The sequence below is a fragment of the Danaus plexippus genome, chromosome Z (genome assembly GCF_018135715.1).
Source record: "Danaus plexippus chromosome Z, MEX_DaPlex, whole genome shotgun sequence".
Classification (NCBI taxonomy): Eukaryota; Metazoa; Arthropoda; class Insecta; order Lepidoptera; family Nymphalidae; genus Danaus; species Danaus plexippus.
This window is the reverse complement of record NC_083559.1, coordinates 8547639-8663979: the sequence shown is the minus strand read 5'-3', so window position 1 is coordinate 8663979 and position 116341 is coordinate 8547639. Positions and strand designations below refer to the sequence as shown.

The following is a 116341-nucleotide window of genomic DNA, read 5'->3' as shown; positions in this document are numbered from 1 at the left end:
CAATATAAAATTTAAAAGCTCTGTATTAAAGTGGTTATGGTACCATATATTTTATAATAATATACTAAACTGTCAAATTTATAAAAAATTTACAAAAAAAAAATATATTTTTTATGCATATGTATATATAATTAACTTTTTAAGCTTTGCGAGAATTACTCAAAATGTTATAAGTTTTTTCATTATCTAGTTATGTTCATAGCGGACTTTCTAAAAATCTTCCCTCGGGAGCCGTGATAATAAACGATGAAAGAAATGATGACGATAGACCCATGGAAGCATGAACCCTTGCGGGGTAGCGCGCGACGTTGCCGCTCCGCTCCCGCCGCTGCCTCGAGCCGGCGGCAAGTCGCGGCATACCGCGTACCACCTTCCTCCGAGCACCGCGCGCCTCCGAGGCTCGAGCCGCGACAAACTTATAAACTCACTTTCCGACGGCGGAAACCAGTCTCCTCTCGGAAAAAACTACCTATTACGACACGAGATTCACTTCCAGTCTCTTCATGACCTCCGACGAGTCTGAATAACTTTTAAGTGACTTGCATAGAAACTTTAAATAAGTTTTTGGACGTGCTGCGGTCATGGTTGAACAAAGTTCTCAATAAACCGGTAAGTAAAACAGACGTTACTGGAAAACAATGTTTGAATGATTACACGTTTGGGATATCTGTGATCGGTATGTTTGTTGACTTTTACTGGGCTGTGGTCGCATTACATTCCGTCGGCTACAACAAAGCCTATCAAATCAACAAAGGCTCAGTTTATAAATGTTTAATTTCAAGGAACTTGATCATTGTTGATAATAAGTTATTGTCTGATTATCGCGAAAGGTCGGGTTTCGAGGGATTATAAGACGAATAATAAATGATCGTTTAAGAGTTTTTTTTTGCGTATATAAGAAAAAATAATATTTCATTAAATTCAGATTCCAAATAAAAACTGAGCTTTCTTCTTGCAACAAAGTTGATGGATAAGTGATGACTAAGCAATGACTAGGTTCTTGGAGTGTAACTTAGTTTAACAAACATTGAGTAAGTGCAAGATATTACTAACAGATATGTTCTGATTTTATCATGCAATTGTTGTTTACTCATTAATTGTGGTTTGATCCTTAATAAGCTTTATTACACGGCTAATGGAAGTCAGTGAGATTATGTAAGCTTTTGTATTATCGAATTATTATATGTATGCTAACCATGGAATAGAAACTTAATAAAAAAGCTCGTAACTACATGTGAATTCCAGCTCTGAGCTTTCAATTTTATGTTAAAACAAAGTATGACGAAATAGGTCATATTTCTGAAAGTCTTTACGAGAGTTTTATTGCAATAAATAATTGAAATCAAAATTGGCATTCTTTTAAAATACCTCTTTTTCTTAGAATAGGAAAAAGATACACAATTGAATGTATAATTAAGTAGTCAAATTATTATCTATATTAATTCAATTAAATAGAAAGTAATGAATAATAAAACACATATTTAAAACAGAATTTTAATAAGGTTAAGCAAAATAATAATCATAATATGTGATTTTAATCTGAAAACTACCTTTAAAAACATACATACGCTAACTTTGTAGAATCATTACTGTAATTGTAACATAAATAACTAGATTGAGGTTGCAAGGTAATATAAACACAAGACATCTAATTTATAATAATATACGTTTTAGTATAGTAAAATGTATATTAACTAAATTATGAAAATTAAACCTCCAAAGAACAAATAATTTGTCTCCAATATTACCTTTGGCGTGTCACAAATTCAGTTTGTTGCTTTTCAAGTTCGTAATAAAGTTTGAAGAAGCTCTATATTTGTCTGGAAAATTGATTGAGGATGGGTAATGACGCGAATTGGGAGAACTTGGTTTCAAGTTACGTAAAAGCCCACTTATCTATAACCTAATAATGTTGTACATGTTTATTTATATTTACCCAGTTCTGGGAGTAATCGCTGTAAAAAAATAAAAATTGTAGGTTAAATTGTAAATATTTTTCTGCTATTACAAGAACTGTTTGTCTTTCTTTTTAATTAATACTCTTATGAGTTGAATAGTTAGTTAAACAATAATTTTAATATGGACAATATACAAAGCATGACAAATAGATAAATAAATAAAGAAAATGAAGAAATACCGTAAAAATTTTTTTTTCTTAAATCGTACAATTTTTTTTACATTTGAGTCAGTGGAGTTTATTGTACAGATTTAATAAAAATATCTTATATATCTAGTGTATAAATATATTACACTAGTTGTCGATTAAACATCCCAGTAATATGTATTAACTAGTCTGATGAAAGCTTATACAACACAAACAACGAGAAGTTAGGCTAAGCCATCTTAACAAGTTGTTCTAACAACAATTTAGTAACCTATTTAATGTTAAGTTAAATATACTAATATAGTAAAGGTAATATTGCATACTGAATGCATGAAATTTTTCTCAATTATGATTTGTCGAATGTCAAAAAAGCTATATGTATTTTTTTAAGTAGCGTAACATAACCTAATTGTAGTGTGATATTTAATATGAAAAAAATGACCATTAAGAAAGTTGAATAATAAATTAACAAATAAGAAAAATGTGAATAATAAGGAAATTTATATGTTATCCCAATAATACTTTTATTTGACGGTAAAAGTGTTATTTTAATGCATGAATAACAAGAAAGTTGCAATGTGTATAGTTGGATGGTTGGTTGTTGGATTCTTTTGTTAGACAAAATTTTAAATATGACTAACTGATATCGGATGAATTCACCGTTTGTATGCGATACGGAAATGAGCAGCTAATCTACATAATTTGTGATTCAAGTCAGGTTTTAAGGAATGATTTTATCGAGAGGTTCAAGCTATGGCTAGGGCACGATGGCGACATTGAATTAATAATGTAGATACGATCAGCCTTTGTTCGCGTCATTTAACAGAAAATAATAACCTTGAACCCTATTTTTATATCTAATTTATTTATACATATTTATTACCCCATGATATTTATTCCACATTAGTATTATTTTAAAGAATTCATTTCATCCCTAATGTTTTTATAATAAAATAGGCTAACCATCAATATTATTTAATTAAATTTGATATTTTTACTCCATCAACGATCGGTTTCATAAGACTGAGATTTGTTTTACAAGCATTGTAATTGAAATGACAGCTTAAGAGCTTTTACGTTTCAAAATAAAAATTGGAAGTTAATGGAAATTATTTTGATATTTTTGATAAGATGACAAAAACTTGGATATTTTTTAATACAATGCTTCCTTGTGCGTAATTTGAAAACGGTTTTTAAGTTGGAACAATAAGTATAACTCTCATAAGATTTGAGGAGAGGAAGATTCTCTGGCTGGTTCAACTTCCCCCCAGTTCAAAGCAGATTTTGTGGAGGTGTTATTAGTAGAAATAGATTGACTAAATTAGTTGTTCGTAAGTCTTTTAGCAGTCAAAGAGCTTTGGTGGAGATGTCACGAGGATCCCTTTGTCTCAAAGAGTGACAGAATTTGCACAGTTAGTGATCACTGAGTTGCATGTTCAGTAATCAATTTTGAGAAACAAAATTTTGACAATTTGTTGCGTTTACAATAACATAGTGTAGGCTATGAGTAACAAGCAGCTAATGCCACGTGCAAGATTAAATATTAGGTCTTACACGTGTTTCCATTAATCAAAAACCTTGTTACCTGGAATTGGTATTATCCTGGTAATTGTTGTCAGGTGTGCATTATAGCTTTAATAAAGCGTAATATCTCTATTATGTTCTAGTTCCTATGTAAAAGGCGCTTACAAATGATATTGTTATCTGCAGCTGGGTAAAAATCATAATATTACTGCAATGAAATGTAACTTATTAAACATTTTTTCTATGTTAATACTTATAAAATATACATATGCAGGTACATTTGCAGGTTCAAAATTTACATTTTATACGGCCATTTCTTTTTAAACCAACAGCTTTCCATAGCTTTATTCGCGTACTTTGATATTATAGAGCTGAATCAAAGAAGATAAATATATTAACATGATATTTACAATATGTAACTAAACGTTTTCATATAAAATTATTACAGTTTTACCATGAAAAAAGTAATGATAACGCATCTTTGTACATATCTTAAAAAAATATCATTACCTAACATCAAGTATATTATTTTTTTTATTTGTACATTTCATTTTAATTATTTTACTGTGACATTTTTTATTTGTAATTTAATTACAGACGTCTTGTTATAGTGAATGAAATGTAAGTTTCCTTGACTTGGATAGCGCCATTGGAATTAAAAGACTTTCTGTCATCCTTTGTCAAACTTGACTTATATCTATATTGTGTCCTCCTGTCACTTTCGCATTTCAAATTTTCTTATTTATTAAGAGATTATTTCAAAAGAGACTTATTCAAAGTAATTATATTATTAATAACCGTTTACATATTAGTAAATTAAAAATCATGATAATATACTGTACTTTGATGTTAAGAGGAGACAGGATGACAATTTCAAGACTTGTTGATTTTATTAAATATATATCTTTACTAATACTCACAAATAACAAGAATTAATTAAAAACATAATCGGGTACATGTATCCTAATATTTAATCTTCATAGATTATTCTGAGAGCAAATAGCTTAAGCTTCTTTCACTTTTATCAATAAAACAGTTTCTTGTAGGGATTTAAATTGTGCTATAATCCCAGGGGTTGTAGTTTCATCATGAATAATAATAAAAGTGCAATTAATCTACTAAATAAATCTACTATTTTATATTTATTATTTCATAAAATGATAATGACACAGCAAAGTCAGTATAGTAATTCATAATTGAAAATTATATTCCCGTGACCTTGTTTGCTTTTCAGCCCTATGAGGATACTGGAGTTTTTTATGGCTTTCAATTTATATATATATGCTAAAAGTTTAATATTGATACATCCTATTGTGTTGACGTTGCAGTCAGAATATTTAGCTCGCAATTTTTTTTTAATAATTTTTATTTGAAAGCTTGTTGAAGTCAAAGGAAATAAAATGTCTTCTTGTTTTTTTTTTTTTGGAAGCCGACTCATACCAAGTTGCCTTCCGGAAGATCTGCAGTCGTACTTTAGCTAAACTCAATTATTTATTTAAAATCGGAGGATGTTTGTATGCTGTAATAATATCAACTTTGTTTAAAATATTTCAAATAACAAACTTCCTCTTTTTCTCTTGTAAAGTTTTAATATTAAATAGAGTATCCAATTTTTTTTTTCCATGAAAAACAATTTTTTCAAGGAAAGAGATATATATATTTTTTAAATTAGTTTTGTTTGACTTCTTATGCCTTTGTGAACAAAAGCTTGTGCAGAAATGATTCTATATCTAACTTCTAACGTTTGCAGATTAAAATATTAACTTGAAAGCTCTGTTTAATAATTGCTGGGAGGTAACCTTATTACGAATGTATCTACATATAAGTATGTTTATTAAGTCCTCCAAAGGATATTGGCCTCGAAATTGGAATTTCTTAGATTTTTTCATGCGTACTGTCATTGTTTTCATTTCAAAACACTTCATCTTCTAATTTTAGACGGGTCATTAAAATTTTATGAAAGAAGAAGGTGATAAAACTCTAATAATAATTTTGTGCTGCCTATTTATTTTAGCGTCTGCTATTTAGATTAAGCTTATCTTATTTTGTACTCTATGGGTCAGATGAAGGTGGCTGGCTGCTAGGATTAAAAAATCTGAGCAAATAGGTTTTATAATAATATTATAAAATTTAGATTAAGATATTTTTAGTCCATTAGTAGAATGGTATAATTTTGATATTGCGGAAATATGCGAAGATTCATAAGCTTGTCAAACAAAATTCATTGCAAGCATATTTCACTTCCAGTGGCTCGCTAACTGCATTTAATGACCTAGACATTAACTTTTACCTAAAGAACTATTTTAATGCTCTCTTTGCCGACTTTCGATTCTTTAAACGCTGTTTGTAAATGACTGGATTTTATTATTACTAATTAACGAAAATTCTGGCATACTACACTATTCACTCACAACACGGATCGTTATAATAATTGAATCATGCATTCACGTATATAATATTTGATCGTACTTTAGAACACATTTAAATTAAAAATCTTATAACATCAAAATTATAATTAATTAATACGGAGTAAGTTGAATCAAATATAAATTACATCTAGGGTGCAGTGCGACAGATGCTCGCTGATATCCGATTCTATTTACTTTTATCTTTGATCTTTATTCAGTTAGCTTGCTTAAAATATAAAATATACTCTTATTTTTAAAGTAAGGGAAAGGTAACCGTCTATTAAGCATTAGATGTTATTTTTATACATTTATATTAAAGGTCAAAGATCATACACAGTAAAATAACAGAAAATTCTATTAAAGGATGTATATAAGAAATTTACGGTTTTAATTTTTTTACTTGTGCTAAATGATATTAGGAGGTCAGTGAAAAGTCTTCTCAAGTTTTGATTGGATTGTGAGAGGCAAAATATTGGGTATAAACGGAGCAAACCGTTTTATCTTTTGATTACTTTAATTTAAGTTTGATGTTATCTTTACTCCAAGGGATATCAGTATTTGATTCTAGCATAACAGCAGCTTCACATGTCTGAGCGTGTTTGAGGTTTCAATAGAGGGCAAGATAAATAAGAGAACAGATTGATAAAAAACAAAATGATTAGGATAATGATATAACAATTTCATCTTTTCCAATTTAAGTGCGGAACCTAAAAAATAATTTAGCGATCAAGTCGCGAATTAATGTAATCCAAACAGTTATTTAGTTGAGAAAAGCAATTTAATGTAGTCATGGCGTTATCTCTGAATCTTGGTATATTGCAAGTGCTTGTTTTATTAATTATGGTATCCTATTGTTTTTACGATTTATTTACTTCGGATGAATAAAATAGAACTCAAAACACTGTCATTCAATTTTTATGAATTATTATTACGATGATAATTTTGAATTGGAAAAACAATCATCAATAGATATTTTTTTACATAATAGTCTGATAAAAAGATTGTAAAAAATTATTTCTAGATGACATAAATACTTTTGGAAAAGGTTGCAATCGGTGTCTCTATTACATCGTAACTTGGTTGTAAATAACTCTTAATAAGTTGAAAAATAATCTCGAATTGGACCAGCAACATTTTAATACTATTCAAGTTTTTTATAATCATTAAAATATATAAATTTACCTTTATAATATAAGGATTTATTGTTCAAATGCTTGCGACACTATACAGCTTTGATTCATGTACCTATATGTACCTATATGTTGCACACAAAAAAGTATTATGTAGATTTAGTTTAGCAATATATATATAAAATGTCATTACTATAATTTTAGTCAGATTGCCTTTGCTTTGTATTTAAATCTTTACCTCTTTCGTATTTATGAACGGACAGTTAAAATATATCTGCAATAAAATTTGTTAAGGAATGCGTGCAGAAACGGTACTATATCTAAATTTTATATTCTTTAATAAACCTTTTATCTTATGATTGCTAATGGTATTGTAATGAATCATTAATCACAAATACAAATCTGACATTTCAAAGATTTAAGAATTTGCTATAGATATACATATTTGAGATCGATAATAACTATAAGAGTTAAATTGCACTCCGCGGCAATTGATGCTTAATAATTTCAAGATGTGTTTATGTATAAAAAATAATAATTAAAATCTATAGACAAATATCTAGATCTGCATTAGAATTCCCCTGAATATCAGATTTTAAAGAATAAAAACAAATATAATTATAAACATAAATATAACAGCTAAGTGATCAAATTCTATGTTAACATTCAGTGTCTATTAGTTTATTAGAATGTATTGTTTTTTATACTACTTGTTCATAATTTTGTTATTGTATCAATATCATTAAATATTGAAAATAAAATAGAAATAAACCAGAATTTTATTCTTCTTGGCAACTTAAGTAATAAGTGTTTGAGGTAAATTAACCTAGTATCGTTTTTAAAGTTCAATGACCATCATGTTTCTGGCGGTATTTGATAGCAACCTGTAAGTATCGGCTAAAGTGGCCAAATCAAAGACGCTGCATTCGAAATCCAAGGGAATATAGTCTTTGCAACATTCACAATACGTGAATATTAAAAATATTTCAATTTCAATGTGCGTTTTTTTTTTTGGTGTGCAAATTAAATTCATTTTAAGTTTATAAATGATACACTGAATAAAATTTAACAAAAAATTCGAAAAACTGACTGAAGTTTTTAATATGTGGAGAATGGTATGAAGTGGATAATTTATAAAAAATCATAATAAATTGTTATAGGTAAATACCTCTTATTTTTTTTTTTGTTTTCTTTACCATTAGTTATGTATTTGAAGTTATAATTGAATTAGGTAATGCACAAAAAAATATTGTCTCAGTCTGAATAACAGAACTAAAATCGTTACAAGGATTTTAGAAGTAAACATATAATATTTTAATTAACAGTTGACATAAAATTTATAGAATTAATGATTAAAAAACAATATATTATAATTACTAAACTGATGTATCAAAAAGTACGTCCAAGGATTTAAAAAAAATGGAAAGGAATTTTTGTATAAAATCCTAACCGTTGTTAAATAAGGGAACCTCGCTTAGTCATCAGAAGCTGAGCGGCCAGATAGCTCCCTGGACCGGTTTAGATTGCGTGCTTCAGAGGTAACTCATAAGCAATTCCACAGATTAAAATTGTAATACACACACAACTCGATTAAGAAAAATACATTATAAAATATATGTACGTACGTATGTATATATTATGGTATTTTTGACATAAATAATTTTAGAACCAATAACTAAACTAAATATGTATTCAATTATTTTAATTCTACGTTTGACAATTAATACAGCAACTATATCAGCTTTTTAAATTGTATTTTATTATATATTTTTTTTAATCACGCTATCTTAAAGAAGTATAAGTTTTCTAAGAAGCAATTAAATAAACTTCATCTTCACAAAAGATTATGAAAAACAAATTACATCTCTACAAAGGCTTTCAAATCCTTTCAAACTGACTTAATGTTTGTTGTTGTGTTTCAGAAAGAAAAGTATTTGACTAAATAAAAGAGAACTTTTTCAAAACCTGGAAGTAATTTTTAAGGAGTTTTAAGCCAGTGAAGACTTTAAAATAGTGTAATATATATATAGAATATTATTTTATCTAACTAATTAAATAAGACACAATAAAAAGGTTGTCGTTCAAAATCAGTAAGGATGTTACAAACCTGATTGTACTTTTTTTTATACTGATTAAATTTTCAACCCTCCTCAAGTTGTATAAATTTAAAAAATAATAATAAAAATGACTAAAATTTCTTTCACCATTATTTATTATATTAGTCTTATCTTGTAATTTACCTTGTCTACTATAACGAATTCGTGTTTTAACTTGGAAAATATTATGTTAAATTAAATAATGCTGCTTGTAGTGTCCGATCATTTAAGTAACTAGACAATAGCGAATGTTTCACACCAAGAATACCTATTGAATTGTTCTAACATAAAAAATATCCGCACTAAATATATAGCTGCTAATTATTGTTACAAGTATACATATGTGCGATATAATGTAATGGAATATAAATCAAAAACATTTTTAATTACTGTACCACAGCTTATATTACTTATTACAAAAGCATCAGTTAATCTATTCCAAATTGGATTATACAATATTGTGGTGCTTCAGTTATCGGAGTTCACTATAATATCGATAAAAGCAATATGAAGCTTAACTTGAAAAGCAATATATAAAACTAAGGTTGTTTTAATTTTCGATATGAATTTCCGTAATGGTTTACAAACTTTGAATATTTTGAATAATTACTACACGAGAAAATATACTCTTTGATAAAACTTTTGTTAGAAACTAAATGCAATAATTGGTTTCAGTAGACACGTGCACTTACAACTGGCCTTACTGTATGTGCGTTAGGTAATGTTCATATATGTATGAAATGAACATTTGCAAGAGACCATTCAATTCAAATACACAACATTCCAATTTACGTGAGAGTATTTATATTTAATTTAAAAAAAATTAAAGTTAATTTTACTACATTTAATAAATTTTCTAATTATCGGGTGACTTATAAATAACTGTAGTTAGTACATAGACTAGAACCCATCGGACGTTTAGTTTTGCAATAATTGTTTTCCCAATTTTTTGAAAAAAAATTCAGTTGAAATTTATTATTTATAAGTGATTTTATATATTAATAATATATAGTATTTATTTACCTGTATGCGAAATAGTATTTATTTACCTGTATGCGAAACAGTTTTGAATTCATCCAACCTCACGTATGTACATATTTTGCTTCATGTTTCACACTTTGTGTTAATGAAATTCAGCCAATCGTCTGTTTTGTAATCGGGTCATTGAATACATTTGTGTTATTACCTTCATATTTAAATATAAAGTTTTTGCTAGGAATATGAAGCTCCGTCACATTTAAACAAAATCTTCACCCTTAACTGGTTACAAAATCTTGTGAATGAAGCTACCACTTCGGCAAAATTGGATGCATTTTTATTTAAGTCCATTAACTAGATCTCAATTTTAAATAAGGGAGGGACATCGTCACAGTACTAAGTATGTTTTTGTTTTTCGTTTATAAGTTCATTTTCTTGTATTCTGAATAGGTACTTTATTTTCAAATGTGTCCCTAATAATGTCCTAATATCAGAAGAAAAAATTATACACGAAGACATAAGATCTTGATAATACTATCATTTAACGACATTATATATCACATGCGTTTTGTCTGTATGTATAATTTTTGAGTATACTTAGATATAAAATAGACAAAGTTAAAAAAATGGAGTCTACAAAACGATAAAAATTTAAAATCGTACTAGAGTTTCTGGTAAAAAAAAATAACATCTTGACCGTACTTCATAGTCAGACCGGTTATTCAAGGCGTCTAGCTGACTTTAGCCATTGAATGGCAACCTCGATACGTTTTTTGAATGAACTCCATTGACTGTTACATCGTTTATTAAATTGTCCTTGTGTTCATTTAATTAAAGGGTTGTAAATGATTACGCTCAGTAGGTTCACAAATTATTGGAAAAGAAGGATTCTTGTATTTCTTTTGTTTGGCTACAACAAGTTAATAAATAATTTAATGTTCATCTCCGTTATATATATCGGATATGCTTTTAAGTATTTAATATACCCTATATTACTAATATAGAGGAAAGTTTTGGAGGCGGAATATATAGGTAAAACAAGAAAATTTACCGTTGTAAAAAACCATGAAATCGTATAGCCCAAATGTGACAAAAAATTTTCATTTACAATAGGTAACTGTGTTAGTATGGGAAAATGTCCTTGAGACATAAGTTTTTTCCGTTAACGATAAGTTCTGCTATGGTTGCTCAGAATTTGCGTTTCTAACAGGGCGTAATCGAATAGACGATGTAACTTTTTACTGACGTCCAATTTACGACAAAATTTAAAATACCTTTTATTAACGTTATTACCCTGTATTAACATTAAACAATTACGCCAACCTGCAATAAACGAGCAAAAACTTATATACAATTATATAATTGTTTTATAAATCAATTTACGTCAACGTTAATAATATAATTTATAAGTATGTGACAAATAAAAAGACTGGTAATTTAATAATTTTGAATTTTAATACAGATAGTATTAAATTAAGATTTTATATTAATAAAACGTTAGAACTTAAAATATTATAAAATGTACTCAATGTTTAAAAAAACGAATTGACAGATGTCAGAAATCAAAACTGTTTTCGACTGGAATATTAGTTATGGAGGCGTAACGGAACTTTATTTTTTTTATTCTAATTATTTTTTGCAGAAATTTGTTATTATAATTATTACAAAATTAATTATTAAAACATATTGCTAGTTTGTTCGAAACGAAAATTATATTTACAGTCATTATTACAAACACCATTTGTGGGCAGCTTACAAAACCAATGTCAACAACCTCTACACCAGTAACTAATGTCAAAGCCATGAACTACAGAGGAAACGTAAAATAGGGATAAAGTAAATTAAGCGGTGCGTTTAAATTTTATATTAAACTGTGAGTCATTATTTATTCTATTGTAAGGCACAACGTGCCTTATCGGTCGTTGCATAACAATAAACAAGTTAAGGTCATAGGCCTCATTGCGTAAGGGACTAGTTCAAACATATGTTATGTGCGTTATTGTTTACTTCTTAGAAGCCTCATCTAGTATCTGGTTATTAAAGTTCTACTTTTGTATTAGTATATAATAATAAAGAGTATTATTTATTTAATAAAGTTTTTATTTTTGGTTTTAAATATTATTCAGAAAGTATTTTATTGGTTATATTATTTAACTAGCAAAAACGAAAAGCTAGTTGTATATTTTTTGAAATTTAAAAATTACCATTTTTAAAGCTTCACTCTCACCTTGGATGCATTTCTTTTCTTTTTATAAGAAACGTGCTTCCTGCCAGTGACCTCAGAAGGTTTTCGACCTTAAAGCACCTGCTTGTATGCACAATTCCGATTCTAGTTTATTCATAATTGCTTCTGTATAATTTTCAGTTACGTGTAATTACTACAATATCCGTGTCTGTAAAAAAATGCATTTTCATATTAACTTCTTTTTTTAATAATAAAAATAGAATATATTATTTCGTTAATTTCAAGATTTCTGTTCTTAATATAAATTTTAAGCAGATTTTTATAGTATAATGTCGCCGTTTAGTTAATATGCTTACAATTCAGTAGTAAATTGAGAAAGCTTTGTAATAAAATGTTTTATATTACCTTGATGGAACCTAACCATTTGTGTTGTTTACGGAACACCAGTAGTCTTTTTTTAAACTGACACCTATTTTCTTTTTAGAGTTTTAAATATAGATTCCTATGATTTAAAAAATAATAATATGTTTCTTGTCAAAAATATTAGATTAATTGTTGTTTTTTATTATAATCTATTGTTTCACTAAAGTGCTTACTGAAGGTAAGTTGAATTTAGTAAAAGATACATTCTGGTAAAATCCTCTTTGCTGTATTATAATTCTTAATATGTGTTCCTCTGTGATGGAAGAAATATTCAATGGCATTAGGGACATTTATAAGAAATAAAAAAAAATTTAAACGGAATTCTTTATTATTCAAAGTAACGACTTTTGAATTGCCATATTTGAACGGCCGATATGTGTGGTGAATACCCAAGGGCGGAAATAGTTTCGTATTATTAAATCACTATTAAATAATTCCTATCATTTTTCAGGACAATATATTGATGTTAACTATGACTAGAATATAAAGATGTATTCTTAACAATACATCTGGTCCTATCCTTTTAAAATATATTATTAGTTCTATTTTGAAATAAATAACAGAAATAACCACCTTCAAATTATTTACTCTGGCTCGTGTAGAATAATATGCCAAATGGAAAACACTTTCGTATGTACATTACTTTAATATGCCTTTTCAGTTCCTAACGTAAAAATTTTTTACGGGTCATGGTCACAGAAATATGTAATTATGTGGAATCCAAAACCAAAGTTTTAAACTTAAATAATTACGTATGTACGTAATGAGATCTAAGACTTTCATGAGTATTCATTTAAATGAAGCTAATATTCTTCGGATTACTACGCGTATTTTATTATTTGAAAAACTACACACTTAAGACGTTGCGAACTTTCAGTTCAAACGAGATCTCACTTAAAAATTTTGAGGTTAACCACAGGATCCTTTTTTGACTGTCTTGTTCTTTGTGATAAGACTAAGGAATGTTTCTTTTTCATTTAGGTAGCTGCAATTTGCTGTAAACGGTAATACAGCTAAGTCACTGTAAGAAAGATGCAGAAATCACCAATTTCGTACGGTCGAAATTCTATGATATTGTATAGACTGCAGCTAAATGATAAGATAGTTACAAAAGAGCAATTTGGAGTGAAACTAAACGTCTGTTTTTGTGTGACTAAAGTAATATTTTTCCATACCTATATTAAAAATTACCAAACACTTTATGTTGTTTTGGTTAGCAACTAAAATGAGATGTGACATGTGTATGCCCAGCACGGACCGCCTAAACAACCTTAGAAATGGCAAGAAGTTTGGGTCAGGCCATCAAAAGGTCGTAAATTCGTTATTATTAAACCGGCCGTCTGCGATTTTGCTGACTTTACTACTAATAATGATTTGTGCGTATCTATTTGGCAAGATCCTTGTTTTGGTAGATAGTTTTTAAATTAGTCTGATTTAAAAGTTACTTTAAGAGGTATGTGAGGTTATATTTTAGTAAATTATAAGTTATAATCCCTATCTATGTTAAAATACAATAAAATCCCATTGTTTTAAGTTCTATATTTTACATTATTCATTAATTATTAAAAATAATACATGATCAGTAAATTAATCGATGTGTTAAAAACTTCATCTGTGATATTAAGTAGCAAGTTGATTGCGTAATTAAAAACCATTTGTCACCAGCGGGTTGAGTTTGACAACGTAAATTACGTGTTTTTATTAACTGCAATTTTGGTGTCCGATGCGTATGTTAATCTTAAATTTATTAGCTGCGTCTCTTACTTGAAATTGGAGTTTTGGATATAATTCCTTATGATACACCTCATATTATATTTTACTACTAGGTACGACTTTTATAGTAAAGACTTTAAAAGACAACCAAATTACTTAAATATTTTTATATTCATATCCCCAGTATGAAAAAACTGATTTTAAAAAATTAAACAAAAGCTTTGAAAGAATATTTTATTTAAAGCATAGTGGCACACGTAGACGCTTAAGAAGAGCTTCAACTAATTCACAAATTTCATTTAATATGCTACAAACAACACGTTTTCTATGGCTTACACTTAGTTTGTAGCTCGTGAAAGTAGAAGAGATTAAGGTATTTGATTTTTCACATAAAAATGTAAGTGTTATACATCTTTCGGATTATTCGCTGTAAAAGCATGGATACACAAAATAAAGTAAAAAATATTATGTATTATCAAATGAGCATTGTCATTTTCAACAATATAAATGTGTATACTTCAAATTTTATGTTTTATGTTCTTATAATTCATATAGTTATATACCAAAGCTTTCTGTTCCATGTATATTAAAAAGTGTTTCTATGAATCTCATTAAAACGTTGACCAACTCTCAAAGCAATTATAAGTTTTGTGGAAACTATGTAGCAAAGAGCATGTATCTTTTTACAAAACAGAGAAGCAAAATAAAAGTGGACTGTTTAATAATTTTTTTTTTTAAAGAACCTGTTTCATTTTTTTGATATTTATATTAAAACATACATATAATTTTACATAAGAAATAATAATTTATTGGGTTTAGACAAGAATGAAAGATATGCAATATTTTTTGATAAAAGTCTAATTATTTATCATATAAATTTCCTATGTGACTTAACATGAAACTAGAAAAATATTATGTTTAATTTGTACACGGAAAAACGAAATAATGTTTGTTTAAATCTCCTTTTTATTAATAAGTGTAGTTTTGTTCATATAATATAGAAAAATAATTAATAATTCGATAATCCTCTTCGCATCTTAATAAAATGTTCCTGAAGTTTTCCAAGTTTACTATTTTGTTCTCAAGATCAAGTAATAAACTTAAGACAAGATCCCACAGACGAATGTATATGACGAGCTTCAAGTATACTGAAAAGTTATACCTATTGAATATTTATTAAAACTTCCCCAATTACAAATAATTATTGCTCTTGTAATCGTTGGAAATCATATATATTTTTTAACTTATATGTATTTGAAACAGCTTAGCTGGTTATTCATTATTTAAGCTGTAAGAATATGTTGATATACTGAATGCATGTTCATGGAAACATTGAGTAGTAAAGAAATAAACAAATAGTTTTTAGAAAGTCTTGTTACATAAGCTTGAATTATTTTATATTTACCGGTAGTTTTGGATTTATATCAATATATTAAAGGTCTTATTGAATATGACCCCTCTTAGAAAAGCTATTACGGGTTAAAGGACTATAGTGTTATGTATTTTAAGGAACCCTACTAAATATTTAACGGTGGACTTACGTTAATGCGTGTAAACTTTTCTAGCCTTTTTTACCTTTAGTTCTAGTCTTTGTTAATAATATTCTGAATACATTGTTTTACAATGCAATGTATATAAATTTATTTTCGGTTCATTTGTTAATACTGTTGAGAGTTCTACGATTGCATCTCGTATTGTATAAAATTGTAATAAAATAACTACGAATTTATCATTGTCTGGTTTATGTGAATGAAAATGATCAATAGCAACTCACTTATTAATGTCATCATTATTTCAATACACAATTGTTGGATCATATAATAACTTTGTTGTTGATCGTATAACAATTTAAAGATCGTGCATGAGAAGGAATTAATTAGTTGTCGTCATTAATTTGGCGAATTTGTTAAGAAAGTTTATAGTTTAGTCTTTTTGCGTTTTTAGGAATAGGGTGTGTTTTTATTCTGACTTTTGAATTTATTAAAATATCTACTAACATTAGCGTCATATTGTTTAGTTTTCTGAATTGAATAATAGGTCTTTGTTTCTTTTTTGTCGAAACAGACAACAAAATAAAACAATAAATTCACATCAATAAGCAATGGAATATTTATTTAGGTGCCATTCTAATTTAGGATGACATTCTCGTATTTTTGGGACACCCGTGGATGCAAGGAATTCTAATATATTTTTAAATGAACCTAAAAGCCCCAAGTAGTCATACAATTAAGTATAAAAATACAATTAAAACTTGTATTTTGGCCAAGTTTTACGCATTCCCGCACTTATGTATGAATACATATTGAACATATATATAATTGATCAAAAAAATAATATAATAATTATTCAATAAGTTTCTCTTAGCTTATACATATTGTGTAACAGTATCAAAAGTATTATTAGATGCAGAAGAGATGATGAATACATATTTGTTTCTTGTAGGTGTATGAGCATAAATTGAACCAAGTAACTGATTTATTAGTAAATATTTGAAATCTGGCAGGTTTCAGTCCGTATAAATTTATAAAATGTTTTTATATTTTTGAGACTTATTTACCTTGCATTTAGTTTAAATACGACGTAAGTGAATTTTGTTCTCATCGGGTATTCCTTATGTAACCTATTGACATTAGCTTTAATCTAACTACGGAATACATCCTATTTGCTCAACTCCCACTCATCTATTCCTTTTAATAACCCTTCCAAACGGAAGGATTCAAACGAATATTACTCTTTATTATATTTGAGCTTTAGGTGATTGAAATATTATACCTTGTAATTGAATTATACAGATTTTTTTAGAATAAAAACTAAAGGAAATGATGGATAAAATTTAATAACGCCTATTTGATATCTCGAAAAAAAAAAGTAATAAAAAGCGGGTACATCCATTTTATATAATAATTATATGTAAAATGTTATGAACAGCTTAAGTCCTATTAGGAAAATGGTATTTCTATAGACACTAAAACACCTTTCGTATAAAAACCATAAAAGTCCCATTAGATATGTTAAGTTTATAATTATACAAACATCCCTTCGGTATATTCTCCTATAATCATAGGTTGCAGATTAAACACGCACTGCATTACTTTATATGGATGGAACATTTTTATCGTTTTAAGTTAAATTAAAAAACAATATAATTTTTCCGTGTATATATTCTGCTCCATAAAATACCCAATAATGAAAAAGAATTCATTCTATCAGAGTCAAAAATATATTGAAAATCGGGTCCAACAAACGATTTCAAGGATAGAGGTCCTAGCCACTTTGCCAATTAAGATATCATACCCTTACTCGAGTAGGGAAATTTTAGTATTCTATAGTATATGTAACGAAAACCCTAAAGTGGATTGGAGTGGATTGCATTATTAATATTTTTTATATTTATTTTTAGAAATTTCTTTGTTTTTCATTGATAGGAGGTATAGATTTAATTTATACAAAAGAAGGATTGTTATACGAAAAAAAATCTTATGTTGCAACTTACAAAGATAGCGTTATTTTTTTTTTTGTTTGAATTTGATAAAAGTATTTTAAATTAAATTTGATGACGTTCATGAAAACCGAAAATTGTATTTGCACAATCTATTAGATGTTCTTAGAAAAAAAATTATAATGATATGCTCATTACTTGATAAATTGTTTAAGTAGTTACATCATGAAGTATCATTGTTATAACTTGTTTCTTGATTTGAAATGGAAGCTGTGTGCTTTTATAATGATACAGAATCAGATAATCATATTTGACCGACATTTGATTCAGTATTTTTTTTCTTAAAGGCAGTTAGTATTACACTATATGAACATATGTTTTACCTACAGGTCTTTGCAAAGGCCGGCCTACAACAAGTTGCTGTAGGTGTTGTAAGCAATGTTTAGAAGAGGACACAGAGCTCGCTACATCCGGGTGATCCTGAAGGGGTCGTGGAAAAGAGTTCCTATGAAACTGTTTAAGTGGGGAAGAAAGATGCCCTCAAAGAAGGAGTACGATCTGGTGCCTGAGGATGAGTACGATACGAGAATCCCGCTTCACCCTGAGGAGGCATTCCAATATGGAATTTCGTTCCGAGCTAAGGTATGTAATAAATTTAATAACAATTATAAATTGAATTTTATATCGTAGAATAGCTCTAAAAATAGTTTTTTCTTACTTCTTCAGCGCTAGTGTCACTGTCATATTTAGATTTTTAAAGATACAGACATTTACTATAAAAAAATATTCTGTATAAGGACGATGTTATGGATAGACGAGTTTCTTCCATTCTCATTTAAAGTCAAGGCCAACTACTTATTACGTCTGGATTTTTTTAAGATAACTTTGTGAACATATTATAATTTTCTACTTAAATGATTTAAACTTGGAGCTTTTTACTCGATATTCACAATATTACAAATATATATATATGTTAATGACAGAAGTAGTTGCACTTTTGTTACGGGTGCGAAACACTTTTAAAAAATATAATATAATAATTTAATAAAATTTTTCTAATTTATTGAAATCACCGAAAGACGATGTCAAAAACTTAACTCATTTTATGTATTTTGAAACTTCAATTCTCCTAGCAATTTTAAAATATGTACATGTGTTTCTTTTGGGTTAAATCTTGCAACTCGTTTTTAATTTCAAAGGATTGAACTGAAATTTTGTTTACGAATTCAGTTTGTATGTCACGTGTCCTGTATGTAGGTCATGAGTAGGTATTGGTATTTACTTACTTTGAAAAATTTTATATTTAAAATTAATCACATCGAGTTATGAAATTGACTTATTTTCCTACACAAATGAATGTCTTGTGAATGCTTTCATATCATACAATTTATGTAATGATTTTATATTTTATGGTAAAAAAATGTTTCATTTTATTGCATTCCTATAAATGTTTGTTTTTTAGAAAGATTGTTTTTACATTTTTTTGTTATTTTATATCTTTTTAAAGTTATGTTTTAAATAATTATGTGTGTGAAGTAAAATGTATTACATAAAAACGAAAGTAAAAATTAATATGATTTAATTAGAGCACTTTAGGTAAAAAATATTAAAAGTTAAAAGTATTAAAAAAACAAAATTGCATTTGTGTGTGCCAGATGTAATATAATAAGTATGTTGTAAATAAGTTAAATTATTTTTATTGTATTATTTTTCTGTAGCCTATTTGCTTATTGTTAGATACTATGGTATCACGAGTAATTTTGAGGTTATCTAAATATTCATAACTCCGCTGCTGTATATGCTGTTATCTAATATGGCATCGATTTATTTTGTGACATTATATTGAAACTGAACAAAATATTAATGTCCGCGATATCTTTAATGGTTCATTTACATTTATGATCAAATGTATAATACAGTTTGTAAGACATTACTCTTCTCGTATATTAATTAAAATTATAAAGAAACGGTTTCATACACAGCCCCTTTAAATCGGATAAGGTTTTTATTTGAAATATAATATATTTTTCCTTTTTATATTTGATCAGTTTCGTGACCTTTTATGAATAAATGTCTCCTAATATACAAATGTAACAAATGATTTGTGAATATTTAATATTTTTAAAAGAAAAAACATTATAATAAAAACATATTTATACAATATTTGTAACATTTGTGGTTTTAGTTTTATATGTGATAAGTAACATTTTTATAATATTCGAAAATTTAGCATCCTTTTTTATAATTGAAACAACTTACATTTTTTCGTCTGTAAAAACGTTTGGGGTATTAATTTTTAATACATTTTTATAAATGTACATAAACGTAATAATTAAAATATCTTTTTCACGTTTCTGTTTCATAAAGCTCAATTCATGTGTGTGGATCGCCGGAAGGCGTGTATGTTGAGTACACATAATATAAAATTCAGCTCGTTTAGAATTTAGAAAAGATTTTATTACGACGCCGAATAAGCTTTGTATGAACAGAGCATTTTGTAATTTTAGTTGTACGAAATCGTGAATGAAAACATATGTTGATATTAATATTATAATTTCAAATATAATATTTCAATGAATTTCTATTAATATATGTACGCTCTATTCAACTTTAGAAATAAAAACTTTCAGTATAAAAAAAAATTAGAATTACTTTATTACTAAATATTAAATTAGTCTTTTTAGGATAACATATAAAAAAACAAAATATTAATTGTGAAAAAAAAAAATGATAATTTATAGATATATAACAGAAAGGAAGAGATATTACTCTTATTGAGTTCTATATTAAAAAAACTTATTTAACTTCAATAATGCCTTGCTTGGTTTGATAGAAAAATATTACGTAAAATTGGTTTGAATGTTGAAATCATTATAAATGAAATATGAAAGGTCCCTCTTAACAAGGAATTGTTATTGTATTTCTATGATATAGCTATTGAAATAAGGATGCGGTTGAAGAATGAACTATTTTTAAATTTCTTGCGAGGTCTATCTCCGAAATGGATTCTGTATTTATTTATTATTTTTATTTTACAAAATATATTTGAGGTTCTGTTTATACAGTTTGAAGATAAGAAAGACAATTAAATTAGAATATTAGTTCATATCATTACACCATAATTCAAATATCTTAAGGAATTTGAAATGTAAAGTCGTATTATTTGGATTTAATAAAAAACTCATAACGACAGTTTGAACTTCAATATACAAACATATACATAGACAAAAAACAAATGGATTTTAGTAAACTAATTAATGTCAATTAATCACATTTTAGTCGCTTTTATCTCTATGTAATATGTTTATTTGAAGTGTCATATATAAAACATTTCATTTTAAGTTGCTTTTACTGTATTTTCAAACCGTGATGTTACGAATTTATTGTTTTTAAATATTTTGAAAAAGGTTTTATATTTTTTTAAACAAATACTTCTGTGCTATTTTAATATTTGAACGACGAAACCCTCTATATAATATATAATTTATGAGGATTCGAATTAACCTACGGCTTAGAAAAATTATTTGTCCTACATTAAAAGTCCTATATAATCATTTCGAAGCTTATCCTATTTAAGGAAACCACAGGTTAGACATTTTTTATAAACAGTTCATTTTCTATTTCAAATAACATTTCAGTTAACCAATTTTTCACATATAAAACATATATCTATGCTATTGATACTACAGCATTAATTATTTACCGAAGTTTTGTTCATACTTACGGGCCTTGTTATCTTTGACCAATAGAAGTGATTTATTTTTCGGGTGGTCGCTACGTCATGAAATGCCAAATAAGCGCTCCTGATTACTAATACTCTTATAACTTTAAATTTATTCTTATAACTTGTAATTTAAAATGGACAATACATAATTATACGAAGAAGGAACCTTCAATATATATATATTTTTTTGTATTTGATGGTAATTGACTTGATTACTTCTGTGAGTGTCAGAACAAACTATTCAAGTTATTATAAAACAAAATATTCATTAATGTAATGAATAATCCCTAAGCAATGTTAGTGAGGTATTAAACAATTTTTGTATGGAATCCTTAGTATTTTTTTTTACTATTACCTAAATTTGAAACATGACTCTTTTATCTATATTATAAACTCTAAGAATAATGATATGAAAATTTTTAAAACTGTTTAAAATACATATTAATTTGATGCTCTCATATATTTTATGTCCCATTAATATTAACGACATTTTAGGAATTTATTGTGTTATTCTGAAGTAGGGTGCTTCTCTAATATGAAAATTTATTTAGAGACGCAGTACTAAACTGAAATTTAAATCACATTAATGAATATGTTATATGCTTTATATATATATATATATATATATATATTTCTTTACCTTTACTTTGATTATTTATGTTTTAATTATTCATATAAAAGTTTTTTATTTTAAACAATTGATGAACTTTTAAAATATATATTTATTTTTAAGTGTAATAATTTATGTACAATATTAAAATTTTAAAATGTAAAATTTCGATTTTTATATTATAGTAAAATATAAAAATTATATAAATTGCACGGGTTACATACCAACATACATATAATTTAAGGGTATATATAAATTGATTATTTTTATACATTGAGATTTAAAACGTAATAATTGACGGTGAATCAAATACAGTGTAACTCTCAACTTACTGAAGAAGTACTGTTGATCGGTTCTTATTTATCTTCAAGATATTTTTTTTTTAATATCAAACTTTTTTATTAAAATTCAAGTTATCTTATAATTAAAATTTTTCCTAGGAAGATATTTCAATATGCAAATATTAGCAATATTTATCTGTAATCATCAATTTCTTATACTACTAGCTAATAAAATTGATTAAACACAAAATATGACTCTGTTAGTATATATTCATGGCCATGTCTCTTATTTTAAAATGAAAGGAAGAAACCCACGGATCTAACGGATTATTTCGGTTGAATGAACACTAAGTTTTGCCTCTACTGCAAGAAAATCAATTATATTGATCATTTAAATCCGAGGAGCGTAGAAATGAGGAGAATAGCAAGTCTTGCCACAGTGAACTCTCTTTATTAGTTGAAGCTTCGGCTTACTGTATTATACATATATACAAAATGAAATAAGATTCGTAATTATATGCTATTTAGTTACTTTTAGTCGCGAAATTTGAAAAGAAACGACTTAACATTATGAAATTTTATTCATTATATTAAATAACGAATATATTGTTGAGTTAATATGAAACAGATATTTTTTTAAGGTCATCTAATTTTGAGTCCCCTAACCTGATGTTTGTTTTTCTAATTCAGTATTTTCGAATTCATTATTACCAGATTTAATTAATTTCAAATATATCAAAAATGCCTAAACGCGATAAATAAGTTCCTGTGAAAAATAATAACGTGGGCACTTTCAAAGCATAGCTTTATCACCCCATATCGTTGAAGTGTAATAAACAAGAATGCTCTGTAAGCTATATATTCTATCATCTGACGGTTATTGCACGTTAACCGTGTAACGGTGTTAATACCAATTTAATGTAGTTCATAGTTACATTTTAACATTCAGTAACAATCAGGATTCACGAATTTTAATAATTGTGCTGGAATATCAATATCTTTATAATAAATTACATATCAATCGCTTTTGTTAGTGCATAATGATCTAAGGGTTCAATACACATAATACTCATGATGTAATAAACGAAGAGATTATCGACTGCATGGAACGCGATCACTCCGTAAATTGCTGTAAGTGCTTGCTAAAAGCTATGCTGCATTTCATGAAATGTTATTACCCTTCATAATGCAAGTTTCATCTAAATTTATTTGTGTCCAAAATAATTATGTCATCATTTGACATTCAACATTTTAGTTATTATAAAAAATACAGATATTAATTTAATCCTTCATGGCTTTCATAAAATAAGTTATATTGGACCATTTCTAGGTTCAAGCTTTCACTAAAGAATTATATTATCAAATAATGAATGTCGGATATAACTTAGGTAATTAATTTAATTGTAAACTGTTATTATGGCCAAATATTTTAATGTCGACTTTCAATTCAAAGAGATTGTTAACAATCGTTAAAATTTACAGAATGCATAAAACTTAACTTATTGTAAATGTACTTACTAAAGCAAGTTTTAGTAAATTTATAAAAAATATCCATTACGATTAATCAAAATACGAAAAAAAGCAACGTGCTTTCCTTTGATAGTTATACGAGGGAGGAAAAATGTTAAAATAAATTGGAACACAGAAAACCAGTACTAAGGAACTTCGCTTTTTGTCTAATATAAAAAGTTTACGAGAAAAAGCTTAGAGAAAAATAACATTTGATGATTTTCTTTGGTCAATAAGTGATTTCAGACTCGCTCCGGTAATATATTGTAATTTGCTTGTTGATATAACAAAAGAAACAGGAATTGATAGAGATTGGATATCGACTTTTTATTCTTCATAGCTACTGTTTGGTTACACATTTTATATAGTTTATTCTAAAGCAAATTTATAGAAGTCTTGAGAAAGTGTGTCAATATTTACGTATTTTAAAAGCTTAATCTAGGTTAATGAGTGTCTTTTCTAAGTTTGAAAAACCGAATGGACGATAAGCTTTTAGGTTATTAAAATATGGTATCTTTTCTATGGTCCTGAAACCATAGGCTGTAAAAGTACTCGTTTGCCACCACTTCCCATTCCGTCCATCAATTTTTCTATCACAATATCACTACCCAGAATAGTAAGATGGTTGAATTTTCATACATGTTCGTAGATTACAAATTTACGTGCAGACCTATGGGGAAAGTTTTATATTTAAAAACTGAAAAATCAGACATCCTAAATATTAAAAAAGACAGATTATCCTAAATATTGTAAAAGACAGACAGAGACAGAAGACAGAAAAGTACAGATAAAATTTTTTGCTGTTTCTATAAATAACGGCAAGAAATCTTCGTGCGCGAGTCTAACTTGCATTTAGCCAGGTTTTTAAAACACTTTGACTTAATTTGTGTCAAAGACTTTTGGTATTATAACAAAAACATTTTGTTGCTCATCCCCTCACATTTTTTAATGTCTTACAATAAAATACAAATAACACTTCTATAACATTGTTTTAGTAGTATTCTTCTTAATAAAAAAAAATATAAAAATGCTTAAGCTGTGGATATTGATTTTTCAATTAAGCAAAAATAATTATATAAATTATAATTATAATTGTCATAACAATAATTAATATTGCTTTAGAAACAGTTCACAAAGTACTAGTATTTTTTTACAAATATCTGTGTGTATTTAAAAAATACGAATATATGTACACAATAAATACGATGAAATATGTTAAGTCTAGATCTCGAGGGATATATAAAGCTTTGTGAGCATCTGTTCATCGTAAACGCAAAGGTAAAATAGAGTTATTCTAACGTTTCATGTAAAGTAAAATGTATGAAGCATTCACTTCGTTTTCAGTTTGTACGTGAATAGATATTGCATAGATATTACAATCGAATGTCGCTATTTGTCTGTAAAACCTCAGGATATCAATCCACGTCTAGAACGGGTGCCGAGAGTCGTAATGTGACTGCAATTTTGTACATTGACCCATACCGGACAAATAAATTATCATTAACTTTGTTGTTTATAGAAAACAAAGTGAAAAAATTACGATTTAATGACAAAATTATAAATAATGAGTTATATAGGGTACGTTTTACGGCCAGCAGAGGTTTCTGGAGAGCTACTACTTTGTTTAGACATATATTAAAATAAAACTAGGGATAAATTAAACTTATAACCTATACATGAGGGACTATGAACCGCTATTTGTGCATAGCGATGCCTTCACATATCGAGTGTGGCATGAGTAATCTTCTCGTCCACATGCCAGGTGTTCGTTTCGCGGAGTCAGCAAGGCCACCCGTTATATGATATTTTATTTATACATCAGTATTGCCCCTACAATGTTTGTTAAATTTTCAGTATATATTTCTCATACCTAACAATTTGAGGTAAAGAATTTGTAATATATTCACAATGAATGGTTGGAAATGGCAATTTAAAGTATGTTTTAAAATTCTTAATATCCGCTTATTTGTTCTATAGTTCTTTATGATGTATATTTTAAACTTTTGTGGATGGTTTCGTTGACTTTCCGACATATTCAATATTACTTCAATTTCAATGATTTTAGATAATAATGCTTTTATTAAGAACAGATTAGAAGATTAATGTTAAATTGTTAATTTAATCTTTTGCTATTTATTAGGTATAATGCTAGTCCAACTTTTTACTTTTTATTTTATATTGAATTCTTACAGATTTTATTTGATAGATTTGATTTTGTAAATTCGTTTGTGATATAATTGTTGTTGCATAGTTGTTTTATATATAAACCCCGCTAGTTTCGACAATATGGTAATGTTACTTTGCTTCGAATTAGGCAAATCCGAAGTAATACTTTATCATATATACAGAATAAATAATGAATGAGTCATGCATAAATGGCCCTACCTAATGATGGAAACAAAATTCACATTTATTCCAAAAAAATATACATTTTACACTTATTGATAACTAACTATAATTAATATGTACTGCAAAAGAAAGTGGCAGTAAATTGAGATAGAGGCTAAAATAATTAAAATTATCTGAATAGAATTCACTCTGGCTTCACCGCTCTTATATAAGCACTTTATTAAACATGTACTTTTGTTAAACATGTCATATTCCAAAAGTCAGATACCTACCGATTTCACAAGTAAAACGTCTTTATAGTCCTCTTTACATTATAATGGTCCAACACTTCCAAAGACACTTGTATAATGTGGATCTTGATTTATTTATAAGTTGTTTCAACCAGGTCACCAACTTATATAGTGTTTTAAACATATTGGACTGTTCTGAGAAAATGAGTGTCGGACAGCGGAATCCTAGTGAATATATTTTGGCGACATATGAAAGTCAAAAGAAAGAAAACAGGGCGAGTTTTTTTTTTACATCAGTAACATTACATGCATTGACAGATAAAAAACAATTTTTTATTAATTAATTTCATAATATTTTATAAATAAATTCATATAGTCTGTAATAAAAAAAATTGAAACCAGTACAAACGTTTGTGTTAGTAAACTATGTTACTGTGAACATAAGTATTAACTTATAAATATGATTTATTCAACCGTATATTTCATTTTTATAGATGATATTATACCTAAATTCAGAATTTGTATTTGGGGACTGTAAAAGGGTCAAATAAAGGCTTAAAGCGACGTTACCGTTTAACAAAAGTATTTTTACGCTAGAAATATACAATTATTTTGAATGTGAGGTTTGCAAGAATCTTACTTATAGGAGTTTCAATAAAGAACTTTTATATTTTTGCCGATATATATGAGATATAATTTGATTGAAAAAAAAAGAAATAAGAAAAAATAATTCTCAGATTTAGCAATTTGTTTTAAAGAATAACAAATTGGTCGTTTATACATTATTTTAAGCTAGTATTCCCTCTTGAAAAAGAATTCTTTTGATAAGGGTCAGTTTGACTGAATCCTCCTTCGGGATTCTTGTTATAATAAACAATTTACTTCAGACAAGGCTTTTCAATATTGAGAAAAGGATAAATATTTTCTAAATGCAAATACGATCTGACAGATTATATAGTTCCAAATGGAAATTATGTGACTATTAAATGAATATTAAAGTTCTAAGTATTTTGTATTTAATATTATTAATTATAACGTAAATACTTAATAGAGCTTTTAAGTTAAAATTAAAAAATATATATCTGCATTTCCTTAAGAGCTTCTTATTAAAATTTGTGTGGTACTGCTTCACTTAAATGACTTATTAAGGATGGGAGCCAATAAACTCTGACAAATGCCATATGTTTTTAATGTATTTAATTTTAAGTTTATTTTCAAGAACACGTCAATTATAGTATCCAATGCATATTTGACAGTTGCTTTAAAAAAAACTATTACATGTCAAAAATGTTGAGGTGTTATTGAATTTATTCAACTTAGCTATCATAAGACTTCTTCGTATTATACAGTATCTAAAACGCCATTAAACTTAAAAACTCGTCATTTATTTTTTCGTTTGTAATTTTAAACAAGTTCTAAAGAAATGTAATGATATTATTGACATATTATTAATCCCCTAAAATATCCCTCCCTCCCTTAGTTGCAAGTCCCAAAGAATAAAAAAGTTGAGTCGGTACATGAATGCATTTGGTATGTCTTACGGTAGATACAGAAAATCAATCGATAGAAAACGGCCTTGGGAACAGATTATCTGAAAACGAATAGGAACATCTTATGCTTTCCTTCATGTTACAACTATCACATAGAAGCTTTTGAAATGTATTGACCATAAAGATATCGTATAGGATATTAACTTTAATGTTTCTGTATACTTATGTATATATAGTAACATAACAAAATTAAGCCGCTTTCAGTAAACTTTACTTTGATTTAACGCAACATCGTTTCAAGAAATTAATTATTCATCTATTCGCCTAGAAGCAATTGTACAAGATTCACTTCCTACGTGCATACAAACTTAAGCTAGTTCAGACCAAATTTCAATCAAACGTATAGTTGTGGTCAACCATTTATATCAGACAACCTATTGTGTATATGAACCAGTACGTCTTACAAGTAAGATAAGGTGAAGTCGCATTCACAGGTATTAAATTTGTTTTTAGCTTCTGAATAAGTAAGTTTTATTTTAATGAAACTTTGTAACATATATATTATGATATTTTAAATCATAGTGATTACAGAACTTAAACTTTTCATTAATTTCCAACATTTTTTAGGGTGTTTTAACAAATATAACCATAATAGCCCCGAATTTAATTCTGTAGTTAGCAAGTTGTCTAACAGTTTAATCACGTCTCAAGGCTTGTAACTCCAAATTTAGACACAAACAAGCATTGTTTACTAAGACAAGGTTTACTTTCGTATTAATCCTTTGAGGGTGTGAAACAAAGTTAGGCTAGGTGCCTAAGTTTATACAAGTTGAGGACATGAATAATAAAGCTATCTCTAAACACACATTTTGATGTGGTATTCATGTTATGTAACCATTTTGACTTGAAATAACGATTTAAAAAAGGTTAGTTTAAAAATATATAAGTAAGTATTTTTTGTTTCCTACATAAGGTAATAAAATGCCGTCATGAGACAAACTTACTTGATTTTATTATATTAAACGAAAGTCACTAAAAATATAAGGATCACAAGAATATTTAAAATAATTTTCGTAGCATTTAAAATAAGAAGGTTGGTAAATTTTAAAATAAGAAAAAGCAAGTGATTATTTTTAGAACGTCTAAACACGATTTATTTTTCAGGGAAAACGTTAATGGCTTTGTAGTCAGCACATATGCATATGTTGTGAAAGCATGGATTTATAGCCAAATAGTCAATCATGTCTGAAACTAACACAAATATTTGAGAACTTATCTTATTTCCTCAACTTAAACCGTTGGACAAAGTTACTAAATAGGAAAAACATAACCAAAGAAATAAATAAAATAGGTTAATATATCTTACTCAGGGGAAAAAAAAATTTTAAAAAATCGTTGAATGGTACTGTTTGAAGACCTGAGTTGTTCTACTTTTACTCCAATCAAAATATCGTTCGTAAAAAAAAACACAAAATATTGTTAGTATTTTCATCGTTGTTTTCCTTTCCAGGAAGCAAACAAACAAAGAAAACGAAAATACATAAAGATTGCTACAAATACAAATTAATAAACCTTAACGTAGTAACATTTTTGTCCAACAACATAAGTGACAGTTAGTTTACCTACGTATAATAAGAGTATGCTTCTACAATGCAATAATATCAAGGAGTGAAATCTTCACGTCTATTGATTTTTTTTTTATCTTGTGGTTCATAGTACTGCTTATTGTCAATTTTCATGAAACTATATCCCGTTTCATTCCCTAGAGTCTGTCAAGTTATGCGTTTAGATCTTGTTATCCTAGAAGTTCAATGTTTCCTTTGTTCAAAGAGGTATCAGATTTATTTGATATTGATTGAAGTGCAGAAATATATATTGTTATAATACTTTATATGAGTCACTTATTTATTAAATGAGTCATTCATATTATTAACACCATGATAACACATAAATAATATGCATCATTGAAATACCTAAGTCTTATACGGGGTATGATTCAAAGGTCAAATTATCCAGTATGAGAAATACCATTGTTTATTTTAAATACTTTTATAATGTGATAAATATTTCATACCGAGATGCAGGTGTTTTTATTGTGATAGGTTACGCTTTTACAGTTACATATATAGGTAAATTTAATAAATCAGTCATTTTAATGAATTATAAATAGATAAAAACCAAAAACAGTGATTAAAATTTCTGAGCGCATTATTGCATAGCTCGAGTTCGAGCGAGGATGTTGGAATGTGCGCGGTTGAAGTATTGAAATACCTAATGCCTTGCAATTGAAACTAGTGATGAATGCTGCCGATTCCGGTATTATAAATATGAGACTGGGTATCCGAAGTTTATAAACACATTTTATTACTGCTATTAAAATAATTTAAGAGAACATATGAGTTTCTAAAATGTACTTTTCTCTAATTACTTGTGAAATAAAGTTAGTAAGAAATATAATGTTGTAAAGAAATGAGAATTTATTTTCGTTTCAACAAAAAACTAATTTAAGATTATATGTAATTTTCCGTAATGGGTACATGGAGAAATTGATTCTCCCAGTGATTGATGATGTTCGACTTGTAAGAAAAATTTAAGTATTAGATTGTTATGTGACTTAAACGAACAAGATAGTGTTTGAGTTATAAATTTTCTAACCATATAATATTGTTCCGATTTGTATTTAAATAACTTAACGGTCGAAAACAGGAATTTTTAATTTCAGGGAAGGTACTTAGATGAGATATTTAATTATTTCCAATGGGGAAATTGAATAAAGAACTAAAGTCATAAATGTTACTTTTAACAAAGTATCGTCATATTCTCCTTTGAACATAATATAAAAAGACATAGTTTTGACATTCATAGATTCTGTGAGATCAAGTTTACTTTTTTTATTGTCTTTGTTTTGAAAGTAATAAAGTAGAAAACTTTGTCGTTTTATTATTTTTATATTGTCTTTTCACTGATCCTCACTTATCATTGTTATGGTGTTTGTTACTGTGAATTACAATCATAATTTTTTTACAAGTCAATCATTATGTTTTTTAATAATAGATGAAAATCCTTAAAGGTGTTTATAAAACCAAATAACTGCAAAAAGAAGTATAAGAAAAATTTTATGATTTTGGAGTTGAATAAGTTAGCAGTCGTTACTTTTGACAGAAATTAATATTAAATTTTAAGATCACACTGAAATACTTTACGTTGAATTAATTTAATTCAATTTATATATTTTTTAGCTGATTCTCTTTGATAATCAATTTCATTAAATTGTATAATTCACTTAAAAACTTGGAACTTATCTATATAAGGGTTAAAGTCATTTCAAAACTCCGTCGTTCTTTATCTTACAGATATTGAATTTTAGTAGTTATTGTGCGGATTCTATATTATTAATAAACGGAAACTTTTCTTTTGTAAGTTTAAGACTTGGATATGAAAACAACCAGTTTTATTTAGAAATACGATTTACAAACAAACACAACATTATAGCTCAATACGAACAAAAATATTCGTAACAAGATCCAAGACGGTCTAGTTGGATATTTAATTTGTTTTTATTGAAATCATATTGGTATTATTTTAATTTCTGATGTTATAAGCCATTTAGAGGTACTTATTTTTTGTATAAAAAAATATATTTTCGTATTAATCCTAAGAGAAATATCCTAGATATTGTGAGCAAGCAAAATATCAATCAATTATAAGTAATAAATCTTAACCTCAAATCATCTTAGAACAACGATACAAAAATATTTTGTATAATGAAAATAATTTTAATATAACACATATTTTTATAGGAATGAAATCCAATTACTGTTCATAATCTTTTTATTATTTTGGTAAAAATTTAATTAATTCAATATCAATATTTATAAAGTACAGCTAGTTCTATTACATAAGAGAGTTTCAAGGATAAACAATATTTATATTTCCAATGGAAAACTTTGTCAGAACTACTACTACATTTACATTTCACGTAGCATGAAATGCTACATGAAATGTAAATTTTTCTTAAAAATACTTCGTCTTCAAGTAATTTATTAAATCAGAAGTATATTTATTTCATTACAATTAGCAAATTAATACCTATAATTCTATGTTCATGTTCGTCGAATAGTCTTTTTTTATTGGGAAATTATGTCATTCTATCTCCGGCTAAAAGTTAAAAACTTTTACACATGAGCACTAAGATCTCAAGAAGAAAAACAAAAGAAAAGCAAAGTAAAGGAAAAGTTTGTAAGAAAGCCTTTATCTGTCTTATTCATGTCATATTACATCAATGAAAGACATGGCGTTCTTTTATAGACATTTCCTAGGATCTAGATCAAGCCATATATTTTTTATCGGTTTGTGTTGAAGTCTAAAGGCAGTTGCGGCAACCATTTATAAAAAATTGTTTATGATAATTTTTCCACACTTTATTTGATAACAAACCCATAACAGCTTTTAGTCAACTGATACTTTATAATTTGTTTTACAGGCTCCGTTGGCTCTGTCCTGTAACACTTCAGTGGTGACAGAGACTGAATTAATGTTTTAGAAACTTCAACGACCTACAGAACTTTTTTAAAGCCTAATTTAGGTAATTCTAAAATGACAGCCATTCAGTCAGCAGTCAACAGTCTTTAACAAGAACCCTCAGTAATACGTTTATGTTAAAAGGTCTTGGGGTCCGACGTTTTGCCAAATATTATCCCTCTTGACCTCTTTCAAATGCTTTGTTTTATAGCGAGTGACGTTTTATGACGTTTTATGTTATATGTTTATAATATACTGTTTTGTTTTTTCAATGCTAAAATAAAACATCAAAATCACGTTTGCCATATTATGTGGATGTAGCTAACTTGACAGAAATATTAAATGCCGTTAGGAGCTATACCATCTAACCAAGCTAGAAAATTAAAAAAACACATATTAAAACTATAATACAATTTTATATATACATATTTTTTTATAAAATTTAGGTTTTTTTTTGGAAAATGAAAATTATGAATATCCTGAGCTGGTCACGATAAATGAAAATATTTTTTTGTTCACATACACACAATAATAGCGGTATATATTAAGCAATGATTCTATGTGAAAAAAAACATATATTTACTATCAAGCAAAATTATACCTTCACTTCAATTTGTTTTATACACAAAACTCCTACTGTTACATTATTTATCCCTAGAAATTATATTTAAACGTAAAAGTACCTCTTAAATTTTGGTGTTGTTATTAAATTATACCATTTATAGAAGCGGCATTGTTAGTTCATTCAGTGACACTTGCGCATTAAGACAAATATAATTATTTAATATCGATCAAAATTTATTACGTTTTTTAAGGTTTAAAAGGTCTCACTTATCTCAGGTCGATTATCAAAATCTGTTTAAAACCTACATTCAAGTTAAATCGCTTATACAAAATATGAAACATTTCAGTCGTAAAATGAATTCCATTTTCTTTTCAGGTAAATGACCACTAATCGAGGGTCCAGACATAAGACCGTATTGGACTTTTGATCATAGTTTACTTTTTGAAAGCTATTTATATATAGTATTCAAATATATTTATCTATAATGTATAATAAACTCTTCATGCACATTTTTTTGTTACTTGCGCATTGCGCTTTATATGGCGAATATTTGTTTATTATTTTTAAAAGTTGAGCTTTGCTTAATGCGAAATAAAAATACTGCTATGCTATTCTCAAATAAATTTTACATTGTTTGCATAACTTTGCGAATGAAATTTTTGAATGATGATGTTATTTCATTGGAATATATAAAATTTTTCTTTTAATTAATGGAAAATAACTAAACATATTAATGTTCATTCAAATAATATTTTTTTCTTTATAAATTATGTTTTTGGATATCTGAATTTACCATCAATACTTTAATGTACCAGTATTTTTTAATATATTTAATCCACATTAAATAGCTGGTACCTACCCAACTCGTCACACAAATAATGTCCGAAAAATAAAACTAACATATGTATTTCAAATACGAATCACCGAAAACTATGATATTTATTATTCAATAGTATTCCTTGTGTTCACTGCCACTTTAATTGCATTGCGAAAACGTTTGTGGTTGTAAATAAGATTAATCACTTTAACATTTGTTCTAATAAAACAGGAATACATGTGTATTAATATATGTTTATTAAAATATTTTTTGAAATTAAAGTAGGAAAAGAGGTATATTTTGTTCAAAAATATATATTCGTATTATTTCATAATAAAAATACCTTGCACAGATTTACTCCGACAACGAGATTAACTCCGCTGATATGGTTTTAAAATTTTACTATGTTAAAGGTACCTCTATCTATCCGCATATAATTTCTACGTTAAAATTAAGCTTTCCATTAATATTTTTTATATTTTGTTCGTAATGTCAATTTAAACAACCAATATCCTTAGGTAAGCCGAGGTTTTATTTATCGGGTCATTAATATTCCAATAGCGGCTTTTAGGCGTTCGGATATAAGCGGTGTAGATCTACGGTTCATCTTACTGAATGAAAAAAAACATTCATTTGATTAGTTGTATCGGGTCTCAATAACGGTCAGTAAAATTCAATAAAATCTATATATATTAATTGATATTAATTCTTTTATAGAAACACAAAAATGGAATGAATTTTTTGATGGTTTCCATTAACGTGAAGCATATTTGTCTGAAAAGGATTAAACAAATGTCATATTTTATTGTATAAACGCCGTAGTTGTTAAAAATAATATGGAGTCCTTTTTCTTCTTAGAATTTGAATAACTCTATATTTGAATCGGAAACATGTATGGTTTGAAACTTTCTTACATAATTGAGCCCGAGGGACCACGGAAGCTGCTGACTGTGACTTATAACCATGACCTAACTCCAAGAATAAAATTTATATTTAATTTATTCTTCATCAATAAATAAATTTTAAAATTAGCAAGCCTGTGTTAAAAACACTTTAGTGTATAAATTTATAGAGTATTTGAAACGAAACTAAGGACGCTTAAATATTTTCTAGTGACTGTGTAAAGATAAATTTGCCTTAATATGAAGTTTTTGGTAGAAATAACAATAACAAAAATAAAATAAAGGCAAAGAATGTACAAAAGTTTATATTAACACAAATAGCTGTTATATAAGAATAATTAATTTTCATATTTTAAGAAAAAAGACTTGTAAGTAGTCGAATTCGGTGTAAAAGGAGCTAAATTTAAATCCATTACATCTAAAACAAGTTCGACGATGTGGAAGATATTTTATTGATCTCAATATAATTTCATTTCATAAAATTTTGCATTTTGGTTGCGGAAGTACCAAACCACAACAGAGAATGGGTAGGAAGCTATGATTGATTACAGCTGCGTTTCTGCCAGTATAAGTGGCGGCAGAATCCCTTTGTCACCGTTCACGACCATATTTTGCTTCCACCGATAAGCGACACCGCATATTTGTCTCGTGACGAGAATTGTATAGTATCTATCAGATGAGTCATCTGATCATTAGGCTCACCAGTACCTGGATAGAAAAAGTTTGCATTTTAAATGAGCATGACATTTTTATGACGAATAACTAAATATTTTGAGTAATCACATGACGCACACACAGTTAGAGATTTACATACTATTTCAAACGTTAGTCAAAGCTAAGCGGTAATGCATTTTTAATCCTTTGCTCGCTGTCAGTGGGTAATAATGATAGATCCTTTTAATCTTACACACTGTTATGCATCCTCATAAATTTTGTGACAAATGATGTCGGAATTTAATGTACACACTCCACTTTGCTTCAGAAACTATTCTATTTATTTTTGATATATTCATACTAAGCAAATTTTTTAGGCATTTATATCATAATAGCTTCACGTTTTTTGTGTAATGTATCTATTGTATGTTCCTGTATTCTTTTCAATTTTATTTTAATGCAATGTAAAAACTAAACGAATATATAGTGAACCACTCATATCGAAGAAATAGTTCAATAAATAAACGTTTAAAAATAAATATTTTTTATTCGAATAGAAATTTTGTAACAGAAAAGGAATTTAAAGTTTGCAAACACAATGTACAATATCAAAGATCTATAGACGAATCCATTATTCGGTTAATTCATTCAATTCGCTCTTATAGCATTACTAAAAAAATTGCATTATCATTTAAAACATGACAGAAATTTTAACACTGTTATTTTGCAATAGCACTGTAGTTTAATTTATAAACCAAACTTAATTCGCGACTTACTTTGGTAATTACATATTTAATTAAAATTATGTTGATTTAGTTACATTTTCTTCATCAATATTCTAAGGCATTTTCCCAAACAAATTTGGCCGTAAAAATTTACAAAACAATAATTATTAATTTTTATGTTTCTTATCCACTACGCACTTTTATAAGTCAAAGTAAGCCTATCGGTGGCAGAAATAACTATGACTTTTCTTATTACCAGTAGAATTGCTCTAAATTCAAACATATATTGTTTGTATGTTTTTTTGAACATAAAGTAAATCTTGAGAAATTAAAATGGTATTTCTGATTACTGCCGGGGAACAAAAACAATCTATAACTCTAGTACTTTTAAGTATTTAAACGAATAAATATTTGGGCAACATATTATGTACTTTTAAACACTTCTTGAAATGATTTTTTTTAACGGGACGTAGTCAAATTAATTATTTATGTTTTTTTTTTGATAATTTTATCTTTTATGTTGCACATTATTTGTGTTATGTAAGATTCTTTTAAAAATAAACATATTTTAAAAGCCTTTGAATAAGGAATTGATTCTTATGCAAAGGCTCAAAACCAGGAAAAATCGTTTTATGATATTACTTATGTAAATTGCTTTTAGCACAGTTCTTAGCTTGGACGTAAAACTATTAAAAGCTTAATAAATACATTACGCTATGGACGTTTAAGTGATACCATCTTGAGACCCAAATTCAAATTCACTGTTGATGGACAGAATGATTATTTATAATTTACAGGCAGATCTATATGAATTATTTATAAGACGTTGTTGAATAATAACAATAATTATAATATCACACCCGAAAATCGTTTCGTGTAGTCGTCGAAGGTGAATTGAAGTGTCAACATTAATTGAGTGTGATTCTAGTTAGAGAAATGTTTACCATTTACTTTTCTATATGGCTAGCTTTGATAAGAGACACCTTCAAAAAACCTGCATATTTCGGAATAACTTAAGTTAAGTAACCATTTTATATTTTAATATTGATGTGATTTGAGTTCTGAAAGGTGTGTATAAAAAGATGGTCGCTTTATTACCTACGTTCTCTTGCACCGAAATTATTAGTAACAAAAATTTTAAGGAATTTTTATTTATTATCAGTAACATGTAACATAAATATTAAATATTGCATTAAAGGGTACTAAATAGAATCATAATAATATTTTGCTTCGGCGAATTCGTGAAGAAGCTGCCTTGTCAATAAAATATTTGCTATTTCAATATGAAAGCTGGATTTTATCCATGAGATTACTTTTATCAAATTTCCTTACATGCCAGATTTTTGACAGTATTGTCGAAAATAATCTGAAATATGTTACGGGGGACATATTCATTCGGCGCTCAAATTATTTTTTGAAATTATCGTGGTTTAGAAGAATGTTATAAAGAAGTTCATTAGTTAAGTTTTTGATATGAAAAAATTAATAATTTTGAGCTATCAAATTTATGTGTTCGTTGTGATCTTTCTGTTTTGACGGCTCAATGGCGTCCTTGAAACTGTTACTAACTAACCAACCGACCGGTTTGCGGAATAATGTTGTCGTGACATGTTTCTTGTGACGGCCGTTACCAATAACAATTTTAAAGTTAACATAAAACAATTTTTTTCAGACTTTGAAATGTTTAACCTTCAATATCTTAAAAGATTTTAAATATTTTTAATAATGCTTGTTGATTTATCAACTTTTGCTGATATCTTCTTTATATTCTATACTCAGATATAATCTTTAATATATGTATGTAGGTACATTACTAAAAACACTGTGGGTGGCCTCCATTTACTAAAACTAATCTCCTTCAACATCCGCTGTTGTTTCTTATTTTGAAGAAATCGACTGTAATTGACCACATTGACAAGAGAAAGTAACGTTTAAATTATTTTTATGTGACATGTTCTTCAAGAACCAAAGAGAAGAATGTACTTCCGCCACCTCTATTAATAAATAGCTAGAATTTAAAAAAAGTATCCAGGTACTTAAAATAAATAAAAAAGTATTGTGAGTTTTCAAAATTTATTGAATATATACAACGAAATTTTTCACCTACTTCTACGTTTTGGACTATTTCATGCGGATAACATTTCTCCGCCAAATTATGTATTCCGAATGGTTATACTGAAAAAATAAATGAGTGGTACGTCTAACAAAATGAAGTCTAAAACTATGATAATGTCTCAAACGATATGAAGATAGACAGACAGTACCACCGTGTGGTATACATTTTAACAATTACTCGGATTTGAATTTTACTAGCTATACTCTTTAATTTATATTCTGGGTATTTTCAATATTTCGCATCATATCTTGTTAATAGAATTCTTGCATAGTAGAAATATTTGGAGAAATAAACAGTAGGATTTATTTATATCGTTAATATTATCGAAAACTTATATTTCATTATAATGTTGTAATGGAATACAAAAGAAACTAAAACCTAATGTAAAATTGATTGCCAACATTTTTTGCACATATTTTCTTTCGGTCAGAAATAAAATTGCAGAATTTATGGGTCATTCATAAATAATATTTTTCTAGAAGTCTCGGGTACACTATCGATTTGTGCTTTATTTAAGACTTGAGAGACAATATTATTTAAATAGACTTTGCTAATTAATATCTCGGCAACTTTAACCTTTGAATGAGTCGGTCTATTTATGTTATGAAAATCATATTTGTGTACAGTAAATTACAAGAAAATATGGAAAGCCTAATTCGATCAAGCTCCTCCAAATTGAAGACACGTGTTCTGACGCCAATGCCGTTACAAACCAACAGACGATCAAGTTACTGCAATTGATTTTACTTCCAATTTCCGACGATGGGATGCATCAAACTTTATTAATGTCGATTTCTCTATAACAACTTCAACGCCAGTGTTGCAGGACGAAGGCCGTTTGAGAAAAATTATATATTATATTTTGTTTTATTTTTTTTTAATCTTATCACATGATATTTTTTATATTTTTTTTTATTCATATCTCACTGTGATAAGATTTTTGTAGTCCAAATAATAGGATTTTGCATCTACAAGTGGATATAAATTAAATAAAAGTAACACAATGAAATACGAATCTGTTATCTCCAAATATTTGAACTCGGTGCACTTTTCATTTTAGATTTTATTTGCTGAAGGTCATGGACGTTGACTAACTATAGAAATGAAAATAAAATGGTAGCTTCAATATTGTTTTTTCATATATAATTATAACAATAAATCGGACCTCATTTTGAAATTTTTTAAAAATATTGAGTTACGTTAATGAGCTGACGTTTTAATAAATTACAATTATTACAAATCAAATATAGCGGAACAGTAATGTTTTAGTTTTTAGTCAGGTTTTTATATAATATTAATATTTGTTAGATCATTGAATTAATAGCTTTATTTTCTATATTTTAAAGAATGTAATATACCCGAGGATAATTTGTAATTTAAGCACAGCTCACTAAAGAAAATAAGAATAATTTAGGAAATCGTTCTTTTAATTTCAACTTCACAAGCTATAAATATTTCGTATGATAGTAGAAAGAATTAAAATTGATAAATGTAGCTACTTTGGGACAAGCGACTGCTTTTAGCATAATAAATAACTTTAATTTTATATATACCTAATATACCTATGATATGACGGTAACTAGATCCAATCATTGATAAAATTCATTTGAAATTTCTTTGTTGGACGTAAGAATATGAAGATAAGAAGAAGTAAGAATATGAGATTTTCATACTAGTTACTCTTACCTCGTGGGCTTGGCAGCTATAACTATTAGTAGGTTAGGATGTGATATTTCATTTTCGTATAATAATCTGGTTAAGATCGACTTGATGAACAGGTCTATCCTAAGAAGTTCGAGCCCCTGCGCAAATCGCAGTTTCCGACTTACCAGTCATATTATTTTTAGGAGACATTTTACTTTTCCTGGAGATTAAGAGAAAAAAATCTTTCTAGGAAGCAGGCAGCTCTGTTCGTAACGACTTTTATATCCTGGCAAAAAACGAAGGAACTATTCAAGGCGATAAGTAGATATTTCAATCTATTTGGCTACGGAATGGGACGTTTAGTAAGTTTAATTTGATTCTGTGGAGTATTAAAACGGCTTTTACTAGTGGAAATGATTACGATGGTTTTTTTAAGGATTTAGCTGAATCCTCCGTCTATGAAACCAATTGCCTAAGATAATCACTGCTTTTTAAAGCGAGTTATGATAAAATCCGGAGATGCACAGACATATATACTGCGGCACTGTCCGCCAAAAGGATGGCTATTTTAGGTATCGAGGTAACGCTCGTGCGACCTTTATAGTGCGGAAAGATGACAGAGTACTCCTAATTTGAAAGCAGAAAAAATGATTCGACTAGTAAATTCTTAAGATGTGATATAGCCTGTGTGACATCTTAAGTTTAAACAGCTCATAAATCAAGTCGTGCCATTCTTTGTCGCACGCTTTCGGGACATCGTAGTAGGTTGCCTTTGTCATATTAGGGTGTATTCTTCATAGACCCATGACAATATGCGCCATTAAGTGATGCACTGAAGGGTTTAGCTCTTAAGCTGAACTACGCTTTGAGATTTTGTTTGTATTTCCGATTCCAGTTTTAGGCTTTTGACCGGTTTATGAATGAAAATTACGAACTTCTTTATCAATTGGTTGACAGAAGCGAGCTGAAAAAGAGAACCAATAGGTAGATAATTTGCGTAAAAAAAAGCTCCCGGGCCTTTTCTTGACGCGAACAGAGTCCAGTTTGGCATTCCATTCGTGGACTACATCTGTCATTTCCGACAGTCACGTCTATTTAATCGCAGCGACTTTGGTGCAAGGTGCAATTTTTTTTGAGATTCGTACCCGTATAAATAAGAGACCAAGTCACAAGTTTCTTGGCTTGGAATGTACTGGATTATTCATTTGAGCGCTAGGCTTTCGGCTGTTTCGCGGTCATCGAAGGCGGGCGGCCGATTCAGCTACGATTTAAGATAAATTCTCAACTTTTTTTATATTTTATACTACTATTAAAATTATATCTTGATAACCGAGAAAAATTTTAAAATATGAGAACTGCAAACTTTAACCTAAATATATACAAGGTACAAAATATTCAGTTGTAGCTTATTAGAATGAATCAAACAATTTTGACAGTTTCTGTAACACCACATAAATGTATTGCAGAGATTTTTTTATAGGTTTGAGCTAAAGATTTACGATCTCTGTTGTCATTTCATGTAATGTTATCTTGATTGGATCTTAATTGAACGAAGAGTAGAGTTATTGTTAAATACACAATAAACTAAATTAGAAACCAAATCTTGGATATTGCCAATAATTACATAACTAACTAAATAACTGTACATGAACAGTTACAAAAAATATCAAATAAATGCATAGGATATTATTATATTCCCAATGTAATGACAACTTTATTAAACATAACAACATTACAACTAATACCAACAGTGTATATTTGGTTGTGATATAGAAAAAAACCATTTTTGAAATAATATATACCTAAAATATGCGAGATAAAGAGCTGACACGTAGTGTAAGGCATAAATACGACATTAAAGTAGTTACCGAGGGGCAGCTAAGACACTTGGCTATATAAAAGTAACAGGCGCCTAAACTGCCACAATAAGATTACTGTCACAATAAAATTTAACAAATGATTATTTGTATAAAAAAGCTTTTTTATACTCTGAGTGAATTATGTAATTGTGTTCCCTTTCCGTAACAGTAGCTCTAGTAAATTGCTCTAAAGTATTCATTAAATAGAGGTACGATTAGTGATTAGTAATTCGCACTGAATTTTAAACATTCGTGAAGATTCCTAATTGGATACGTGTCAGAACATTTAAACTAAATACTACATGTTTTGACTAATTTGCACTATGTGTAACTTGAAATAGTTTTCGTTTCGGATTAATTTTCAGTGGCTAAATAAGATGCAAATCATCAAATATAACTCTGATTTAAATACAATGATAATTTAAAAAAATCATGACAAGTATATGACCTTAATTTTAGATACGGTAATTTTACAGTACAGTTTGTATAGAAAATGACATTTACAGCGTGCATACAGATGATTTTAAATATTACGTATTATAAAGCATACTAACAAGTTTTTCCTGTAAAAAGTAAACAAGAACAAAAATTATATGGATGTATCAAAAGCGTAAAAAACATATAAGGGGATGCATATTTCTGTCCCTTACATCAAAAATGGAATGCAGTCTCGTTTCCTCATGGCTGCACACTAGAGAACTCAGAAAATGTAATAAAATCCAATTTCTGCAATGCCAGAACATCAAAAACTTTAATGTCGCCTCTATTAATAACTTTTTAAATTATGTCATTTCGAATTTCTCCTTCTACATAACATTTTATAAGCTGCATTCGAATTAGATACAATAGTTAGTTTTCCATTGAATTCTTAAAATATTAATTGGATGTGACTAAATGAATATTGGAGTGTTATATTTATCTTGTGATTTTTCTATTACACTGTTTGCATATTTTATATTGTAGTTTAAATATTCAATCTATAGTAAGTCAAACAAAATTAAATCCCATATTTTTCTGTCTGATTGTTCAAATTCAGGAATCAGAAGTGGTTATAATGATGGAAAAATGTGACTATTATTCCATAGACACTAATGCCAATATTTAAACTCTGTACTTTGATATGTAATTTTTTTTAATTATTTGTTGCAGTACATTGGAACTATGGATGTGCCGCGGCCGACGAGCCGAGTTGAAATAGTTGCTGCTATGCGTCGCGTTCGCGTAAGTTGAGTTTATTTAGATAGTTTGGAAAGTTTTTACATTCTCATAAGTGTAATATTTGTTTTGTAGAAGCTTTCAAAACTTGTTGATCATGAAACCTTTTTAATTTTCTATATATTTGATACTTTTTTTAAATTTGGCGTATGGAAAATAAAGCATAACATATTAACGTCTGAAATTATAAGAAATATAAGAGATTGAAAATATATAATTGAGGCATTTTTTTTATATTTTCTGTTGTCTGTGCTTTGACGGTTCATACATTATTTATTTACTCCGTCTTTACAATTCTCTTAATTATAAGATCTGAAGACGTTTTCGCAAGTTGTTAGAATTCCAGAATTTCTCTATTCCAATAAAGGACTCACCGGGATTGTATTTAATTCAATTGTTATCGCTCAAACGAGCTCTGAGATAGGAAGAGGGAACGATAGAGTGAAATGGAGTGTCTCTCGACTGCACCAGCCTCGCTCTAGGTATTCCTTAAATTGTCGTACCGCAGGAAACGCATCTCATAAAAGACCACTTACGCTAATTTCCCGTGAAAGCCTGTCTATTCCAATGTAGGAAAGCTATTTGAAATTTACCTTGAAATTCGAACAAGCTTTGATGTAAATGTGGTTTAATTAAGTCTATAATATACAATTTCGACTATTTATAAGGACTAAATAAGAAAAGTATCTACTTCTCTAGTTGTTGGTTGATCTATAGCTTGACAAATATTAATTTTACAATGATCAACATGTTCTTGAAAAAAATATTTATCATGATTTTAAATGTCGTAATATACATATTCATTGTACAATTTATATGTACTATACAGTATTTATTGTAAATCTACATCAAAGTAGCACTTCGATTTCTTTACAAATTTTCTGTAACGTCAACTGTGGCCTTCCAGACTATAACCCGATCAGAATTATAGGTATCAAATTATATACGATATTCCCTGTGAAATCTGTCGGTTATTACGTGTCTGCGATGAGTCGATGTTGTTATGAAGTTTATAAGTGAGAAGCTCTCGGTAACTCCAGTAAGAAGAGACCTCTAGACTTCAGTATGAACTCAAATGGATTTTCTCGTTATAAAGTTTCTCCAGTATGATATTTCTAGTATACATATTATGAGTGATATCATATATTTGCATTTATCTAAATATTCAACATCAATGGAATATTTATGTTTTCACTTTCACATTCACTTTCTTCCTTCAAAATTTTATAAAATTGTATATATAAAACAAATTAGTTTTCAAATGCTTGACATTTATCTGGCAAATAATATATCTACGTTGATTTAATTTCCCTTAGACCTTTCACAAAAAATTACAATCTCATTTTCATTAATTAAAGAGAAGTATACGTAGTGTCTCTACAAAAGATGAAACAAATATTTGCTGTGCCATCAAGGAATTATATTTTCAAAGAATATTTATACCTTTGACGGAGCATCATACTTGCAAATCTATTTCACTTTAATAAGTTTCATACAACTTATGTTATGAATCATATATACGATGATCCAATATTTTATTTGCTTATATGAAAGATATTTCCTAGAAATAAATAAAATAAATATTATAATTGTTAATGATCTACCTAACAGAAACTTATTGTAACTCAAGTAACCTTTTGAATATTACAAATATAATAAGAAGAGATCTTATGTGTTTGAGATTCATGTTATAATTAATTAATAATATGATGTGTTCTAAACATTTTTCGGAATTTTCAATCAATATCATCGTGCTTTTAAATCCTAGATGCCAAGTTGTGCTAACGATTTTTATAAATTATACATAGGTTCTTGTTACTTCAACAATATATTTTCATAAAGTTCATAATCCTTGTATATTATCCATATAGTGTTTAAACACTTCTAAAAGATGGATAAGAACAAACTTAAAGATTTACAAATACGTCATTACTTATATATTGCCTTAACAATTCTAATACCTACTCAATCTTGTATGATTTAACAGTTTTCAGAATATTAATTATTTATTATATTTCAGTACGAGTTCAAGGCGCGGGGTGTGAAGAAACGTAAAGTTACTGTTGACGTGTCAATAGATGGCGTCCGCATCACCACGACCAACGTTAAGCCTAAGGTACATAATATTAAATAACAACAGTTATACACAGAAGTAAATGAAACCTTCCTTGTATAGCTATGTCTTCCTTGTAAAGCTATAGCTATATATCTATATCAGGTATACATGTGTCATAAAGTGTGTACCCGTGTAAGACTCTTAGAATTGAATGGTATCTTGGTGATATCTGCCTCTGAAGGGTTTCTTTATTGAGAGCACATCGTTTCAAAGAGTGTCAGAGCAAATTCTTACAATTTCTCAGACAAGTAAAATGTACACGATAAATTTCAACTCCTAAGAATATTTTATAAAACAGAAATATATTTTGTGATACAAATTTACGAAGATTAAAATTTTGTTTTCCAAATAGGACATTAGTAATTATAGTGAATATGTAAATACTAGAATAAAAAAAACAGAATACAAGTGACTTCATTTTGTTACTTTCCCAGAAAATGTCAGGTCAAACATTTAAATGGCACAAAATAACTTTATTCATAAACGTCTAGTTTTATTTTATGCTAAGCAAAGGACTTAAACGTAATGTGAAATTAAATGTTAAAAAAACACATAAATATAAAAACATCTATGGAAAGGAATTTTAAATTGATATCTAAAGGATTCATAGCATATTGGAATCAAAAATTCAGTTAGAGTTTCTTATTAGACACGAATATAAAAAAGTGACTTAACATTTTATAGAGAGAGAGAGAGTGTCTCTTAGAAACAAGAAATTATCCATTTAAATGAAACTAATATATTTCGGATATACTACGCGGATTTTATTATTTTAAAAACTACATAATCCCGACGTTTCCCACGTGATCACCGTGATCACGGTTGCCGAAAAATAACCGAAAAAAATCCGAAAAAATCCGCGTAGTATATCCGAAATATACTAGTTTCATTTAAATGAATAAAACTCGCGAAAATCTTAGATCTCATTAAGAAATTATCCTTTAAATTTTAAAGTTCGTGATGGTATGTAGTTCTTTTGAAATTGCATGTTATTAACGAAGCTTTAATGTTGATTATATTAATGCAGTCAATCTGTACGTAAAAGTTAAAGTGTTATTAAAAAGTCAACCACACAGGAAAGGGATGGCTTTAAAAAATAACAATTTTTAAAGGTTTGATATAACCAGAAGAAAAGTGAATAAATCATTAACTATTTTCAAACAAAGCGAAAGCTACTATATTATTAAATTCTCAAGAATATTTTTTACAATGAAAGAGGGCACTCCTTGCCCTTTGAGTAATATAGACAATAATTTTGCTTACATCCTTTGAGACTGCCTGTGCGGCCATATTATTACAGTACTTTCCTTGTTATCGAGTAGAGAGATAATAGAAAGAAGTTATTCTGATATAATTTGGAAACGATATTATTGTTTTGAAATACATAATAAACTGTTCAGAGACTAAATTTAACTAATTTTATAAACAGATAATGGTTCAGTAACTTTTCCGCTCTTTATTTGTTATTTATTTTGTAAATAATTGAAAGTTAATATTTATAATTTTTTTACATACTGTGTTACCCCAAAAAGAATTTATACATATATTCTTAGATTGCTACGCGTAGACTGTGTTTATATTAAAGATGCGCTTCTTTCTTTTTCTAAAACAGATGTTTTTCACACAAAAATTAAGGATAAGGGTTTTTTTGTCGGTTTTTTTTTTACATCATTCATGCTGATATATGTTTCTTATAATAACAACAAAAAAAAAAATAATTAAAAAATTTGTACACTGAGCTAGAATATTTATTTACCTAGCTTAATAAAAATATATTTTGGAGTGAATTATTATTGAAAGTTAACATTGTCCGTAGATATTCAAACACAAAAGACTATGTAATTTTTTTCATACCATTCAGGTGGTATTTAAAAAAAAATTGAAAACCAAAATTTTAAACTGTATTTAATGTTTTTCATAAATTTTTTAAGTAATAATTATAAAACAAACAGGTAGTATCGTAACTATTGGAAAAAGAGATTCTTCATTGTTCTAATATTTTGTTTGTGATATTTCCGTTATGTTCACTGGCTATACAAACAAGTCTTAGCTTAACTTGTATAAAAGTTATTCTAGAAGATCTTGTTTAGAAACGAAGCACGTTTTTACCATTATTTGACGCCCCTGAAAGAACAGAAAACCAGATAATACCCGAGACAATGCTACATACTTGCACATACACATTTGATTGGAAATAGTATGTAATCTTAAAATTTGTTTGTAGTAAAATAACTTTTCACACGGTTTACATACTTAATTTAAGAGTCATTACGAATTTTTTAAATGAACTACCGCACTAAACAAATAAAAATCATAGCTTGACAGAAAATACGAAACGAATGATATAAGATATTGTAGCCAGATAAGTAACTAAACCAGAATTTTTAAAATGAATATGTCATTCTTAGTTTTATTTCTTTTCACTTATTTTCGTGTATTTTTGGGTTGCAAAGACATTTTTTTCCCGAAAACTGTGTTATAATTAACCATACAACATAAAAAAAATAGTGGCTAGCAATGCAAATGAGAAGATACGTAGAAGAACGAGAGTCACCGACATAGCTGAACGGATTAACTCTATGAAGTGGCAGTGGCCAGACCATATAGCCCGAAAAACAGATGTCCGTTAGGGCCGGAAAGTGCTCGAACGGAGATCACGAATCGGAAATCGTAGCATCGAACATCCACCAACGAGATGGACGAAACGACTTAGTCAAGGCCATGGGTTCACGGTGGATGCAGGCCGCTTCCGACCGAACCGCTTGGAATTCGATGAGGGAGGCCTATGTCCAGCAGTGGATGTATGGCTGAAATAGTAGTAGTAGTAAAGATGAAGATTTTTATTTACATAAAATTGTAATATTTAAAAACTTATTTAACTGATAGGGATACCTTAACTTGTAGTTGTTTTATACTAAGTAATTATTAATACTATTAGTATCCTACCTCAGTAAAAAAAAAGGTGATTTCCTTTTTTGTTTACTTATAATCGAGTAATATTTGCAAACAAAACAAAATATATATATTTATTTTTTTATCTAAACACTGATAAGAACAATTGTTTCAGAGGCCGCGATTCTTTTCTCGCAAGAAGAAGAAGGCTCCGGAACGCATAGAGATTATGCATCACCCGATCTACCGTATCTTCTACGTTTCGCACGATAGCTCTGATCTTAAGATATTTTCGTACATCGCACGAGATGGCGCCACTAACGTATTTAAGTGCAACGTCTTCAAGAGCAGCAAAAAGGTGAGGTTTTAAAATCTGTATTGCAAATTGTTAAAGTATGAAATGTTAAAAGATTTATTCATGATTAATTCATATACAAAAACCTATTGTTTTACGAGAAGATTTTGTAAAGTTCGTTAGAATTAATGTTAAAGAAAGTTAGTCAGGACGCTTAAAGTGACTTTTAAAATATGATTTTAACCAAAAATAGGTTTCAAACGTTTCCTTCTACTTTTTTCGTTATGGATTTCATTAATAATTCAATTTAATTACGTTTACAATTCTATCAAAACACTCGATTAAAAAATTATAAATATAAAGTTTCGATTCAATAACATTTCCTAGACAGAATTAAGATATTAATATTAAAAAACTTAACATTTTGACAAATATGCAAAATCTCACTTTTAACATTTATAAATTAATTAAAAATCAAAGGAAAATTCTTTTGTACCACAAAAATCGTTTGACTGAATATATTACAGGAATGCTTGCAATTTAAATTCATCTAATATTTCACAATCAAAACATAAATATATGCATAATTTCACAACTGTAATCGATGCTATAATTATATAAATAATATTATACCGCGAATGTGTGCAATCGTATCCAGGTGATCACACGACACAAGTCATAATTCATAGACAAAAATAAACTGGTTTAAAATAGATGACTGAAATCGCGGTAAAAAGCGCAAACGTACGTTGACGCGAGCATACGCTAGGAGGAGATAATAAACTCGGATCAAAGCGTTGATGCTTGATATAAATTGGTCATTCTAAATACCAACTACGACTCCGATATGATTCGTTTTATTGATCGTAAATTACTAACTTTCAGAATACGGTTAATGTGATCGTAATAAGTATTGTTTTGGTTACTATGGCTTTAATATGAGGTATCTTGAAATAGCAACAATGGTAGCTAAATTTAGATTCTTTATATAGTTTCTAAGAGCAGGTAACAAAGTTTTGAATGTCCTAGTTGTTTCTATTGTATCGAGAAGGTCAAGATCTGTTCCATATTGAAAAGTATTGGTTTCGATAATATCATTAGCTAGTTTTATGTTTGTGTTGTTTGACACTAAAACTTTATATTTTCAGGGGGGATATGTAAACGGAAGAAACTATAAAGTTGGTTTCTGCATTAAGCGCAAACATTTTAACAATAGTTATGTCAAATTCTGAATCACTGTAAATAATGCAATATCTAATAGCATCTGGCGGCGTTTGTTTATAGTTTTGTTCTAAATCTGTCAGCTTGTAATCGCTGGGTGCTGTCAAATCGGTCTTTTGGACTGTATGGTTGAACATCGGATGGTTATAGTATTGTTTGGTTGCTAACTACTAAGTTTTAATACAGTATAAATCTTCTATTTTGTTAGCAACTCGACTTTTATAATCAATTAGGATTACGATCACCCGTAACTAAAAGACATAAATATATAATAACAACTCTGTCTGTATCGATTACTTAGAGGATGTACCTTAATTGATTGAATTTGTAGTTGATATATATTGAAATGTACGAGAACATGTTTGTATATGGCCCAATTCTTACTTCATTTCTGATTGTTATTCCTATAGATTGGATATATAAAACTAATAGACGATATCAAAGATATGAAAAATTTGTCACTTAAACTTTATTCACATCAGTTTGACCGCATAATACGAAGTCGCTATAGTTTGTAGTTAGACAGTTGGATGAACAAGTCTGTCAGAAGGAACAAACGAGTTTAATATTTTGATTAAATTCTCAAGTTCTATACTGCAAAGCTGTTTGAAATACTAAGAATTGATAATGTTTATTCCATTGTGTTAGAGATATTTTATTTCAAAGTAATTTTTCCTACAGTTAAAAATGTAACATAATTTTTCATATTAAACTAACAAGATATTTCATATTCCGCTTTACAATGTCAATCATTTGTACGGTTTGGTTCCAAATGCATTAGGATAAAATTATGAATATAAAGGGTTGGTTATACAAATATTATCACTGACAGCTAAAACTGATCATTGCTTAATTTGATACCACCGAATAGATTCTTGAACACTATTTGAACTTTTAGCAGTTAACAATATGTTTTTTAATTTATTTAAGATAGTAATTGCACACGAAATCATTTAATACGAATGCTAATTTCGTAATCGCGGCAGAAATTTAGTTAGACTTTCATTTGTTACTAAGTACGTTCTGGAAGATTCATTAGATCATAAAAATCCCTCCTTGACGGTCAGTCTTGATGCACTTGACTCCTTTTTTCTCTCACATCGTAAAGGTTTACGATTCATTTAAAAAGGCATACGTGTTGAACAATTTGTTTCATATAATAAACACATTCGTGAATTATGCAGTCACTAATTGATAATAGGATTATTCCCGTATTCAATGTACGCTCTGAATACTGGTGAGTTGGTGGGAATACGAGGTTGTGTTTATTTGCGGTAGTTGTAGCGACGCGCGACGCACGCGCTGACCATGCCGTGGCCATTTCAGTTGATCCGTGGATTGTTCGCGCGGAAGAGCGAGTTACACATATACAGACTTGGGTGACGTACGTTTTTTAAATGATAAATTAATCAAATGCGATTAAGATGTCAAATAAGGACCGCGATAAACATAGGCGGCATGATATCAAGAGTCTACCGACAGAAGTTTTGCTAAAAGCTCGAAGCACGCTGGTATCTCTTGGAGGTGCTTTAAAATCTAAACACAACTCACCGCATTCGAAACAGAAGCAAGTTGCTAAAGAGAAGTTAAATCGTGAAAGATTAAAGAGCTGCAGATCTGAACCGGAGTTTAGCGAAATGCGTAAACCTAAACACAGAAGCCGGATTGATGAACCACCACGCGACTATGATAGCAGAGTTGGCCTAAGATCTAGGCCAGTATCTATGGGTGCTATGAAACGCTATGAAAATGATTTAGACTTTCACAGTGGAAATTTCCCAAAAGATTTCACACAATTTGAATCTATTGACGATATATCTCGACTTATGATTCCTAATATGGAAAGGATCAACCAAGAGATTAATATGCAAGAAATGTCTGAACGGCCCCGAAAAAAATTATCCTTTCGTGAACCTGAAATAGTTGGTAGCGCTACCTTAGGGCGTTCTAGTAAACTTATGGCTGTGAATAACCTCTCTAAAAGACCTAATAGATTATCATTGCGAACTGATGCGCATTCAAGTTTAGATGGATTGGACTTCGATTTAGAGGTACGAGTACTTAAATTTATCATTCAATTGAAATATTTTAACTAAATGGCAAAGAAATAAAAAAAATAGGATCAGTTCTATTTTAACATGATGATTGAAGATCAACGAAATAATTTATGAATAAATTTTTCATATTTTTGCCTTGTTACCTGTCAGGCTGTCTGTCATGAGATGATTTCTTTTAGAAGCAAACTGAAATTTATATGATATATTTAAAAAAGTTGAATATTTTTACCATGGATTTTATTGTTAGAACTATAGTCTTTTTAAAAATATAAGGTCATTTAGGCCTTTAAAAGAAACTAGCAATATAAAATTTAAGATTAGAAATATTTTACAAATTTTTGGCTATAAATTTAGCCGTTTTTTTAATTGTTTATTTTCAAAATGAAAAAGGTAAAGTATTGTCTGAATCTACTAAATAATGACTCCATCAGATTCTGTTATATTCTTTACCTAAAACAACATATCTTAAAAGTATAAATATACTAATAATTTTAAAACTATATTCCTTTGTTTCTAACAATTAAATGACGGTTAAAATCACTAAAATTCAAATTTTATTGAATGTTTAAAGGAACTTTGTGATAAATAAATATGTGAGTATATTACTTCATTTAGATATATATATATATATATATATATATATATATATATATATATATATATATATATATATATATATATATATATATATATATATATATATATATATATATATATATATATATATTAGTAAATACTTTATATATGAATAATTAAGCCGTCTGATGAAATTTTATTTAAAAGAATGTGTTGCATTGATACATATAAGTAAATTATGATGTGAATATCGGTTACATATTTTATGTAACTGAAAGCTTATTAGTGATAGGATACCTTTTCAAGAAAGGAGAAGAGTATTTTGCTATAATTTACTTATCATTTATGAATACTTGAATACTAGACAACTTTATACATAATTTTATTAATTTAGATACAATGGTATTGATTATTGAATGCGTTCATTCATCAGGAAACTTGATTCCACTCCTGAAATAGTTTAGAATGTTCTAGATCTGATCTTTCAATGATGGTAAGTTTTAAATGCTTCGATATTAATAAAATGATAATAAATGACAGACATATCTATAAAATCACTAAAACTCGACAGCAACAGGTTATCATTTAATATATATTTTTTTTTATTATATACCTTAGTTTAATTTAAACAAAGGATGTCAGTACTTTACGTGGAATCTATAAACATATATTTTTTATAAAATAGTCCAATTGAGACAGAGGACTTAGCCGCACCAAAACAATCAATTATTATTTATATGATTTTCTTATTAACAAAGAATTCATAAAGTAATTTCAAACGTAAAAAAAACATTTTAACAAATCTATTTACAAAATAATTTTTGAACACCACGCTTTGTACTAATAGGAAGCCTATTTATTTCATGTGGCTACCGGCGCCTGTAAAATCATAAGATACTAACTTAACATGTTTTCATATTAGAGTCTCAGAATTTAGGAGAGGAATGGAAATAGTAGCGCTTATATCATAATATGCACAATGAATTCCTTCACGTCAATCTTATATGGAGCTATGCCGGTTAAACTAGCTCGATATGAGGTGGTCCTCTTTACTCGATCTAGATTCTTCACCTCGAATGTCCTGATTTGTCAAAAAAACGTTTATCCTAAATTAAGTAGCCAGGAATTGTAACATTTACTTTTAATAATGTTTTACATTATTTACATAATTGAAAATAATTTCTTACTCTCGGTTTTATAAATTGGACCTAGTTCTGATATCGTAAAAAAGTTTTAGAGCTATTTGTAGAATATCAATCCGCAAGTTAATGATTAAAGTCCAAATGTTTTTTGTTTACATTCACTCCGTTCTATACAATCACTTCTAGAAAAGTCGTTGATGTGGAATAATTACATCAACAATTTTACCTTGATAGGTTTCAATGGAACTATAACTGATATCCCATTTAACGGAACATAATTATTATTTAATGGCTTTTGAAATTTCTCAAATAGTTTATCCTTTAATGAAGAAGGAAGAAAAAAATAATTAATATTATAATACAAGACATATATAAAGATAGTATGGTTAAGTATGCGTTTTTTATTGTTTTGTATAAATGTGACACTTACTTGTCGTCGGCCCGAGATAACGGTTCCTGTAAATTATATAGTTGTAATCTAATAAAAAAACGCATAGTATCTGAAAAACTTAGTCTTTAAGACAATATTTACATGCACGAAAAAAAATTGTACATGCGAAAATATTACATGTCTTTATGATATGGTTAATTCTACGTTCTATTTTAATATTGTGTATTTAAATTAAATGTGAATATTTCTAAGTATTAAATATTTTATAAAGCAGGATTATACTTGAAACTAAAATAGATTGTATAATCCTATTTCATCCTTTATAAACTACTACTCCATTTTCCGTTTTTTAATTGGTGCAGTATATAATTTACAACTTAAGCGGCTTATATTTATTAAAGTATACTTAATCGTTATTGACGCAAAATTATGTTACGATTCAATACATAAAAATCTATAATTCTTTCATCTATTTAAATCTACGGAAGCATTTTATAAATTACAGCGACATTTTATATAATTCGGGTCTCAGTCAAGGACGATACGTCCGTCGTCAAAACCATTTGTTATTTAGAATTTACTCTGCTTGTTTTCACGGGTATTTCGGTGCCAATGTGTGAATTACGTCTTGAGATTTGCTATCATTAATTCGTAGTATTTACGCTTTCAGTTTGTATAAGTGGTAACATAATGGTACAATGTTTGAATGTTGCATGATTTAATTCAAAAAGAAACCATTTCAGTACTTTTCATTTACTTTGTAATGTTGTTGTTGTACATAAACCGTTCGTATGGATTGAAGGTCAGCACTCATTGAGAAACACTTTTTTGTAAAAGAAATGCTGCTGAGGGCTGAGTAAATTTAATATGTTATAACTATCATCTCCCAGCTGAGAATATTATTGTAGCAAAATAATTGGAAACGTGAGATAGTATTCATTTACATGTTAAGCAGGTAATCAAAATTCTTTATGAGAGAAGTTTTTTTAATAAGAATGATAAAAATTCTGAAGATCTTAATCAATATCTTATGAATTTATAATGAGAAGTTTCATCTAAAACTTAATAAAATGAAATGAATAAGAAAAGTTTCAATACACCATTTCTTTATACCTAAACAAAGAATAACACGTGTCTTTAATAGACCTTACTGTGAAAGACAAAAAAGTATCTTAATTTCTTTTTTTTATGTTAATTCAAGAGCAGGAATTTTTTATTAGTTTTTGTTTTTTCTTATGTCCCTTTAATGTGAAATCGTAATATGTTTTTCCCGAAATATATTCACCCAATTCCACATTATTGGCGATAACATTGTTAATTACAAAATATACATCTTTAGTGCGAATATTCGTTAATACCTCTTTTATTACTTTAATATTAATTGATTTGCTAAATATATTTAAAGGAAACTTGACTAATATTAAAGAATACTGAGTTCAATAAACAAAACCAATATGGCTAACTTTTCTCATTATACGTGTGAACTTTATTTTGTTTACGTTTTTACTTTCGTTTCCGTCTGTGTATAAATTTTACTCCTCCCCTTTGTTATATAATAGCTGCATGAGACCAAGTCGTCCCGAGCTTAATTCTTCTATCTATTTAATACAATAATGTCAAATGAATGTAGTTGGAAATATGAAGCAATCATGATTTGATAATATTTGTTGAGAAACCGTTGTTGTATCGTAGAATAATATCATAAGTATAATTTTATATCTCCGGTCAATGCCTTCACCATTTACAGTTCACAGCATACCAGGTATGATATATAGTGCTTACCAAAATATCTATTCCAAACAATAACAAATAAAATGAGGTGAAATTTAATATATTCTGGACTACAATATTCTCTAATGCTTTGTAAAGACATAATCCAGAGTGCACGGCTCGTTAAAACGTGCGTTTTATCTGATCCTTTACGTACAAATGCTTTTAAGCTGCTTGTAACCCCAAACACGGATATTTCGCTGTGACCCTTCAATATATTTTCAAAGTATGATGTACCATACATACCAGTCTATGTGATAATTTGCTATAAATATGCCTTTGGTTTCATTGCTTTCATTTTCTTGTTCGTAAAAGTAATTAAAGAAATGATTTAAGAAAACATTCATTTGTAATGTATTTGATCAAATATTCTTAACATCTATTTCACACCTTCATTATTTCAGTTTGGTAGCAAAAAACACTGTTTGTAAAATTAAATATAATTGCAACATAAAATCCGCTCCAACCAAATTAATGAATGAAATGAGATTGCGAATAATTAAACTGCATGCAGTAATCTGATTGAAACACGTGCAGCGCTGTGTTGATGAATACGCGATTTGATATTGATATTATTGCTAACGGAGCTTAAAGATATTATGTAGCAAAATCATTTTAGAAGATTTGCATTTAATCGCCGTAACGTTAATAGCACTGAAACACAAATTTAGACATGTATAAACAAACTAGACATTTCACTAAGGCAACCCTGCAGTATTTAAACTATACATTTTTAATTAAATAATGTTTGAGTAAAATATTTGTAAACGGGAAACTAAATAAAAAAAATCATTCACAACGAAGTAGTAGGTATTTTGATTTCCTAAACCAGAAATTTAAACAAACATGTTATTATTCTAATTTATGTATATATGTGTTTATGTACGTATATGTACACAAAACTCCCATAATTAAATTTACTCTACAAAATCGCATGCCTGTGAATAGGTGCTAGTAAAATATTTATATAGATGTATATATGCTATATATACTTTTGTAAAACATTATTATATAACAAATCCGTTGCTTTATAAAACTTAAACTTTAATGTTTTAGCCAATATAGCTTTTAAGATTTTTTAACTCCGTTGATCTCTTTGGTGTGACGTCATAAGACCCAATATATCATAAGTTTTCTTTGTAATACAACTTGTCCAAATAAAACGCTGTGTGTCAAGTTTTCGAACAAGTTTATGTAATATTATACTTTTTAAGAATCGTGCTCTAGTATATTTGCTTGTGACATTTTTTATTTTATATAAATAAAAACATAAATTGATGAACTGCTTCTGAGGAATATTTTTTTATAAAGTTATATAAGCTGTGAGAATTAAATGAACTGAAAAAATTCCGATTAATAAAAAGCTTATTTATCCAACTGCTCTGTGATCAATCAATCGTCAATATCTCTGATCAACGTGATTCCTCTTACATGCATCGTCAACTCAGCCTGCATAGCAGTTCATTGAATTGAACTTGAGTTTACACTTATTACCTTGATAAAATGTCAAGTTATCAATATTGATTTCATAGTAACTGATTTTTGAAGCGTGGAATATTGAATTCGATTGAGTTAAAAGAAATAGTTATACAAAATTATAATGTCATATATTTTTTATGAGACTAACTGGAGAATAAACTATCTACATTTTCAATAGAAAAGAACGACACAAACTATATCAGGAAAATAGAAATGCGAAAAAAAAATTAACTTAAAAGATCTCTCCATTAAAAAAAAAATAGTTAACATACGGTACAACGAATATATATGTAAAATAATAAGTCCTTGGTGCAACTTTACAATAATGGGCCTGGAAATTGATATAAATAAAATGATGTTATGGCTTCTGAGAGAAGAAATATTATAAGCAGTCATTGTTACTCAAGACAACATCAAATTTCATTTTTAACTATCCTAGGAATTGGAGATATTTAAATTAAAGAAACATAATTAACTTCAAATAGTACTTCAGTAAATCGAAAAAGAAAAACAATCCCATGGTGAAAATTAAATCTTTTATAATTTCTTCCCCAAAAATCACATTAAACTAAACTTATTTCAGTCTTAGATATAAACCTTAATTATTATTTTTTTTGTAATTTCGGGGGATCAGTAACAACCTTTCTTTTGTTTATCGTGAAAGAAAAGCAACTAACTTTTGAGATACGTAGGATTCTTTATATCTCTTCGGTCACCTGTAAATGTGTAGTATTCATCATCCTGGCTGTTTTGTTATATTTCTTGATCTATTTTTTATTTTTAAAAAAGTTTCTATTTTTAACAAAGAACAGCGTACATAAGCTTGAATTATAAATATAAACGTGGCTTTAAAGTTGACTTTAAAAATAAATGCTAAAAATATTTCTGAATGGGATCAAAGGTCAAGTAGCTTATTTGCATCAACTGATGTAATTTTTTTTATATTGGTGTTTATTCAATAGAGACTCTTGCGATACTTAACTTTGGTCGTACCTTCTCATAGTTGATGTTTCTTGAAATCTTCTTTAGGGATTCATAAAAATTATATTTAATAAAGGACAGTAGAATAATCTTTAACTTAATTTTAACTAAGTATTTTGTGATATTTAGATTATTTAGTTTTTTTGCTTTACTTTATACGATACTATTCTGTGAGTGAATGTTAGGAATAATGAGTTCTTTATTCTTGTCGTGCCATTTGTTTATTAACATTTTCGAACTGGTAATATAATTATTACAAATGTAACGAGTCTAACAAGTTTATATTTTATGGAATATTCCTAACTACATAGAAGCATTTAAATTCATATTTGTAGTTATTAAGCGCTTAAATTTCTCCAGTTGAAACTAAACGGACGTTTTCAGATTGAGTATTATTATTTACGTTACGCAAATATATTGTCATATCTGAACTGTTCAATATTCTCTATAACAATAGTAAATATGTTGAAACAATATGACAGAATAATAGCTTTTGTTACAGTATTATTTCATCTATAACAAGAAAATATTTTCTACACGGTAAAATAAATTAATATTTCATTTTAATTTATCACCCTTACGTGTGAGTGGAAAATTTAAATGATAATAATATATTAAATATAGTCTCATACACATTGAAAAAATTAAAAAAGACAGGATGCCGATTAGCGACACTCATTCTAAAAAATATAATCTGTATTGATACTTATTTTGCAGGTCAGAGAGTTAAGTTTGTTATCCCTAGTAACCTTAATGATAATTGGCTATTGTATGAATATTTTGTTTTATGTTTTTAAAAGACAATTTCCTTTTCAGAATCAGGCTATGAAGATTGTCCGCACTGTAGGCCAGGCCTTTGAAGTCTGTCACAAGATGCAGACAAATGCACCGGACAACCCTGTGCCATCAACATCTGCATCTGACGTTGTCAATGAACCGGCTCCCAAAGGTCTGTTATAGCGGTTTGGTAGTGAATTGTTGATTGTTTTTTCTAGTGTTTTTCGATCAGAGCGAACTACCTGAATAGCTTTGGATAATTGAATTCATATCAGTTTACATTACACTTCATGTCTGAAGTGACTGACCGTTAATTTATTTATTCAATTGACATTGACATGCGATTTATATGTTTTTGCGACTTGCGACTATATTTATGTTTTGCCATTATTTATAATTATTTTTGCATGCCTGCGAATTGTTAACGTAATAGAGATGGATTACGCTCGACTTACGTTGACGTAAGCTTGTAAGAGTGCTGACATAAAATGAAGCTATAATTTTCGGATTTCCCATTTTCACACACCGACAGGTCATCGAGCGTACCATCATAAAGCAGAAACTGATTTGTGCCAAGTATTTGAATATAATTATGAGAAAACAGACAAGACATCCTCATGTGCGTTACATTATATAGTTAAATATAGTGGATTTATTGCTTTGGACATGTATTTTGATTTTGTGAAATCTGTCTGATGCCGTGATCGGAGTGTCTACTGTGCCAAGTAATAAATTAAATTATACACTGAGCCGTTCTTTTAAATGTTTCTTGCAAAATATTACAGTACTATGGTTATTATTATACTCTCAGAATGGATTTCCGAGAAAATCACGTGATTTAATAATTTGGCACTGTCTATAGAAAAAAAAATCAGTTAATTCACTACAACCCACATAACATAAAATAGATTTATGAAATTCGATTGATAGGAATCAGTTTTTTCTGTTTCGTAAAATGAGTATGCCATTACTTTGGAGCTGGTGATAAAGTTTTGTGATGAACGATCATATCCGTGCTATGAATACGTATGTTACAATGTTGTATCTATGTTTAGTTGCATACATATATACATTCATCTAATGAAACAAAATAAACTTTTATTTACTTTACATTTGCCAGATAAAGAATACTTAAATGATTTATGTTTATGATGCAAGCATTTTCAGTTCTAGATATAAATGAAATTGGATGAAAATGTAATTCATATTGATGTTATTAACAAGATTTGATGTTTTCTAATCAATTTTAATTTATTTTTTTGAAAGAAATCAAATGTTTTTAATAAATATCCAATGAGCGGTGTTGTCTTCATCTATTTATGTATTTTTAGATAAAATTGTTTATATTGTACACTCTTAGGTATTCGTAGTCAACACGGGCCACTCGACAACAAAGACCAAAAAAGCTTTTGTAAAAAAGCACATAGATTAAATTTTTAATCAAGGAAAAAGCTTATATTTTTAAATTACAAATACCTACGCAATTTTTTCGAAAAGTTGAGGGAAAAACTTAGAAAATTATTTTTAAACTCCCAATAAGTTTTGTATTGTAAAAAAACATGTGGAATGTATACTAATTTACTTCTTTGAATTGAAAATTAGTTACATTTTTGAAGAAAAGAAATAGACAAAACTAATTATAAATTTGTTTTATATTTTTTGTATAAAATTACTTTTCTCAGATTAGTTACTCTATGGTAAAAGTTATTTGGAAACAAAATGTGACGGCAATTCATTTATCATTCTGGAGTGGAACTTGGCTCTATAACAATTTTTTCAAAACGAATTATAATTAATTCTTAGAGTTTTTTCATTGACGTTCCTATGGTCACTTTTACATTTCATTACAATCCAATTGTGATATAAATATAAAAAAATAATTAAAATTTTAAGGGATAGTCCCTTCGCTTGATTGTTTGTAAGCTGTCTTGTAGAAGGCATTGTTTTGCTATTTATTAAAATGTGTTTATATAGATTTCAAATTACCTTTGAGCAATTACTATACTGACATAACAACATACAGTTTTTAAGTTTATAACTTCCGGAGATATGTAATTTTTATGTAAGTACCTAGCCTCTATTTCCATCTGTATCGATACAAAGTTTATACACGTATTATTACAAATTCACACATGTTTCATTCTAAATTCTTATATAAAATTAGTCAAGGAAATTTAAAAACATATTAATAATTCTAACTTCTCTTTTATTTTCTACCTGTTGACGCTTATTTCAAACAATAAACCCAAGATACCTCACCAATTAGAAAAGATACTTCGCTTTAGTTTCTAATTGCAGAAGAATGTATGAAATTTAATAAGTGCAACTAATTTAATATGTTTTCAAAGTTATAATTTTTTAAGTCTGCCGCATCTTTAACATGAAAAAATGTAAGAACATTCCGTTTCATACATATCATCTATCTAATTTGTGCCATTTATTGACCAGAATTTGTAATAAACCTATGTGTTTTAACATATTGATTTGATTTACTCTACAAAATTGTAACAAATAAGCGGGAAACAGTTTGTTTAGTATTGCTAAGAATTTATTGCTAAGAATATATTTTTTTAAATTAACATTATTTTTTACGAATTTAAATCTTGATAAACATCATATTTATTAAATCTTTATTAAATTATAATTATAGATATCGTTTATAAGGTTGGATTACAAGCTTTCTTTGTCTATAACATTTTTCATCAAAGATTGTTTTAAATTTATTACAGTAACCCAAATTGAATAGATTCCAAACGGACATTTTATTGAGGTACGAAAGCAATTCTACTTTTTTTTGTTTGAAAATCGAACTACTGAACCAATTCGTATTCAAAATTGAATTTCCGTAATTTATGATATATTCCGGAAATAGTTCAAGGTGTGCTATTATACAAGCTGTATTTTGATTGAGAACAAAAAACCATTTTGACAGTATTTTTAAGAAAAAATTATATATGGAACACTGATTCCACCAAAATGTTATAAAAAAATATTGACAGGTTTTCGCCTATATTTAGTTTATTTGGATTGTGCAAATGTTGAATACAATTGTATGGGCTATGCACGAAACAAAGTCCAGTCCAAAGGATTTGATTTACATCAGTCGGATCTATCTCTATAACCAGTTTGAAATAGTTTCAATATGTTGTAATTTTCAAATACTTATAATGATGTGGAAGCTACTTCAAATTTTACGATTTAGAATTTTCTAACAACCTCATTCTGGATGAATGATTTAAAATTTTGTCCTGTATGTTAAAATCATTATAAGGGTTATAATTAATAAATTTAAATTACGGAGAAAAACACTTTATCTTCTAATTTAATTATTAGTCCATAATTCTAGATAGTAGAACTTCTAGAAAACTAATAATTAATATATATAAATATATATTCTTTTTTACCATGAAGACTCGTAACGTTTATAAACTCTATAAACAAACATAATATACATTTTAGATTTTCATGGTACATTTAGAAAGCTATGCTACACAATTTTAATGCAAACAAATATCGTATATCGAAACTCTAACCGTATAAAACTACAACATACTTTATTTTCTTGAATGTAGCACTAAAAATTCTCTTTTTCAAAATTCTTTTCAATACTTTAACTTGTCAAGCGAGCGAGTTGTCACAGCGATTTAAATGAATGTCTAGGCTCTTCCTGTTAGAAATTATTCTCTTTCAGATCTCAGAGATCCGTATTCAGACAACTGGCTAAGTAGAAAGAGCAGTATTGAAAATATAACGTGTCAGAACATATGCACTTCTATAACATGGCTCTTGAATTTTTATGCTGATAATTTTACGGCACACCTTTTCTTATGTAAACAATTTTAAAAATAATATATTATTCTTTTATAAATTATGTGACTGTATTATCAGAACCTGCCTCGGAGTGTGGCGCTTCAGAATCTGTTGCATCTACATCGAAGGCTGCTGATGACCCGAAGGCTAAGCTCACGAGACCCAAGCATCTCGATTTGTTGCCACCAGCGCCAAAGAAAGATGGGAAACGAGTAAACCAGGTAGTAGTAGTAGTTATTTTATGTATTAAGTATATTTTATTATAATTTTGTACAATGTAGTGTTAAGACCATTATAGTATCTTACCATAGTTAAATTAATTCTCTTGTGTAAACAAATTCTTTCGCTTTTGATTCTTAAGGCTAAATTATTAACAAAACTTCCCTGTGGCCTTATTATTTTTTACCTAGCCTTATCACATTACATTTTCCAATAGTTTTATAAACAAAGCAGTTGACACTCACCTTAAGTGTAACCTTTTTATGGTGAAATAAGAAAAGACATTTTTATATTTAATATCTCTTAAGGATGTTTTATTCAATTGAGAATATGTTCCTTAAAGGGGAAACTTTTCTAAGTTTGTTTTCGTAAATAAGATAGGGTGGATTTGTTGTCAATATTGAATAGTGGAAGAAATAGCGGATCTAGTTTCCGTATTAAATAAAAATATAAAAATATAGAGCTAGGGTATACCGAGAAACCAACCGGAATTTTAATGATGATACCATGCTAAGCAGGACATTCATTTTTCATTCAAAGCTGTTGGAAAATTTTCAATAATTTGTTTTTACTTACTTACGTGAAGTAACATACAATCATTATATCCTTTTCATCACTAGTCACTAGTAAAAGCAGATGCAATATCCAAAATATACGTAATAATATCTCAACTCTCAGAAGCGCAACAATAAATCATAACTCTATTATCGACCCGAATAGCACTATGATACTACTTCTAGATTTCGAAATGACGTAGCGAGTGACGCAAGAACACTGAAAAATGTAGACTTTGATAAAAGATTTACGTTGAAAGCCGTCGACCTGTCATTTATTTTTTAAACTTTAAAAATATTTTAAACATAACAGAAAATTAATATCCTTAATATATTGGAAGAAAATTGTCCAAGTCGGACAGTTGTGATTACAAATAAATAAGATTTCTTATCTATTTTCGCATCCTTTTTTTGCATTTAGAAAAAATATTCTATATTTACTAGTTACAAGCGTAGTTTCGTCAATGGTGGGTATTTTTAAATTTTAATATTTCCACTACTGTTCACCGCCTGTCTCGGTTCAGTATAAATAAGAACGGATGTACCGCATAAACATATTTTATTAAGTGACGAATGAGATACTAATCAATGACCATCTCGGTAAACCTATAGTATTTAATGAATAAAACTCTCGAAAGTCTTAGATCTCATTAAACCTATAGTATCTTATAATATTTACACTTTTTATAATCTTTATAAATAAGTTTAACTCATTAACACAAAGATTTAGGTTTAATTTAATAATAAGTACCCAAATCTAAAGAACAAATCCTATTTCTAAAGAAGAAGCACGTGTTAAACATAAAAGTGAACAGCATCACATTAAACACAAAACAAATATTCTTCAATAAATAAAAATTTCATTTAGCATTTTATAGACTTCATAACAGAATTTTTAAAAAGCTGAAAGCCTTCTATATTTAATTATGAACAGAGCTCAAGAACAATGCGGAATTATATTATAATAACATTCGCAACATCGTATTCTATTTTACTTTAAATTAAATTTTGTCTGCTTGTATATTTTGCCACTGTACAACATAAATAGTGAAAATAGAGTTGAATCATTTGTTTCCAATACGTGTAATTGAACTTTAACCAACTCTTTTAATTAGTTGTCTATAGAAAGTAACAAAAAATAGGGATAATCTAGTTCGTAGGCAACGGTTACACTTGGTTTCAACATATTATTTTCGACACCTATATGTTTTCTCGTAACTTAATACTTAATAGACATGTATATCTATTCTATATCAATTAGCAGCACGTGGATCTGTGAAGGTTTTAATAAATGCCAACAAATTACGTGATATCAATATTAAAATGATGTTTACAAATATTTTATTAAATTAGGTAAATAAATTGTCCTTTGTCATGTTAAGTTTTATTTTGCAAACACTTATGAGTTTTCCCGTGATCATAACAATAAATCTAACATCACGTTATATGACTAACATTTATACTAGGGTTATTTAACTTTCAACATTTCCAAAAGCAAGATTTCATAATCATGGCATGAGAACTGTCACACACCAAATATGTTATCTAAGAAGGTATTTTATTACCATGTTCTTTATAACTGTAATATATTTATTACAAGTAAAGACAACATAATCATTAAACCAGTTGAAAATGGTCGGTTTATTAACGAAGTCCCTTATCAGGTTTGGCATCTCACCAACTGCTATCAACTTCATCGAATGAGTTTCATGAGTGATTGTTTCAATGATGGCTCAAAAGAATCCAATAAGTATACAAGCGTATCATTCGTTTAATTAGTGATTCAAAATTTACTTTAAATTTTCCTCGTCATACTAAAGAATAAGAACGAATATTTAAAATTTTCCGTTCTCGTTAACACTATTAAATTGACTTTTCGTTATATGGGTTTCTTTTAAGTTACAATTAAAACTGTTATTGCATCGAAACTATTAAAAGAAAACTTTTTATTACATAATTATATAGAATACTAGATAATTATGTAACAAAAAATTTTATTTATATATATATTTGCAACTGAATGTGTATTTAAATTTACTATAAAAGTTATAAAATCTTCAAATTTAATAGGTTCTGGTTTAGATTTTATTATAAATTTTATTTTTATAAATTATATAATTCTAAATGTAACCCTTCATCACTGTACTATTTTGAGTGCCCTTTAGACAGTGTTTGGCCTTTTTTCATCGACTTAACATAAATTATGCGTTAACCTTTGAGAATATTGACATCTACAAGGACCCATAGTAATAGAAAGAAATAAAATATTAAATAAACATTGATATATTTTTTCAGCAGATCTCTATTCCCAGCATCAATTTGCCAGACCTGCCGGAGTGCGTCACCAAAGTGGACGTTAGCGTGCCAGAAGGAGACGCAGCAACGCCACTTAGCTCTCAACATCAAGTGAAACTATTGCGGGAGCGTCTGGAGCAACAGTCGCAACAAACCCAAGCAGCTGTTGCACAATTGCTGCTTTTGCGCGATCAGCTCGCTGCAGAGCAAGCAGCTCGCTGTGAGGCTCAGGTACTGGAAGCAAATCTTGGTCAATATTTTTGTTTTTTTTTTTACCTGTAAAGTAACCCTTGGGACCTATACCGATATCAGGAAAAATTATAGCCTAAAACAAAGAATGGGACTATTTCGATATCTGAGCAACATTACTGTATAGTTCCTTCAAAATGTTTTTGGATGAAAGGGCAAGAAACATTCATACATCGAAACTTTTCCATTCAGAATATTAGTAGGATAATTGACTTCATTTCAGAATTGTGTCTGCATACATTTTTTCAATATTTTTTGTATTATATATATATATATATATATACATGTATATATATATATATGATATAGATAACTAATGAAGACTTAAAATAAAGACGTGCCTTACCTAAACATTTTGCATATTGTCTACCTAATAATTTAAATCAATCCCATAATAATCCTACAGCCATTTTGTCACTTTATTCATAATTATTATTTACAGGCCCGTACCCATCAGTTATTGGTACATAACAAAGAACTTCTTGAACATATTGCTGCTCTTGTCTCTCATTTACAAGAGAAAGAAAAGGGAAACAGCCGGCCAATTAGTGCTCAACAATTGACGCTCTTACCACAGGTTAGTTGTTTTTATTAGCCAAACACTTATATAATTTAGTTTCTCACAAATTTTAAGAGGTAAATTGTAATTAATATGACTAGCCTTCATAAAATATGGTGCACGTTTTTTGCGTTTGTCATGTGCTTTGTCTTTGATTTTTTATAGTGTTGTGTATGTGGTGTTGTTTCTTTAAGAAAAATCATCACTAGTAAAGACTAACATTGTTTTACAAATAAAATAAAGTAAAGTAAATGGCACCCCAAGTAAATAAAAAAACCATATCACTGGTCGGCCTGGTCGTTCTTTAAATTTTAAAGATTAAAAAGCTAATATTTTAAAAACCCCTGATAACTTACCTGATACAGTATTCAAACAATATTTATATACAATCCTTTATATCCATTTTAGGTTTTTGGTTATACGTATAGTTATTTTATTTTTCTTTGATCATTTATGTGTTTGCTTGTTTATGTTTTATTTGTATGATTTAATTTAATTTATAATGTATTTTTTTTTTACAATGGCATGAATTATATGTTGTATATTTTTTTTTTGTAAAGTGTCTTCTATATGTTTATGCTATAAATTTTTATGAAATATGTCCGAAAAACAAAAGATCAGAATAGCAATAAATATATATAAAACACACAATAGCGTATCATGTTTGTTACATTTTTATCATTTATATCCATATGTTTGATTATTAATGATACAGAACATTATATTAAATAAAGTAGTTAGGTAAATGCAATAGAAACGCAGCTTTCAGTGTGGCATGTCTTTTTGCTTAATTTAATAGAAAGATATATTTTGACTTACGAATAAATAAATTTGTAATATACTAAGTCGAAATATTGTAAGGGCTTGCAAAAATTTGTTAAAAGTCTATTGAATTAAGATTAATCTGAAACTGATTTATTTAGACAAATTCTGGCAGTAATGACGGGAAGAAAACTGAAAATATCAACAGCTGTAACGGAAATTACGAACAAATAAATACCAATGCCCTGATCAGCTTAATCGCTAAAAACTACAACATAACACAGAATGTCGAAAATAATAACATAAATCTCTCACCTTTACCCGGAAGTTCATCTGCCACGGTCAAGCAAGATGGCTCCAGCTCGCCGATAAATTTCGAGAACATGACAAATGAACAAATTCAAGGCTACTTGATATCAAAATTTCAAGACATGAACGTAACGAATGGGTCTGAGAGCAAAGAGTTCTTCCAGAATTCCAAAGCTTTTCCGGATATTCCACCGTTGAAGAATTTCAGCAATTCTGATTTAGAAAAACTGCTAAGCAATCACTTTTACATGGGAAACACTAACCCTGATAGTGACCTCAATGCTCTCGTTCAGGCTATGAGCTTAGCTGAATCACAGAATTCGCTTTATAGCAGTAGTCCAACTTCTTCATCGAATTCTTCACCTGATGATATAAGCTCTGACGATGGAGCTTCGTTCATAATGCCATTATCTCATAATGGCACTTTAGCTGCTACTGGAAACGACGGCCGAATAAGGTTGATAGTACCCGTCAGTCCTTCTGAAAGTATTTCAAAGGTGGATGAGCTTGAAGCTAAAAATGATGGAAACGCGACCGCAGGAATGACATTGACGGTACCAGGAACTAGTTCCACGCTTGCCCCGCCAGCACCGATCACTCGTTCTACCAGCGAAAAGGTGCCAAATCGCAGCGAACTGATGTCGGCCTTGCGGGCACAATGGACGAGGCATACCACAAAGTAGATAAATTATTTATTTTAGCCAATTTGAGTCCAGTTACCTTTATAACTATATTTTTTATTTGAATCTAAGTTCTCTGTTTCAGATGCTATTTATGTATGTGATTAGTTAAATTTCTATATCGTGAGATAGGACTGAAAGACCATGAAAGTGCCAAAATTGTATCCATGTAATGGTTGTTGTTTGTAAGGATAGATTATGACCTTAATTACATATCAAATATGATTTAGTCTCTGATTTCTCTATCTTATCATTTATACCCATTACATATCTTTTTATCATATCCTTATTTAGCTGATTAAAATTATATGGGAAGTTTGAACATTATAAATCTAAATGTCTAAAAAAATAAACTTTAGAGTCAGAAATATTTACTATTGGCTTTGAATAAATTATTATCAATGTTGTTGCTAGTATATCACATTTATGTCGAGCATTGTAATGAGATAATTTCATAATATTCCCATTGGTTCTTAAGCAAAAATTACAAACGTGAAATATTTGAAAGTACGCATTTATATAAATCATAATTTAGGTTTTAAAAACCTTTATGTCATTAAAATCTATATAAGATGCGTACTTCGCGTTTGACATTGTTTTTAATAAAAGTTCTTATAACTATGTTAAAAAAATCTCAGTGTTAGAAGTTATACATAATCATTTTCTATGACATATAGTTACTTGGGGGCATAAACTTATAGTTCGTAGAAAATTATGACAAAAGTATGTGCCAATTGTTTATAATCTATTTACAAGTCCTAATAAAATTTTAGACATTTTATCTTTCAGTAGTAATTCAAAGATTTTTGGCAATTTATGTATTCCAATAAATTTATAAGTAGTTTATCGATGTGTAGATTTGTCTTCAATATAACTATAACCGAAATTATTGAATGTTTTACCGTTTTATGATGTATTACATAGATTTAGTAATGTTTAAAAGATAAGATGAGCTTACCAAGACTTTGGGTTTTCAGCAAACATTGATTGATTCGGTTTTGAACAGCTCATCTTTTCTGCACTAAAGCTAATTATGTGTCAAAATAAAAAATATATCTGTATAATTAGAAAGTTATTCTGAATTTATTGATCTGACTTGTTAATTTTAATTTTTCATATTATATTAAAAAAACAATATGTGTTTATATATTAAACTTATAATATTTTGTTATTTGTATACTTTACAAAAATAATCAAGAAATTAATGTTTTCAATGTTATATGTTATTATGCACAGCAAACACATAATGGTTATTAGAAAATAAATATGGATGTCTTTATAAAATACCTTATTTTTCCCTACATTTATAAAAATTTTAAAAGAAAATTTTAAATATATATATAAAACTTTTGCATATCAAGACAGTGTCAGCTAATATTTCTTATTGAAGCAAATTATTAATAAAAAAAATCAGAACTATAAAAATACTTCTGCGTAATAAGAGAAAACTTGCAAAATATAGAAATGATCTTTGAATGTCTCCTTATAGAGCGCAAAATCCGGTTTTTTTATTGCACGCCTACTCTCGTCCCCAACAAGAACTTAACAATGTGTATAAATGTAAGGCCAAATCGATAAATAAATCTAAAAATTATTCATTTTGAAATGAAATATTAAAACGATATCATATATTCATACAGAATAGAAACAGAAACCTTCCATTTTTGCTTTACCCAAACAGTTGAAGGTAGCTAATCTTATTTATATATAACTCAGAAATCTTAAGATCAGACACTATTAAGCTAATAGTTACAATAACAAAATTTAATGGATAAATAGACTTTTAAATATCTAATGTAGAAAAAAAGGTTATTTTTGTCCGAAACAACGTTTGTCTTTAAAATTCCATTTTGAAGTACAGACGCTATTGTAATTACATTCGTTCATATTTAAAAGAATTCATCGTTACACTAACCTGCTTTTACTATTATTCTTCGATTCAAATAAATTTAAATCTGAAATTTTCTATTCAAACCTCGACTTCAATACCACCTCGATTCGATGTGAAATTCATTTCTGATGACAATCATCTATATTTTACACCAATATGGAAAATATATAATTTTCAAACACTATATAATGATATAAAGTCTCCCTTTGAAACGGATTAAACCTCTATGGAATAAGGTTTAACATTATAAAATAACAAAATGTATACTTTACGTGCTATCTCTAACAACCAATATTTACTTCTCCTACAAGTGAATACACAAACATTGTTTTGTGGCAAAATACATACAATTACAAATAAAATATAAACAATTTAAATATCGCTGTTGCTAGCTATAAAAATTGTGGTAAATTGAAAAATAAACAACAAAACCATTACATTAATAATTAATTGGGGGCCCGCTGAAGACCGACTTTATAGAATTTAATTTAATTATAGCTATAAGTTACTAAATCTTTAATATCAGAAAATATTATTAACTAAAATGATTTTCCATGGAGGCACTTTAATATTAATATCGATATATCAACTTCTAATACACATAAAAAAGTAATAGGTATGTTTTGCTCATATTATATGAGTATTTGATAACAAGCAAACCTCGATCTACGTAATACTAAGTAATCAACCCTGAACTTAAAAAATAATAACTTTTTCAATGAGGACATAAAATTTTCATGAGAGAAAAAATCTATTCAAAATAAATATGTATAATATATAAAAACCTACACATTTTTATGCATTACCATTCAGAACGATGTAATTTATTAAAAAAGGTAAGTTTAGTAAGTAACTGTTTAGTTAAATAATTCTGTTACAGAAATTGAAATATAAATTCATTTTGAATGGCACTAATTACACTATATTAAGACAGTGTTTCCAGTTATTGTGAAGGATTATGTTTCATAAAACAATAGCAGCCAATTCGCTGTAATGAAACTAGTGCTCTTGCTTTACTTTGAAAAGGCTAGCCGTAACAATGGTACAAATTATTATTTCACAATATATTCAAAACGTATAATACAAAGTAATTAAGGCAATTTAACTTTTTAAAGTTTTAAACCTTTTTATGTCATGTAAATATGTTAAATTAAGTCTATATGGAACTCAAAAATACTAATACACATTTTTATGACATATAGTTGTCTTCAACCGCAAAGATTGACCGATGGTTTTCATTGCTGCCGACGGCACCCACTCTATCGAGACCAGAGAGTGGTTTTGTGTCTGGAGTGGAGGACGGCGCGGACACATTGACAGAGGCCAAGAACCTCCTTCTTCAGTTGGGTAACAAAAAGAAGAGACGTCTACTGCCACGCTTCACTAGAAGAAAAATATTAGTGAATAAACATACTCAGCTATAACGGTATTTAAACAACATTGTAAGCAACTTCAGACTATTCATTATATTTAGCTAAATGTATAACGGCAACGATGGAATAGTTGGCATAAATGTTCTATTATTCTTAAACAATATGACATTCTTATACAACCAAAATAACTACCAATCGTATTGTTATATTTTATTTTAGCTTTAGCAACAATAAATATTCCGTGGTTCTAATACTTGAAATAAATACAAAGACATTTAACTAATAAGGCTTTATGTGATATTTAATTAGTTTATCTGAAACACGATTTAAAAAAAATGTCACCTCCCTTAATTTCAAACATTAAGTCCCTATCTCGTTCCAAATGATGATGAAGTGCTTCTCAGAGTATCTTACGAGCGTGAAATTTATTACATAGGATTAATTTAATATCACCTCGAGTTATAAGGTTGAGACGTTTCTAACGTCACATCAACTTTACCCTACTATAATTTCGCTATTACATGAATGTATTTGATATACATATATTATGTATAGTACAATCAACGTACTTCATATGTGTATAAATTGTCACATAACTTGGGTTCAACATTATTAATTTAATTCTAATTAAAAAAAAACTTGTTGAAGTGGCTTATTCCGGTGTTTAAACAGTGGTATCGGACTGTTAAAAGTAATTTAGTGAAGTGAAAAACAAAAAAGCAAAGTAAGAGGCACATGTTTAATGTAATTATAACAAATATTTTTCGAAATCTTTTGCTTTCCCTCAGTTCTTAATACTAACACAATCAGCACTGGTTAACTAAGGCTTTAATCTAATATTTAGACGCGAGTTCCCCGAAGACCCATAATTTACAAACCCTTCAAGGGACCTTGAAAATCCAACTAATATTATTTTAACATTAAATACTGTTGAGTTCTTTTGTTTCAATAATCAGCAGTTTTTTATATGTAACTTAAAATTAGCTCGTTCATTGAACCCTGAAAAACTATAGAATATATACAATGTGATAGTTAGTCTTCATCTTGTGAGCGACACCTTCAACTGACTTTGTAAACTAAAAATGATCAAGATCAATTTTCTAAGAGCGAGTTTACGTTTAGAACATTTTTATTTTGTTATTAATACTATATATTTAAATTTACTAATTGCAAAACTGAAATGTTTTTATTCCTTTATACATTTTACCCTTATGCATACATAACATAACAAAATATTTTTTTACCGTATTAATTAAATAAAAAATATTTGATTTTATCAATATTTGATTTTATCAATATTTTTTTATCAACGTTTATCTGCGACTGCTATATTGTTTAATCTTTTTTTATGTATTAATATTATAAGAATAGTTAATGTAAAATAATTATGAACAATGTGACAAAATGCATTTTTAGAATACAATAGACGAAGTTTATATAAGTTTAGCTGTTAAGTTTAAGCGCTAGTTATTTCTGCGTTGGGATGAAAAATTATTATCAGTATAAAATGTTCCACTGAATGACAATGTAGGTACTTTAATTAAAATAGGTAATTAAACTATTACTAAATAAATATTAGTCTATTTTGACCACTACCTACTAAATATTTAATAAATATAATTGTCAATAGATGAAAGGTAGGCAAACTTGAGACCTCGAAGAGAATGAAGTATTTGTTACAAATAAAATTTTTGTCATAGTGCCATATATTGTAACAAGATGGTGCTGAGGAACCTGAAATAGTAATACTTACACATAATTCTTTTTTCCTGTGAAAAAATTATTAGAGGTTTGAATGTGTAATTAAGTGTGTTTATGTACTAAAGAAACTCCTAGGTTCTTTTTAGATCTCATTGAAGGATATTCTAGACTTCCCTAACACTGTAAAACGAGTAAGTTTTAACGTTAATTTACATTGGATAAGATTTACTGAATGGATTATTAAATAAGATCTAAAAAGGCAGACTTGAAGTTTACAACAGAAATTTATAAAAATTCCACATATTACTTCTTTATAGGGATTGCGAACTTCAAGTGTGTCAACTACATGGCTACAAAGAGTGAATGTATTGACTGATATAATTATGTGTTCTTAAAATTAAGTATGTTTTGTATTAAGTATTATACGATGTATTAACTATGAATTTACTTTTTTTATTTCATTTTTTTTTTATTTGAAAGAATTGTCAACAAAATATGACTAAATAAATTATAAGTAATTTTTTTTTAATAAATACAAAGTTTACTTTACCTTCAAAACCCGTACCCGTGCCTTTAAACATAACATAACACATACCAAAATTTTTATGAAATATATGCATATATGTTGCCGGTGACTTTTTTAGTTTAAATAACTTGTATAATATATATGGTTGAAGCTAACATTACAAATATTATAATGTTTAGCTGCCATCATTCTATTCGTTCTGTATTTTCATACATAGTTTTTTATGCTTCGAAACAAAGTAAGGCTCTACCAGCGCGCGGTCTAGGCTACGTTTTAGTTTAAATCTTCAAGGTACCACGTATTGTTTTCTTGAAAGAAATCACAGTTGGAAATAATATGAGGTCAATCTTATTGTTTGTGCCTTTCTTCTGTGTACAATTTTTTCTTTTGTTTGTACGATACAGTGTAGAAAATAATAAGCAAATTACGAATGGCGCATACTACAAGATGTTGTTGGTAGATTTTTGTTATCTTCATTAGTACAACATTTTATTATTATTTTATCTTGTTTCTTTATAAAATAAAAATAATAGTAGGAACAACTGTTCCGCCTGTTAGTCGATATTTTCTGTTTATCTTTAACACCTTTTTTTTGCATATCGTGCACAAAGTAAATGTGGGTTTAGTTTGAGTAGCTCTTATTTAAGTCTTAGTAAGTTTCTTAATTAAAAGGCACAATATTTAAAATTACAAATGTTGAACTATAAAATATATTTAAAAAAATGATCCTTTTATTAATGCTTGAGTACAACACGGCACCACAAGTGTAAAATATTAAGTTTCCGCGACATAGGCCACTTTATAAGTTGTTCAGTTTCATACGAAAGTATACCGGGGCAGCCAAGAACTTGTCAAAATTTAAGAATTTTAAGTATCTTGGTACACATTACTGACTTCAACAGTTTAAGAGGTATAGATGAGTACACATATTTTCTCACACAAAAAAGAAATAATAATGAAAATAATAATAAAAATTCAGCGTAAAACAACGTAATAACTGTTTTTATTATATATTGAATACTTTTCCTTTTACATTATTTAGTTTTTTTTTTATACATAACAAAAATATTTAGAATAAAATGTACAATACAATTTGATATAATTTTAAGATTTTCTTATTTTTCATTCCTAAACTCAAAATTACATTGGTCATGAACCTTCTTGCCAATAAAATGCTAATATCATTTTTTTTCTGATTATGGTGGTACACAAAAGGTACGTTATAAATAAACTCTTTAATTCAAAAGACCTATTTTGAAACTACTATTATTATTTTATATTTAAGTAGTTTCAATAAACTCTTTTTTAGATGATTTATAAAGTTAATAATATTGTAATTACTTTCATAACACTTATTAATACCTACTCATTAATCTTTTTTAAAGATTAATTTTAAAACAGTACTAATATAATATATAATGATTCACCTATTACATTTATAAAGAGATGATATGGTTATTGGCATATTTATTAAACCTCAAATATTTCGTTTGCGTCCAGTCACTGTGAAGTCAAACATTTACCCGTCTTACATACACATACCGCATTAGCTAACTAGCATTAGCGCGAGAGCTGTGAGCAAACATTGTCGACTAGTTTGTTGAATGATACAAAATGGCAGCAAAAACCAATTACATTTAAAGGCCTTAAATTAAAAATAGATTCATGAATTTATAAGTAAAAATTTTATATGTAACAATCTACTTGCATTCCCTACTATATGCATAAAAAAGATTCTAGCAAAACTTGATTTGCCTCAACGGAAAACATTTTTATATTATATTTTGTTTTATTCAACTAATAAATTATTATGTTTGAAAATTAAGATAATTTTTAATCGAAAGCTAAAGGATCCGACATAATTTTTGTGTTTTGTAGTTAATTTACAAGTACATGTTAAGGTAAGGATAGGTCATAAAAAAATAAGTGTTATGTAGCATTAGGTTATAGACCTAAAATAAGTTTTTTATATGTCAACATGCTTCCTGTCATATAATTTGTGTATATTACATCCTTCATGGTTGCAATTATACATATATTGCTTTGAAGCCGAATTCAATCAATAACGAGTTAATCTCAGCGAGCTTACCACAACTTGGCATCCTTAGTACACCTTACCTACGAAGCACTTCCCGTTTCTCATTCAATATCACCTCTCTTAATACTATAATCTGTGAAGATTTACAAATTAGAAACTGAATACGTTCCGAATGTAGAGTTACGATGCAAACTTATGGCAAGCAAGACATAAAACTTCCCTAATAAATGGAAAACTTATCGCAGTTATGAGTATTTTCCATAAGTCATGACCTATAAGATTTATATGTACCTATAAACAATATTTAATCCCGGAAATGTTAGTAGTTCAAAATCCGTTAAAATTATGCAAAAACAACAATTGGTAAAAAAAATTGAATAAAATTTATGACTTCTAATTTTATAAAAACATGTGGTTTATTTACTCCTTCAAAGAAATATTTCTTTTGTGAATACAACAAACGATATTTTAAGTTTATAGTTGACTACTTCTTTTCTCTCTCTCTCGTATAAACGTTCTTTGGCCACCTGGGAGGTAATGCACTCGGCTCGTAATCTAGAATAATTTCCAGAGCAAATGTGTCGAAACTTTTAAAAGAGTGAAAACTTTTGAGATAGATGAATATGAGCTTTAAAAGAAATAGAGATAATAATATTACACTTCGTTTGAAATTATTTGATGTGTACCTAAGTGTCTAAAAAGCAATAATTTTCTTATTAATTTTAAGACCAATAAATTGTTATTTTGGTTAATAGGTACCCCTATTAACCTGTATAACTTTCTGATCGATAAAAATAAAAGCAAAACCAGTTTGAGAGTTATAAAACACAGCGACTTCATATCAACGACACTTATGTAACGTAACTTGAAGGTAAGCGAACTTACGATACACCTCTATGTGTTATGAACGTCTACATTTACATTATAGGACTATTATTGGAAACGAGAAAAATAGTATATTAAAACTTAGCTTCTAGGAACACTGTGAATGGGTAAAATTGAGGTATCGCGCTCCAGCTGGGTATTTGAGAGATTAAAGTCGATGAAACGAGTCTGCCCTGACTAGATACAGATATACCTTCCATTTATGAAGGAACGACCAAGAGACGAAACCTCTCAGCATTCCATGAATTCCATCCTTATTAGTCTAAATATATTGAAAAAAAAGCTCATTTTATCTGTCACTAAATCCCTAAATTAAATTTTATAAAAATGTTTGTAGCATTATTTTAAACATTTAAAAAGTCCATAATTTTATATTTTCTTAAAAATTTAAATGGACAAGATTTACAGCACATTATATTTAAGAGTAAGCAATACTGTCAAGATTTCCATAATTTTAACAAAGTTTTAGTAAAGTGGTCATCTGTCTAATAAGTCTGACATAATTTTCGAAAGTTTGACGATACTTACTGATTAATAATCTAATTTACCCAACATTGTATTTCAAATTACAGTTTAAGAAGGTTGCAGGTTTATTTTATATATTAAATTATTTTTTGTTTTATGTTTAATGTACTTTTAAAATCATAAATCGATCCAAACAATTCTACAATGTTAGAGATTTTTTCTACCTCATGTATAACAATTAAAATTGAAAGATATTATTTTATATCAGCCTCATATTTTATTATTTGATTTAGATTGTAATGTAATACTCACAAATTCAACATAATCGATTACCCGTTTTCAGCTAAGGAGCAGAGTTTCTAGCTTACATACATACCTACATTAAGATGTGGACGTATAAAACGTAGATACACTTACCTATACTTTAAATCAACTATTTGTCAAGTTGTTGCTTTCATGTTAGTAAGGTAGAAATGCCTATTTCTACAAATATGAGGTACTTATTTAATGGCTACCTCATAATAGTTAAAGCTGTATTGTCGAGGTTTCACAAATTTTATGGACACTGATAATATTGATATCAATTAAAATACTTCTACAATAACTGTACTGCGTTAGAAAAGTTATAGTTAATATTTTTACCTCATTTTAAACTTTATTAGATGACTCTAATAAAGTCTCTAATGCAAGTGCTATGATTTTTAATTTGTAAGTCATCATTACTACTTTACATCAATTTAAAAGAATTTTTTCGAATTTTTTTTTTCAATTATGGTCGTCGGTGGATTTGGCAAAGTGTCATGAAGGTATTACTGGTATTCTCCTAATAATAAAATGAAACACATGTTTCCCATTAATCTCTCATTGAAGTGTTTGTGAATTGAGAATATATCATTTTTGAGAAATTGAAACTGGATACTTTATAATCCATGAAAATAAATTGTTTATATAAGTTAACCTCTAACTATCTATCTTGTATATTGGAAGAGGTTTAGTCACGGATATCAAATTTAATGAATTTGATATCCTTCTGAGCAGCGCCTATACCAAAGGATAAGAAAGATCAGTGATTTTACACGTTCGCTGCATTAAAAAAATCAACTGTCATTAAAGCCGTACTAAAACGTATAACAGATATTTTGTTTGGCTATTAATATTATGAAAGAGAAATCAATATCAAAGTTTATAATAATACTGTTGTATAGTAAAATTATATTCTTGAGTAGCAAAATTTTACTTTGACCTTAATAGTGTGAGCTATTTTAAAAAGTGGCAATAATGAAAAGATCAGCTGCAACCTGAATCAGAAATCAAAAATTGAAGCTTATTTTATAAATTGTAGTATAAATGCAACTTGTTAACGCATTAATAGGGATAGTAGGTAAAAAAATATTTGAGGGCAGGAACCAATATACAAGACAGATAAATTATGTGAAGCTTATATGACTATACCTAACTAAGAACTATATGACCATAGTCACAGAATCGAATCGGATAAATTATCTATGTTGACCCATGAACCCACTTCGGACATTGTCACTGGACTGGATTGATGCAAGAAAATAATATTTATAAAAATTCTTACATAAGGAAATCGATGTATTAAATTTCATATGGTATTATGCACTTTATACTATATGTGTTAGAACCGAATTTATCGCAAAGTGAATGTGTCTGAGCCGGCTCTACTGGTTTACCAGTTTTCGTTTAACCTCCATGAGTCGCGTACGTATGTAAATAGAGAAATTACAATATTGTGTTGAACGTGAGTGATTTACCGTTCTGTTTGTTGGAATGTACTGCTATTCCTTAGAATTATTGCTAGTTATATACCAATAAGTCTGTCTAGAAATGTTCAGACATGTGTTGTACGTGTCAGGTGTAATGCATACGTTTACCATATGGTCATAATAAATGTTAAAAAAGTAGTTTTAGATTCAAATATTCTTGTTGCTAGATACAGTTCATTTCAAACCATCTAAGTGTCAACAGTGTTCAAATTTTAGAACTTGCAGTATTTACTAATATAATCACTTTCTTAGATACACTAACAAGTTACACGTTATTAAAACATTATGATTAATGCAGTAAAATAAAATTTTAATTACTTTGGTGAAATCTCTGTTCTAAAAAAAAACATGTCCCTTTTAGAGGAAAAATAGGTTTTTACTTTTATGCATATTACAAGTGAACATATCATCGTGATCGATTTTCATCCACCAGTAGTTTCTAGATTAAAACATACCTTGATTTAGTTTTCCACCTACTTCCAGTTTCAAAGTATGTTTGTGTCAGTAATCAGTACCTATTTAAGACCGCTTGATAGGTTTTAGAATTACCATAACACAACGATCCCCGATGTTACCTTGTAAAGTTTTTTTTGAAATTCCAATTTAATTTAAATAATAGGCATAAGTATTAATAAGGTACCAAACAATACAAAACACCAGTTGCTTATTCTTAAATAGCGTAAATCTTTATTATTAAAATAAAAGTTTAAAAATTATGCAAATACTTGCAACAATCGTTCAAACAGTTCAGTTCTTCACATAAAACCTAGGTACAATGAGAGAGTAGTTATATATATTTGTAATTTTATAAATCAATAGGAGTTAGTAGTTTTTATATTTTTAATAGATATTATTTAAAATTTTGCAACCCCATACACGTCTTGTAATTCTTTCTCGTAAATTATAATTTTACATGCAATTAAGCAACGTGAATGTTAAATAAATTAGGAACTAGTAATCTATAATAATATTAAATTATCTTGTGTGCATTGTTTAGATATCGGTACACATATATCACACTTATTGTTATAATTTTGTTTCTAGATAATTTTTAATAATGAAGAAGGCTGGCTCAGTTCAAATCAAAAAAAGTGCTTTAACTGGCAATGTTGGAAAAAATAGCTCAAAAATTGGTCCTACCGTAATTTCAAGTCCTAAATTACCAAACCTCCCATCATCTTCTGGTAAAAGTTTGTCGGCCCCCTCATACCTAACTCCAAAAAGTAATAAATCTTCCACAAGTTTTGGTATAATTTGGTTGCCAGGAAGAAGAAGAAATAAACACAAAGAAATTGTTTATAATTCACACAAGACTGATGGTTCTAAAGAAAGAACGCCATCTATGTATAATATGTAAGTACTACCTAGCATTATCATTAAATACAATTGTAAGCATTTTTTTATTTTAATATTCCACAGTGTTTCGTACGTAATTAAAGTTTATAAAGAATTATTTAAAACTGCTTACTATAAATGTTGCCAGAGGCCAAAAAACTTGAAGGTCAAGTCTGTAATCCGTCGTCCGTCCAGAGTAATGTTTGTAGGCGCTTGAACTTGAAGTTTAGATAGGTTAACAAAACAAAACCCCTTAATAGCTCGATGTCATTGATTTTCAAATTGTGTTTACTTTCGAAATAAATTTTAAGTACTTAATGATATTTAGTAGCTTACTTGTCCTGCTTTTCTAAAACGGACATATTTTTCATTCATACCTCTTTACTTACAAAAAAAACTTTTTGGAAACTTATGTTTCTTACCAACCAAAATGCAGGAAAACAACAATTTCGAAACAATCATACAAAAATGGCGTCGTTTATCCGTTGTCGAACAAGTAGAACAAAAAGAAACTGTGGCAATAGCAAGGTGAATTTTGTCGATCGTGAAGTAATATGATTACTCGAGCCAGCTTTACTGCCCATTGTTTACATATTTTTATTGTCGTGTGTCAATTGCTGTTTGAAACATAATCTTCAGTACACTAACATAACTCGTGTCAATCGCATCAAATATATTTTATTATCATTAATAAATAATTCGACTATTGAGATAATATCGTTTTTTACATTTAGTATGTCTGGAGATTCATCTAATCAGCAAACTTTATTAAAGAAAAAAGAAGAGGATATAGATTTGTTTGGTTCTGGTAAAAGTGGAAATGCATCAGTAGCTGTTGCCGGAGCTGGGGTTGTTACTTCAACAGAAATTCCTCCGGATATTGTTTATGCTAATCCTGAAGAGAAAAATGAAAGTCAAGAATTCATCAGACGTAACAAAGAAGATAGCAAGGTAAAGATATCAATTTAATAATAAGTTTATAAAATAACACAAATATATTTATTGGTTTATACATAAAGTTTAACACTTTCAGGAAGCTGCTGGAGACACTAAAGATATTGGAAGTGTTGATAAAAATGGTCTAGAAAGTAGAAAAGATGAAAATTCCCTGGACCCTAAATCAGCTGTAGGTCCACTAGAAGACAATGTTGACAGTGTGTTCCTGAGATCACAACCTGCTCACAAAGTTCGATCAACAGCTTCAACTGTAGAAGAAGAAGACTGTGGTATTAAATGTCTGTATTACACTTTGCAGTGTTGCGATTGTGTCCTTATGTAATGCAATTTATTAAGAGTGTATTTTGGAATCAATAATTTCCAATGACACTTAATAAACTAAACTATATATATAAGTATATATCATTTATAAGTATATAGGTTTGTGACATACTACCTAAAAATTTTGTTGAACCTCTTACAAATATAAAGTAGAAAAAATAATTTTAATTAGTTTGAAATCAAATTTTTCATAAATCTACTATATTGCTCAAAATAATTTTACACCACCTTTCAAATACACTCTTAATTGTAACAGGTATATATATATTTTTTTAGTATAATTTAAAATAGTATCTAAGTATTTGACTTTCAGTGGTGCATTACTTTATTACTTTTATAAAATTATAGTGTCAGGAAGTGATTTAACTTCAAAAATTTGAGAAACTTTTATTGTTTATAAAAGTCAACATATCATGTAATAAAATTTATTTAATGTACATTTACATTTATAACACAACCGGGTACCAATAATATGCAACACAACATTCCAAATGACACTTAATTCTCCTGAAATAATATATTTTATATAAAATGTATTATAACTTGTCATTAAGGTGATTGGATAAGGTGCTTTGTCACTATATTTTGCCACTTTGATTACTTGTAGTTTTTTAAAATAGTTTATATTTGTAATCTTAGAATCTCCAGTCTCCGTCCAATATAAGGAGTCTGTTTGGTAAGTCTCTAAAGTATTATATATTTTTTAGCCATGTACACATTTTGTACTTAATCTTATAAAATAAATAAAATTGTAAACAGTCTTTGTTTTATTTCTGAGAAATCAAATTTACAAATATTTACTTGATATGGAATTGAGGTTAAAACTTATATTTTTATTGGGTGCATTTGCCTAAATGGTAATTAGGAACAGTTTAAGAAAAAAAAAATTTTATCCATTTTATTTATCTCAATCCACTTTTAATATCAACAAATAATATACAATAAGTAAAAAATTAATATAAAAGAATTTTAATCAAAAAATATACAATTTTTAAGACAGATTTATAAAAAAAAAATCTGAAAACAAATGCATTTGTGTAAATTTAAAGTAAGTACTTTAGTGTTGTACTCGAGTAAATTTTTAGAAATAACCAAATTTACAAATAATACAAAAACAATTATTAATAATATACAAAAACTTTAAAACCAAAACTAGAGCTTTTGGTAACTTAAGTTATTATCAATTAAAAAAATATTACTGGTATTTCAGTTAAAAAAAAAAATTTTGTTTATTACAAAATTTGTGTAAGGGTTTATTTTTGGCCAACATGTGCACGACTGTACACTAAATAAATAAGAAAGTAATGTTACATTCACATTTCAATTGAAATAGAAAAATACAGCAAATAATAAGAGCTTAGTTTAAAAACTGAACTATTAAGTAAAAATATATATTTTTTTCACTACATTGCTAAAATTTTAAGTGACTTACGAGAATTTTTTTGGTTTTATTTACAACTTGTAATTAATTGGCATAAATAATATGACATATGTTAACAAAAAAAAAATCTATAGAGTTAATAATGTACATATTAGTAAGTGATACAATTTTATAGATATAATATTATATAGACATAGAATATAATCATGATTAACACATGCAAGGCAACATAATGTGCCACAGAAATACACGTCTGTAATATTAATGTATGTACTATATTATGATAATAATGGTATAAAACTGTCTGAATAATAAATGACGAGACTATTAGAAAGTGAAAATTTATATTGATTTAAAAAATATTAAATGTTTCTTAAGAATTCTCTTGACTTCATAGTTTCTTATGTGCTAGGAACATCGACTTATATAGCTAAGCTCATACATGGGTGGACATCAAATAGTATATAGAAGGATTTATATAGAATATTTAAAGTAAATAGATGATAATATTGTCTTTTATACAAATTCTAATATGTGTAGGATATTTTGGCGAATAAATTATGAAAATTCATTAATATTTCTGTACATCTGTTGTACATTTCCATACGATTATTTGTGAGTTCTTACAAAACAGGCAAATTTAACAGGAATTGTTTATGTTTGTATTACATAAAAGATAATGCATAATAAAGGTAATTGGGTATATGTACTTCAAATTCTAATCAGCCTTTTTATGCTTCGAATTATATTTCATAATATGCTCATTTAAACGATAAATATAACTGCAATGCAGACTCCAATACAATAATCATATGTCCTACCTACTATTAACTTTGATAAAACAATATAATAAACATAAATTATGCAAAGTTCAGATAGACAGAAATGTATAGATAATGTTGTATAAATGAAGAAAAAATACGAAGTTTGTTATGGTCAATTGCATAAATAAAAATGAAATATTTTAAAAATATTCATTTAACATTTATATAATAGGAATAAATCAGACTTCTTAATTCACTATTTAACATTTAAACTAATTCTTGTGTATTGGCAATGGATGTGCTTCAGAAGTGATGACGTATTTATTCAAATCAATTATAAATCTATCATCACTAAACAGAAGGTACAGATATTTGAGTGTTTCAGAGAGAAAAAATGATTCCATCATGTCCCTTAGTACTGGTTTCTCAGATTTCACATTGTTAAGGGATGTGTATCCATTTGGTACTTTCGCGTATTTCTCGAAACTCTGGAAAAAAAATAATTCATTTTTAATACTAAAATTACAATCTGCTCGCTTATAAATGCTACACCAAATGTATTAATTCCATATGATAAAAAGACATTACACAAAGGTCAACAAAAAAGAAAATTAAATATAACCTCAATGGTGTCTGTGATAAAAAAGTAAGTTTTCATTGTGACGCTAATGAAATATTTTTTATTTTCTAAATTTTTTCACGTGCCGTTACATACGAGCAGCAAAAAACTATTTTATACATTACTTCTCTTAATAGTTTTTAAAAGTACATCGACAAAATAACAATGTTGAAAGTATACATAAATGTAGTTAAGTTGTATATTTAATAATAGTTTTGTTTAACTACTTCTATTTGCCTATGATGCTTCTAAAAATGTTTAAAGTTACTATTTAATATGAAATCTATGTAACTGTTTCTTTTACCGCGAGTATGTATTACTAATCTGTTAGTAAAAAACTGCTTGTCTGTGTTTTAGTTTGTATGTATAATGTCGTGGTAGAGTTATAAATTGTCTAAACTAAAATGATGCGCCCCACTACTGCATTTACAGACAAAAAAGTTTAATATGTAGGCCATACACACAAAAATACAACTGTGATTGGTCACAGTCGTTAGTTAAACACAAACGTAGGAGGACGCAGCGTTCGATCGCAAAAGTACTGTCTGCATGACAACTAAAAATCATGTTCAGGGTCATTGTTCAAACATGATCCCGAGTAGCGATACAAAAAATTATGTTTAAAATTTTTCTTTAACAATCTTGTAACTCGTATTTGTTTGTGCTTAATTAAATTAATTGTCTATTATAGCCTATGTACCTGATATATCTGCCATCCCCAGTCTTGATATGTGGTGTTGCCAGTTATTTGATACATATACCATAAGCTTTCAACGAATTCAGGCCTCAGTAGATTATGAGCATCAGCTGTCTTTGTGTACATGTCCTCTGTCGTACTCACCTGGTTCATACGTAATATATATTATCTTCAAACTTTCAATGTAAATAGACTGTTTTGGTACTAAATAAAGCATTATTTAAATAACCGACATTGAATATAGAACATACAAAAGTATTATTTATTAGGAGTAGCTCATAATCTGAACGGACATAATGTTGCCACAATCAATTATATTAAAAATAAGTAAAAATAACAAGTAAATTCTTAAGTATATGAGATAATACGTATTTTATAAACGATTATATAAAAATATCTACCATATTAAAATGTGTGATCTCCGGGGCTAGGAACGTAGGGTGGGCAGCGTAAGTCAGGTAGCAAGTGTAAAGCAATTCTTCGGCCATGGTCATGTGCCAGTCGGGTAGGCCGTTCATATGACCCAGCGCCAACGTACCCGGGAGGAAACATGTTAAATGGTCCATTTTGGGATTGAATGCCTAGAAACAGATTTTTATTTATTGTATATTTTTTCTTAACTGTAAAAGACACAGCGTTTATAGCTAGATGGATAAGGCTTGTTTTAATTGATCTAAGAACTCTGAATATATTACAGCTTAGATATATAACCATGAAATATTAATTTTATGCTTCATCCTATTAATTAATAGTGTGAAAGTTGCTATTCGAATGTGAATGCTGTTGCTGTTGGCTAAGTCAATACAAACTAACCTCAGAACCAGAGGATAATTCGCCGATAAATAATCTTTTGTTTGGCGATGAACGTTTAGCGAGGTACTCTCTCACGCCCTCTATAGCAGTCATGTAATCATCCACCAGACTGTGGAATTACAATAATTAGTTACTTAATGAAAAAGAATATTAAATATTTAAAAAAAATATGTTAATAAATTTTAAATATCTTTATCGTTTACTATGATAATGATTATTCAAGATATTTATTTAGTAAAGTATCCTTAAAAATATAAAATAAATATATATTTGAAGCTTGATAGAGTGAAATAATTTAAGAAAAATGTCGATATACTTACTAAGTTATAGTCTTTCCGGTTTGAAGCCATTGCTTCAATAGATATTCGTAATAGCTGTCTCCACGTGCCCCCAACGTGATGGTGGCGTGAGGTGCAAACTGACCAGTGTTAGGGTTGATGAAGATGGGCACCAGGCCGTGCTTTTTTGGCAGTTGATGAATCTTTTCAGACACCGCAGCTGCAGCATCCTATACCAAGAATATTTTTTTTTGTAGATTCATATTAATATTAATACAAATATCTCAGGTTTCAATTCATTAAAGTAATTGTTTGAACGTTCAATTTTATACGTTTCGCAATCAAAAATATCCATTGAGGGTTTTGTGTAAAATAAACAATCGCATAACCTATATTACTGCACGTGAAAAAACATCGCATCAGCTTACATAAAACAAATGCGTAGCAAGCAACAATGGCGTAGCTCTTATATTGCATAAAAATATTTTGCTTAAAACAAAATAAATTTATAGTCAAATACATTTCAATGACTTGGCAAAGCATTTTTTTTTAGTTTTGACTTGATTGTAGCTGTTAGCCCTAATGGCTTTGACAGCGTTACCGAGAGGGGTGAGTGGCCCGATGGGACCAACACGTTTAATTCGCACCCGAATGGCCGGCAAAGCATGATCCTCACGCTGTTATATACAATCGTTTTCTCTTATCCTTTATATCTCTCAAGACAAATAACAATATATAGGTATTTCTTATCACTTAGTTAATCACAATGCGAAACGCCTGTACAATTGAGCAAACGCATGATGAACCTTTACTGTCATGCAACATATTTTATTTAGTTTCGGCTTGTCAGTTGCAATTAGTCGTATTAGCTTTGACAGCGTCAAAGGGAGGGGGGGGGGGGTCATGTAACGTAGTAGGCTGTAGAGGTAAGTGAAATTTGCAGTAACAATTACCTCGAATACAGGATTGTTTGATGATCTAGACAGCTCCCTGAACTCTAGTTGTATCGTGGTGGCCTCAGCGGTGGTGCTGTAGTGAGCCCACTCAGGGGCGTGAGCCGTCCGCGAGCCGAGGTTCACGTCTGAGTACGGGATCCCGGACGGAGATGAGAACGCTGACATCAGTCGCTCACCGAGATCCTTCTGTAATACCACGTCGTATAAAATTATTTATCCATTAAAAAAATAGTAAATCATCCAATCCCATATAAAATGGAAATTTGAATTTTAATAGCTTTTAACTTCAAATTATATGGCTTACAACGAAAAGTGTTATACTCTCCATTAAACAATTTTTGGTTAAAAATTTAAATGTTTCACTTAGTTCTGTTTAAAATCGTCTGTAGATTGTATAAGTGTACTATGATTTTTCTGAGTAAATTGACATTAAAATAATAATCGATACTAAAATTTATATAACTAGTTTCGTACCGCTTTATCTAAAAACATTTTATCTTCTGTAAAGTGATAATTAGTTAAAAGAGCACCCAGCACTCTAATGGTCACTTCAAAGAAATTAACGTCCTTCTGCTTTGTGAATATCAGCTCGTTGTTGATCCACTCCTTGCCTTCTTGGAATTCTGTAAAGCGGAACAGTATGAGTATAATGTAACAATGACTTTGCCAAATATTCGCAAACATACCTTCATTAAGTCCCATGATGTAAGCCGTGTCCAATCCATCGACTATGGTCAAACCCAGTGAAAACCAATCAAATGCCATGCCGGAGACTGGTTTTAAGTTGTCGTGACCCCAAGCGTGTTCCTTATAGCCTTTCCATGCGTGCTTGAATGATTCAACTACTGCATACTGACGAGCGTTACCCGGACCTAAGGTTGATTATATTGGCGCAAAAAGTTAATATGCTCGCAATTACTATAGCTGCCGCTGGTTCCGGTAGTATAAATTAAATAAAAAATATTAATTTAAAATGCTGGTTGCTTACAGAGTGCTTTATTAGATCGATTGGTAACAATGTCGATCTCTAGTGTTTTTTATATGATTTATTCAATTATGCCGGTTTGTAATATAAGGTCGTATTTGTACATTACCTGTGAATAATGGCTTTTGTATAATTTCACTGTCAATATTAATTTTTTTCAGGGGCGATGCATTTGGTGGGGGATCGGTTACAAGTGACGAAGCGTTTGACAACTCCTGCAATTTATGTTTATACCACCATAAAGATACTGTCCACCTTATAGAAAAAATATATTTGTCACACTAACGGGAAGAAATTTAAGAAAATACGGTTGAAGTCTCGTTATTATTATAGTTCATATCATATAAACCGACGTTGAACTTTTATATATACGAAAAAATTAAAAATATAATTATTAAAGAGATTTAAAAGAACCTATTTCGCGAGACTCTTAATGTAGAAAACTTATTGGCTTTATGATTACATTTTAAACATAAGATGACATCTGTTTTTAAAACATTCCTTTTATTTGGAAGATTGTGATTTCACTGTACATCAAATAGTTTACGCACACGTGACCGCTGATAATTCATAGAATCTTAAACCAATTGAATCGTCATTACACAAAAAAATCGATTTTTAAAACGTAATGACACGTTAACATGTAGAACATTCTGAATATTGTTATCGTTGACCTACGAGATAGGGGGTCATATGTTTTTATGCGTGAGGATTTCACAACTAGAATTTAACGCATGAGAGTTATCTAAATAAACCACCGATTGGGGAAGATCAATATAAAATATTTGCATTAGTTTTGTTTTGGGTACATAAATTTATTTGATAGAAAAATAATTTAATCCTGGTGTAGGCTTGAGCTGCTCAAGGAGCGTTGAATGCTTTATATTGGTAAAACAATTTATTACATCTTGTTTTTCATAATATCTTCGTAGCATCCTATGTAAAGCATTTCTTTGAATTCTTATTTCTATATAAAAATTGTTTCTAATAAGTGTTGAATTTTTACTTGAATAGTTATGTGTAGGTGCAAATAAATGTGCAGTGGTATTTTTTTTTTTTATTTTAAGAATAAGTCAGCTTGCGTTGCTGAATATGAGCTACTCGATGACGAAATCATTTGTCACTTGACATTATTTCATTAAAGGAGTCTAAATGAGATTCATAATTCTCTCGAGTAGCTTCTAGCTCCGTCTGGGACTAAATCTGTTTTATTTTGATGTACCATTTTATTTAATAAGAAACATAATTTCATCGTATTTTTAAAAATTGCAGCATACTTTTTTGTATAATATACAAACATTTTTTTTCTAAACGTTACTTTAACTACGGGCAACTACACTAGATCCCATTTCTTGTTGGTAGCGTTTCTTGTATCTAGCACAATTTTCATAAAAATGATAACTTAATTTAGGAAATTAACAAAAACTATCACTTACCTTTTCGACTGTAAGTTTTTCTCTATTTATCACTTCAGACGTTTTTGAGGTACATAATAATACAACTATGGTAATTACAATTAATATAATCGCGTATACTAGGGACCTCTGCAATCTGGAAAGTTGATTCCATCGCTGAAATAATATTATATATTATTTGACGTGTATAAGAACTCTTAAAAAAGCTAAAGCTGATTATATTTGTTATATTTAATATACGTACACATAAACGACACTTGCACCCCATTATAATATTAGATGAAGCTACTGAATATACCCAAACACGAGACACTGACTAGCAGAAGAATAATACAAATATACAGATTGCGTCATACAAACTATGATAACATACGTATATAGTACGTTCATGAAACAACTTAACTAATTTACTTTTATAGGGGCATTGTTTAGAATTAAAACAGTAAAAAAAGTGAGCTAGTACATAAAGCAATTTGTCGAAAAAAGGATAACTGGTAAAATTGAATTTAATAGAAGTAAGAAAAAGGTAATAAGGGACGATATTTATGCTGATAGTTATTTTACTACTTGAAAGTTACTAAAGTTTAAGAGCTATTACTACTAAGAATATTTGTGGGGCAGTGGGATAGACGCAACTACATCTAGATCCGCAACAAATACATACTTATTATGTTTTTAAAATACTTTTTTTAATAAGCTCCCTAAAATAAAATAAAAACACACTATTATAACAAATAGTATCATGAAACAACATTAAAATATGACAATTAAATAAAGGATTTCTTTATTTGTTGACTAGATTTGAAATAACAACGAACGCAGAATGGAATTATCAAAATTAGTTACAAAAGATACAAAGATAAGAACATTGTTCTCTTAGTGACATAAAATCAATTAGGGTTTACACAAAAGTTGAATAAAAGAGTTATTTGGTAAAGATACTCACTCCCTTACATTAATATACATTTTAATATGCAACTTTACAAACAAAACCTTGATAAAAAAAAATCCTAAGCATTCCGACCTTCGATTCAGGTCCTTGTTACTTGTAGTCCGTTGGAAATATGTTATTTCAAGTATTTTTGAAATTTCAAATCATTTTTTAAGTGATAATTACAAAACTTTAACATAAGATACTACATATGTAGTACATATTTGTAGACAAGTTTCACATAAGATATAATTAAAAATCCATCCTTTTATAAACTTACCCTAACTATTTTTCTATGTGAGATTAAGTGTTCGGAATGTTTTAAGGAGCCATCAGATCCATTCCAGGAATTTTGTTGACCTCCTAGGTCTATCCTTGTATCTAAGCTAGCCATGTCACTTATTTAATTGTCCATTTTAATACCTGAAACAATTTAATAATTAAGACATTTTGTTATTACTATTATTTTTAAATCATAATAAATATATAAAAAATAAGACACAAAGTAAACCAGAATTATAATTCATTGTAGGCCACTGCGGCTAACCAAAAGATAAAAAAAGATTCTTAAAGATAACATCTGTTTTAGCAAATTACTAGTAATCTAACATTTTACAACAATAACAAGTTATATATTTAAAAATAACAAAATAATATAAAATTGATTCATATTACAAAAAATATATGATAGAAATTTACATACATTTATCATTTATTCAACTTTACAACTTAATTACATTGAAGACCTATTAACTTTGGTATTATATTCTGTGTAAAATGATGAAACTTAGAATAACAAATTTACAGATAATGTAGCTATTTTCATGCATGATATAATAGTCATAGAGCTAAAATTCATATTTTATTAACAATTCTATCAAAGGAAAACATATTTTAGAAACTGCGTGAACATGAAAAAGAGACAACTTTTCCTAAAATATATTTACTACTTGACTTTTCATAAGTTACTTTTCGCTGTCTTAGTTATTATGAACCTTTTTTTGTTATAGTGAAAGTAAAATTAAAAAAAAAGGGAAAAGTGCTTGAAATTTTCAGTGAAACTTATTCTGTCATAATTGTTTTCCACAATGAAGTGAAATCTGAATGATCAATTGTGTCTCAATTAAAGTTTTGGAAGCCTTGTTATCATAGCACAATAAAAAACATAAAGAGAGTATCAATTACCCGATTTGAAGAAATACCTATAAGAAGGATAATTTTATTGTTGTGACTAGCGAGCTGAATAGACATCTGTCAACACCAGAATACTGCCCCGATATGAATAAATCACATTCTTAACCTGTATCATCAATTACAGCAGAAGGATTATTAGGGGAAGCTAAGCTATTTATTTGCACGACCAATCAAAATCCAGTACTAAGGCCACTAAACTAAAATTTATTAAAGAAATGCGGCTTTATAAGTTGAGATTGGACTGAAAACCTCCATAAAACAGTGTCTCTGTATATTTGAAATAAAATTCTATTAATTACATAGTGAAATACGTAATAAAATATAAAGGAGGCTTTTTAGATGAAAGTGTGTTTAAAATATGAACTGCATTTTTAACATGAATGGTTTATATTTATAGATTTTTTGATAACTTCTTGAGGTTTTGGAATAAATAAGTATTTAAAGTAATAATCAAACCTCTTGCAGATTTTTTTTTAGTTCACTTTGTTTTCCAATTTTGATATAGTTAGCCTTATAATCCAAGTTGGTAGTGAATTTTCAAAAATAAAATTGAATTTGAGGCTAATCTTAAAATCTATACTGGTAATGGAAAAAACTGATTATATTTTTAGAGACTGCTTTTTAAATTGAATAACTTTTTCAATGTCTTCCCAATAATAATGACCCAGCAAATAACAATACATGAAATATCTTATTTAATTAATGTTTTTCACAATAAATAGAGAACCAGATGTTATAAGAACATATTTAAAATAATTATTTCCATTAATAGATAGTGAAATTATTACAGCAATATAAAGTTGATAACTTAATAACAAATGGTTGGGTATTAGAAAGGTAGTATTTGTTTTACTTTAAGAGTTTAGAAATTAAAAACCAAGTAAACCAACTACCATTGAAATCAGATTACTTGTACTAAAATATACAAAAGCAATTACAAGAATACAAATTAGTAATTAGACTTCACAAATTTTCATGATGACACACCCCAAAAGGTTATATTGAATATAAGTATATAACATTCCTTTTGTATGAAGCTAATAAAAACATCTAGGTTAAGAATTATCTGTATTGTAAATAAATATTTTTTACTTACTGTAAAGTAATTATTTTCGAATTTTCAGTTTTGCTTTTAAATGCGATAAAATTAAATATCTCCACGTTTACAATAGAAAAACTGCATCGTATATGAATTCACTTTTTTGAAGGAAAACTGATACTAATATATTATTTTAAATTATTGTAATACACCTTTATAGATTTTTAAAATATTTTATAATATTATGGCACTTACATTTTAAAAAAGTTTAAGAAATTAGTTACCGTGTAATAATTTACATTTTCATCACCGCATATCATGAAAACTAGTGTTGTGATCTTGCGATTACCGAACATTAGTGATGTGTGAATTTTGTAGTAAAATATAATCGCAACTAGCAATACTAAACAAAAAGGTATTTATTTATGTAGTTAACATTTTCAGGGTTATGTTTTATAACATTTCAGTAGGACAGGAAATAAAACTTACTTAATATAATAATAAAAAATATTCTAAATTACATCTTTAATAATATTAAAAATAATATGTTATCGTTATTAGTAATAAAAAAATAAATTGGAAACTAATAATTTTCTCAATATATTATAAAAAATATTTTGTAAAAAAAAGTACCACAATACGTGTGAATTTGTTAAACCTTTTAGAGAAATATATTCTCTGGTAACATTATATTCAAGTTGTGCCTTTTGACAAAGGTTTTTAACTATAAAGAAATTTTAAATAAAATTTTCGTAGACAATTCAATTATTCTTTACCTATATTAAACTGACAAGATACCACTCTTCTGCGTTTGGGTTTTAAAAAGGTTTCATGTTTTTATCTGCATTTCCTACATTTTGAATTGAACTTTAATTTTTATTTATTTTATTCTAGTTTTCTTTTTGATTACTGAAAGTTAAACATATTTTTTTTTATTTATTGTAGTTCTCGTTACAGTGGGATGAGGAAGACATACTAAGAAGAGAAAGACTCTCTGCAACGTATACCCCACGTTATAACATACATTCCTAATCTAAGGATTATCCAAAAATTAACAGTTAAATGTTATATCATTATAAATTGTTGTTATGTTAAATGGTTACCATGATAAATTTTCATTGTTGTATTATAAAAGCATGCCTATTTTTTGAAATATTTTTTTTTATTTTTGAGGAAGTGTTATTATTAATATCCCCAAAATCTTTGTTGTAAACTTACAGAATTTTGAGTTCAATGTAAAAAGGTACTGTTCGTATAACCATAAATGTAATTTTGCAAGTTGATAGTTACCATTGAAATTATTTTTATTATTGAGCATTTAATGACGCTGGTAGAGTCTTTGTCTATCAAAGAACGCTGAATAGCTTTGTCGCTGAATAGCTTTTTAATAATCGGAATGAAAACACCGGGGGCTTAGTATTGTAAAGTAGCGTGCAATATCAATTTTAACAATATTATATACTGCACTTCACCTCACTACTATCCTTCCAAACGACGGTAGTGAGCTACGCACACAACCGAATTTATGGTCAGATTTGGAAAAATGTTACCTTGGCGTAAGGTATTCGTTACTACCGTACTTTTGTAATGACATAGGTTTCCATACAGCCTACGATTCTAAGAATTGCTCAAAGTTAAGTTTCAAGAATGAGTCTTTACGTTAAATTGAGATTTATATGTATTCCAAGAATAAATTTTGAAAAATTGGACTACATCAGAACCTATTTATTAGTAATACGGACATCTGTCATTAGGTGGTATAAGACTGTTATGAACCAGACTTTCATTTTTGGCAAAAGGAGGAGCAAATAATGTCACATTCTCTTTTGCTGCATGAGTTAATATCCTAAAAGACCTTACCTTTTGTCGGTTAAGATTCCTACTGTAAAGAAATGTCGTGTTCTCGAAAAAGTACGGCAATAATTTAGGCCAAGACGACTTCTTTTTCTCAACAAAGCACAGGTCCGGTCCTGTGAGTGGTAGTGCTGTTATCTTTGGGCACGTACTCTTTATTTAATTTTGGTTGTCACCGAAAACTTCTAACAAATAGTGTAAAGTCAAGATAAAATACTGTATGTCGAGATAAAGCCTGCTGATACATTGAATTTAAAAAAAATATATAATAGTTTTGAAGTGTTTAGCTTAATTGGCCATTAGGTACACCTTTGACGTGTGGAAATATGAGAAAAAATAACAATTGACACATTTAAGACATGTCTAATAGATCATGATTAGTGTAATCCTTGATTATTATATATTTTCTATTTTTAACTGTTTAACGCTTTTGATATTTATAAATATATCGATATAAGCTTCAGGAGCTATTTGTAAATTTTTTATTGTTTTGTTTTCATTAAATCGATGCCGAAATCAGGATATTGGCCGTATCAAAATAATTATGCAGATAATAATATAACTGGCGAATCGTCACTATTGGTAAGTGTCTAGTATGAGTTTTGAGTATAAACAAATATTTTAATATCAATGGAACTGTTAATTTTCCTTTGCCTTTATTAAACGTAAATTATGAATTTAATTAATGGGATGTTTTAGTAAATTGCTTAGAAATTTTTTTTACTATACTTAAATGGATTAACGTCTATTATCCTTCAAATTAACTATGTTGTAATTATGATTTTTGAAACTGAGATAGTTAACAATATTCATGTTTTCATATATCAGCAAAAGCAGGTAGGCGAAATGGAAGGTGAGGTCAAAGAAATTCAAATGGAACTCGCTGCTATAAAAAGAGATCGAATGTATCTCACAAATCGCAGCAAAATATGTGGAATGGTATATGAATTTTTATAATAATATAATAGTCTTACAATCAATAAAATATATATGTATGTACCTATATAATTACTTTTAAATAGGACACGGAAGAAACTATTGAGGACTCCTCTATTCACAAAAACTTGATACAAAGGCCTCAAGACAACTTAGATTTTGCTATAATCCCGCAAGTAATCACTTAATTCATTAATTTATGCATTGTTTTCTAACTTAGTAAAAAAATTTTTTCGGAGAAAAAGAAATAGCTGCAATATGATATTTTATTATTGACAATTTGCTCTTAATATGTAGCTTCGAGAAGAGTTGATACGGGCTAAAAATACAGCTGACGAAGAGAGATTTCAAAAGGAGAAATATGAGCAAAAACTAAAGGATTTAGAGGGAAAGCTTAATAGTATATGCAATGTTGAAACGCTGGAAATAAAGGTATAAATTGTAAACACTGTTAATACGTTATCCGGTAGTATTTTGTCAGGTGATAGTAAACAATTTTTCATTAACATAGAAAACATCATTAACGAAAAAATGAAAAAGGGTTCAAATGGTCGCAAATTAAAAATTTCAAGAGTATTAAATACTCGAATTGTATTGTGTATTTTATGTAAAAAAAAATCCTTTTCTATTGCTACTGCAATTTTTTATAGCTTAAGCCACCATCTAGATTAGTATAGCTTAGAAATTCCAATACTGTTCCAACTAGTTTATAGTGAACGTTTATAATAATTGTGCTCTAATTATGAATTACAACTTAAGAATCTACATTCAGAACGATATCGGGATGTAAAGATTACGGATTACGAGAATAGGTCAAAGACTTATTAGTGAGCAGGCCTTAGGATTGTTCTCATAAGAAGTAAAATAAAACGGAGAATTATTTAATTAAATTATCTATTTTTTTTCTGACTTTTCGTATCTCTTTAGTTTTCCTACTACGGTTGTACTCTCTTTTTATAGATGAAAAGATCTTTTAGAGATGAAAAGATTTGAGTGTGGAACTATAGTTACTTTAATTAAAATCCGTATTTTTAATTGAATAACTAGAATTATCTATAAACTCTACGCCTATTACTTATACTACTATGAAAGCTAACCAATTATAATTATTGGCGTGTATTATTCAAACTATTGTTTATACGTAATTAAGTATGCTTTGTTTATTGTTTTTATTAATAGGAATCTCGGAAATTTCCTACCGAGGATGTAACATCTCTCAAGAAACAGATAAGAGATTTGACGGAAGATATAGAGGATTTAAAGCAATCACTCAATGAAAAAACCGAACAGACTCAAGAATATCGGGTTAAGGTAAACAATTTAATATACTGCGTTTTATGTTTATAATAAACATAAATAATTGTGTATATTAAACAGTTAAGATGTGCCACTTCATAGAGCTATTGTTCTATGAAATGTGGGAGTTTTTAACGTATTTACTATGTATGTTTAAAACAGTGATCAAATAGTTGAACCGAATTAAAAATAATACAATCGTGGTCACGTAGGTGTCGTCGTAACTAATAAAATATCTATTGTGTGTACCAAATTTTCTTGTGTATCGTTAGTCATCACAAATTTCTTATATATACTCGTATATATAAGTATATGTGTACATATATACATCCATATATATATATACATGTGTTTGTATCTTAGAAAGACAAAAAAACAGAACATTGTAAGGTAAGGCAGAGGTTTTACGATTGTTGCAAACACACAGTTTTTTTTTTTTATAAAAGTTTTTATTAGGTCTTCATTTTGTAAAACATAAACAATATTATATTAGAGCTATGAATATAAGCTAGAGAAATGTGTACGTTTGATTGATAAACCTCAATACTTTCAATTCAGTACAAAATTAGATATTGATGCGTCAGAAAGTGTATTTTCGACGTGTCTCTATCAAAAACATACTCACTTTAATAATAGTAGTCAGACAGGACAAGACAAATAAGCATTTTGACATGACACTAAGCTATTTCGATAAATAATGTTTCAGGTTATTATATAACATAATAAATAAAATTTAAAATAAGGCACTTAATTCAACTTATCGTACATTAAAAAACAAAGCTCTTTGTGAACATGGATTAGAATTAGAAGTCGTTCAGCATATCAAATATATTTTTTTGAATTTATCTCAGTAAAGTTCTTTAAGCATTCTCATTGATGGCATTGAATATTTATAAAGAATATGAATAACCGGCATTAATGGCACATTCAATTTCTCTATAGTATCTTCAAGCACAGCAGCAAGTGGAGGAGCTGCGCCGACAAATTGATGTTATAGAATATGATAACAAGCAAGTTTCAGACCAAATTCAAATAGAGATCCAAAAAATGAAGGTGACAAATTTTTTAGCGTTTTTCTTAGTCAAACGCAAAGTGTAGAAATAACCAAAACTATTCTAATTACACCTCTGAAAAAAAAATATTTTTCAAAAATTCCAGCTATTTATTATTGTCACATCAATAATCAAATAAAATAAAACAAGAATGTGTAGGGAAATTGTGATAGTGTTGAATTTAAAATTGTTCATACTCTTTTGTTGGTCAGCTTACTAGAACCATTTAAAAACTGAATTGTCTTAATACTCTGTAATTATTTTCGTATCTTACCTTATTGTTTTTTTTTAATGTTTGAAGATGCAATTTCAAGAAAAGCTTCAGGAACTGGCACCTTTACCGGATCTCCTGAAAGGAGCACAAATCCAATTACAAGAAGCAAAACAACTTCAAAAATTAGCTGAAGACAGCTCGGAGCAGCTTTCTAGTGAACTGCATAGAGTTAAAGAGAAGGTCCCCCGAATATAATATTTTTAAAGCTTTTTGTATGTTTTCATATTTTAAGATATTTAAAAGACACTAATAAAATATTTTGTTGCCGAGTTTTGATACAAATTCAAATTACATAAGTGATACTATTTTCAGCTTGTTGTAGCAGTTAATAATTTAAACTTAGAAAAAGCGGAAAAAAGTCAGTTGGCTGATGACTGTAAGGTGCTTAAAGAGGAAACGGAGGTTAAAAGAAAGGAAATTGAAGAACTGTTGAGGAGCGTAGATGATTACAAGTGAGAATAATGATGTAAACTTTCACCTTCATAATTTTAACAAGTGTATAAAAATTGATGTTAAAAATTATTAAAATATCAAAAATAAATTATTTCTAATAAAACAATAAATGTAAGAAATGATTAGAATTAAGGACTGTTAAATTTTACTTTTTTGGAAACAGATGTCAAGTGCTCAGGCTTGGGGAAAAGTTAGCCTTATTGGACGAAAGATATAAGGATAAGTCACTCGAATGCACGCATTTGTTGAAAGATCTCGACGAGTTAAGAGTCGAAAGTAACAGAAGTCTTACAAGAAGCAAAGAAAGATCAGACTCTATGCGAAGATATATGCAGACACAGATTTCGGAAATGGAAAGACAATTAATACAGAGTAGAGCGCAGAGCAGATTATTTCAAAAGGAAAGAGATGATGTTAGTAAAGTGTTGTATTTCAATTTTATACCTACTATTGTTCTTTAGGCCCAAAATATAAGAAGGAATATTTTTTTGTTCGTCTTGGCTTGGTATATAAATTTATTTAAAAAACTATAAGGTTAATAAAATTATGCCATAAATTAACAAAAGGTCTGGTTGGATCGTGATCAATTAATCTTTATAAGCGATTTTATATAGCGATTATATTCCATTAGCATTTTAAAAGGAATTCAACAAATGTTAAAATGTTCTTTACAAAATGAAAGGGATCAAATTAGGTTTTATCTAGATTTAACGTATAAGGTTAAAATATTTTCAGGTACGTCAAAGAATGCAAATACAGATTAATAATCTACGGGAGAACTTTGAGCTTGTCGAAATAAGAATGCGTGGACTTTACGGGCAAGTGTCATCTTTGAAGAACACCTATTCCGTCATTTTGACAGACGAGGATGATAATTGCGAATTTACTAAAATCTCCACAGCATGATTGAATCATTACATTAGTTTGCAATAAATGTCTTTGTTTGTTATATTCGTCTCATAGTTGTATTTATTTGTTTTTTATTATAATTCATTTCAAGGTTATATCGACATTTAAAGTAGGTATCGTTTATATTTGAATCCATTATAATAGCAACGAGTTAAATGAAAATTGTTTTGTTTGGCTTTGTACTCCTGATTAGAAGTAGATGAACCACATATAAATTTCATGACATTACATTGATAGATATTTTAGCTACGAATATGATTAAAAAAATATCGACTTTAATCTGAAAAAATAGTTTTATTTACCTATCTCAAAGATTAAGAGTATATTAAATATAAAAAAGAAACCTGGATTAGCTTAGATCGAAAAGAAATGTGAAGAAAGTTATATATGTTTATTCATCAAACGCTGTAGTACTTCATCCGACCACAATTAATCTAATTAAAAACTAATTTCAGAACAGAATATCGAATATTAAAGAGTCATAATAAATATAAGAGTGATATAAATGAATAGAAATGATAGATACGATATCTCAAAATAAAACTGATAGGTGTTCACTTACTAGTTTATGTCAACAATGTTTACAATATGTTATTTTCAATATCATAAAAATTCCAATAATTTTAAAAAGAGCAGTCTCTGCCTATAAGTTTAAACACTTGGGCTGAAAAGTCCGGGGCCTAACAAAAAAACACAGTTTATTTGGTTCACAATAAGCTTTATTCATTAACGTAATCTGCATCAAGAGCAATGCCATCATTCCAGCGCCGCTCTAACATTTCAATACCACTTTTGTAGAACGATTTATCTTTTGCCTCAAAATAGGCCTCAGTTTCAGCGATAACTTCTTCATTCGTGTGAAATTTCTTAGCGGCAAGCATTTTTTTCAGGTCTGCGGACAGCCAGTGGTTACTGGGAGCCAAATCTGGCAAATACGGTGTATGTGGGAACGATTCGAGGTTCAATTCATGTAGTTTTGCCATAGTTTTGATCGACTTGTGACACGGTGCATGGTCTTGATGGAATAAAATTTTTTTTCTTTGTATTATGCGGTCCTTTCTTTGCAATTTCGGCCTTCAAACGCTCCAATATCGCTATATAATATTCACTGTTAATGATATTTCCTTTCTCAAGATAGTCGATGAATATTACACCACGCACATCCTAAAATACCGATGCCACAACCTTTCCAGCCGATTGTTGTGCTTTTGGGCGCTTTGGACAAGGTTCACCAGTTGCTGTTCACTCAGATGAAGTGAAGTGATGGATCCATGTTTCATCCAATGTCACATATCGGCACAAAAATTCCATGTTAAGCTACTTGATCATCCTTTACTGAATAAAATATATAAATTTTTTAGAGTGAGTCCAAGGCATTTTTTGTGAATTAGTGCTATAATTAGGATGCTACCCATAGTTTGTTTTAGAAGATGGTCTTGTCACTATGTAAACATAAACTTAATTTTTATTATATTAATCTTATTTATAAAAACAATATGAATGTTAATAGAAAGTGTTTGGGGGAAATAATATTTCAATCTTTATTTCTAGCTTATACAAAGAAAGAAAAGCATGCTCATGCAGTTAATATTAAAACCGTTACTTTGTACGGGCCATCACAACTATTTTTATTCAAAGTATGTGATACTTTTGACCAAACCAACACCGTTGCTCTTCCAAGCTCTCATTTGTTTACTTAATAATTTTTTTAAGTATTTTTTTTCACATTTTGGCTGTTTTACATGCGATATCGATTAACTAGTCGAAACCAGTTCTTGGTGTGCGTGTTTTTTACTAACAAATGTTCTTTGTTTTTGCGGTTAACTAAAGTTGCTTTTTGCAGCCTCTGTAGACGGTTCTAATTACCGTAATTACATAAGGAAGTGCCTTGTGGCTAGGTACTTATAAAAATATATTTGTTTCAAGTATTATTACTTTACAAGTACACCGTTCAATATCACTTTAATTGAATATACATCAGGTTGTTCGATTTACCAGGTATAATAAATGAAAATGATAGCTGCGGAGACTTTTTAAATTATGATTAGAGACGTAGAAATAGGTCTCGCGGGAGCTAAATCGTATTACGAGTACTCCGGGCCCGACTTTATAAGATTGCTACACAATTTTCTTTTTCATTTTAAATTACTTTTAAGTATTCTACTCTGGTTGGTTTTATACGAAACTCGTGAAGCTCTTTCGAAATTTTGCGAAAAAGTTTTGTTTTATAAAAAAGGATAAGGACGTATGCACTTAAGCACTAAGATGTATTTAAAAATATATTTGTATTTAAAAATATAGCATAGGATTTAACAAAATTTTTAGATCTTTTATTCTTTAATTGTTGATACAGTGGACAATCTTGCGACTTAAGGTTTATATATTTTATTTATGATATGACATCTATGACTTATTGAACACTTCTCAGAGCTCAGATTATTTTAACTGCCGTATGAAAGTTTAATACCGGATTTATTTGACTTTCATATACCTAGCTTCTAATATAAAATAAGGTTTCAACAGATTTTTCAACTAATCAATTTTATTTATTTCCTCAATCTCTTAGTAAGAAATTGGTGAATTATACATTATTATATTGTGTTGTTTAACACAATAAACAGAAATACCTGTTTGTTTGTCTCTCTTTACGAATGTTTTTTCCATATTTACAACAAAGTATTTGATAGAAGTATCAAATTTTTAATTTAAAATATTTGCTTGTGAGTATATCCTTAATATTTGCCAAAGAGAAAATTGCAAAAACCCTAATAAATGTTTAAAAATATTTGTTAAGGTTCTAAAGATTATTAATATTGTAGAAAAAACCTTTCTACGAGTGGCAATTTAATATATTGATTTCTTCTAAGAAACAACTGGTATAACAAATAAAACAACCTCATATATCCATTCAAACACATATTTATTGTTTGATTTTTTTTTTTATTTTTTGGTGCTCCAATTTTTAATAATTTGTGTTTATCATTAAATTATAAATTAATACTAATATAATATCAAGGAATCGCGAACGGGCACAGCCTCCCTAAATGGGCAATCAGGAGCTCTACGCTCGTCTCGAGATCCGGGCAATGAGCTTGGCAATAAATAATAATGTAAAAAAGGAATTCGAAGAAGTACCATCCGATGGTTTCCACACTCACTCTCCATACAACACTTAATTCTATAATATCACTAGCTATACAAAGCGGTTGAACCGCGTGCTCTGGTCTATTAGAAGAGGGGAATCCGGTTTACTCAAAGGATGAATCCTTAAGTTTTTTGATAGCATTAGTGAGGTGGAGCATCTCGGTATTCAATTGCCATATGAGTGTTTCAAGTTTGTCTACGGAGTCGAGGATTTCCACGCGCTCTGTGTGTGGGTTGAAACGCACTTCGAATGGTCTTGACATAGTTGATACCCAGCGTCTGTATACAAAATATTTTTTTATGCTAATTTTATCTCACTTTGGAAAAACAACACAAATGATGATGAATATGATTTTATTTAATACTATTTTGAGCAGGGATGGTAAAAAAGGTTATGATTTTAAGTTACCTGAATTTATCTTTTGCATCCTCAAAGCTTTCAGCCACGTAATAAATTGGTTGGTACTCTTGGTCTTGGTAAGGTTGAATGGAAGTAGAAGATGGTTCGAAGGGTCGCAGTTCAGGCTTGTCACTTAAAGCATGAAGCAGTTCTCCGATAGACGATAGAAGAGCTGCTCCGTATGCCTTCAGTTGTTGGTTCTCCTTACAAAGACCGAATTCGACCGTGAACCAGTAAACCTATACAAAACAAAGAGATTTAAAAAACGCAATTTATTTGTCTTGTGTAAGGGAAAACATAAAAATAAAACGTCGTAGTTATAAACATGTCAAACATACCGTAGAAAGCTTTTCGATTTCGGAATCAGAAGCGCCGAGTGAAGCAAGACCAATTTCTTGAGAAAATTGAGCAAAGCTTGGGTCAGCTAGAAGTGGAATATGTCCTAATAGTTCATGAATACAGTCCCTGAAAAGTTTTAATAATTGTGTTAGAACACAACGTTATTCCTACAATATTTCATGATGCTTTAGATGATAATCATCTAAATTGCATTAGATAATTTCATAATTTCAGGGACGGTCATGGTCCACTTAACTAAAACCTAAAGACTTTATCGTTGTTGCACTAAAGGCAGTTAATTTAATAAAAGTAGCCTTTGACATAGCTTCAACGTCGCAAATAGAATTAAATTCCACTCGACCGTGATAACATAGTTAAGTTTCCATTTCCATAGTTAGTCCCGTCTAAACTACATAAAAGATTTTATTTATAAAATATGATATTTATTAAAAAATAAAACCTATACTATAACGTGTATAGCAGGAAAAGCTATTATTTGGTAGAATTACTATCTAAACCAGTAGAATGTTGTCTACGTAATTTATTATTACTTATTGTTTCTTTTTTATAAAAAATATCAAGGTAAATAATATAACAATGTTTTATATTTTAAAAATTTATAAATATGTAATGTTAAATAAAATTGTTAAGGTCATTTGACAAGGAGACTACAATTTTATTTCCGTGTAAAACACCTCTACTAACATAAAAGTTTATAAACAAATCCAAAGTTAGTGTCTAATAATAGTGGTGTTCGTTATAACCTATCTCTAATTCTATAGATTTAAATAAAAGTACCATAAGTGAAAGAAAAACAAAATTGGATTCTAAATTGAATATTAATTATTTTCTCTTGGCATGATTGTGAGCTTTAAAATGGTCAAAGAACTAAAAAACTTGAGTCTAAAGTTGTACTTACGGTTCAGGAGTGTGGAAGGGTGAGTTAGCGTGGCGCACGTATTGTGTTGATTGGAATACACGAAAAGCGAGAGAAGCCAAAAAGTCTCGAGCCGTAAGTAATCCTGCAGCTGGGCGCAGGGTGAAACCAGTATGTTTGCGGAGGAAGTTGCTTACATCCTCCAACTGGGGAATGCGGTGTGGCACGAAGATTTCGGCAGCTTGTAATTTACCAAAAGCGGCCTTATATTCACGGCATGCATGTTTTGGCATCAAATCCAGTACAGTATTGAATACTCGTTGCCAGGTAGCATTCTCGCTTTCAGTGTAAGTAATCGCTGGAAATGGATCACCATATTTGTATGCAAAAGCGACAGCAGCAATTTGTTTCCTACGTTCTCTGTATTCCTTATCAGCGAATCCTGGGTGATTCATATCAAGTTCTGGCTCAAATTTGGTCATAAGATGGTTACAGTTGTCAAGATCGGAAGCATGACGAGGGAACCATGGAGTTTTGTTTGAAATATTATCCGAAAGCAAATTTACACCGGCAAATGAGGTTGATTGACGGAGTGCCCGGATAAGTTGGAGCAGGTTGATGCGGGTCATGCTGACCTTTACGAGTGCATCGAATTGGACTCCTGATATTTGGGAGGGCCGAGTTTCAAGATGTTCAACACAACCTTTATAGTTATCAATTGTTTTAAGAATGCGAGCAAGAGAGCCCATTCCATCTCGCATACGCAAAAGTAAAGCAGCTTTTTGGATCACCTGTTCTGCTTCAGGGCTTTCACTTGCAGCATTTTGTAGAATAACTTCCTCTTCAGTAAGAGTGTAATCTAAAAGAAACATATTAATGTTTTAACATCTTATATTTATATAAAAATCTTGTAATATTCAATGATGTGTAATTTAAATAGAAGCCTATTTGCTGATATTAAACTTAGTTGATACAAACCTTCATCTGATTTTGTACCAGTCTCGTTACCTCCTTCTATATCATAAATAAAAAAAAACTCAATAAAAAATCAAAATAAATAAACAGCATAAACAACTCAATTTAACCAAACAAAAAGAAATTACCAAGGTGACCGTTTTTACAATCTTCGTTTTGGACACCTTCGGTCTTCTCGGCGTCATCAATTTGAGAGACATCTTGGATGAATTCGGAATCCAAACCAGAGTCTGATTTAAATTAAATAAAACTCAAATAAATAAAGTAAAAAGAAAAAACTAGTATTTAATAATAACATGCTTAATAATGTTACCATTAGCACGGGCACGAGCTTCTTCAAGTACACTTTGTTTGGTCTGTTTGACTACCAGGGTTTCGAAACGGGCATCGTCTACCAGTGAACGACGGCGGGATGGATAGCCGTTCTAGAAAAAAAACAGCATTTCTCAGTTATTAGTTTTCATAATAACGGTTAATTATAGATGGAAACTTGTTTGAAAAGTTATCGACAATTAAGCTTCATCTCCGGTAAATACATACATTATCTAAAATTATTCTCGAAGTTGATAAAAAAACCATTTGTTAATAAATTAAAATCCTATTTTGTAAACCAAAATACGTAGATCTTCAAAATCCTTATAAATGTAAAGCGGTCATAAGGCATTATATTTCATGTGGAAGTAGGAATTGCTTTTACGAAGATCCTAAGCTTATTTCCTGGCGTTAAGTGCTGCCATTACACCCCCGCCCTCCGGATACCCCACGCGACGAAGTCTGACAAAGGAATCGCAGTTTCTGGACCGTTGAATCTTTATGGAACCAATTATTAAGCTGAGTAAACTTTTGACAAGCCCGAGCAACTGAATAGTATAAGTCAAGCATAATATGAAATAAAGTTAAAAACTATTCAAAAAAAACCATGTGACTGGGATTGCACTTTTGTTAATAAAAATAAATTGTCAATAAAGTATATAATTAAAATACTTGTAAGTAACCATACTATCTAGTTGATTTAAGAGAGAAGAAAAGAGAAAATATGGGCGGTTCGAGTCTTCACTTTTAGGACACTTAACTAAGAGTGATGTTAATATCGTAATAATTAAAGGTTGAGGATCACAGCTTCAAACATGCTATGTAAAATAAAAGAGTGTGTCACTTCCCTGACAACGTCTCCACTAATTGTTTTTTCGTGTGGTTATTACAATAACCAGCAATTAAAAACGACTCTTCTGTCTTGTACGTAAAAACAAATTTTCGAAGGTAAATCAGGTTTGATAATAATTTTAATGTTTAAAAAAAAATTAAGTATAAATTTTCCATGAAAACTACGCTTTCAAATAGGTATTATTTCGTAACAAACTTAACTCAAGAATTTCTAGCGAGAGTATATTTTTTTGGTAAAAGTCTGGGTTTAGGAATTCATTTTGAAATTTTCCTTCGACCTTGTATTTCTATGTTACGTTCATTCTGATTAGCCTTGTATTTTTAAAAATCATAGACTTCTCATAGTCTGTTACCTATTCAACTAAATTATTGTTAAATAAAGATTGATTTTTCATAACAATATTGTAAACAATACCAATTCAACTAAAGAGTGGTCTTGTTCCTGTCGACATTGAAATATTAAATTTTGTGTTGACACGACTCTGATATAATATACCGGAATCGCTAGGAGGTGTAAAGCTGATACTGAGGTGTGCGCTGGCGTTGAGACCTAGAATTTCCAGTAGAGTGGCACGCTAAGTATGTCAAGGGTTACTAATCATACGCTATTTTTATCAAGAATCTGAAACTGAGCAAAGCGAAATTGCATATTCCGAATGACGAATAACCTCAAAAAAAGTTCTAGTCACAAGATAAATTTTAAAGTTTTACCTTTAAACCGCAATTAAAAAATTATATTACCCTAATTAGGAGTTATGGCTTAGAAAATCTAAGGAAAGTAGAATTTATTGAATTGAATGCCCTGAAAATCAACATGATTGATGTAATTCTATACCGACTCTATAGTGTCTTAACATGTATTACATAATATGTAAATCAAGGTTATATATAATTCATAATTTTGTAATCTATTGTTTTTGTAGGTTGGTAGTGTTATCTTCTATATTTGAATAGTATTCAAAGTTTAGCTTTGTTAAGAGCTTAAAGGAAAAATTATTGTCTGAAATTTCGGAAAACGTAATTATGGCTTTTAATAAAATGCATTTATAACAAAAGAAACAAAGTAAATTTAATAATAATTGTAATTCCATTGCCTGTAAAGTATGTTGTTATTTTCAAAAATATTATGTTGTTATGATTACTATCTTTAAAAAGTTAATTTCCTTTAGGAATTGTGTTTTTCAAGTATTATATCATTGCGTATGATTCGATGTTGAATAAACTTTATAGACATTAATAATAAAACTCTATAGATATCGCGGTTACACTGTTTGCGGAAACAATAAGCTGTATCGTGCAGCTGTAGTTAAAGGTCTGGTTAACTAGAGCGGACTGAAGTCAGAATCCGGTTATATTAACCTTGGTGTCCCCGAGTGGACACTTCACCATTCCAATCGTCCAGTTAATTAAAGCCGAGTGCTTGACCTGGCACCCCTAACGATTCTAGCCAAATCAAATTCCAATTGGACATGTAAATTCGGAAACTAAAATTTTTAGATAGATGCAAATATTTGTTATTACTTTTTTCATTAAAACCTTTTAAATATATTTTATTATTTTGTCTGATTATTTTATATGTAAGTTATTAGATCAATCAAGCCACTGTTTATTTTTGATAATTGCTTCTAGTTTTCTATAATGCCATGGACATAACATTACGCACGACTGCAGATCTAGCTAACATCTCAGAAGTTTTTATGTTAATTTGACCGCGACGAACAACCTTGTTTGGTCAAGGCCATTCAACAGCCTCGAATTCATTATTGACAGCGGCTTGCGTTTGGTTTTTCTCGGTATATATTATAACTTCATAAGTATTATATGTAACCGATCGTAATTTTTTTAATTTTAATTATATTTACTGATTGCAGTAGAGACGGTGAGCGTCGCAGCGCCACGGCTATCGACCTTCGATGGTCAAGGAAATACAATCGTTCTACGATATATTTTCAAATACACGTTCATCGTAACCTACGGGCCTGATTTTCGCACAGCATATTAATATATTTTTATTTGTTCAACAAAAACAATCATCGCATGGCTTAAAAGTACATTATCAATTTTAAACAGTAAATCTTCAAAATGGTTGACACACTACGTTATGTAGACTTTTAAATTAAAAAATATGTATATTAATGACAAAAGTATTAAAATATATACAGACCGGATTTTAAAGTAGGCCTAACAGGACACAAAACAAAATTTTAAACAATTTGGTAATTTCGCAACAAAATTTCGCACAAGCTTAGACGCGTCTAGTAGATTTTTTCATTTAATATATTGAATGTTCGTATGATAACATTTTTGAATGCTATTTAAAAAATAAAGAATAAAAAATAATTTGGCCCGTAATTTTATGATGCCGTTTTGAGAAAAATAAATTTTGGTGTCCTCCTTTTGAACGATTAATGTATAAAATTTACCCATACTGATTTAAGAAAATACCGAAAACAAAAGCATTTTTTACTGTGATATTGTAATGCATCCATTATATAATTTGTTGCGTGGGAATGGTACGACTTCTCATAATTTTATTAGATCGACCATTAATGCAAGTCAAAATGAAGTGACACAAATTCGGTCTTTTAATTGTAAGACGCGTTTTAAGTGAAAATCTTATTCTTATTACCAGACTGGAACACTGTTCGCGCGCTTTCACGAGATTTCTTAAACATTCTCCCTTCAAGTTGCGGATGTTTTTGTTCGAAACAATGTATGACTTGGATGAATCAGATTAAGATCGGACGTTAGGATAGGCCTGTTATAATATTTGCTTTGTTTTAATGTTTTGAATAATAATGCTTATTGTTACGTATTAATACGAGGCCGTTTAGCAATGTTAGCTGGAACATTTTAAATACAAGTTATAGGTTTTTGTTGTTCCGAACATTGAGCGAATAAGTTGTATTACTTGATCGTTTTTCTTATTTTTTATATATGAAACTAACTTTATCTTCTTTAATTATTTAGTCACTTTTAATCCATTTTGGTTCGCCAATGATTAATTCTTGAGAGACTATTATTGTCTTATTATTATACTAAGACACGCAAGTTACAACATAAAAAGTTTTTATGTTTATAAAGGCTATTCAATGTTCTATTCACATGATGTAATGAAAAATTAAAACGCGTACAACGACATGAATTTTAAAGAATACATTTTGGTTGTTAAATAGCGTGGTAATGAAGTTGTTTAAAGTAATAAGACAAAATATATAATTGATACATGAAAGAGCTTATCTAGATTTCGGAGAAGCCAGTATTGTTGTTTAACAAATCAATAAGTTTGTTGTGTTTATTAAACATATTAAAGCGATTAGTCTCAGTATTAACATTTTATTTATTAAGGGTTAAATATTTTAAAAATAGTAAGAGAATGCAAAAATATATTTTAAACTGTAAAAAGATAAGAAAAAACTAATAAGTAACTTTCGTAACGTGTACGTTTAAACTTTTGCAAAGTTTTAAAATAACTTTTGGGGGCAATAACTAACAAAGCTTTTTGAAATGCGTGAAGAGTCCTCACCTCAATGCTGTAAGACTTCTTGATGGCGAACATTTCGCGATTTTTCTGGGCTGCTGCGACGGCCATTTCTCAAATCACACCACTGGGTAAAGTAGAGCCTGAACTGAAGTTCACTGCGCGTTTAGCTTAGCTTACGTCTGCGAGAGCCTTTTGTCTCGACCACGGGCTGCAGCCTGTCTGTCTACGACTTGAGCTGTCGTATTACGATGGCTAACTAAACTTCGGATTGCAAACAGACCAATGCATGATGACCGTTCGCAAGAACAGTTTAAATAGTGTTAGTCGCGCCTCCCACCCCGCGGCTCTTGTGGCGCATGCGTCATGCCGCCTGCCACCTCCAGCCGTAGCACCACCGCCCTTCGCACCCTGCCGCCATGCAACTTACATTTAAACTTTACTTTTTTTATTTTATAACATATTATGTAGAGCTGACACATGTAACCATATAAAATGCTCTATTTTTTTTTACATTCAAAATAACAGACAATAATAAAAGGCCAATTTAAGTTCCATTTGGTAAGCACCCCTTGAAATATTTTAATCAATATTCTGTTCATTCATTTTAATAATAGTTCATTATTTTAGTTTTAAGAGGAAAAAAATTAGAACTTTAATTAATTTCTGGTAATATATTTGAGTTTGGTAATATATTGAATTTCGTCACTTATGAGTACCACATTCAGATTGAAATGTTAAAAAAATAAAATTCAACCCATCAAAATATTATATTATATTAAAATTAAGAAGTAATCGTTATGAAATATTTATCAGCAAACTTCATAAACCGGCCTTACTTACTAGGAAGTATATTTAGTACATCGTAACTCGGAACAGGATATAATATCAAAGTGCGTGTTTAAATGATTTAATTACCAATATGATATTATAATATTATTATTTTATGTTTCAGATATAGATTCTTTGAACGGAATCACAGAGGAGCGAAAACTCATATGAAAGGAACATTTGAAAACATAATTTTATAATCCTTTGTTCTATTTTTTAAAGTAATGTGAAACGAAATAGAAACAGTATGTCTTTTTTTTTAATTGATTGTACTTAGACAGATCCTTTTAAAACTGAGCAATCCTGGTAAAATCAAAATCCTGATAAAATTACTTAACAGATTTTTGCGATGGTTTTGGGTATGCATACTTTTAACTTTGTAGAAAATTATGAAGAATTATTGTATAAGGATAAAACAGGAAAAATTTTGCGGTCTGTGAATCAAGCTGTATTTTTTTAGAATGGTAGTTATATCACATTTAATGGTTAGTAAACAATAGTTCAATTGTCTTAAAGTTTTAATGTATTTTATGTAATGAAAATAATGTTAAACGTATTCTCTCCCAGACGAAATCAAAAGTTTATTTAAAAGGTATATTTTATTATAATGTACTCATGTTAAAGGTAGTTAGTTATATTCTCACAACCGCTTCCTTCTGGAAGTGTATATCGATGCACGGTCAGCACTGGTTTACATCATCCGGTTCCTGAGAGGTGCTCAGTGTTGTTAATTTTAAAATATTCTTCAGTTAAGTTATTGGTACCAACTTTTTTAATAAAAACCTTGAACGGTCAGACCTATAATTTTAATACTTTTTCTTGAATACTTTACAGTGTCCACAAGTCCTGATGCCTCCATAACATCTTTTAAAATTATTGTGAGTCATTAACACTGCTACACACGGCGATAAATATAAACGAAACAATGTGCGAAAGTTTGATTTATTATATTCCTCTCATTAACCTAACAGACCAGTTTTGTTGCAAACAACATATGTTATATAATATGTGTAAGTAAATATAAGTATTACGTTAAATTTTATTTTATTTTTTTTAATTTTAGAAAAATATTTGAATGCACGAGAGTATATATATATATATATATATATATATATATATATATATATATATATATATATATATATATATATATATGTATATGTCATACAGTTCCTTTTTGTAGGTACAGAGGTGTCGGTTGACAACTCATGCTTTTACGTCACGAGCCGGGGGTTACCGTTGTTCGAAAAAATACTGGTTGGCTACGTCAACGAACGTTGTTTAGTGATAATATCGTTTTAAATTTTTAGCATTTAAAATTACCTTCATTTATATAAGTAATTTTCCATGGGGTTTTATCCTTATTTTGTAAATCACATTATAAATTTTGAAATTGGATTTTTGGCAATTATATTTACAACGGTATTTCCAGTAACAAATACCACTCAGCAGAACAAACATTAATACATAAATAACGATAACTATATTTATTATTATATAATATATAAATAAAAACGATACTAAATCTATGAATACAACACCTGTTCATAAACATCAATGATAACAATCTTATTACAATTAGGACAAAATTGTACGAAGTTGTGTTTTATTCTTAAGAAAATAATTAAAAAATCCACAATTTTACAGCTAGTAAGACGAGCAAATCGTTTGTAGAAAGAACGAAATAGCGGTAACCCCCTGAGTAGAGCGGGAAAAGATTATAAAATTTTACCTCAAAGACACACATCGATATGTACTTACGTAACATACGTACGTAGTTTTAATACGGCAATCAGAATAATTATATATCTGGAAGGTTTTTTATTGTTACCTTAATGCAAACAAAAACCTATATAGAGGTCACACAGCGATATTGACTTTACCTGTATATATGGCCTCGTTAGAAGTTTTTATCTACCACCGATAAGGTAAATAAGTAAACAGATAATATAGAGTATTTACTCATATTTCTTGCAAATTAATTGAAACGCAATTGTTTAATACAACTTAAATGTAGTACATAAAAAAGTAATAAACCAGCAGAAACTGTATTTAATAATCTTTTTACATTTATTATGTAATAACGTAAGCTGCTATTTTTAACCCCGATGCAAAAAGTGGGGTGTTGTAATTCTGATATTGATGTTTGTGTTTGTGTGTATACCTGACTATAACATTATAGCTCTCAAAAAAGGCTATTACAATGCGGTTTTTATCATTTGAAAGATAGTTTCCTTGCGGTGGTTTTTAGTTATGTTTAGTCCAATTGATCCAATAGTGTAAAAGTATCAGTTCTTTTCTAAAATAATGTAAGGCATTTATGACCTATGATTACTCGGTTAAGTGCTGCACGAGTGCAAGTATTAATGACTGAATTAACGCGTTTCGGTTTTTTATAATTAAATAAAATTGTCAGTTATTTAAAAAAAAAAGTTTACCAGACATAATAGTTTTCCTGCTTTGATAAATAAACCCAATGCAACTCTCGCAAGAATAGTCATATTTAATTATTAGATAAAATATATTATTTCTTTTCAACTGTAAAGGTTTTTGAATTGGTATGCATATACTAGGTAGATTTACATTTACAAGACAAATATTTTTGCATACAATTATAATAATTGGGACATATATTTTAGCATTTGTGTGTTTTGGGACATATATTTTAGCATTTGTAGACCAATACGATATTCAAATTGCTACTTTTATCAGTTACTTTTAATATGAAACAAAAAAAAATTCTTCTTGTTCCTAGAAGGCTTCATCACTCACTGTTTAATATAGTATCAAGTATGTAAAAGTACATCTTTTTTTATACGTAACAAACTACATTACACAAATATAATGAAAGGGTCCGCTAGCATAAATTTATTTGAGTTTGTTTATTAATAAATCTAGTGACTCGCAATCGATTTGGAAGATTTTATGTAAATACGTAGCCATGGAATCATGATTATGTTCTAATGAACTCTCAGTCATAACAGAATTATTTATCGCAAGCCCCAGTTGTTAAACTAGTAGGTATTATATTACTGTTAAAGCAAAACAGGTGGATTTTTTTTATGTTTTATATTTCACGTTTTATGGACTATTAACACTATATAAGCTGTATATATATATATATCTATTGTTATATATTTTTTATAATTCTTGTAGTACTGTCGCCTATAGTTTAAAAGATAAAGAATCATTGATAAATGTTGCCACATTTAATATGTAAGAAAAACGATTTCCGTAAATGTCATAGTGACAAAAGGTAATAATTTATGAGCCTTATATTTTATAATTAAAATACAAACTGAGACAATAAAAAAGAGATTGATAATTTGATATGCTAATAATAAAACTATGTTTAGAAAATAATTAACTAAGTTTTGATATAAGTGACAATTACTTTATTCGACTATACATCAAAATTCAAGATACTAGGTTTGGAATAAAAAAGTAATCTTACATATCAGTAATAAAACGTAACGTAAATATGTCGCCAAGGTCAATTAACTGCAGCGACTGATTAATTATATTCATACCACAAATGCAACACATAACAGGTATTATCATTCTTTGTTTATGCTCCATACTAATTACAGTCAACGTTGCATACTTGGCTGCCATGAAAACTTAACGCCTTAAGAGCCTGCGACAAGTAGTGGGAAGTATTGTTTGTTATGTTTATTTTTAGATTCTGTTCTTATACGTGCTTTTAAGCTTTGAGAAATATGTTGATACACAAAATAATGTTATTATTATCAGAGTTCCTGCTAACACTCCGGCATACTTTTTCTTTTATTCGCTGATAGTAATAACAACTGTATTGGTGTTCAGCTTTACGACGATTCTAGTGTATTGTTTTTTAAGCTGGACTGAAATGTCCATAAAAATATATACTATACACTGACTCTTACTTCATCTCTGTGATAAAATAAGAACAAAAATCCTTGGCATTGCAAAATTGCGGTACTTAAATAAAAATGAGAGTAAGTTGTTTCACATTCGCCGTGTTACACAAATATTAATAAGTTTAAACGAGAACATAAACTTGGTTTTCATTTACTTTATTTTAATTTGTTACTTATAATACGACTTTTATAATATTATTCCCTGTTTATCTCCAGAATTGTTCAGATAAAGTACAACTTTATATTCCATAAAATGTTTTAAAATTTTAATGTGTTTTCTAGTATTTCATTGATTTTTATTAATGCGAATAACTATTAAGTAATATGCTTTTATTTGTTATGAATTTCAAAAATGTTTAATATTGGTTTATTTATAAATATAATAAACAGTTAGGAAGTAATTTATTTGCAGGTTGTCAATGAGTAGCGGAAAATTAAAACAAATAAAGAGTAGTAAATAAATAATAACATCCGCGTATCTAGGCGAATGGTATTTTTTTGTGTCTGTCTATAAATTGTTAAAAGAGATTAGAATTATATGTTATAATTTTTTATAAAATATGTGTATTAATCTTTGAAATTGTTGTCAATTTATAAAATCTGAGAGTAACTCTGTATAAGAGAGTCCATTTTAAACATAACCAGTTCTGCATGAGGTATTAATACAATTATACCTTCTAGGTCAATGACTTTTCAAAAAAGGCTGCTTCTTCAAAGACCGAAAGCGTGAGTACATTGACATAAATGAATGTTTTTCCTATTTACTTTCAACAACAATAAAATGATTACGTAATCATGTTAAGTAATAATAATCGAATATTAAAAAAATTCTTTTCCGCTACTATAGCTATGTATATTATTTAATTCATGCATTATGTTAATAAATTATAATGTTATGTTATTATTACTTTAATATGCACTATTTTAGAATTTACTTATGTTTATCAAATGCTATACATTTTTAATACAAGCGGCCATCGGGTTCCGGAAGCAATACTGTATAAAATTAAAATTTTTGAAAACTTCAAGGTGCTAAATATTAAATTACTATTCCAAGGTTTTGATTTTTAAAAATATTTAACATTATTTGGTATTTGCGAACATAAAAAACATTACCTATCTGCGTAAATGTCAGCATATTTTAAAACGTATTATCGGATAGTTTAAATATGATCAAAGGTTTCTAGAATCGTGAGTATTATACATACGTTATAATATACTAACAATTTTTTCGTATAATAATATTGGGCGAAGTCCGCATTATGTATTAATTTAAAGGATTTCATCATCTTATTGCATGATTCGGTATGCAGAACCTAATACGTCAGGTCGAACTGCTTCGATTTTCGTCCATAGGTTATTTGACCTTTTATTAAATAATTTCGTATCATACACCAAGTAAAAATTAAATTAAGCTTAAAGATTTTTTGTATGCGATAAAATTGAAGAGTGAGAAGATGAAAGGAATGGTGAAAGAAACAACAAACGGAATTTATAATTATGAGAAAATAAAACACCTATAAATTTGAAAGTATTACGCAGTTCGTCTCAAAACATTTTAACTCCTTTGTTTTGAAACGGTTTCGTCTATCTCATTACGTATTTCCTTTGACCTATTTAAAATTAGAAATTAGAATGTATTTGAATTTAAGAGATTCGTATGTTTTATATAACGTAATTATAAACTTTTATTGAAATTAATATATAGATAACCTAATTTAAAAAAAAAGTAATTCAATCAGTAAATTAAATTTGCTA

At 28.7% G+C, this 116341-nt stretch overlaps 5 protein-coding genes across 14 annotated transcripts; 3 read left to right on the top strand and 2 right to left on the bottom strand.

Annotated features, from left to right (window-relative positions):
• The first annotated feature begins 353 nt into the window (after positions 1 to 353).
• LOC116777648 (carboxyl-terminal PDZ ligand of neuronal nitric oxide synthase protein) lies at positions 354 to 73753 on the top strand. 6 transcript variants are annotated; one of them, XM_061526196.1, is made up of 10 exons: positions 354 to 609; positions 18390 to 18642; positions 43146 to 43217; positions 45232 to 45327; positions 48395 to 48577; positions 58948 to 59080; positions 62797 to 62942; positions 65787 to 66017; positions 66478 to 66612; positions 71439 to 73753. In XM_061526196.1, exons 2-10 carry the CDS (start codon positions 18439 to 18441, stop codon positions 71658 to 71660), a joined length of 1422 nt encoding a protein of 473 aa, XP_061382180.1. In that variant the 5' UTR covers positions 354 to 609; positions 18390 to 18438; the 3' UTR covers positions 71661 to 73753. The 6 variants fall into 6 exon arrangements, with proteins under 6 accessions (XP_061382180.1, XP_061382178.1, XP_061382177.1 ...); XM_061526194.1 differs by lacking the exon at positions 71439 to 73753 and adding an exon at positions 67518 to 69629 and having other exon boundaries at positions 360 to 609; XM_061526193.1 differs by lacking the exons at positions 354 to 609; positions 18390 to 18642; positions 43146 to 43217; ... (1 more) ...; positions 48395 to 48577; positions 71439 to 73753 and adding exons at positions 51011 to 51786; positions 67518 to 69629 and having other exon boundaries at positions 65790 to 66017.
• A 5143-nt stretch (positions 73754 to 78896) lies between these two features.
• On the top strand, positions 78897 to 82385 carry LOC116778025 (uncharacterized). 2 transcript variants are annotated; one of them, XM_032671866.2, is made up of 4 exons: positions 78897 to 78989; positions 80059 to 80367; positions 81084 to 81300; positions 81383 to 82385. In XM_032671866.2, exons 2-4 carry the CDS (start codon positions 80072 to 80074, stop codon positions 81626 to 81628), a joined length of 759 nt encoding a protein of 252 aa, XP_032527757.1. In that variant the 5' UTR covers positions 78897 to 78989; positions 80059 to 80071; the 3' UTR covers positions 81629 to 82385. The 2 variants fall into 2 exon arrangements, with proteins under 2 accessions (XP_032527757.1, XP_032527758.1); XM_032671867.2 differs by lacking the exons at positions 78897 to 78989; positions 80059 to 80367 and adding an exon at positions 80515 to 80877.
• A 113-nt stretch (positions 82386 to 82498) lies between these two features.
• On the bottom strand, positions 82499 to 93074 carry LOC116777568 (endoplasmic reticulum mannosyl-oligosaccharide 1,2-alpha-mannosidase). 4 transcript variants are annotated; one of them, XM_032671190.2, is made up of 12 exons: positions 92955 to 93074; positions 90747 to 90889; positions 89557 to 89691; positions 88230 to 88335; positions 87822 to 88007; positions 87610 to 87758; positions 87133 to 87321; positions 86222 to 86409; positions 85902 to 86010; positions 85490 to 85669; positions 85092 to 85232; positions 82499 to 84260 (listed from the first exon to the last, which is right to left on the bottom strand). In XM_032671190.2, the coding sequence occupies exons 2-12, from the start codon at positions 90858 to 90860 to the stop codon at positions 84045 to 84047; spliced, it is 1713 nt and encodes a 570-aa protein (XP_032527081.1). In that variant the 5' UTR covers positions 90861 to 90889; positions 92955 to 93074; the 3' UTR covers positions 82499 to 84044. The 4 variants fall into 4 exon arrangements, with proteins under 4 accessions (XP_032527081.1, XP_032527082.1, XP_032527080.1 ...); XM_032671191.2 differs by having other exon boundaries at positions 92984 to 93074; XM_032671189.2 differs by lacking the exon at positions 92955 to 93074 and adding an exon at positions 92757 to 92926.
• A 1835-nt stretch (positions 93075 to 94909) lies between these two features.
• LOC116777652 (myosin-10-like) lies at positions 94910 to 99762 on the top strand. The gene is made up of 10 exons (XM_032671318.2): positions 94910 to 95135; positions 95382 to 95492; positions 95576 to 95665; positions 95787 to 95921; positions 96669 to 96800; positions 97728 to 97838; positions 98139 to 98291; positions 98424 to 98563; positions 98728 to 98977; positions 99300 to 99762. Exons 1-10 carry the CDS (start codon positions 95061 to 95063, stop codon positions 99468 to 99470), a joined length of 1368 nt encoding a protein of 455 aa, XP_032527209.1. The 5' UTR covers positions 94910 to 95060; the 3' UTR covers positions 99471 to 99762.
• A 2612-nt stretch (positions 99763 to 102374) lies between these two features.
• LOC116777631 (tyrosine 3-monooxygenase) lies at positions 102375 to 110149 on the bottom strand. Its single transcript, XM_032671292.2, has 8 exons — positions 109899 to 110149; positions 105522 to 105633; positions 105337 to 105438; positions 105212 to 105247; positions 104276 to 105092; positions 103356 to 103482; positions 103027 to 103256; positions 102375 to 102896 (listed from the first exon to the last, which is right to left on the bottom strand). Exons 1-8 carry the CDS (start codon positions 109962 to 109964, stop codon positions 102722 to 102724), a joined length of 1665 nt encoding a protein of 554 aa, XP_032527183.2. The 5' UTR covers positions 109965 to 110149; the 3' UTR covers positions 102375 to 102721.
• Positions 110150 to 116341: the final 6192 nt, after the last annotated feature.

What these genes read in the sequence shown, in the direction of transcription:
- LOC116777652 (XM_032671318.2), top strand. Translation starts at nt 95,061, where the DNA reads ATGCCGAAATCAGGATATTGGCCGTATCAAAATAATTATGCAGATAAT. An exon ending in GCAGCAAAATATGTGGAATG is followed by an intron (nt 95,493 to 95,575) that starts GTATATGAATTT and finishes ACTTTTAAATAG; the next exon opens with GACACGGAAGAAACTATTGA. An exon ending in CTCAAGAATATCGGGTTAAG is followed by an intron (nt 96,801 to 97,727) that starts GTAAACAATTTA and finishes ATTTCTCTATAG; the next exon opens with TATCTTCAAGCACAGCAGCA.
- LOC116778025 (XM_032671866.2), top strand. Translation starts at nt 80,072, where the DNA reads ATGAAGAAGGCTGGCTCAGTTCAAATCAAAAAAAGTGCTTTAACTGGC. An exon ending in ACGCCATCTATGTATAATAT is followed by an intron (nt 80,368 to 81,083) that starts GTAAGTACTACC and finishes TTTTACATTTAG; the next exon opens with TATGTCTGGAGATTCATCTA. An exon ending in GTAACAAAGAAGATAGCAAG is followed by an intron (nt 81,301 to 81,382) that starts GTAAAGATATCA and finishes TAACACTTTCAG; the next exon opens with GAAGCTGCTGGAGACACTAA.
- LOC116777648 (XM_061526192.1), top strand. Translation starts at nt 51,160, where the DNA reads ATGTCAAATAAGGACCGCGATAAACATAGGCGGCATGATATCAAGAGT. An exon ending in CAATGAACCGGCTCCCAAAG is followed by an intron (nt 59,081 to 62,796) that starts GTCTGTTATAGC and finishes CTGTATTATCAG; the next exon opens with AACCTGCCTCGGAGTGTGGC. An exon ending in GGAAACGAGTAAACCAGGTA is followed by an intron (nt 62,943 to 65,786) that starts GTAGTAGTAGTT and finishes ATATTTTTTCAG; the next exon opens with CAGATCTCTATTCCCAGCAT.
- LOC116777568 (XM_032671190.2), bottom strand. Translation starts at nt 90,860, where the DNA reads ATGGCTAGCTTAGATACAAGGATAGACCTAGGAGGTCAACAAAATTCC. An exon ending in ACCGGAAAGACTATAACTTA is followed by an intron (nt 86,011 to 86,221) that starts GTAAGTATATCG and finishes GTAATTCCACAG; the next exon opens with TCTGGTGGATGATTACATGA. An exon ending in AGATCACACATTTTAATATG is followed by an intron (nt 85,233 to 85,489) that starts GTAGATATTTTT and finishes CGTATGAACCAG; the next exon opens with GTGAGTACGACAGAGGACAT.
- LOC116777631 (XM_032671292.2), bottom strand. Translation starts at nt 109,964, where the DNA reads ATGGCCGTCGCAGCAGCCCAGAAAAATCGCGAAATGTTCGCCATCAAG. An exon ending in AAATCGAAAAGCTTTCTACG is followed by an intron (nt 103,257 to 103,355) that starts GTATGTTTGACA and finishes TGTTTTGTATAG; the next exon opens with GTTTACTGGTTCACGGTCGA. An exon ending in GATGCAAAAGATAAATTCAG is followed by an intron (nt 102,897 to 103,026) that starts GTAACTTAAAAT and finishes TTTTGTATACAG; the next exon opens with ACGCTGGGTATCAACTATGT.